Source organism: Fistularia commersonii, chromosome 5, assembly GCF_037954325.1.
Source record: "Fistularia commersonii isolate RoL2024-O1a breed Wild chromosome 5, RoL_Fcom_v1.0, whole genome shotgun sequence".
NCBI lineage: Eukaryota > Metazoa > Chordata > Actinopteri > Syngnathiformes > Fistulariidae > Fistularia > Fistularia commersonii.
In genome coordinates, this window is record NC_141288.1 from 6,899,000 (window position 1) to 7,043,178 (window position 144,179).

Below are 144,179 nucleotides of genomic sequence, written 5' to 3' on the forward strand. Positions count from 1 at the left end.
TCTGTCGTTTATCTTGCGCTCAGGGTTGTGTGGCATTTGGTTTTGTGAACGCAGTTAAGCTCAGAACTTAAAAAACAAAACAAATATATGTTCATGTTAAAGTAGATGATAGATCAGTCAAGTGTTTCATCACTCACATCATCAGTGTGCTTTCACACCGAGCTCCATCTTACCAGCTCTGCATCATATTTCCATTCAGCCACAAACATTTTACCATACAGGCCCCATTTTCTCCTCATGAGGTGATTTAATACCTGCCACAGGCGCTTACTGTCAGAAATCTTATTTTGTGTGAGGATAACAGCATCATAAGTTGTGTGAAGGTGGCCCAGCGTGTTCTGAGTGTGCTCAGAACACCCTGCACCAAAGGTGAGCTCATCAACAGGTGCAAAACCAAACAGTGAGACAGGAAACTTAGCCATGGACAGTTAAGACAAAATATAGGGCTTTGAACCAATATGTATCAATCAAAACAAAAGAAACAAACTTGCAGTTTTGCCATTCCATTACAAGTTTGCAACTGCACAGAAGGAATGAAAAGCAGAACTGATTTTAAAAAGATAAATAAAATAAAAAAGACATGACAAAATGCAAATTGAATCCTTTGGTGAAAATCACTGTCAGCTTTGTTCAAAGTGGAACTATCTTACTTTTCTCAGTGCTTTATCTTTGTTTTGTAAGTATTTAGAGTGAATAATAAACTGTTTTTATTATAAAACAACTCAATCTGAAGGGGTCAGAGTTACATAAATTGTGACAGACCTGTCTTTCATTTTCAGTTGACCACTGATAACAGTGACCACGAGCGGTCTCTAGTGATCACTAGCTGCCATGTCAACAATCATTGGATTGCTCTCTTTGTTGTCAAGATTTAGCTGTTTGGTAAAAAAGAAAAACCTGGTGCTTAATATTAGATGTGGTTTAAATCCAACTTCCTCACGTGATGGGTGCTGGTTTTTGCCATGTCAGGAAACCTCTTTCCAAAAGAGTTTTACATCTTTACATTTTATACCCTTCAGTTATAATGCAGTTTGAAGTAGCCAAAATTCATTTTTTGCAACAACTTCAGGGTTTGAATCCACTTGTGGCATGTTAAATTAAAAAAAAAATTGAAATTGCACAATTGATACAATTTTTTAGTTTTTTGTTGGGTTTTAAAAAAGTGACTGCTCCCAGCAGTGACTGCAGGCCCTTCATCCCACTGCCGTCCCACCTCTGAAAATTAAGGTGTGGGTGAGTGACCTCTCCTAAAAATAAGCCTGGCTCTCTGGACTCAGATCACAATGCCGCATAGTTAGCATTTTTCTGCCTGCTGTTGCAGAGGAGGGAAAAAACAGTGAAGGGGCAAAAGGGTTGCAGCTGGGCGTTTCCTTCCGTGCCAATGCAAACACCATTGCTTCCAAGTCCATCCCATTCAGCATTCCAGCAACCTCTTCCCACATGTGAACTAAACAGTAAGTGCAATTTTATTTATTCAAAGTCATTCCCTGGGAAAAAAAGTTTTTTTTTGTTTTTGTTTTTTTTTAAAAAAAAAAACAGCTGCACAGTGTATTTTGTAACCCATAGTGCACTTGGGGCCAAGATCCATGAAGCTCTGACACCCAGCTGTGTTTCAAACTTGGTAGCTGTGTCCTTGCATGTTTCAAGTCTTCTGACAGACAGCGTTACACTCAGGTTAGGAGGTGAGACGTTCTGCACTCCGCAGGGGGAATGAGCTGCTAGCATGGTGAAAATTGTTTACCCAAGAGTAAGCAAGAATTTGAGAAATGCCTTGGTAGAATCTCATGGAGGATGGGGCAGCGCACACCTACAGGCTTGACAACACATTCTCACTCCCAAGCCACATACAGACACATTCGACACCCACTTCTCGTCAATTTTTGACGCACCTAGAGCAGTGTCTGTTTTCCGCTGCAGCGCCAGTGGAAGAACACAATTTCTCATTTTGAACCGAAGAATGATTAAATTAAAACACTGGTTTGGATAGGTTTAGATGCATATAATGATGTTGAAGATGTCCATGGTTTGTCAAAAAATGATGGGAAAGGGGTTCTAATGCGTCGGTATGTGATGCTAAGGGAAAATTCTCTAAGAAGGTTTGTTTGTTTGTTTGATGGTTGAAAAAAATAGTGCTTTTGGATGTCCCTTCTCATTACCTGGGAAAGGAGATAAATATCCAAGTTTGTCTCTAGTTTTGTCGTCAAAGTTTCGTTTTATCTGCTATTAAAAAAAGTTATCCTGTTATTTTTTCATTTAATTTTAAAAATATGTAACATACAATTGGTCTGAATGTTTTCAAAAATAAAAACGCACAGATATAAAATAAAGTAAGCAAAATAACCTGTCTTCCCTGGTCTTGAACTTACACCAAGTGCCACAAAAAGTAATAATGAGTCACTATTATATATCATATATTATATATTCAGTATGTTTTAACAGTAAATTTACAGTCTATATGATGTACAATCAGTATAAAGTGTACTTAAAATCTACTATCAAGGTTAGATAATAAAAATGTTAAACACCAGTTTTAGAATCATATTGTAGTGATGTTATTTTGGTATCACACACACTGGATGTTACATAATTTGGCAGTTATTTCATAACATATGACATTATTCTGTCTGTGACATCCCTCTGTATTTGACATCTCTTTGTATTTGAAGTTGTCGTACTAGCCTTCTATAGCCTGCTATAGCCTATAATGATAAGCTGCTTTAAGCTATAATGCAGTGTGCTATATAACAAAATAGTGTAACAATGAAAAAAGCGCACCCCAGTTCCATCACAGTATAGCCAAGCACCATTACATTATGTACCTGTACTATTCAGTGACATCTAAGGACCATCCCAATTCATCCCACTACCTTCTCAATACCTTCACAATACATCCCACTTCCAACATCCCATCATGGGAATAGTCATTCCTAATCCCAATACATCCGTATCTTCAAGGTTTTTCCCCATAACTCTCACTGAATCCCAGTTCCATCTCAGTACATCTTAATACATGACAATACAACCCAGTATCATAACAATATATCCTAGTATAATCACAATGCATTTCTTTACCTTCTTCTTACCATTGCAGTCATGTGGAAAGTGAATGAAGAATAACATCCATCCACCTTCTTCCGCTTGTCCTGCACTCAGGGTCACAGGGGATGCTGGAGCCTATCCCAGCTGTCATCGGGCAAGAGTGAGAGCCACATATATAAACAAACAACCATTCACTCACTCAATCATTTGGGGCAATTTTTCCCAATTTTTTCCAATTAACCTGCATGTTTTATGACTGTGTAAGAAAACCGGAGAACCCAGAGGAATCCCACACAGACACAGTGAAAACATGGAAACTCCACAAAGGTCCCCCTGGTCAGAATCGAACCAGTGCTGTGTGGCCAAAGCGCTAATCACTGCACAACGGTGATGCCCCATGAAGAACAACAGCAACAGAGAAATCATGGCGATCACTATCAATGAAAGGATAATAAGGACGGTGAATATCTTTTCCTTCTTCATCTTTCACTTGCTTCCTTCAGGGGTAGCCCCAGTGAATCAACTCCCTCCATCTAACCTTATTCTCTGTGTCCAAGTAATTCACTATTCCTCCTCTGTAAATGTCCAAACCATCTAATTTCTGCCTCTGACTTTATCTCAAAAACACCTAACATGTGCTGTCCCTCTGATTGACTCATTCCTGATCCTATTTATCTGAGTCACTCTCAAAAAGAAACTCAACATCTTCACCTCGGCTACCTCCAGCTCTCTTCTTCTTTTCCTTCCAGATTTTCCTTTCAGGGGTCACCACAGCAATCAACCTTCTCAATCTAAACCTATTCTCTGTATCCTCCTCTCTCACACCAACTTACTTCATATAATATCTCACTGACCAATCAATCTTCTCTTCGGTCTTCCTCAAGACCTCCTGGCTGGCAGCTCCAATTCCAGCATCCATCTACCAATATATTCACATGACTGAATTCACATGACTGAATCATCGCAGTCTGGCTTTTCTGACCTTCTCTCCAAAACATGTAACACGCTGTTCCACTGATGGGCTCATTCCTGATCCTATCTGTCCTCGTCATTCCCAAAGAGAACCTCCACATCTTCATCTCTGTGACTCTATCTCTGCGTCCTGTCTTTTCGTCATTGTTACATACTTCTCTGTCACTTCAGACTTCCTCAAACAATCCCAGAGTTCCTCTCTCTGCACCCAGTTGTAACCTTTCTTAGATCTACAAAAGTGAAATTCACCTCCCTCGGGGCTTCAGAATTAGCATTCTGAAAGCAAATACTGCATCTGTAGTACTCTTTCAAGGCATGAAGCCATACTGCTGCTCACAAATGCTGACTTCTGCTGTCAGTCCCATAACTTGTTGATGAGCCATAACTATGGCTCATCAACTTAATCTTCTAAAATTACAGAAATTTTGCACATCCCCCTTATTCTTAAAAATGGGCACCATACCACTTCTCCCTTCCTTGGTCATCTTCTCACTCTCTAAGATCCTGTTGAATAACCTAGCCAGAAACTCTACCCCTTCCTCTTCTAGACACTTCCATACTGCTACAGATATACTATCAGGACCGACAGCCTTTCCCCTCGTCATGCTCTTCAAAGCCTTCCTCACCTCATTTTTACAAATCTCTGCTACTTTGTGGTCTACAATAGTCACCTCCTTGCTTTAATTTTCCTCATTCATCAGCTCTTCAAAGTACTATTTCCATCTTCCCATCACTTTCAAGCATCTGTCAATACATTTCCCTCTCTGTCCTTAATCTCTATCTCTGTTTCGCCAACCTGTATGAATCATTCTCTCCTTCCTTACTGTCCAACAGAGCATAGAAGTCCTCGTACACCCTTTGTTTTGCCTTTGTGACCTATATCTTTACCTTACACAATATCTCACTGTATTCCTGTCCGTTCTTTTCAGTGTCCCACTTTTTCTTTGCTAATCACTCTCTCTGCATATACTCCTGCACTTCCTCATTGTTGCACCAAGTCTCCTTATCTACTTTCTTTCCAGCTGAAAGCTTTCCAGCTTCCAGCTTTCTTACCACCCAGTGCCTTTTTCAACTGATCCCTGATCCCCAGCTTACACGATTTTGTCCTCTGCTCTGCCTTTGTCCTCATGATGCTCCTTGTCAGCAGATTCATCCTACAAACCACCATCCTATGCTGTCTGGATACACCCTCACCTACAATTACCGGTACTTTGCAGTCACTGATCTATTTCAGGTTACCTTGTCTGTACATGATGTAGTCTATCTGTGTGCTTCTACCTCTGCTCTTATAAGTTACCCTATGTTCTTTTCTTTTCCAGTTTGTCCCGTCCTGCACACCAAATCTGCCCATCACTTCTTCATCACCTCTATTGCCTGCACCAACATGCCCATTGAAGTCTGCACCAATTACCACTTTCTCATCTCGGGGTATATTCTGCATTGCTCCCTCTAACTCATTCCAGAACTTCTCCTTCTCCTCAAACTCACATCCCACCTGCGAGGCATTGCCACTAACAACATTGAGTATCACACCTTCATTTTCCAATGTCAGACTAATAAGTCAATCTTTTCACCTCCAACACATTCCTAACAAACTCCTTCTTCAAGATAACTCCTATTCCATTTCTCTTACTGTCAGAACCATGATAGTACAACTTAAAACCTCGTCCTAAGCTTCTAGCCTTATTACCTTTCCACCAGGTCTCCTGGACAAACAGTATATCCACCTTCCCTCTCTGCATAACGTTGACCGACTCGCTACCTTTTCCTGTTATAGTCCTGATATTCAAAGTCCCTACTCTCAGTCCCTGACTCTGGCCTTTCCTCTTCTCTCTCCGCTTCCTAACACGCCTTCCTCCTCTCCTTCTTTGGCCCACAGCAGCCCAATTTCCACTGGTACCCTGAAGATCATCAGTACCAATGACTGTCATTGTTAAGCCTGGGCCTCGGCCAAGTGGTTATGAGATTATTAGGTCTGATTCGCATGTTTCGTTTCGGTAAAAGTTATAGTACGGATGCCCTTCCTGACGCAACCCTCTGCATTTATCGTGGCTTGAGACTAGCTCAGGGAGACACTGCCCGTGACGCCTTGAGGCTGCATTCCCAGCAGTGATATACATATATATATGAGGTTGCAGAGATGAAGATGTTGAGGTTCTCTTTGGGAGTGACCAGGATGGATAGGATCAGGAATGAGTCTATCAGAGGGACGGCACATGTTCGATGTTTTGGAGAGAAGGTCAGAGAAGCCAGACTGAGATGGTTCGGTCATGTACAGAGAAGAGATAGTGAATATATTGGTAGACAGATGCTGGAATTGGAGTTGCCAGGCAAGAGGTCTCGAGGAAGACCAAAGAGAAGATTTATGGACGTAGTGAGAGAGGATATGAAGGTAGCTGGTGTGAGAGAGGAAGATACAGAGAATAGGGTTAGATGGAGAAGGTTGACTCGCTGTGGCGACCCCTGACGGGAAAAGCCGAAAGAAGAAGAAGAATTTATATACATAGATATACACACATGTGTTGTATATACATATACATATATATATATATATATATATATATATATATATATATATATATATATATAAGTGCAGACTCAGCTGTAATTTGAGAGTATTCACATCGGAATCGGAACAAGGATTTAGGAATTACAGTTCTTTAATATGTAGCTGCCTCTTTTTCAAGGGACCAAAAGTAATTGACTCAGAAGACAGCAAAAAACCAACAAGGCTGCATGGGCTCTTCCCTCAGTAACCTGTCATCAATTAAATAATTAAAAGGTCTGGAATTGATGCCATGTGTGGTGCTTGCCTTTGGAAGCTGTTGCTGTGAACACACAACATGCCGTCAAAGGAGTTCTCAGTGGAGGTGAAAGAGACCATCCTGAGGCTGAAAAAAAGAAGAAATCCATCAGAGACATTGCAGAAGTGTTAATAGTGGTCAAATCAACGGTTTGGGGCATTCTGAGAAAAAAAATAATGCACTGGGGAACTTAGGAACTCAAAAGGCCTGGATGTCCATGAAGACAACAATGGTGGATGATCCTTTCCATGGTCAACAAAATCCCCTTCACAACATCCACTCAAGTGAAAAACACTCTCCAGGAAGTAGGTGTATCAAAGGAGGGGAGGAAGGCATGTTCAGTAGCAGAGAGAGAAGAGGAAAGGCAAGAGTCTGGGACTGAGTTTTGGGTACAGGTAGTGTTATCAGGGAGACGGGTAGGAGAGTACTTGGTGTGTCATCTGGAAGGAAAGTAGATGAGGAGACTTGGTGGTGGAATGAGTAAGTGCAGAAGTATTTACAGAGAGCGGTTAGCAAAGAAGAAGTGGGATACTCAAGACGACTGAAGGGAACAGACAGGAGGGCAGGGAGGTACAACGTAAGGTAAAGGTATCAAAGGCAAAACAAAGGGCATACGATGACCTGTATGCTCGGTTGGACAGTAAGGAGGGAGAGAATAATCCTTACAGGTTGGTGAAACAGAGATATAAAGATGGAAAGGATGTACAACAGGTCCGGGTGATTAGGGATAGAGAGGGAAATATATTGACTGATGCTACAAGAGTGATGGGAAGATGGAAAGAGTACTTTGTGGTCCACAATTGTCACCTCTTCTACCCTTGCCTCTTTTTCATTTCCACAGCTCTACATTTCCGCAGCTCTACAAAGTAGCACACACTAATAAAAATTAAGTGAGGAAGACATTGAAGTGGATGAAGGGTGGAAAGGCAGAGGGTCCTGATGATATACCCGTGGATGTGTGGAAGTGTCTAGGAGAGGCAGCGGTATAGTTTCTGACTAAATTATTCAACAGGATCTTAGAGAGTGAGAAGATGCCTTAAGAATAGAGACAAAGTGTGATGGTGCCTATTTTAAAGAATAAGGGGGATGTGCAGAATTGCGGTGCCTATGGAGGGATAAAGTTGATGAGCCATACATTTAAGTTATGGGAAAGAGTAGTATAAACTAGAATGAGAGCAGAAGTCAGCCTTTGTGAACAGCAGTATGGCTTCATGCCTAGAGAAGCTAATACAGATGCAGTATTTGCTTTGAGAATGGTGATAGAGACGTACAGAAAGGTCCAGGGGAGCTGCATTATATTTTTGTAGACCTAGAAAAAGCATATGACAGCGTGCCAAGAGAGGAGCTCTGGTATTGTATGAGGAAATCTGGAGTGGCAGAGAAGTATGTTAGACTGGTGCAGGACATGTATGTTAGCTATGAGACAGTGGTGCAGTTTGCTGTAAGGGTAACAGAGAAGTTCAAGGTTGAGGTGGGACTCCATTAGGGATCAGCTCTGAGCCCCTTCTTGTTTGCAATGGTGATGGACAGGCTGACAGACGAGGTTCAACAGGAATCCCCATGGACCCTGATGTTTGCAGATGACATTGTTACCTATATTGAGAGCAGAGAACAGGTTAAGGAAAATCTAGAGAGGTGGAGGTATGCTCTGGAAAGGAAAGGGATGAAAGGTAGTCACAGCAAGACAGAGTATATGTGTGTGAATGAGAGGAACTCAGGTGAAACAGTGAGAGTGGAGATAAAGAAGTTGGAGGATTTCAGGCACTTAGGGTCAACAGTCTAGAGCAATGGAGGGTATGGAAAAGAGGTGAAGAGATGGGCTCAAGCAGGTTGGAATGGGTGGAGAAAAGTGTCAGGGGTACTATGCAATAGGAGACTATCAGCCAGAATGAAAGGAAAGGTGTACAAGACCCTGGTGAGACCAGCAATGCTGTATGGCCCAGGGACAATTCTTATGACAAAAAGACAGGAGGCAGAGCTAGACATTGCAGAAATAAAGATGCCGAAGTTCTCTTTGGGAGTGACCCGGATGGATAGGATCAGGAATGAGTCTATCAGAGGAACAGCACATGTTAAATGTTTTAAAGAGAAGTTCAGAGAGGCCAGACTTGAGATGGTTCGGTTATGTACAGAGGAGAGATAGTGAATATATTGGTAGAGAGATGCTGGAATTGGAGCTGCCAGGCAGCAGGTCTTGAGGAAGAATGAAGAGATTTATGGATGTAATGAGAGAGGCTATGAAGGTAGTTGGTGTGAGAGAGGAGGATAGAGAATAGGGTTATATGGAGAAAGTTGATGCGCTGTGGCGACCCCTGAAGGGAAAAGCCGAAAGAAGAAGAAGACAAAGGAAGTATTTATATCAGTATCTCAGTCTGCTATTAAGAGAAGACTTAATGAGAGTAAATACAAAGGATTCACCACAAGGTGAAAAAAACATTAATCAGCTTCAAAAATAGAAAGGCCAGAACTGACTTTGCCAAAAAACACCCAAAGAAGCTGGCCCAGTTCTGGAATAGCATACTTTGAACAGATGAGATTAAGATGAATCTGTACCTGAATGCTGGGAAGAAGAATGCTAGGAGAAGAATTGGAACAACTCATGATCCAAAGCACACCACATCTTCTGTGAAACATGGTGGAGGCAGTGTAATGGCATGGACATGCATGATTTCCAATGGCACTGGGTCACTTGTGTTAATTAATGATGTGACAAGACAGAAGCAGCCGGATGAATTCTGAAGTGTATAGGGATATACTTTCTGCTCAGATTCAGCCAAATGCAGCAAAGCTGATTGGACGGTGCTTCACAGTACGGATGGACAATGATCGAACATGTACCGCACAAGCAACCCAGGAGTTTTTAAAGCAAAGAAGTGGAATATTGTAGAAAGGCCAAGTCAATCACCATATCTCGACCAAGTCGAACATGCATTTCGGTTGCTTAAGACAAAACTAAAGGCAGAAAGACACAAAAACAAGCAACAGCTGGAGACAGCTGCAGTCAAGGCCTGGCAAAGCATTATAAAGGAGGAAACCCAGCATTTGGTGATGCTCATGGGTTCCAGACTTCAGGTAGGTGTTGCCAGGATTCAAAAGTATTCAAAGTAACATTTTTACTGAGGGTTATGTTTATTTGGCCAATTACTTTTGAGCCCCTGAAATGAGGAGTGTTTGTATAAAAATAGCTACTATTGTTACATGTTTAATCACATGTTTAATTACATGTTTTTGTTCAACCCCTTGTCTCCACCTCCATTCTGTTGTAGTTGTTCCATCTCAAATCCATTGTGGTGGCATGCAGAGCCAAATTCATGAAGATTGTGTCACTATCCAAATATTAATATGATTAATTATTATTCATATTATGTTAATAATTATTGTTGTGGCATATTAATATTATTATTATCCCACTATCCAAATATTTCTGAACCTAACTGGATAAACACACACACACACACACATATATATATATATATATATATATATATATATATATATATATATATATATATATTCCACCAGACAAAATATGTATAGTTATTAGTGGAATCAATTACATCTTAAGTTTGTGTAAACAGAACAGACTTGCCTAAAAAACCCTTAAAAAACAGATCAGGATACAAAGCCTCAAAGCATTTGCCTCTGAACAGTGGTCCCCGTCACGGTGCATCATCACGGGGGTGGCTTCAGGTGAGGACGCTGGTGGTCAGGATCCTGAACTGCAGGATTTCGAAGACACCCTCTATGAAACTATCTGCTTACATCTACTGGTCAGTCTGAGAGACTGCAGACACAGAAGGCCTTTTCATTCAATTTTAAACACTAGTTTTATTAAAGCGTTAAAAAGTCCTGACGAATTCCTTTGTACTCAAGACCAAAATAGGTTGATATTGATGAAGACATACAGGTGTTATAGTTGTGATTGTTTTATTTTAATTTTAACTATATGAGGATTTCTAAGACACCCTCTATGAAACCATCTGCTTACATCTACTGGTCAGTCTGAGAGACTGCAGACACAAAAGGCCTTTTCATTCCATTTTAATCACTAGTTTCATCAAAAGCGTTAAAAAAGTCTTAATGAATTCATTTGCACTCAAGTCATGTTTACAAGACCAAAATAGGTTTTTATTGATGAAGACATACAGGTGTTATAATAATTGTGATGAAGTTTTAATTTTAACTATATGACACCAAGATGAGATTGGAAGTTAAAGGTCACAGTCACTGGAAGAACTGTAAAGTTAATCTTTTATCCAAAAATTTGTTTTTATAAATCAACTTATCAAAAATATCTGTCTCAGACCAGGGACTTAAAAAATAATGGAGCAGTGTTTTAACTCATGTGAGAATAAAGTCTTAACTGAGGAGAGGAGAAGGGAATAATCACACAGGGGAACTTTACAATGTACAAGTTTATTTTTAATGAACTCCTCAGTGGTTGGTAGTCACAACACAGCTTGCATGTATTAAGCCACAAACCTATTTTACAAGATGACAGGGGAAAGAGAAACAAAAAAAAAATGATGGTCATCAGTCTATCTGCAGTGACTTTTTTTCTCTTTTGTTTCAGTAAAATATAATAAAAGGCCACTGAAATGCATAAAATATCTCTGGGGTGATTATGGGATGGTGGCGATTTGCTTTAAACCTGACATCACATGGCATGGACAGTGCACATAGATGTGGTGAGAAGGACTGGGTTAGCAATTCCTAAGATATTTTATTTTTAGTGACAACACCTCAGCTCTAATACTATAGCTTAAAAAGGAAGAATCAGAAACAAAGATTAAAATCACTCTTCCAAGATAATGAATACAAAGTGAAAAGTAGTGAAGCGGTTAGTTGTTTTTGTATGTTTTTTTTATATTTCTTTATAAATCTCACAATTATGTGAACACTTAATCTTTATTTTCAAGAAAGGGGAGAGAGGAGGAAGAGGGAGGGAAAAGAAAAAATAAAAAGCACTAAACACTGCCAACCGTCCAATACAGTATAAGAGGCTCTACTGGATTTGAATGTCTATAAAATAATTAAAACACACCTCAATTTTTTTTTTGTCCTCTGGAAATTTGAATGCTTTTAATAGTAACAGACGGGAACCATAAATGCATGCCATGTGCTGGTCTCAAACAAATACATACAGGTATATACAGCATCACTCAGTACCTGCTAAAACAAAGTGAGAAAACAGAATATAAACTGACTACACTTCAAACACAACAAAAAAAAAGGGAGTGAGCAATTAAAGCGGTGGAAGAGTGAAAAAAAATCCTACGTGTGATGGACTCATCATTAAAGCATTAAAAAAATGCATATTGCACATACAGTGAAAGCTTAAATTCCACCAGGTCCGCCTTCTTTTATTTTTTTCCTCTTCTTTCTACTAAAGCAAGAATTTAAATTTTATTTTACCATCTCTGAGGAAGACACACAGGTGGGTGGTTGGGTGGGGTGGGGGAGAGTGCACTGGTGATGTAAAACAAAAGAGAAAAAAAAGAAAGAAAAATCTTACGACAAAAATAATAAACTAGGGGCCACAAAAAGCTGATATGGGAGCAGAAGTGGCACTTTGAGGGTGAGGGGCCTTGGAGAAACTGCACAGCACACCAACATTTACACAGGGGGCGGGGCATCAAATAAAAGAAAGACCTGGCACAAATAAAATCATGTGTTGATAAGGGTTCCTCAGTAAAAGAGAAGAGATTTCTGCTTTCTTTTCCTCTTTATGCACAACTAAGGCTTATTGTTTAAATAATTTTCAGGTCTCCATGCCCAATTGTACATGCTAATAGACCCCTTTGATTCCTTTTTAGTTTTTTCTTTTTTTTGTCTGTTAAACTCTGTGGTTCTATGGGGACAGCAGGATTTTGATAGGTTATGGTGAAGGAGGAGGAGGGTAGAAGCTGTTTGGCCTCTGCAATGGTGGATGAGCAGAGAGAGATAAGGGGAAGAGAAAACAAAATCTCTCTGATGTCTTTTGCAATTAATAACTAGGTGTGCGATTCCATTAGTCACTGCCATAGGAGGGGAGCTAGATGGGTTGGGGTGCAGAAGACGGGGCAGGGCGGGGGGGGTCAGTCTACTTGGAAAGCTTGCTAATGACTCGAATGAGAGCTCCGTTCTCGTCCTTTAGTCTCTGGTTGTCGGCTTTCAAGTCTGGGAGCATCTGGAAGGGAAGGAGGGGTGGGAGAGAGGAGCTTAGACATGTCATCACACGCACGCACGCATGCATGCACGCATGCAGTTACACACGCTGCTTCCCAACGAGTCAGGCCAGTCTCTCTAACTGTTATTGGTAGTCTTGGTATAAAATAATTATAATGATGATAAAAAGATAAAAACATTAAACCAAAAGCCAAAAATCCTGAGAAAATGCCATGCAGACCTCTGACAAGGTTGCAGAGGCCTTTGTGTTTTTTGGGACTGTCAGTTTAGTCAAAAAATGCACCAATCGGGTCCTAGAGAGCTTCTCGAAGCTACGACCAACAGGACATACTAACGCCAGGGGATCCATCTTGCTCTCAGAGTCACCAAGCCTCTTGAGGTGCTTTGTGTCTGCTTCATATGCAGCTGCAGTTACCTTTGAACTTTAGGCTCCTTCACCAGCTAGTTAAACCTGCTAATGTCCATGTTCTATTAAAACCTTTTCTTTATTCATATTAGAGCCTAAAAGATCTGCAGGTATCAGTCTGATATGGATCCATCAGTACAGTGTCAAGTAGGGCTTAAACAAAATGTATCATTATTAAAACCTATCTACACTCCAAGCAGGACACCAGATGTTGTCCAGATGTTGATATTTGATTGGATGGCGGATCAATGGTTAAAAAAAAAACTCTGAAATGTGAGATGAACATCAGAATTGACTTACTATCTCTAATAGAACAGCAACACTCCTAATTGCTGGTCCTCACAGCAGAAATGGCTGAAATGACTATTAATATTTTAACTATTTAAGAACCTGAGAAAAAAAACCAAAGAAGCAATTTTCTTTCAAAGCAAAGGAGCATCGGGTAGCAGCTGCGTAATCCACAGGCTGATAATGGCAACCTTAATGTTTTTCTTTTGGCTAGGTTCATGTGACTGCAGCACACTGTTCAAGCCCAGTCAAGGGACTAGATAAGGGAGAGCCAGCAGCAGTCTTGGTAGCAATGATAGGTTCCATGTTATTATAACTTGGTTCCGTTGCAAGCACATTCAAGAGTCAAAAGCTCCGGATTTTAATCCATACATTAATGACTGGAAAAGCAGCTAAATGTTTGTCAGAGGAAAAGTAAAAACAGACAATTTTTCAAATAAGTGAAAATGCACAACATCAGTCAGAAAAGGAATAAGCAGAACTCTCACCAGGTTTTGTTTAGAAAGGACTCTTTCTGACTTTCCTGTCAATGCGTTTCAGAGGCTCAGGGAGGAACCTAAATATTTGCAGGAAAGTATCCGGATTCCATACAGAAATCAGCTAAAAAATTCATAGTAAACTGTTCACAATCATTCAGAAAATAAAGTGAATATTTGTTGAAAGGAACAGGAAAATTAGCAAGAATAATAAGAAAATATCAGTAAGCCACAAAGAAGTTGTCTGAAAAATTCTTAAAAATGTCTGCAAATTAACCTGAAATTACTTGAAATGAGAATCAGATTTTCTTTCTTTGGTATATAAATTCTTAAGTCCATTTTGTGAGATTTGGAATTTTCACAGACTTTCCAATGTTAACTTCGATACTGGAGATAGAATGTCTGGTTCGAGGACTTGGGGTCAAAAACGTTTTTCAAAGGTTCTACTGGCATGCAATGCTAAGAATCACTTCAAGTCCATTGGAAACACACAAACTCAGGTATCGATTGACAGATGACTATCAACTGTTGATGGACAATTCAGATCACTGTTACACCTTGGGCTTAGGTGACATCATCACAAGTGATGATGTCCTCTGTCAATTTAGATGCTGGGGTAAGAGCAAGGCAGGGTCAAGTCTCAGATGATTTTTTTTTGGGGGGGGGGCAAATGAGGAAGCCACTTCATGCAGAGAAGCCAAAACAAACCGATGGAAATGTCCATCACCAGGCCGTCACAACTACATTTTGCATCAAAGCTTGGGTGTATGTATTTTTTGTGTAAGTGATGCTGGGCCCAGGACATCTTGATGACAGTCTGGTTTCTTTACATGGACTGGACTGGATTATCCAGGGGAAGGAAAATCACATGTAACATACTGAGAACCTCACTATATTTGTGTGTGTGTGTGTGTGTTTAGCACTTTAATACCACTTTTATTTGAATTTAACCTAGCAGGGTGCAGCTGATCAGACTGCTTGGCTCCCTTACATACACTCAGTCATTTGAAAAGCTATAACAATAATTTGCTCCTAAATTTCTGGTGATTTGTTTGAGAGAAAGTGCTGACATTGTTATTGACATTGACATTGTTATTGAGGCAAATTTCTGGATATGTAATATATATATATATTTAGTACATTTTTGTTTCAATATATTAAAAGGCAATTTTAAGTAATTTCTTGGTCACTTACTGTATGTCATGTTTTGATATTTTCTTCAAACTACTAAACTACATTTTTTCCCGAAACCTATTCCTTCCAATGTTTAGCAAAGTTCATTTTTGTGGAAGCAGTTTCATGATATTTAGGAAATGTACTGCAAATTAAAACGTTAAAGATTGGCAAAAACCTGATAAAAAAAACTGCGGAAAATGACTATAAACTACTTATTTGGGAAGGTTAAAAAAGGAACATGGACGCAGACCGTTTCTGCCAAAACTGTAACTGATGCTGTGACTGGGTCAGCTGGTCTGTTGCCCAGTACAGCTGAGGGGAGAGGGGGCTGAAAAAGGAAAGTGTCCTGAGGTGACAACAATAGAAAAAAAAACAAACTCCCCAATCTGACCACCAAATGATTTGGGGAGATGGGAGGGGGGTAAAAATCCAGTGAGCGGCTGGACACCTGTGGTAGAGTGTGGAGAATGGGAAGAATGGGGTGTGGAAAGGGGGGGTGTGGAGGAAGATGAGAAGGTGTTTGACAGATGGAAGAGGCCTAGAGGTCGACACCTGGAAGCTGGCTGCAGGCAGACTGCGACAGCTTGGCTACCATGCGGGCGAAGGCCCGGTTCTCAGCCTGCAGCCGCGCCTTTACCTGCCGCAGGACCTGAACCTGCTTTACCTGAGGGAGATTGTGCAAGGAGGAGGGAAGGGAGCAGAGGGGAAACAAGCAAAAAGGAAGGTGGGAGCATTTAGGCAGAGAAGATGGAGAGAGAGGGGAGTGTGATAGGACGGCAGGAGAGGGGAAAGAGAAGATTAATGGAGGGAGACCGAAAGGGAGGAGGGAGAACAGATGAGGAAGCCAGTTATAAAATGGAGACAGATTGTGGAATGATCAAGAACTGCTCCGCCTTGAAAGAATTAATTTTTTTTTTAATTTAAATCAGTAATGGCCGGACCATCTTCTTCCATTGATTGCAATGTTCAGTTTAGTTGTGTCCACAGACCTCCTGACCTTGAGGACACTGTATGTAAAGATGGATGTGGTGACAGCACATCGCCCCCTCAAGGCTACACCTGCTACAAATCCTCCCTATGTCTGATAGAGGGTGAGACTAAATTAGGAGCATTTTTTCTTCAAGTTGGATTTAATTGTAACCATAACAAATCCTCTTATGGATGGTTGGTTGCTTTGAGTCAGTTATTATGTTTGGACAGGATTACTTCCTTGACTAAAAGGACACTTGCTGTCTTACCCCCCCCAAACCTATAAAAGGCGAATCTGGCGATTGGAGGGAAAAAACAAACAAGTTAAACCAGTTATACAGAGTTAAACCTAATATTAATTGCAAGCAGTCTTCTCTTATGGAGGAAGAGACAATATTTGAAGAAAAACCAACTATTATACTGTTAATCAAAATCCTATTCTGACAAGAGACCCAATTGTTGTCCCAGTTGTAGGATAATGTCGTACTTTCTCCTGGCATTCTATAAAGTTAAACGGACTATAAAGTTTTGCTCTGGAGTCTCAGAGGTGAGCTCAAGAACACTTGGAAAACGTCTCAGCAACAAAGTACGTTCACAATAAGTTGATTTTGGGCCTAGAGCTATTACGGAGTAAAATTAGTGTTTGATGCAAGTAAAGCAGCAGTGGATATTTTGGCTTCATCTGAGTTCAAAAGGTGAAAGGCAAGGGCTTGTCATCCACTTCTACAGTCTATTCAAAGGCTATTTGAATGGAACAGCCGGATCTAACACACTAGTCGGATAAATGGGAGAATTCTGATAGCTATTAAATATTAAATGTCTAATTTTCAAAATATAACAGGTTTTTACACAGACGATTGATTTTCTTACAATTTCATTTAATTGTAAAACCAAAAGTCTCCATGTCTTTGATGTGTTTTTGCAAGGACAGAGCAAAAAATTCCTGGGTCCTCCTAGTGTGTGTCGAAGTGTGTGTTTGGCTCATGGTTTAACCATAATAATTAATTAAATAATAACTATAATTAATGTTTTATGTTTTCTGTTTTTACTGTCCCGGTCTTCCTCAAAGACTCTCACTAAGCCAAAAGCGCTAGCGACTACAACCTGTAATCAACTATGAAAATGAGTTAAGAGTCTCCCTTAAATATTGAAGTGTTAAAAATAGCTCATATCTCATCACTCTAACTTCAAACATTTGAACCAGTTTTAACAAGATATTTGCTGGAGAGAAGTTTGAATGTGTTACAATGCCATTTGTCATGTACAAACTCATCATTCCTGAATCCTAACATGAGAGAAAATTAAAAGCTGTGTGTGTGTGTGTAATACAGTACCTTGAGCTCCTCCTCCATCTCAGAAATCTTTCTTTCTAGAGCTCTTCTTTCCTGTGGGAGGGACAGCAGCAGATTAAGTCTGATGTCTGGCTCACATTACAACATTGAAACATGCCACTGAGGTGAAGGCTCCACACAAGTGGTAAGGAGACGGTGAGGATGGGGCGACGGCACACACTTATAAACACTCAGAAATCTTGTGAGGGGTCTGCAAGCTACAGCCACTTCAGATTTGCATTTTCAGTGATGGTGCATCAATTAGAAAGTTAAGGGCAGCCAGAGGCAGCACTGAGCTGGGCCGGAGGTGTCTGGGGGTTTATAAGATGATATGTCAGGGTTATTCATAAGAGGTAGTGAAGGTAAATGATACATATTAAATTGACTATATGTTGCTCTGTATTAGAAAGTGAGGAAATTCTTGAAAAAAGGGTGGATGAAGTTCATAAATTCAGAAGTAAGAATGTGGTGGTTGAGCTGGATGTATATCATCATATTGCCCAGGAATTTGCTGCATTTGCAGGTAGATGTCAGCATGATGACTGAATGAGTGGTAAAGCCCCGCACGCACACACGCACGCACATGTACTTCCAATAATCTAACCCCCGCCCACCTGCTGCATACAAGAACAATCACACACTTCACACACTAAAATATACAGTCTTGTGAAGAAGTGACTACACACTGCTTAAGAGGTTAAAAAAAAAAAAACCCAGGGGAGGAACAGGTGCGAGAGAGGTTGGCAATATTCTAGGTGGCTAAGAGGAGGGGATTCCCCTCCCTTGACTCCAGCTACGGGGGCGTATGTGACACATCAGCCAGCAGCAGAGAGTAGACAAACAAAAACTCAGATTATGTTCATACCACCACCCAGATGATATTGGGGCCTGCTTGTTACCTTAAGACATAAACCCATGGGTACGTTACAGTGATGTTTTAGATTTAACTTGAGGGGGAAAAACAATTCATACATATATCTGAACAGGGTCATTAGAGGAGCATGATGATTTCTGGCAGAGGTGGGTGGAATTATCATTACCCTTTTCTCCATCTCAAGCTGTGACCTGTCAGCATAGCGTTCCTGCCTCTGTGAAGGAGAGGAGGAAGCACACATCAGATGAATTGATCACTAATTCGTGCAATGGCCGAGCAGCGTTGGGGAATGCAGACAATCGAATACTCCTTTCTCCCAATTTTCCCAACATCAATTACCGTACATAATTTGTAAGACCCAGCTGTTGAATGAGGAGTTAATAATTCAACAACATTTGGCCTTTGAGGCCATTATCAAGTGCTGGATAGTATAAAATCCCAGACAGCATCACACCTGAGAACAGTGGAACATTGACCTCGACTTGACGAATTTTCCTCGATACGATGAGATGAGAACAACTTTATTTATCCCGAAGGAAATTGTTGTGCCAGAGTTTCAAGTAAAAACATAACAGTAATAGATAATAGTAGGAAGGAGGAAGAATAAGAAATACAATGAAATATAAATTGTCTTAACTGTTAACTGTTAACTGTTAACTACAAAGATCTGAACATTCCCTGCGGCTGAGGGAAGAGGAATTAAAAAAATTAAAAAACAATGCGTCACTCTGTTGATTTTTTGCTTGATGATACAAGGCGCGATCTGCATAACGAGTGAGTAGATAACGCACTGCCTGCCACTCAGAAGCCCGGAGAAAATCTTCGAAAACCATGAGCAAGGTGTGCTTGTTGATTTGTCCATGGGGAGATGAAGAACTTGTTGGTGAGATACCAGGACCAAGATCATCATCTGTGGGAAGGCATGAGATTTGGTGCACCTGAAGACTCATCAGTTGGGGATGGTTTGATCGTTTTAAAGAGGACCGGCATTCACTCTCTTGCCAAATTAAGTTTAGCGATAAAGTGTAGCATAGTGTGCAAGTTAAATTTAGCATGAACTACATTATTATGTTTGTACAGAGTAAGTTAAGTTAAGCGAAAGCACAAAATGAAAGGCCCCCCCAACCTCCTCTGACGACTTTCTCTGCAGCTGCATCTTTGTGCAATCTTCAAGATAAAACCAGTTTATTCCTTTACATTCTCTTTTATTTTGGACTATAATTCATGATAAAGTATTTGTTATTTATTGGCTACATCTGTCTTAAAACATATGACAAAAAAACTGAGGGATGGAATGGATTAATCGCATTTCAATTCATTTCCATGGGGAAATCAAATTTGATATATGAGCAAACTGAGATAGGAGTTTGGTCAGGGAACAAATTAAATTCGTTACTCAAGGTATTACTGTATTTTACCATAAAACATCTTTTGCTGATATTATTGTGAGACTTATGTTTTCCTGTAACTCCTCACAAATCTCCTCTAACTTTCCTCATGTTAGACCTGGCAATTCTTATACAATTTCTTGATACTTGCTAGATAATGATCTGCTTAATTTTAACAACACAAATTCCTTTGGCAACACCTCAGGATTTCTTCAGAGACTGATCTGGATTTTTAATGTAGAATGAGGTCTCACACTCTACATTACAGGGTAAATACAGAAAAAATATCAGAGTTGGGCAAAGTTATGAAAACAAATATGAAGCCTACCTGTGTGGCCTTCTCAAGCTGAAGCTTCAAGTCTGCAAGCTCCAGGTCTGTGTCACGTAACTGGGCCTTCAACTTCTCATTCTCAGCTAAGATCTGCTCATAGAGCTGTATCCCAGGTCAAACAAGTATAAAAGATGGTTGTAATCAAATGGCTGTAATCGTATTTGTGTTTAACATTTTGAATCAGGGCTCTGCATTTGGTTGTTGGTTAACAGAGGCAACACAACCAAAACAATTTTGGCGCCCTAAAAGACTGCCCACCTTCTTATAATCAGTGGTGTCATCCCTATCCAGTCGGCTTGAGTATGGCCTTCGACTGTCACCATAGCTACGACTCAGAAGAGTGTCCTTGTGATCTAAGGATGAAGTGCTGCTCTCGCTCCTGCAACAGGTGAGAGAGTTTGTTAAATCTCCCTCTGTGCTGACCAAATGGAGGGTCATAGGAGAGAGAAAGCAGTAAAAAAAGTTGTAATGCCTACCTGGACAATCTGTCACTCTGGAAGGAAGAAAAAAGCAGAGGACCATGTCAGAGTTAAGATAGACATGAAAGGCATTGTAAAACAGGGCTAAGAACAGAACAGCTGATGTTGGATTATACCTCCACTCTGCCCATCCGCATCCCCTCATTCCCTACACAATTAGCATACTAATTAGCAATGTTTTTATACTTTTCTGTGACAGGAAGTTCAATATCTTCAGGCTCAGGGTGTGGTCTGAGACTGACTGACCCTTTTCTGCCCAATCAATGAACATAATGGTACAGCTGTTGTTGTAAACTTAATCACTTGCTGCAACCTGGAGGTTTATTGGGGGAGGGGAAGAAAAGAGGGAGGGCTTCAGCCATCCAGACTTATTACTGAGTGGGGTTCACTTACATCATGGTACTACAACCCGATACAGGATATAATTTGAGCCAGTCGGGTAAATTATCAATAAATGGGATAGTCTGGTATAAACATTAAGAAGTTTAGATTTTTTTCAACATCTTTCAAGGCACACTTGAAAGTTGTAAACAACTTTGCAGACACCTTCAAGGCCCACTAATAGCACCATTAACCTTAATGCTAACAGCTACAGCTGCTAGCCCGTGTCTGTTAAATTTGGCATTTGAGTAGCAGATAAATTAATATGTTCATGGCATCTTTGATGATGGGCAACCTCTGGCCATGGCAACACTGCATTCCTCAGTTCTGATTGTGGGGTTAGAACAACAAATGACTCTATTACTTATTACAATTTAGTAAAATAAAATACAATTCTTCTTCATTTTCAAAACTAAACACAATGTTGATATACTAATTTGGGAGAGGTAGATGATTTGAAACAGGTGTGCCAATCAAGAAATCAGGGTTTAGCAAAAGCACAGAGAAATACATCCATTCCATACCACATTATATTTTGATCATGAAGCAAACCAAATTGAGTTCAATGTTATTAATCATGCTCCAGAAGAGAGGCAAGCATTCCCAACCATCCACAAAATAACATATGAAATAATTTTCAGACTTTTTTGCAAACATGACTTCGAGTGACTTCTCCAACAATGACAGCTTGTTTTATGTCACAGGAAAACATGATTTCTGAAAAAATTGATACTGCAGCACAACAGGGACATAATTGTAAGACTTAAAATCTAAACTTTTTCATGGCTGTGCGTCCTCTGCATAAAGCTTTGTTAGCTTTATTTTTACTTCAGATACTGTTTATGTGTGTGTCTATATTGAGGCACCTGTGGCTCTCCCTTGGTGTTGCCTTCCTCTGTGTCAGACTGCTGATCAGGGTCATTCTCATCACCCTGAATAAAAAACAAAAAAAGTTACATCCGGATCCCACATTGAATCAAAAAAGTGGGACAGAAAGTCCCTGTGCAGTGTAACTTTCGGAAGGTGCCAAACATCGCAATGAGCATTTTAAAGATTTACAGTGTTTTTCTTAAAAACATTATAAGAAAAGAAAATCAAAGAAAAATGTCTTGGAAACTGGTGGAGTGGGAGAGGCTCACATCTTGGGTCCAGAAGGAGACTCCAGTGGAGCGTCTCTTCTCACGGGGCCGCCGGCGGTCACGTATTGAGCGAGGTTGAGACTTGTCATCCCCCTCTTTCTCCTCCTCCTTCTTGTCCGCTTCTGCCCGGGAAAACAAGATGGCATTTAGAGCTTTTATAAGAAACATTCATGTGTAAGTAACGATAGATTGTTAGTGACCTTGTGCTTAACCCTGTTGTGGACACTTGTAAAAAGTGCAAAACAAGACATTCATTTATGATAGAACTCACCTCCTCCAATAATTAGCACCCGCTTAGCCTGCATTTAGGGTTGCGGGGATACTGAAGTCTATCCCTGCTGTCATTGGGTGGGAGGCAGGGTACACCCTGGACCGGTTGCCAGTCGATGGCAGGTAACAATTAAACAACCATTCAATCTGTCACACACATCTGGGCAATTTTTCCAATGTATACCAAATAACCTCCTGCATGTTTTTGTACTGTGGGAGGAAACTGGAGAATCCAGTGGATACCCAAGTGGACACAGGCAGTTTTTTTACAATTGGTACATTTGGATATATCCAGGAGTATAGGTTCTGATGTCACTGTCATGATGCCTGATGTCACCCATTAGATTTATAATTAGAACAGCTGCTGTTGATTGTGTTAAAGTTGCTTTCCCTAGTAACAGAAATACAACATCTTCCTTGATTTGACCCATCACACAAAAAGATTTAGACATCTTTTGATGTTGACTCGTAATGTTTTGGTTTGGATTTCAGCACTGGATGTTGAAAAAACATTGAGGCAAACATGATATATTTCAAACACTTTAAAATAATCACGTGCCAATATGATACTTAAATAATGTTTAAATGGAGGACAAGAGTAAGCTGAAGTAAACAATCTTTTTCTTAATTATCTGTGCCCCTATCAGCATCGATAGGCTGGGCTCACTGATGGCAAATGTTGAAAGCCTTGATGTGATTACCAACATTTGCTCATTCCCTCTCTTTGATCTGTCTCCCATTCAACCTTTCCATAATTCGACCCAGTCGTTGTTGATATGCACACTCAGCGCACAAATGGGGGCAAATCAGACAACAGTCCACAGGAGGATGGAAAAGTCCAGGTTCAACTGCACACAACTGGGACAACAACTAGACTTGGCTGGAGTGCAGAGAGAAAAATAAGACCTTCGATGCAAGAGAACAAAGCAGTCAGCATTTCCTTTGGGAGAATAGACTGAAACTGCCTTTTTATTTTCCCAGGGATGCTTTGTAGAACTAGGAGAGCAACTTCATCTAAAACCAACCCAATTCTTCTCTAGCTCCCTGACCTTGATCAGTCCCCGGCAATTTGCCCATGTGAACATGGACACAACACAACCAGATTTCAACCAACATCACCTGGCTGACAAAAACTCTGGACCACATTTTGGATGTGATATTAAAAAATAACTGAAATAAGAGTGTTAAGGTTCATTCGGGGCTCCAATTTTTTTCCCAAGACATGACTGTGACTTTTCAGCTGATGAGGGAAAAACACGTTCTTCATCCTGTTCCTCTTAGTAATGACCTCCTCTGTGGAACATTACTTCAAACAACTTGGAGACATTTTTTGTCAAATTTGTGTTTTTCCTTAATTCTATATAATTTATCATTATACAATTAGGCCCAGAGATATTTTGACAGCGACACAATCGTCATGATTTGGGCTCTGCATGCCACCACAATGGATGAGACGAAACAACTACAATGGAATTGAAGTGCAGTTGAAAAAAAAAAAATGATTAAGCATGTAGGAATTATAGCTATTTTTATTCAAACACACTTCATTTCAAAGGCTCAAAAGTAATAAATAACACATAAATATAACCCTCAGTAAAATGTAGCTCTTCAATATTTTGTTGAGAATCCTTTGCAGGCAATGACTGCCTCAAATCTGGAACCCATGGACATCACCAAACACTGGATTTCCTCTTTTATGATGCTTCGCCAGGCCTTTCCTGCAGCTGTCATCAGTTGTTGCTTTTTTTGTGGGGTCTTTCTTCCTTAAGTTTTGTCTTAAGCAAGTGAAATGCATGCTCGATTGGGTTGAGATCTGGTGATTGACTTAGCCATTTCACAATGTTCCACGTCTTTGCTTTAAAAAACTCCTGAGTTGCTTTTGCAGTATGATTTGGATCATTGCCCATCTGTACTGTGAAGTGATGTCCAATCAACTTTGCTGCATTGGCTGAATCTGAGCAGAAAGTATATCCCTATACCCTTCAGAATTCATCCGGCTGCTTCTGTCTTGTCACATCATTAATGAACACAAGTGACCCAGTGCCATTGGAAATCATGAATGCCCATGCCATTACACTGCCTCCACCATGTTTCACAAAAGATGTGGTCTGCTTTGGATCATGAGTTGTTCCAATTCTTCTCCTAACGTTCTTCTTCCCAGCATTCAGGTACAGATTCGTCTTAATCTCATCTGTTCAAAGTATGCTATTCCAGAACTGGGCCAGCTTCTTTGGGTGTTTTTTGGCAAAGTCAATTCTGGCCTTTCTATTTTTGAGGCTGATTAATGGTTTGTACCTTGTGGTGAATCATTGTACCGTATTTTCACGACCATAAGGCGCACCGTACTAAAAGGCGCAGTCTCAGTTATGTGTGCCATTATTGTATTTAACACACACATAAGGCGCACCTGCTTATAGGGTGCAGGTTTTATATACAATCCACGCCCACACTTCCCCCTTTAACGTTCTCATGGAGTCCTCTACTACATACGTATTTAAAAATAGAGCGGGAGCAAAACTGAGTTTGGTATTCACATTTTTTTTTTTACATGTAATCATCATCAATTGAACCCATCGAAGTCCTCATCCTCTGTTTCTGATTTGAACAGCTGCGCTAAATCTCCGTCAAACATGCCAGGTTTACGTTCTTCACGGTCAGTCACTTTTTGTGCCGTGCAGCTCCTCAGAAATGATGACGGCTTTTGCGAAAGCTCGAACAACAGTGCCAGCAGACATGTTAGCCCAAGCTTCTACGATCCATTCACTGCCTTCCACTCTTAGTGAAACTGTGGTCTCCCAGAAGACTTTTCGTACCCCGTTGTGCATATCTCTACCGTGCTGGTCCCCTTCTACTGCACAGTGTGACTCACCGGTATGTTGAAAGTGAGCGGCACCTCATCCATGTTAGCGATGTGGCTGGGCTGGATGTGTTGGTCGGCGATGTTTTAGGGTTGTTAAAACAACAATGTTCTGCATAACGCACATACCCGTTCTTTTATACACAATCAACGCCCAACTTCCCCCTTTAACGTTCTCATGGTGTTCTCTACTACGTCCGCCTTACAACAACACGCACAGGGCGCACTGCAATATAGGGCGCGCCGCACATTTTGAAGAAAAACTAAGACTTTTCTGTGCGCCTTATAGTCGTGAAAATACGGTATTAAGAATAAGAACAATTTTATTTATCCCAAAGTAAATTGTTAACTCTCATGAAGTCTTCTCTTAGATACTGATACACCTACTTCCTGGAGAGTGTTCACTTGAGAGGATGTTATGACAGGGTTTTTCTTCACCATGGGAAGGATTCTGCGATCATCCACCGTTGCTTTCCGTGGACATCCAGGCCTGGAGTTCCCAAGCTCACCACTGCACTCCTTTTTTCTCCTCAGAATGTACCAAACTGTTGATTTGGTCACCCCTAACATTTCTGCTCTATCTCTCTGATTTATTTCTTTTTTTTCAGCCTCAGGATGGTCTGTTTCACTTCCATTGAGAGCTCCTTCGCTGTTCATAGCAACAGCTTCCAAAAGCAAGCACCACACCTGTAATCAACTCCAGACCTTTTAACTGCTTAATTGATGACAGGTTATCGAGGGAAAAGCCCATGCAGCCCTGTTATTTTTTTTGCAGCCTTCTGAGTCAATTGTCCAATTAGTCTTGATCCCTTGAAAGAGGTGGCTATGTATTAAAAAGTTGTAATTCCTAAACCTTTGCTCCAATTTGGATGTGAATATTCTCAAATTAAAACTTGAGAGTCGACAATTTAAGCCGCTTATTGATTTTATAATTGTATCCTAAATATGTTTTCATAAACAGCTAAAATAAGGAAAAATGGTTCCACTGTCCAAATATGACTGGACCTAACTGTATATTTTCCACTCTATCTGAACTAATTTTAGGTAATTCTTTGTTTACTTACTGGGAGATTGTTAACTTAAAATAAGTAAAATAAAAAATGAATTAATAGACTTCCACAACAATGTTGACTGAACATGTGGGAGGCTGTTCTGTTTTTTTCCAGACACATGGTTACTGCACTGCAGGTCATATAACAAGTAATGACTTCAACACAACTGCAGCTGTCAGTCTGATATAAAACAAAGTTCACATCGGACTTAGAACTGGATTCATTTCTAAAAAGATTAAAAGCCACAAACAACTTATGAGGACAAAAAAAAATCCACTGGAGAATCTACAGCACTACAGCCAGTTTTCAGATTCTTGCAACAAAATTTGCTTACCTTTTTCTGTGTCTCTCGAGGAGCGGCTGTAGGAAGAGGTGATCCCCGTCAGACTGTTGGGCCTGTTGAGGGCACTGGAGGACAATGGGGTGCTAGAGTAGGACAGGGTGGAGGCAGTGCTGACCGTGGAAATGGTGGTGGTGGCGGAGGAACATGATGGCCTGTTCCGCTGGTGGGGAAATGAAGAAAATTGTGAGAAAGAGAGAAGTAAACGAAAGCAATTCTACTGTTTTCACCAATGGAAGCCAATGGTTTAAATGTTTTCACAATTTATTGTACATTTTCTGCTGATTATCTTGAATAGTTAAAAGGTAAGGAAAGAAGAAATACCTCTTCAAAGCTACGATACTTTGGTCGGTAATCGTCCTCCTTGGTTTCTGTCTCCTTCTTCTCTTCCTGCTGCTGCTTCTCCTGGTCCTGCTTCTCTTTCTCATCCTTCTCCTCTTCCCGAGGCTTTGAGGTACGGCTCCTACCAATTGTTTTCTCAGCCTCTTGCAGGTCAGTTAGAGTCACGCCCTGAAGGGAGAAAGATGCTAGTCTTGAATTGTCTAAAATGTACAACTGATGAAATCAGGGTTTATTTCACCTGTTTTGGGTTTTGTTTTGTAGTTGGGGGGTGTAAATATATGAATGCAAGTACAGTGACTGACCTGAGTGGACCTCCTTGACTGTCGAGCCTGTCTGGAGCGAGCTTTCCTCTGGGACTCTGACTCCTCATCACGCACAGGTGTCAGGTAGGACCTGTACAACACACAAACTTATTCATTACAGCCTGACAATGTGAGAAAATAATAGAATGACCTTGGAATCAATGGTTTCATCTCACAATTGTAAGTGGTGAATGTTATCATAATAATCCCTTAATGATAAGTCTTAAATCAGCATTTCCATCATCATTATGAGGATACCTGGATAAATTAAGTTATCCTTAAACTTGACAGCGGTGTTGTGATTTTTTTTTAGACAAAACAATGCAATGGGACCTTTTCCCTTCTAAGTCATCAAATTCTGGACTCCCAGAGGGATCTTTGGAGAGTCATGAATGCTTATTTAAAACACGCAAAGGCATAATCCTAATGCAGCAAACACAACTTAACTTTTATATTTAAAATCTGTTCTTGACTTCGTACAAAGTCCAGATTTTGGTTTTAAAATGTAACCAATGTCCTTAGTTAAACTCTGGCATTTAAATAACTTTTTTGCAGCAGCTGTTTGAGATACTGAATAGTTTTATCTTTTAACCACAAATGTTTTTTTTTTATTCTGATATTAAATTGAATGAATATTACAATAAGAAAATATCAACCAAGTTAGACTGGGATGCTAGCACTCTCTGATTTGGTAGGACAGAAGGCCAGACAGGCTCACACACACACTTTCAGATGAGCAAGGACCCTTGCTCTTGAAGACATTGTGCAGCTTCTGCCCTAAAACCATATAAGGAGAAGTTGACAGTGCAGTCCAGGCTCCAAAACCAGCCTGTCCTACTCTCACCGTGGCAGGTGGCTTATTTCAGCTTTCAACCACATTCAAAATGCACATGCGCTCGGCACTCTTGGTCACAATCACACCAACCGTTATTCCTTTTGTTGTGTGCAAAGAAGAGGAGAGATTAAACATGTCGACAGGGTACATGGATGCACACACTTCGAAAACACATCTGGAGGAAATGCATCCGGATCACTGTTTGACTGAAGGACAGCTTTCAAGTTGCCTACAGTAAACACTGGTAGCCAAGGTGGTCCTGATGTTTCATGGAAATTGACAAACTATTACAAAAAAGAGCTGTTGAAGGAGAAGTCTTGAGTCTTCTTAGCAGTCAGAACTCATGTCAGGATAATAAATAAAATGTGGGATCCAGAGACTTTCCACTTAGCAGTAAGAAACAGCAATCAACACTCAAAAGTAAACAGAAAAGCCGCATATATACAAAACAAGCATGCTTTCATCACGTCCATTGCCGATCTCATGTATTAAATCATTATGGATTAGGATCCTTTAAACTTCATCGCAGATTAGATACATCTATGTCTCCATTATGTCTGTGGAAGGTTCACGGTCATCCAGATCATGGTGAGTTCTCTTCGAAATCTTCTCATCTTAGCAACTAGACTTGAGTTTCTTCACTTAAAGACGTTTCACCCCTCATCAAAGGGGCTTCTTCAGTTCATTTAATTCCCGCACAAGTCGAAGGGTGGTCATCCACAAATTGTGCAGCAAGATTTCTGCAGAGGTTCTCAGTCATTCAGGTCATGGAGACTTCTTGTCGAAATCTTCTTGTCTTGGCAACTAGACTTGAGTTTCTTCACTTCAAGATGTTTCACCCCTCATCTGGGAGATTCTCATCATAATTTCATGAATTACAAAATATTCTTTTTATGGCTATTATTATTATTATGGATATTATTACTATTGTTAATAGTAATAATAATAAAATGTGTGTTTAAAAGCATGAATTTTTGTTTAAAAATATTTTAATAAATACACACTGTTCAGCCTGGGGCACATTTCAGTTATCTATGTTTGAGATCACCTTGTACACACATACACATGCGCATCTTATTTCGAGCAACAATGAGCAACACAAACAAAATAAACTGAGGTTGTTCAGATGGAGAAGTGTAAAGGTCTGTAACCTGCGTCTCTCAGGGCCCGTGACAGTGGTTGTAGATATGCCGCTGGTGGTTGTGGTGGTGGATGCTGCGGTCGTGGTAGAGCCAGTGTTAATAGTGGGAATAACTGACACAGACTCTCGCTCCTTCACTTTTTCCCGATCTGCATTCTCCTCTGACCAGTACCTGTTGATGCGCCAAAAGTTAACGAAACAAATACTCGAATACATATATCATATGGTTGATTTACAAAGTTTAGAAAACATTACACAAACTAATATTTGTTCTATGAATGTGTAGAGATCCACTCTTTGGCCCAGGAAATTGCATAAAAAAAACTATCAACATATATAAGTTAAACTGGTATTAGATAAACAGAAATCATTTCATGAAGTTGACCAGCATTAACATTTCTGTGAGATCAACTGAGTGAATACTTACTGGATAGGACTTTTTTTTTTATTATTAACAGGAAGCATGAGATACACTGATGCTGCAGCAGCATGAGAGTAAATGAACTCCTGAGTACTTTGCTTACCGAGGCTGCTCCTCCTTTACCATTCAGCAAGGCAGCAGATACATGCAAAAAAAAAACCTGTGATGTTCTGTTTGTTTTCAGATCATTGCAGTCTAAATATACCTGCTGGTAAGACTGGTGGAGGCAGCGCGGATGGAGGAAGAGCCCAGGCCTGAGAGCAGGCCACGGTGGCCTGTGGGCGAGGTAACAGAGGAGGTGTTTGTGGTTGAGGAGGAGGTGGCAGTTGAGGAGCTCAAGTCCTCATATCTTCTGCCGAATGAGCCGCTGCAGGGCAAGATGTCAGACAAGGTAGGTGTGAGAGTTTGGACAGAGATTTCACAATGAAAACAAGCTCTGACCATGTGAAAAGAATATTTCTGAAGGCTTTTCCTTTTATTTTTGTTAAGATTCTGGTGTTTTTACATTGACTAAAATGGAAATCCTGAGCCTTTAAGAAATTAGGTAAAAAAAAAAAAAACAAAGCTTGCATTAAAAATCTGTCTTTAAAAAAAAGACACTGCAAGCATGGTCTATTTTATAGCTCATGAGCAAATACTGCTTGACACACTTTTTCATTTGGGAGACATAGTGGGGCTCTGATATCATTGCCTGTGGTCCAATATCTTGAACCACAGGATCACTCAACTGAAGTCACTTTTATGGAATATACTACCACTTGTGGGAACTGCATGTGTCAATGGTGCCTGTCAGGGTCAGGGAGCTGCGCTAAACAGGGCTGAAAGCAAATGCTCAAGGTTTTGCAGATTAATGACTCCATCACAGTAAGAATGACATTCACATTATTTGCAGTACAGTGATAACTATGTGGGCACCGTAAAAAGATGCACAGTCAACAACCCAATAAAGTAAAAAAAAAAAAATATTCACTTTGTTTTGTCTGATGATTATAATCTCATGGAATTAATGTTGCTATTAACACATGAATTACACAGCATTGAGTATCATGATCACAATACCTGAAACAAGTGTTGATATCTATATATTTATATTTTTAACTTTGTTATTTATATATAGTTTGTTATTTTGTATCACCGGTGACAGACCTGTTCACAAAATGTGTTACTTAAGACTGGAGGCATGAAAGGGGAAAAAAAATAGATATTCACCAATACTTAATTTTGAGTGTTATAAGTTTAAGAAACAAGTTCAAGTTTTGCAAAATTGATAGAAAAAAATCTGAAGCACAATAATGTATACAATTTGAATGATTTGAAAGTTTGCCCACTAGACAATTGTCTAATGAGTGGATTTTGAAACAAACTATTATATTAATCTGAAGCAGGACTCACCCACCAGACTATTCTGAATTAAAGGAACAACAAAAAAAAAAAAAAAATTAATATCACATCTCTTGACTTATTAAGGTGACACTGCAGTGAAGCTGGGAAGCGCAGATAAGGACAGGTGAGAGGAGCTAAGACTGGTGTACCTGCGGTAAATGCTGTATGACTGGTAGTGGGAAGTGGGTGGCTGCCAGGGTTTAGTATTACAGGTGTTAGGGTCCAGGCTGGAGGTGGATGAAGACTTGGCTGGCACGTCCCGCGTGCTGCCGCTCCGCCCTAGTGCTAGCGTATGGGATGTGCTGGCGTGTCAGGAGGTGGGTGGGTGAAAGAGGCATGTTAGCGATGGAGGTGCACACACAGACACATCCAAAGAAACATAGAAAGACACATCTGAGGCTATAAAGCAGTCACACACAGCTGTTGCAGTCATGCCATGTGAGACAAGCAGTTGACAGGATAGATAGCTGAGAGATCCAGATGCTGCCAGTCAACTTACAGAATTACAGTGTCAATGTTGAAATTTAAGAATTTCTATGATTTTAAAATAATTTTGAAATATGTAACTTAACACTGAAAAATTATCTGCATTGAGAACTTTGAGTCCCAGGTCCCTGGATCACGAATGCCAACATTGATGCTGAGGCTCTAGGCCATGAAAACCTTGACATTACATCTGATTTGGGAGTCGGACCGGAACTAGTCAACCAAAAATGTGCTGCCCAATCTGGCATGGAAATCTGATAGGACATGTTTAGTCGCATCATGCAGTGAGAAATGGAAGTCAAGTTGGCTTGTGGACTTTAAACAGAAACTTCTGATATGCATGAACGTGCATGCCATAGATAGCACAATGTTGTGAAACATATGACAGAGTTAGGAACTAATGCTGCTGTCCATAGATAGGATTTAGTACCAGGGCCAAGTAAGGAGCCATCACTGAGGGTAAAACACGGCATTGGAGGCAGCAGAGAGATCTGATCGATCCAGGAGGGCAGCAGTTCAACAGCAGAGGCTTACCTTCGCTGGTAGCTGGGGGTTCGATTCGTGGAGGTGCTTCCTTCACTGTTCTTCAGGTCATCGTCCCAGCGTCGCCGAATGTAAGAGCTACTACCTATCACAGCAGCTGAAGAGTCCCTGGGGAACCACAAGACAGGATCCAAAACAGAAACTGACATTTAACACTTTTTAACCAAAGAAGTGCCTGAGGACCCAAAGTGATTTCCTGGGACTCCTCCTATGAGCAAGGGATAACATTTTTTTTGTAGTCAGTCTGATTTTAGCAGACCACCAATCCAAAGATTTTTTGGGAATGAACTTGTCCAATTCAAAAATGTGTCATTGACAGAGTGTGTCAAAAAGGGGCTAAAACTCTTAAAATAATTGACTAAAATCATTTTCAAAAATCCAATAAAAAACAGGAACTGATATATTTGAGAAAATACAAATTACATAGTAACTAGAACTGACCATAAATCACAAGCAAGAAACCTATATTAAAAGATGGTTACAAACTCAACACAAGACTGTGGTGTTGTTGCCGTCACAGCAACCATGTTAAAAATCGTGATGATAGCCGTGTGAGCTACTCTTTCTGCAGGCCACTGAAAGGGAGAGGACCTCTCAACACAATTCGCACATCATCTCCTGGTAGACTTTCATACCTGCAAAGATTTTGGCAGTGCAATGATTTGGCTTCAGTGTTTCTGGTGGTTTGAAAAGAAACAGGCAACAACGCCCCAAAGTTTGAAGATCTCTGGAAATACCAAGAGCAAGTACTTCCCTTTGATATTATACCTAATTTTATCCTCTATGAAAACCAGCTTCTCAAATTTGGAGTTTCCAAAATTCCAAAAAATGGAGTTTCAGCAGAACATGCTCGAGGCCATGTCCTCGGCTGCATATACGATGTAGACAACTATGACCTCAGCGTATCAGAACAGTGGCAGGAAGTTGGAACTTCCCTTGCAGATTCCTGGTGGCAAATGAGCTGGTTTGCTTCTAGGGTTTACCTGTTTTCCTTCTCGTCAATGTCTGAGGTACTGGCCAGTCTCCTGGGGATGGTGGGGGCTACGTAGGCAAGCCGGGTTCCTTTGTCCTTTTCCTGTACAGAGGAAGACATACAGGACCAGAGGTTGAAAAAAAAAAATTGCAGATAATGAGCAGTTTACTACTGACTAGAGCAGGGAAGAAGAAATTCTAGTTGTGAATTAAAGTAGGTAAGAGAACTATTTAAAATTACACTTAAGTCTTAACAAAAAAAGGATCCCATCATGTACATGCAAACTGAAATTTCATTCAGGGTACAGGAAAAGGAGCTAACTGGTTCAGGACAGATTGCAATGATGATTGTTCAATCGATGCAATCCATCGTTCTGATTTAGGTGAAGCTGATCTGGGACCAGTGTACCTTGTCTTTGTTGTCCAAGGATGATGATAGGCGAGGGCTGGAAGCCGAGCGCATCACCCCAGTCATATCCTTCTCCCTCTGAGCCTCCTTGGTGGCTGTGATCTCTGCCAGCGCCCCATAACTGCCAGTCTTCCTTAGGCCAAGGCGCCACGATGCAGGGGACTCATCCTTCCTCTCCTCGTCCATTTTAGTTGATACCTTTCCAACAACTTGAGTGACCTGGAAAGGATGACCAAGTGCTGGTTTGGTGCCATAATCATTTGAATAGGTGAAGATATTAGAGAATTAGTAATCCTGAAGTTCAGCAACCAAAAAAATAAAAAATCAATTATTGAATAATTTTATTGAGCTGCATTTTTTGGTGTATAAAAGGGAGAGACGGTCAGCGTTTGGGCGGGAGGCATGCCAGTTAAGAGGTACAATCACATCCAGGTTCACGGGACCAACACCTACACTGAATCCTGCTGTCATTTTGTCAAACCAGCACTCTTTAGACAGTGAGGTAAGTTCTCACATTTCATCTGGATGAACATACTTTAAAAAATGACATATGGCTGAATAGAACACACAAGCCACACACTGACACACTCACATGGACATGAATACCATAAGGTGTGTTTCAAGGACATGTCAAAACATCACAGGGGGTTGATGGGTGCGAGTGAACAGTAGGGAGGTTGGACCAGCAGGGTTAGGGGAGCATTACAATTTTTTTTAAGTGCACAGGTGCATGTAGGATGAAGGAACAACTTGAGTGCATACCAAAGCCTCACCATGAGTTTTTTGGGCACAAGAGAAATACCAGTTTTGCGCAAGCCCTGACGCCATAATGCAGGACAGCCTGACTCCACCACAGGCATGAGGGGGGTAATATAATCAAACTAAAGCCAACCAAGGCAAGAGCCCAGGATGAGACGCAGCGAAGACAGGGGATTGGGGTAGACAGGGAGGGGGACAGAGATTGAGATAGAGAAAAAGAGTAACAATGAAGCAGCAGCAAAAGAAATGCAATTTATGTCAGGACTATTAAAGCCTAGTCAGAACACAAAATGCTTATTGCCAGACCGGGGTTCAAGGAGGAGGGGCAACATGATTGCTCTGATTTGGAATTAGCCATAGATTCAGCAAACATCCAGTAGTATGAAAATTGTAAATTGTTAATGCTTCATATGGTTATTAGACAGCAGACATTGTGATGTGTGAGCACCGGGATTCAACCGATGATTGAGAATGATCATTGTGAGAAACGAAAATGAGGAGCAACATAAAGAAAGTCTAGATTGGTGCCCACTGACTGGGGCTGGGGAAGGCTAAATAAATAGAATATATATATATGTGTGTGTGTGTGTGTGTGTGTGTGTGTGTGTGTGTATATATATATATACATATACACACATATGTATGTTTCTATATATATAAAATATTGTTAAGAACTCCTTTTTGATAGTATTATCAATAATACATAAGCTGAAATTTCTTCAGAATGATTGGATCAAACATTCTTGATTATCTATTTCTTTTCATTTGATTTTTGTTGTGGAATTTTCCTACTAATTTTGAACAATTTATTGTTCACTTACTTATGACAGGAACAGGTAATTTAGCTGTTGTTCAAACTTGTATGTCCAAGTGTCCAAAAATAAATGAGGGAAAAAAATAAGAAAATAAAAAAATAAAAAAATGAAGCAACAAAAACATCCGTTAAACTTGAAACTGATTACGACTGAAATGATGTATCACACTCTAAATCTTCTAGACGTGTGAATGAGACAGTGAATGGTTGTATATCTATAGGTGGCCCTGGACTCAACCTGTAACTGCTCCACGGAATACCCCACTTCCCGCCCAATGACAGTTCGGATAGGCTCCAGCACTCCCTAGAGCCTGAGTGCATGATCAGCAGTATAGAAAATGAATGAATTAATGAATTATGCATCACAATTCTTGATTTAAAAACAAGACAGTATCACAGTGAAGGAATAAAATATGAATATATTGCCTATTTCTACAATTAATAAGATTCAATGGGACTAAAATAAAATACAGCATCACATTGTTACTAGTATATAAGATACATTAAGGACTCCAAAACGGTTTCTAATATTTCTCTAGTTTTTTGTTTTCATATTATGGATATCTTCCGTTCTACATGAGGCCAAGGCAACATAAGGCATGTGTTTTGCAAGAAATTGAGATATCAAATAAAGCTTTTCAGCCATTGGATTTGTGAGGCACATGCCCATACAGGATTTTATATTCCAGTTCTGTGCTCAATCTCAGTATGGCCAGCAGAGGGGAGTAGTCTCAAACATGGAAAAGCTCCTCAAGGCCTGGTTCTTTCCTAGAACTAGCCAAGTATATCCATGGCTCTGTCCCATAGGTGTCCAAGCATAAGCTGAAGAATCTTATAATAAAACTGTTGCCAGTTACTCCAGGCTGCACTTGCCTGTTTGTAAAACATCAGCCATAACCATCTGTAATTCTCATTCTCAGGGCCTTCGACATTTGTGGGGTCATTGTACCGAAATTTGAAGAGCACATTGTTAGGTGTACAAACTAATTTATGCGGAGCTTGAAGCTCTTAAGCCAATTGTGAAGACAACTTTCCCCTTGAGGAGGAGAAGACATTGATGGAAGCATATAATTCCTTTTTTTTTCTTAAAACATAAGGAGGCAGAATGCTGTTGTAGTTTCTGTATATCAGAGCTTGGCATCTTTAATTTTCCCTCTTGGGCCCCCTAGAACTAGAAAAACATTGTTTGCTGGTTTGAGTGATATCTGTAGATGCTTCAGTATGTGATACAGGGATGTACCTTCTTTGTGGGCGATGTTGGGGTCATCAGCTGGTTGGTCAGGCTGGTCGGCGAGGACGAGACTATGGTGGTTGGAGTAGATGTTCTGCTGTTGCTCACAGTCGCTAAGGATTTACTTTTGTCTGAGAACAAAGAGATAAAGGGATTGTAAGTTTTCAGAGCAGCCATATCAAAAATTATTCATGGGGCTTAGGAAAATATATTTAATTCTGTATTCAATATTGTGTATTTTTTTGAAAGATGATATGTATCATGATTCTCTACTTCCACAAATTGATCTTTGACTAATAAAATCCTTGTGTTGTGTTTTGACAGTTCATTAAACCCTTCACTTAAATTTGGCAGTCAATCATCATTAAATCATAGTTGAACTGTATAGAACCTGGAATAATTCTACATGAAGGGGGGATTTACCTCTATAATTTGAGAAAATGAGGCAAAAATATCGAAAGAATTATCATGTAGATCACCAAGAAAGTATTATATAATATATGGCATACGTTATCATTATTATGACTAATTCAGCCTCAGGGTGGCACTGGCCCGTGTCTCCCCAAGCCTGCCTTGAGGGGCACGGAGCAGTGTCTCCCTGTGCCAGTCCCGAGCCCGGATAAATGCAGAGGGTTGCGTAAGGAAGGGCATTCGGCGTAAAACTTTTGTCAAAACCAAATATGCGAGTCAACCATAACCATATCATACCGGATCGGTCGTGGACCGGGTTAACAACGACCGCCATTGGTACTGATGACCTACAGGGTACTAATGGAAATTGGGCTACTGGGGGTCGAGGAACAAAAACAAGAAGAAGAGGAGGAGTGCGTGTTCGGAAGCAGACAGAAAGGAGGAAAGGAAAGAGCCTGGGACTGAGAGTATGGACTTTGAATATCAGAACTATGACAGCAAAAGGTAGAGAGTTGGTCGACATGATGCAGAGAAGGAAGGTGGATATACTGTGTGTCCAGGAGACAAGGTGGAGAGGTGGTAAAGCAAGAAGCTTCGGAGCAGGCTTTAAGTTGTACTATTATGGTACTGACAAGAAGAGAGATGGAGCAGGAGTTATCTTGAAGGAGGAGTTTGTTAGGAACGTCCTAGAGGTGAAAAGAATGTCAGATAGTTATGAGTCTGAAACTGGAAAGTGAATGTGTGATGCTCAATGTTGTTAGTGGCTATGCCCCGCAGGTGGGATGTGAATTTGAAGAGAAGGAGAAGTTCTGGAATGAGTTGGATGAAGTGATGCAGAATATTCCAAGAAATTAGAGAGTGGTAACTGGTGCAGACTCCAATGGACATGTTGGTGCAGGCAATAGAGGTGATGAAGAAGTGATGGGCAGATTTGGTATACAAGATCGGAACGCAGAGATACAGATGGTGGTAGATTTTGCAAAAAGGATGGAAATGGCTGGAGTGAACACTTTTTTCCAGAAAAAACAGGAACATACGGTAACTTATAAGAGCGGAGGTAGGAGCACGCAGGTAGAGTACATCTTGTATAGACGAGGTAACCTGAAAGAGATCAGTGACTGCAAAGTACTTGTAAATGAGAGTGTAGCCACAGAGCACAGCATGCTGGTTTATAGGATGACTCTGGTGACAAGGAAGATCAACAGGACAAAGGCAGAGCAGAGGACAAAGTGGTGGAAGCTGAAAAGGGAGGAGTGTTGCATGGTTTTCAGGGAGGAGTTGAGAAAGGGTCTGGGTGGTCAGGGTGAGCTTCCAGATGATTGGACAACTACAGCTAGTGTTATCAGGGAGACAGGTAAAAGAGTACTTGGTGTGTCATCTGGAAGGAAAGTAGATAAGGAGACTTGGTGGTGGAACGAGGAAGTGCAGGAGAATATACAGACAAAACAATTAGCAAAGAAGTGGGATACTGAGAGGATTGAAGAGAAGAGAACAGACAGGAGTTCAGGGAGATACGGCGAAAGGTAAAGATAGAGGTAGCAAAGGCAAATAAAAGGGCGTACGATGACTTGTATGCTCCGTTGGATAGTAAGGAGGGTGAGAATGATCTATACAGGCTGGCGAAACAGAGAGATAAAGATGGAAAGGATGTACAACAGGTCTGGGTGATTAACGATAGAGAGGGAAATGTATTGACAGATTCTAGAAGAGTGATGGGAAGATGAAAAGAGTACTTTGAAGAGCTGATGAATGTGGAAAATGAAAGAGAGGCAAAGGTAGAAGAGGTGACTATTGTAGACCACAAAAGTAGCATAAGATGAACTGTGGAAAAGCAGTTGGTCCTGATGATATACCTGGGGAGCTGTGGAAGTGTCTAGGAAAGGCAGCGGTAGATTTTCTGACTAGATTATTCAGCAGGATCTTAGAGAGTGAGAAGATGTCTGAAGAATGGAGACAAAGTGGGATGGTGCCTATTTTTAAGAATAAAGGGGATGTGCAGAATTGCGGCAACGATAGAGGGATAAAGTTGATGAGCCATACAATGAAGTTATGGGAAAGAGTGGTGGAAACTAGACAGAGTGCAGAAGTCAGCATTTGTGAACAGCGGTATGGCTTCATGCCAAGGAAGAACTACAGATGCAATATTTGCATTGAGAATGCTAATAGAGAAGTACAGAGGGAGCTGCATTGTGTTTTTGTAGACCTAGAAAAAGCATATGACAGGGTGCCAAGAGAGGAGCTCTGGTATTGTATGAGGAAGTCTGGAGTGGCAGAGGAGTATGTTAAACTGGTGCAGGACATGTATGCTAGCTGTGAGACATTGGTACAGTGCGCTGTAGGGGTAACAGAGAAGTCCAAGGTGGGACTCCATCAGGGATCAGCTCTGAGCCCCTTCTTGTTCGCAATGGTGATGGATAGGCTGACAGATGAGGTTCGACAGGAATCCCCATGGACCATGATGTTTGCGGATGACATTATGATCTGTAGTGAGAGCAGAAGACAGGTAGAGGAAAATCTAGAGAGGTGGAGGTATGCTCTGGAAAGGAGAGGAATGAAAGTCAGTCGCAGCAAGACAGAATATATGTGTGTGAATGAGAGGAACTCCGGTGGAACGGTGAGGTTACAGGGAGTGGAGATCAAGAAGTTGGAGGATTCAGGTACTTGGGTACAACAGTCCAGAGCAACGGAGAGTGTGGAAAAGAGGTGAAGAGACAGGCCCAAGCAGGTTGGAGTGGGTGGAGAAAAGTGTCAGGGATACTATGTGATAGAACACTATCGGCCAGAATGAAAGGAAAGGTGTACAAGACAAGAGGTGAGACCAGCAATACTGTATGGATTAGAAACGGTTACAATGACCAAAAGACAGCAGGCAGAACTAGAGGTTGCAGAGATGAAGATGTTAAGGTTCTCTTTGGGAGTGACCAGGATGGAAAGGATTAGGAATGAGTCTATCAGAGGAACAGCACATGTTAGATGTTTTGGAGAGAAGGTCAGAGAAGCCAGACTGAGATGGTTCGGTCACGTACAGAGGAGGGATAGAGAATATATTGGTAGACGGATGCTGGAATTGGAGCTGCCAGGCAAGAGGTCTCGAGGAAGACCAAAGAGAAGATTTATGGACGTGGTGAGGGAGGATATGAAGGTAGTTGGTGTGAGAGAGGAGGATACGGAGAATAGGGTTAAATGGAGAAAGTTGATTCGCTGTGGCGACCCCTGAAGGGAAAAGCCGAAAGAAGAAGAAGAAGAAGATCATTATTATGACTACCGAAAAATAAAGCAAATTAATATTGTTCAATCTTCAAATCAAAGTGGAAATAAAGTAATCGCTTGCTAGAAAAACTCAGCCAAGATTCAGCCAAGTAAGCAGATATTTCGATTTACATGTAAATAGAAAAAGTGTGGTCTGATTAGACTTTTCATGTTTTTTACTTTATTGTCCAACTGTAACTAACTGGGCAAGAATCCAATTCTGGCTTAGATCCTCTTCCACACAGGCCTGAACAAAAACAACTGCAGTATACCTGCTTCAGTCTCTGACTCTGAATCCTCCTCCTCCTCCTCCTCACTGGAGCAGCTGGATTCGTCTTTCTTTACCTCCTCCTCCTCATCCACCTTCTCTGGTTCCAGGGTCTCGATGCGAGGGGCCGTCTTTTCTGGCTCCAGAAGCAGTGTTTCTTTGCTACAGTGTACAAAACACACAGTATTAGTGCAGAGGTACAACTCTGTTGTCAACTTCTGTTCGAGACTACAAAGAGGAATGTGATGCCGAGGCATTGATTTCAAGCATGTTCCATTAAAAAATTAAATAAATACAATTTTTAAGAAAGCACAATAGATGTGTCAGTAGCAGATTTATTTCAAGCTATTTCCTAACCTTTTCAGAGGTTTCAGTGATTGATTATTGTCTCCTGTGGTTGTGGTTTCAATTAAAGGAGATTTCTTCACATCTTTCTTCTCACTCATCAGCTGGAACAAAGAAAGCATTAATAAGCAGATGCAAACTGGTCCACAAGTGAGACACCTTGGCTTGTAATAGAGATTTTCCGGTAAAAAGACAATAGACAAACAAATAAAAAAAGCAATATATGCATTTACATTCCTTTCTGGGCCTTGATAATTTTCTAGCGAAAAAGTTTAAAATAAGGTTTTCTTGTCCTATGGAAGATGTCAGAGAGCAATCCTGCCAGAGACTCCGTTGTTCTGCAGCAGGATTTCAATGTTGAAGTGGGCAGTGACAGTGAGAGTTGGTTGGGCATGATGGGGAAAAATGGACCCCCAATCCAAATCCGAGCATTGTTTTGTTGCTGGAATTATGTGTTCATCATGGATTGTCCATAGCAAACACCATTTTCAGGCATACTGGTGTTCCATTGGTGCACTTGGCACCAAGACACCCTATGGAATTGTTCAATAATTGATTTTGTGGTTGTGTCAGACATCAGACATGTGGCCAAATATGGTCAACACTCATTGAAGAGGGGGAGTTGTCAACCAATGACCCTCCGCAAAGGTGGTAAAAAAAAGCTCCAGGGGGTTACGTGACATGCACCCTGAGTTCCTCATGGCACTGGTTATGGAGCTTTCCTTTACACACAGCTTTAGCTCTGAAACAAGTCTCCTTGAAAAAGGTTGGACGTTTTTCTGTTTTGGAGTTCCCCTGAAGAAAGGTAGCGATCAGTAGTGGGCAAACTAAAAAGGCTTGGTACCTGTACTTAGGGGTTTACTCGAATGGACTAAATTAAAGGTCGTAAAATACAAATAGTACCTTGTGTACTGAGTAACTTACCAAATTTTGTTTCTTTTGCAGTTCTTCTAAGTAACCTAGAACATCTTCATCTGCTACATCAAAAGCTGTCTGGCCCTGTGGAAAATAAATATCATCAATAAATACCAATGACAAGGAAGGAAAGATAGGAAATACATTTTTGCCCTCCCTTCCTGAGATTCATATACATCTGATATTTATAGCCATGTGCCATTCAAATACTACAGTTATAATATTCCATTTAGTTTTTCAAAATATAAGAGGAAAAAAAGTTGCTTCATTCTTAAATGACAACCATCTGAAACATTGTGATGGAATTACCTGAAAATCAATTAAAGAAATAAGGAAATAAGTAATAAGCGCAATATAAACAGAAATTGCCCTTGTCAGAAATGATGTTGATATATATAAAAGTGTTGTTTAAATTTACAGGAACGATTAGATACCAAATAAAGTAACAAAGCTGCTTGATCTATAACATAATCCATGTTTAAAAATTTAAACAGACATATAAATGGCATAGAATCAATACACTGATTCTGATCAAAGTAACTGTAGGACTGGGTTCCACATACATACCATTTTATTAATGAGGTCCATGTCACATAAGTTGTCAACTAGTATCCTACATGCCTCCTCTTTGCCCCAGTGTGCCGCTGCATGTAGAGGGGTCCAGCCATCATAGTCCTTAATATTTACATCATACCCTGCTTGGATTAAAAGCCTGCATGACAAAGGAAGGGTGTGTGGGTACAATTGGAGGCAGTGGAGTAAAATTTGTTAATTGGAGTTAAGTTTGCCTCTGTGATATTAATATTTTCAGATGTTGTCGACCCCAAGCCAAAAGAAGTACAAAGAAATGTAGAAAAAACAACTAACATTATACTTTGCTTGCTTGTCTATAAGCAAAATTCATATACAAAAATGGTTATCAAATGTGTTGTAACAAACATTTGTTTTGGGAGAAAAAAAAATTGTGAAGTCTGATAACAGAGTTGCAGGAAGCAGCAGCTTACTTTAAAACCTCAACATATCCCTTTGCAGCAGCTACATGGAGGGCTGTTCCCCCAGATTTGGCATGCCGGACATCATGGATCTGGCCACTGTTGAGCCACTGCCGGGCGTCCCTCAACATGATCCTCTCTTCCTCTTTCCGGGCTGCTTCGATATCTACCCCTAGTGAAACAGAGGAGGCAGATACTGTCATGGCTGGCACCTACAGATCTGCTACTTTCCTGTGGTTGTGGTTTCAATTAAATTGGTTTCTATTAAATTGCCAGCAACGCTGGCACCAAAAGAGTGGAGGGAAGGGGGAGACACTCTCATTGTTGAAGTTAAATTCCTTATACTTTAAACAAGAGGTTGAAGTAAGAACCCACAATCTATTAGCAGATGATGACAATTTTATCTCAGCCACTTTGACTCAGCCACTGCAGAACATTTACCTGGTTCTTTTGTAAACATTCCTCGGTAGCTTTTGCAGTATGCTTCGGATCATTGCCTTGCTGGTAAATAAATCTTCTCCCAAGCTATAGCTCTCTTGCAGACTGAATAAGATTGTCCCCCAGGATTTCAGTGTATTTTGCAGTATTCATTCTGCCCTCTATCTTTAAAAGCCTTCCAGGTCCGGCTGCTGACAAACATCCGCACTGCATGATGCTATCACCACCATGCTTAAAAGTGGGGATGGTGTGTGCAGTGTTTGGTTTCCGCCAAACATGAGGTCTTGTCTGATGGCCAAAAAGCTTGATTGTGGTCTCATCAGACAAAAAAAATTTTTTTTCCAATTGACCATGGAGTCTTCCACGTGCTTTTTGGCAAACTCTAGTCGAGATCTAAATGACTTTTCTCCAACAGTGGCTTTCTCATTGCCACTCTCCCAAAAAGCTTTGACTGGTGAAGAACCCGGGCAGCAGTTGCTATATGCACAGTCTCTCCCATCTCAGCAGCTGAAGCTTGTAACTCCTTCAGAGAAGTCATACGGGTCTTGGTTGCTTCTCTCACTGTGTCCTGCTTGCACAGTCATAAGGGCGGCCTGATCTAAGCAGATTCACAAAAGTGCCATATTCCTTCCATTTCTTGATGATGGATTTCACTGAACTCTGGGGGATGTTCAATGCCTTGGAAATTTTTTTGGATCCATCCCCTGAATAGTACATCTCAATCACCCTTTCCCTGAGTTGCTTGGAGAGTTCTTCTGTCTTCATGTACTGACTTAAAAAGTGGGTGATTAATTATGCAAACAATTATATTACTTTATATATTTTTATTTCATTGACATTACTTTGTGGAAATCTGTTTTCACTTTGACATTAAAGAGTTTTTTCCAATACATTTTGTGTTAAAAAAGCCAAATTTGATTGACAATAATTGATTTATGAAAGCACTAAAAGGGTAAAACATCCAAGGGGGTGAATACTTGTGATAGGCACTGTATATGTGGATTTTACAAAATCCCCACTTATACTCTTTTATTGTTACTAAGCAAGCGGGGTGAATGGTATCCCTTGTATTTAGGGCTCGACAGAGAACCAGACATCGACTGTCTACTTCTGCAAACACCATAGGGCACAGTCAAGCACTTTATTTGCATCTGTAAAAAAAACTGTGACACTGATCTGTCAATTTGGCAATGATGTAAAGGCACAGGTTTCAGGTAGTGGGATAATATATCTGAACTACATGCTGTCTATCCCAGTAAAAAAAACGATTGTGTAATCCTGCTGATAGCTGTCTAGAATACAAGAGCTTCAGAAATTCATTGCTGCATGAGTGGTTGACTCGTAAGCTGAGTGCAAACTGTGTTGAACTAAATAAGTCAGAGGCAAACGCCTCTACTGATCTTATAGGTTTTGTTCTGCTCCCTGGGCTACATCATACCTCCTGTCCTGGCACCCTGAAAAACTTAAGAGTTCCTGGGGCAATTGAGGCAATGAAAGAACACGTATGTCTTTTGGTTTGGTGTGAGAAGACAAGCTTTTCCCATAGGTTTAATCTTGGATAAATAAGGAGGGGATTGTAAACCAAGAGGAACAGAGGAGCAGGACAGCTCTGTGCTCTTTGACAATGCAGAAGTGGTGGTCTGTGATCCTTAGGTGTTCATTCATGAATATGACACAGACTGCAGCTGTAGGAATTACAGATTTGAGAAGAGATTCAGGGATATGAGAAATGAAATGAAAGGGAAAAAATGACTCAGGGTAAATCTTTATTGGGTCAGATACTACACAAATCCCACCGGTACTCTGAAACTGTAAGGTTCGACACTATCACATGACCGTAGTCAAAAAATGGAAGTTTGAGTTAAAGAATGGAAGGATTTACAGACTTCAATGTCTCACTGGAAATTTGTACAGCAAATCTGGTGCAGCAGTCAAGGGGAATGTTCAAGGCCAGTCGGGGGTGGCTTGATCATTTTACAAAGATTACTAAGATTCCACTCCATAGCTAAATAAAGTTTGGCAATAAAGTGCAGCATAGAGTGCCCGTTCAATTTAGCAACAGACTATATCGCATTAAGTTTGCAAGTTAAGTGATATAGTGCAAAATGAAAAACTCTCTCAACCTCCTCAGCTGCCGCTGGCATTTCCATCCAATGTTCAAGGTAAGTACACTTAATAAACCAATGTCTTTACATTTATTTTATTATGTATAACTATTTTATACATAGTTATTCATAAAGTAATTTTTTTTTATTAAAAAAAAACATTTATTTATTTAACAAAGTCATGGGTCTGGAAAGGATTAATAGGGTTTCAATTCATTATAATGGGAAAGTTCAATATGAGTAAATTGAGTAAAGAGCTTGGTCACAGAACAAATTAAAATCGCAGGTCAAGGCATTACTGTAAAACAACATCAATTCATGAATAATTTCACTTTCATCCCTGCCATTCATGCTCTCACTGACAATGATAATGACACCAGGAGACAACAGAAGGAGAACGGCATTAAACGAATGTAAATGCAGTAATTAATACTCTATATGTGATTCTACTAAGTATGGCATGCTTTTTTAATTTCATACAATTGTGCAGATGATCAGTGATCACGTTCAACTGCTCACTTAGTGTAACGCCTTAATTGTAAAATATGAGGATCAAAAAACCTGCTTGAGAAGTATCGATAGGTTACTAGCCATAAACAAGCTAACCACTCTAATGCGTTGAGGAGTGGCCCTCTGGCCCAGAGCCAATTATAGGTCTATTAGTGGCCCCTAGCCATTCGCGGGTGGGGGGCTGGATGGCTTTCATTATCACAACAGCCACAGACAAAAATAGAAAGACTTAACTTCAGTTTTGAAAAAACTCACATGAAACCAATCAAAAAAGCTGGAACTCTTTTCTATATTATGTAGGCTTTTCCTCAAGTGAAAAATAAATAAATAAATGGACTGACACCCATACTTGCATGACATATACAGTACAACAAGAGCAAGGCCCCTACCCCCTGTGTGCTTAGCAAATCTAGGAGTAGCATCATTATTTTTATTATTATCAACCTGGATTACACAATACCTTAACAAGATAAAATTATCATTGTCTGCTCAATATTCTTGTGTTGACACACACACACACACACACACACACACACACACACACACACACACACACACACACACACACACACACACACACACACACACACACACACACACACACACACACACACACACGCAAACGGAAAAAAAATCCTGCATTAGCCTTTCAAATCGTGTACTCATGAAAAAAAAATATTACCCTAGCCTATATTAGCTGTTTTTATAGATGGATTTCAATAGAACTTTCAAATACTCAAATCCAGAATGAAATCCAAATCATTGTCTTATATTGCTAGAGTTATCTATCAACATTTGCAATATTGTTGGGCTACTAAAAATGAAAAAATTCAACCAAGGTTCAATCCGATTCTTCTTGGTCTAACAGGCTAAAATAGTGAAAATATGTGCTCTATGTGAGCTGTGAAACTGAGTTTGTTTTTAATTTGCAACCATTTAGCTCACCTTCCTGAGCTGCAACTTCTGCAGTGGCTTCATTTCAAATAATGTGGCCATTCATTTGAACATGGAAATCCACCAATACAGGATTAGCTTTTCGATTCAAAATGCTAATTCAGTTATTAAAAGTGAGCAGATAAGATTGAATGAGAGTTCAACCTTTAGTTTGATCAGTCGTTATGAAAACTGACTGTTTTCACCACTTTGAGTATTGTGGTATATTTGTGGTTGAACCTTGATAGGAAGACTAGACACATCAGTGAGAGGGATTTGGTTTGAATGTTGAAAACTGGGTGTGTCATTACAAATAAGGAATTCTGTTCCTTGAACGGATTGGGCAAACTAAGCTTTGCTGAAAGCTAAGAGAGGCATCCTGAACCGTACTATTATTTATTCCACTAGCTATATTTTAAAATGTATGGATTAATATTTGACTTTGAAGACCGATATAAGAGGAAAGTTTAGAATTGAGGAGCAACTAATTGTCAGTGTCTGGTCTATTACCGTATTTTCATGACTATAAGGTGCACATAAAAGTCTTCCATTTTCTTCAAAATGTGCGGCGCGCCCTATAGTACAGTGTGCCCTTTGTGTGTTGTTGTACAGCGGACATAGGAGAGAACATGAGAGCGTTAAAGGAGGAAGAGTGGGCGTTGATTATATATAAAAGAAGGGGTATGTGCCTTATGCAGAACATCGTTGTTTTAACAACCCTGAAAATGGCAAAGAGGCACGCTTATGAAGCACAGTTTGAGCTGAACACGATCAGCTACGCGAAGGAACATGGAAATCGAGCAGCTGCGAGAGAATTTAAGATTAATGAATCGATCGTTCGCAAGTGGAGGAAGCTTGAAAGAGGCTTAGACAGGTCAAGACGACGAAGCGGAGTTTCCGCGGATGTAAGGCGAGGTGGCCCGAGTTGGAGGAAAGACTCAAGCAGTGGATCATCAAGCAAAGAACGAGTGGGAGATGCATTTCGACGGTCACCATTCGACTAAAGTAACGCTAGCAGAAGAAATGAAGATTGAACATTTCAAAGGAGATCCGTCTTGGTGCTTTCGTTTCATGAAACTGTGCCATTTTTCCATCAGGACCAGAACTACGGTAGCGCAGCAACTTCCAGCGGATTATAACGAAAAGCTGTCCATCTTCCGCTCCTACTGCAGCAAACACATTGCCAACAAACACATCCAGCACAGCCACATCACGACAATGGACGAAGTGCCACTCACTTTCTACATCCCGGTGAATCACACTGTGGAGAAGAAGGGGACCAACACGGTAGCGATACACACAAAAAATGTGAAAACCAAACTCAGTTTTGCTCCCGTTCCATTTTTCAATACGCACACTTGTATGCTTGTGTGTCTGTTGTTGTCGTAAGGCGGACGTAGTAGAAGACACCATGAGAACGTTAAAGGGGGAAGTGTGGGCATGGATTGTACATAAAACCCGCACACTATAATCAAGTGCGCCTTATGTGTGTGTTAAATACAGTAATGGCACACATAACAGACTGCGCTTTTTAGTACAGTGCGCCTTATGGTCACAAAAATACGGTACTTTTCTGAACCTTTTACTGTCTTACCATCACAGGATTTCTGCAGGTATCAGCTGATCAAACTTAATACCCTTCTTAATACCACTTTAAACAAATATAATGCCAAAGTGCGACTGCAGACCCGTAAATTTATAATAATATCAACCTTTTACATCTGCAATAGAATTCCCACAGTAGCATATAGGTACCGTATTTTCTGCACCTAAAAGCCTTTAATCTTCTCAAAAAAACAACAGTGCGCCTTATAATCCAGTGCGCCTTACATATGGATCAATATTGAGCCGCGAAAGGTTTCGCAACTACCGGAATCAGCTGCCGACTCCATTTTCTCCCGTAGAAAAAGTAGCACGCGGCGTATGCTGGGATATATGACTGCGCGAAGCGTGCATTTTTCATTTGCATTTGTGTGTGCGCGCATCGTCTAAGTAGCAGCGGTAAAAACGGTAAAGAGGAATTCCAGTCACACACCACTTGTGTGTGAGTGTAAAGACCCCAAAATGGCACCTTTCAAGAGACACGCTTACGACGCAGAGTTTAAACTCAAGGCGATCAGTCACGCACTAGAACATGGGAATAGAGCAGCAGCAAGAGAATTCAACATTAACGAATCAATAGTATGGAAGAAGAGGAAACAAGATGATCTGCGGCAAGTAAAGAAGGCCAAACTGAGTTTCCAAGAGAACAAAGCGAGATGGCTGCAGTTAAAGGACAAATTTGAACAGTGGGTTGTTGAACAGAAAGCAGCAAGAAGAAGCGTCTCTACCGTCACTATTCGAATGAAAGCAACAGCATTGCCTAGCGACATAAACATCAATGAATTTAGAGGCGGTCCTTCTTGTTGCTTTCGTTTTATGAAACGTTTTGAACTGTGACAACTGGAGTTACAAATAAATTGTTTGAACGAAGGCCGCTCAAACACAGGTAAGAGCTACCGTTACATACAGTACCATATTGTGAATGCACTAACTTGTTTGGGGAGTGTAAAGAGTTGTCAGAATGTTGGTTTGTGTTCTATTAATAAAATTTGACTGAGTTATCTGTTTTGTTGACATTCCCTTTAGCGCAGCTCCATTAAGTGAATGCATTACGCAACCCGAGCCACTACTGTGGCTTCTCTTATATGCGCCTTATAATGAGGTGCCCCTTAAACTGAACATTTTTGTTAAATAGGCCACTCATTGAAGGTGTACCTTATAGTCCGGAAAATACGGTACATATGACCTTCTGAGAAGCACATGGATTTAACTTTTTGTATGATTATTAGTTTGTATTTTTTAGTTGTTTTTTTTTTTTTTTTTGCTCCAACTCTGTCTCAACCTTTTTCAGGTCAAGGCATTTTTATTTGTATCTCCTCAAAGTATTTGACTTGTTGATTATTTGAGCCATGAGTGCACTACCTGCATTGTTTTTCAGCTTTCTCAGAAAGTGCAGCAGCATCCTTCTGAAGGCTGGCGCACACCTCTGTCAACACAGCCTTTTTCCTTTCTCAATGAAACCAGCTCATTCTTCAAGTCCACACAGTGCACCTTCAAACTTCTTCCTCTCTTTATCAAGGTACTTCAAGTATTTTGTCCAGGCTGAGGCTACAGAGCATCTCCTCAAGCTCTGATCTGCCCACAGAATACTCTCTGGGCTTCCGCAGATTTTTTTTTAGTTATGTTGCAGGTCCCATTCCCTGTGGAAATCAGTTTGTTACTGTGAGGCTAGTCCAAATTTTATAACATATCTTGTATTGTTATTTCTATATGTAAAATATTCAGAAATATCAGAATTGGGACACATTGCCTGACCTAGCTCAGAGACACTTGTTTGACAGATGGAAGTGGTGCTGAACTGCAGGGTTCAGACACCAGGGCACCTCATTATGGATTGCTGGCCCTCCTGCCCTGTCGCGGCACTGCTGGAGGTGGTTTTAGCATCAGCTGTAGCCGTCAGTGCAGCAGCTGTTGTGTTGGTGACTGGTGCAGTTGCTTTGCTGGTCCCAGCAAAAAATCCACCAGTCAACTGCTGCCTGTCTTTCGCTGACTGATGGCCATCTGCTCACATGTGCCATTAGACCACCAGCCTTTGAATAGTCCTGCATCCATCTACTTTTATTAATAATTACACTTTCCTATTTTTCCCAAACTATTCTCTGCTCTTTCGCCACGTTCAACGTCCAATGTTGTAAATTTGTGCACCATCACAAGAGCGGCTGTAAAAATAGCCAATTTAAGAGTTTGGCCTGTCAATCATCACCTGTCATCACACTCTTCTGATCGAAATTATTAAATATTTACATTGCGTATTCAAAATAAATTATGAATAGCAATGTTTCCCCATTAAGTTTATTAACAATTTAATGCTTCTAGGTCTTGACTTTAATTCTTTTTATTACTATCGAAGTCCGAAATGTTTGCAAAATCTATTTAATGACTTTTAATGCTGTTTAATGAGCGCGGAGACGCTGTATTATGAGAGAATTATCAATTTATTCATCAAGAGAAAGGTAATAAAAACAAATATTTTACTGATAAGCCTATGTATTTGCTGATGAACAAGATGTTTAAGTGCCAAAAGAAGTCTGTATGGATAACTGCTTGGAAAAGCAATCAAACATGAGGAAATTCAGTTATTTACAGTTGGCGAACACATCATGGTTCTGTTAGAAAGAGGCGGAGCCTGTCGGGAAGCCTGTTTAAATACACACTGGAGGAAAAATAAAGGGTCTGAGTCTGAATTATATTTCCACATTACATCAACCATGTATCTTGAAAAACAAAACAAAGACTACATAGAACAGCAAACTGTGGTGCCTAATTTCCTTTATAATCTCACTCCTACAACTTCTCGAGTATGAGCTTGCATCAAGTTTCAGTGCTTTCCAGTTAGTGTAACGACAAATACAGACACACTGTCTGTATTTATTGTTTATCATTTAGGCTGACGCTTTGCCTAAATTGGATAGGTTTTAGCTGTAAGTGCCTGAAGAACAGGATCAAAGGGGGCCAATGCTACATCCCACCATCCATCAGCAAGTGGATTATTGGTCTCATTGTGGCCTGATGCAGACAATTTTTAGAAATATTAATGTCCACACAGTCAAATGATTCATTGTATGGTCTATGCTGAGTCAATGCAGAATATAGATAAAGCCTTAAAGTGGTTTGTGTAAAGAGGCCATGGGTGAGGTAACTGTCTTCATGCTGTTTTGGAATCTTTAAAAAAAACAGCGAATGAGTACAAGTCTGAAGACTCAGTCATCCAAGACATGGTCAATCATTATCAATTCTTATCATTGCAGTTTGACTGGATTTTTTGGGGTTTTTTTTGTTTTTTTTTCTTGAAGACCTATCACCTCTTCAAGTCCAGTTACCACAATACGATTCGACAACGATTAGCTAATGAGCATATCCATTTGACTGTCAACAGAGACAGTAGCAAGACAGGAACAGCACATGTTTGATGTTTTGGAGACAAGGTCAGAGAAGCCAGACTGAGATGTTTCGGTCATCTACAGAAGAGGGATTGTGAATGTATTGGTAGACGGATGCTGGAATTCGAGCTGCCAGGCAAGAGGTCTAGAGCATTTGTGTCAAACTCAGGCCGTGCAGTGTAATTATAATTAGCCCATGAGATCATTGTTATATTATCGATATTAATTGCCCGTCGATATGAAGCACTGATAACACAATACTACAGATCCCATAATGCAACGCTTCAGCTGCCTTGCCGCGCTTTTCCCGCATCGCTCAAGTCTAGTTTCTGTTGATGTAAGTTATTGCAAAGATAGCTCCACATGATCCCAAAGAGAAACGTTGATTCTGAAAACAGAGAAAATAACGGACATTAAATCGATGCACGGGACAACGACTGGGAAAGACATTTTTGAAAACATATGTCAAACATATGTCAAAGTGTAACCAACATGAACAACTGGAACAAACTTATTGGACTTACAACTGATAGAGCACCGGCTATGTGCAGTGGAAAAAGTGGACGACTGGGGAGGATGCGAGTGAAGATGCAGGAGGAGAACTGTACTGGGGCCTTAACAGCATATCACTGCATCATACACAAGGAAGCACTATGTGGCAAAGTCCTGAAGATGGATCATGTAATCAACACTGTAACGCAAACTGGAAACTTTATCCGAGCTAGAGGGTTAAATCACCGTCAGTTTCGGTCTTTTATGCAGGAGAGGTGCGTTGGCTAAGTTGGGGAGAAGTTCTCAACAGAGTTTTTGAGCTCAGAAACGAAACGAGCTCAGTCAGTTCATGGACGGTAAAGGAAAAGACTCAACCATTTTGAGGGATGAAAAGTGGAAGTGTGAGTTGGCGTTTCTGGCTGACATAACAGCTCATATTAATGCCTTAAATCTGCAGCTCCAGGGACGTGAACACTTGATCACTGATATGTATGATGCAGAGAAGGCATTTCAAGTGAAGCTGCTTTTGTGGGAGACACAAATGCAACAGAGTAACTTGCCTCACTTTCCCTGTTGCCAAGTAATGTTGAACCAAGTCAGTACAACGGTGTACCCAAAAAAGCACTTTGTCGATAAACTGAGTGCACTATGTGCTGAGTTCGCACGGCGCTTTAGTGACTTTGAAGTACAAAAAAAGTTTTGAGTTTGCTTCACAACCCATTTGCCATTGAAGTGGAAACCTGCGCAGATTCAGATGAAACTGATTGAGCTGCAGTGTAATGGGACACTGAAGGCAAAGTACGACACTGTGGGGCCCGCACAGTGCATTCGCTCCATCCCCGCAGCAATGCCCCAGCTCCGTCTAGATGCGGCTCGAACCTTGTGCATGTTTGGCAGCACATATCTGTGTGAGAAGCTCTCCTCAGTGATCAAAATTAACAATACAGCACGCAGGAGTCGTCTCACTGATGAGAACCTGCAGTCCATCCTGAGAATCTCCACAACACAGGACCTCACACCAAATATAAGCCAACTTCTTTCTAAAAAAAGATGTCAGGTGTCCAGCTGCAATCAGATGACATAAAAGCAAAGAAAACTGAAAGTTTGACTTGTTATTGCTGAAAAGCACACATTTTATGTATATTTCCAGGTGTAGCATGTTCATATTTCTAACTCCTACAATTTTGACATGCCATTTTTATCAAGAGCAAAATCTTTTGGGATATTTAAGGGTTTATTTTCTATATACAATGACAAAGAAGCAAAGGGATTTGAATGTCATTTGATGTTTAGTTGTTCATATTTCTTATTTGTATAATTTAACAAGATATATTTTTATGGAGAGTAAAATATTAAATAGAAGTTATTTAAGTTTAAGTTTATTCCAGAATAATATTTCTGTCTGTTTTTATTCATATTCATATTCCAAAAACATTTCGTTTTTATGTTTTCGATAAATGTTTATCCTGTTCGGCCCGCGACCTAGTGTGTTTTGAATTTTGGCCCCCTGTGCAATTGAGTTTGACATCCCTGGTCTAGAGGAAGACCAAAGATTTATGGCTGCAGTGAGAGGATATGACGGTAAATGGTGTGAGAGAGGTGGATACAGGGTATAGGGTTAGATGGAGAAGCTTGATTAGAATGTGGCGACCCCTGAAGGGAAAAGCCAAAAGGAGAAGAGGAGACAGTAGCAAGACAGTAGCATAGACTGTAGCAAAATAAAATGGAAAAGGATTTTGGCAGTCGTTTTCTGATTTTCTAATATATTTAAATTACTTACCTTGCCGGTTGATCTCATTCTGCAGCAACTCTTCCATTGCCTCTTCCTCTGCAATGTCAAGAGGTGTCTCACCCTCACTGTTGACAACCCCAACATTGGCACCCTGACTAATTAGATACCTGCAACAGCAGCACACAAACATTTCAGATTCTAGCCAAGGTGACATTTATGTGAAAATTATGATACGGTGAACATAAACCCTTGCTTCCTTTGAGTAGTGAAAATGTTGCTGACAGACAGGTGATAAGTGATGCTGCTTCTGACTGATTGCCAGCATGACAACACTGTGACTTATCCTGCGCCTCCCATTTGTCCTTAAGCAAAGATCACACTTTTCACAGACATCAGCAGGTAGACCTTGTGTCTTCTTTTAAATCAAAATGTACAATCATCAATTTTAAAAACTAAATTGGTGCCACCTTTTGCTTTGAAGTGTAACTAAAGACTGAATTTATCACTCAAGGCTTTCGGTGAAGTTTCAGCAAACATATGTCCAGGGTAAATAATCAAGGTAAGGGAGACGATAATATACTTTTCGAATTAAGTTAACATTCAAATCAGCATGATACTGAAAAAGCTCTTGGAGCTTAAGGTAACCTATGGACTTTGGGCCTTTCTGAGGATGTGCAAACAGAATGAGCATGTCACACCTGAGAAATAAATAAAGCCAGGAGTCTAAATGAGGTGTGGCAGATATCTAGAGCATCAGATATCCAGACAGTTTACAGTTTATCCAGATAGGTTCGGCCTGACAGCACAATGGACTCTGGTTCAACTCTGACAAGGGGGCCTTCTGTGTGCATTTCTCCCCATGTCTGTGTGATTTCCTCTGGGTTCTCCAGGTTCTTCCCACAGCCCAAAAGCATACAGCAGGTTAATTTGAAAAAAAATTGCCCCGAGTGAGAGAGTGAATGGTTGTCTGTTTCTGTATGTGGCAGGCAACCAGTCCAGGGTGTAGCTCTCCTCTTTCCCAATGACAGCTGGGATAGGCTCCAGCATCCCCGCAACCCTGAGTGCAGGATAAGCGGCAGAAGATGGATGGATGGATGAAACTGCAATACATGATTTTTTTTTTTACATCAACAATTTTTGTATACAATCCAAGAAGTGTAAGGAAATAAGGGGTTCATCAATAAAACCATTTCAAAAGGATTATGTTTTAATTAGGGAGGTAACACTTGATATTTTGTTTCAAACTATCTGTCCACCCATGCTGTTATTGTTCAAATAACCTCATTTATTGATTTAGTTTTGTGTTTCTACTGTACCAAACTATGATTTCAAAGCTGAATGGAGTACCAAACTGAAATTATGTGCACTGTGACTCCACAAACTTTTATTGCAGTTTGGCTGCTACACTTTGGCAACAGTGTCTCATGCGTCAGACGGCAGATTAGGCCATCAGGGCTGGGCTCTGCAGCACATTTTGGATAGAACTGAGATGAGGTTGAGAGTGATGCCTGTGTTTTTTATATGTGTTAAGTCTGAAATGAGTCCATGTCAAACTCATGTATCAACTCCATCTGCTTGCCCTTTAAGACTCAAATGAAAGCGTGAGATATCAGGGAAAAAAGATAACTCTTTCTGTGAGTAATAAACAAATAAATCATAAATTACATTCTGTATCAAGGCTAGGCTGAATTGTTCAGTCATTTACATTTTTCTCATACCCTTCAATAGTTTTGTCTCTGCGCAGCAGTGATGCAAAACCTTTTCAAAAAAATTCAACAGCTTGACTTCATGTGCCTACATTTAAAGAAACTCAGACTCTTCTCAACTGGCCAATGCACCATTTGAAAAGCGCCAAGTACTTATGACTTCCCCAACACGGAAACTGACTGGCTGCAGCTACATTTCACATGTTATATCATCTTGATTGGATTTTTCTATTCTCCTGATTCTGTGTCAGGGGTACTAAACCTGATGGTTCTGTGACTGGGATCCCCACTACAAAGCACTTAGGCAACCCTATAATTTTCTGGCTGCAGAATTGTTGCACTGCCGTTTGCAACTGTCATAATTCCGAAGGAGTCTGACCGAAAAGTACTCTCTGGGAACTCGACGCCCACCTCAGGTTGTTGAGTTTCTCCACATGACTCCATTCATCATCTGTATAAGGCCGACCACTTGACCTTTTCCTTCGATATGGGACAACTTTTTGTTCTTTGCGGCACCGACCCCCGCGCTGCTGCAGTGTTGACAAGACCTGCTGAGCTCAGGCTAACTAAGTAAACAGCACTTGATCTTTGCATAAAACACGCATATAAATACCTGGTAGGCATTTGACCTTAGGTCATTTGACGGCTGCTTTTATTAGAGTGCTAAAAATTTGTTCACAAGTGGCCAATTATCTTTTTAAGGCCCATGATTGTTTGTTACTTCTTAGTAAACATTAATAGAGAAGATAAATTGTCAGCTGTCTGTAATGTAACACAGTAGTAAAGCAGGTCATGGCACACTCCTAATACACTGAACAATGACAATAACTGAGCCCCTGTGGACTGTTAGAATAGCTTGTACATTAACATCGCTGTGTTGTTATATGGCCAGAGAAGACTCGTCCTATCCAAAAAGGAGTACACACAAAAAAAATTAAAGTGCAACTCGATTTGGTGGGTAATTGTTTTTATATTGATGTAAATGTGTGTTGACATTCGTTTAAAAAAATATATATATATTTGTAGCTAAAGGCTCAAAAGGAAACCCAAGTAGCTTTTCTTTACAAAAAACATTAAGAATCTAAGTGTATAACAAACAAAAAACATTGGAAGTTAAAAAAGTTAAATCCATTAATAAAAGTAGATGTGACCCACCAACTTGTTTCTATTCATCATGGATTAGATGGCTGGAAGATAGCAAATCAAAAACAGTCTTGTCTCAAACTGAAAATCTTAGTTCATCAATAGGTGAGACTGTTTTAATTTAATGGGATTTTGATGATGGTGTCAAAAAGGTATCCTGATTAAAAAGTGTGAGTGCACTTTAACAGGATTTATTTTATGTACGATGGGGGGCGGGGGTCAAAATCCGCAGCTTGAATTAAAAAAAAAGGGGGGTACATGTAAAACACAAATTTATGAATCTGAAGATTTACTTCTAAAATGATGTGATGTGGATACTTTGTACGTTGTAATCATGGCCCCACAGTATGACTTTAACATGCAATCTTTTATATTATCAGTCTGAAAGGAAGAGGGTATGTCAATACATCAGCCTTGTAAATAGTCAAAATATACTCACTCTGCTATGTCTAGGTATCCACAGGAAGCTGCAGCATGGAGGGGGATCCAACCCTCATTGTCAGGTTGGTTGATGCTGGCGCCATGATCCACAAGGAACGTCACCATGTCTACGTTGTCATCTATACATGCCTAAGGAGGCAGAGAAAAAAAATGGGGGGGGGTTAAGGCAATTCAGATGAAGGGGGCAACCTGGTCAGTGTTTTCCAGTACTTGCAATTTACAAACAGGTTTCATGGAAAGAGAATTGCGCAGCTTGTGGCAGATTACCATGTGACTTCAGAATTGTCGGGATGTTTGGGCTGGTGGCTGCGCATTACAGTCTTTAATAATATATTCCGATGCTCCACTTCCTCCGATGGATGGTTTCAGAAACACCATAATGGGTTTTGTTCAAATGAGTCAACGTGACAACAAGCTATTCGTCTAAAAACTAGTCATTTGGTGTCAAACAATCAGAGGCTTTCTGAGATCAAAGTCAAATAAGAGCACTTAAAGGAAGAGTTGAATGGGTAGGCTGCAAAAATACTTCACTAATACTGTGGGAGGATGTGGGTTAAAGCTGAGGATTAATCATGGAAGGCTGGTGCCGGCTATCAATTGAAATCAGGTGTAAAAATTCTCTTCGATGTCTCTGAGACATTCATTTCCCCAAGTTTGATGGTCAATAATCAACCAAGGACATCATGAAAACTAGAGTAGGAAAGAAATAGTATGCTTTCTAATAACATGCTAAAGTTAAACAAAGTGGATAATAAACCTTAGCTGATTCTGTAAAAAAATTAAGATTTTCCTATTTCCCAAATCTATTCCGTTCCCAAAAACTGCTTATGTAGGCCTAAAATATTGATGTGAAAATTTGGAACCTTACAATGTGATCATATATGGCATCTGTGGGAACACAAACTTTTTGAAAGATGTGACATGACCTCATTCATCTGGGAGCTGATGGGTTTGGGCGAGAGAGAATCATCCAAAGAAAAAAACAAGTCTTTCCACAAGCTGCATTATCAGAATCTAGATTGTTTTGAAGATCTTAGAGCATAGTCAAACCTGGGCTTGGTCACTGACAGCTGTCAAGGAGTTGTCAATCTACATAGCATATCGAGCAAAATGATTGTAAGTCTGACACCAAAGGTACCAGGTATCAACTAACCAAGAGGTGCTCAATACGTCATGTGATCTACCAGTCAATCGCAAAGGTAATACTGGTAGATCGCATGACATTAAAAAAAATAGACGTCAGCCAATCATCCATCTCTTCACTTGATTGATTAAGCGTCGCCAGTCAGGTGACATCTGATTTTTTTCTGACACTGAGGTCACTAATCCATGCATAAAGAACGGCGTGAAGTGCAGCAAAACTAACAAGCTAGTCAGCAAGTTACCTCCAATTTTCAGCCCTTACAAAAACCTATCACCTTTATACAAAATGGGAGGACTTTTTTTCATGATGACATCTTCGAAGTGCATTTGCCTCTTCTGCCAGTCTAACATCGCTATACCAAAGAATGGTTATGTGGAACGTAATGTTCGGACTGTTCATGGAAAATACGAGACTGACATCCCACCGAAAAGCAAGCTGAGAAAAAGAAAGGTGAAGGAACTAAAATCCCGATTTTCCGGACAGTAGTCACTTTTCACACAGCATACTTCAAAAGTGAAAGCCGCGACCGAAGCATCGTTCCATGTGAGTCACGTCATCGTTAATAAGGCTGGCTGTAAGAAGCTACTGCCCAAACTGTGCATCCCTGGCTGATTCAAGTGCAAGTCATCAGAGTGAACTTGGGTCATGACAAAAAATGTACACAATTATTCTGTGTTGTGCAATATCGACTCTTGTGGTTATGCAGGTTACATAAACATACATTGTACTTCTAAAGAATCTTTTGCATTTTTTTTGTGGGTAGATCATTTTGACTCAGTCATTTTATAAGTAGCTTGCATGCTGAAAGGGTGAGCACCCCTGAACTTACCATTATAGCAGAAGGTTTGGTTAATTACTAAAAACAAACAAAAAAATCCATCACACCAATCACCAAATACACTGCCTTGATTGTGTCCATCACCTGTCTGGGGTTGCTATGACAACAGAAGCATTGACAAGGGGAAAAAGCTACTTGAAGATATACGAACACAGAGTGGCCTCAAGTTCAGGGCACACTCCTATCTGACTGGAATCCTTGTCCAAATTTGGGTTGCTTGCAACACCGTAGATGGCTAGGCCCGAGGACCATCAGTGAAGGCCTGACTGAACTATCTGGCAGTGTGTGTGTCTGTGTTTGTTTATGATATGGTTTTGGTCATGGCTGCTCTTGCACATCTCCAGGTGCAGGTGGGCTCACACATGCTGAGTTTATTGCATGGCAGACAGCACAGATATAAATGAATAAGGACATGTTGAGGGTCTGCACCTTTTGTCAGAAGTGAAATATTCCCCTTATGGATTTTGTTACTTGTCCTCATACATGGATATTCAGGCTTCTTTCTGCTCAGGTCTATGGAAACCACTTCTACTTACAGACAGTATATATAAATCTACAATCAGACTATAAATGTGACATGCAAGGGTTTAATTGTTTTTGCATTGTTTTTTTGTTTTCAAGTTACTTGAATTTGTTGCTATGGGACCCTATTTGATGCCGGTCAAATGAAAAAATAGCATATATTTTGCACATTTAGGAGACTTTAGTTTTGATATTCCTGTGGTATTAAGATGTATCTGATTGGAGTTTCCTTAAATTAGTATCATAAGGTTTGAAATATTCTGGCATCATTAGAACACTGACAGTCCCTGAATCTAATCCACAACTAAAATGTCTTGTAAGGCAGGTGCGAGAAAAAAAAAATCCACTGTTAAAAGCATGAAACACATAAACTGGCCTTTTACTAACAATAAGGGACTTCTGAAATCACGTTGAAAACAGCAGGTGCCCACCCTCTTTTTTTTTAAATAAATGGGACAGATTGTCCTTCGGGGGATGGTAAAAAAAATCCCAGTTATATCATACATTTAATGTCACAAATGCATTAGGAAGGGAGTTGACTCACAGAACTTCAAAAATATATCGACAAAATTTTCAGTGTCGTGACAGCTAAGAATTTACAATATGACCTTTGCTTTTACGAAATACATTTGAACATCTGACAGTACATTTTGTCTATTCCTAATGGAAATAAAAAAATACATTTTTGCCTACTGTAAGTAACTTTTCCCGGCCATGCTGTTTTTTTTAATTTTGCCTTTGAAAAAAGTGCAACTTATAGTTGTATAGTCGTACACTTTTCAAAGCTCCAAGTTTCATCTAAAACCTGCTCTGTCCGTCATCCTACACCTTCACATAAGCATAGCTGTCAAACTTCTGTCCAGCCTGATCAGACCCCCAGAATATTTTGCAAAGCATAAAAATGAGCTGCAATATTTCGATGAAAGAAACTGTTCTTATTATGCAATTTTTTTATCAGTCCAAAGCACTTGAGAACAGATTTTCCTCCATGTGGCCCTTCAGCAAATATGAGATTGACATTCACTGATCTAAACCCTCCATCCCTTCAGCCATTCTCTGCACTTATTATCTCTTCAAAGCACTCTACTTCTCCTCTAAGAATGGAAACAAACCCCTTAAGGCAAACACAGCGCCAATTGTGACCTCCCTTCTTTACTGCGTCACTGGCTGGCTCCTCCTAGCAATAACTGGAGCCCAACAATGGTAATCCTACACTAAATGGTTGTAATTATGTAAAGCTGAAAGGTAGCAGAGTTATGACCTCCTAAGAGAGTGTATGTATGGTGTAATGTCTGGACATACAAGACATCTTACCCCCCCCACCAAAACTGAACACATTGAATTGGATACATGATGATTTTTCTTTAGTAATCACATATGTACCTCTATGGCTAAAGATACCTACACTTGCATAGGTTATATGACAATTAAACAAATTATTTCAGATATTTCTCATTGCTACTTTTTTAATACCCTGTTCATTTTTAGGTGATTTCAGAAGCACTTTTTCAATGATCATCAGAAACAATCAAGTCTAACTACCAAGGGATAAATACGATTGATGAATTAGTGGGAAAAAAGCACATACTTGACTGACAATAGATCATGTAAAACAAGAAGAGCATCTCCACAAATTCAATTCAATAAACTTTTTGATAAGCTGCCAACATTGGTACATGGAAGGTGGTATTCTGCACATCAATTCATACATTCTGAACAAAAACAGGTTAGTCTACAATAACCTTGTTCCTTTAACCCCCAAAACTCAGTTCATCTCTCTCTCACTCCCACAGATTAGGATCTGCACCATGCTCATAGAGAGGCATTCATACACAGTGACTCATCAAGCAGCCATTAAAACCTGTTTAACCAGTGTGTCTGAAGAAGAGACGACAACTTGTTGAATTGTCAGGGCAGCAAGACTGATGGCACAAAGGTACAAAAAATACACTGGCAGGACAAAGATAAACCAATAAAAACTAAATGTTGAAATAAGTACCACCAAAGATTAAAAAGCAAATAGCCTACCAAAGATGGACGCACATAACACAATAATTAACTAAATATGATTTCTAATCAATTCCTCGTCCATCAAATTTGGTGATTTTGGAATGGTTTCTCAGTCCACATTATCCTGTAGCCACATTATTGATTATATTGATGAAAGATTGTTTGTTTTGTCTTTATAGTTTTACAGAATTAGAAGGTTGTTTGGTCTTTACTGTAAATTATTCAGAGAATTTTGAAGTTGAAGATCAGCACTTTCTCATTTCATGAACATTTTTTTTCTCATTCTAAATTGAATATTTTTCTTTAGAGAAACAAGACCGCAAAGACTTAAAGCAGCCAGCCAGGCTTGCTGTGATGTGAAAACATACCTGCCTGTTACGTATAATGCATCCAGACTATGGAGCACATCCTTGCAGCAATTTCTGATAAAAGGTCTCTTGTAATGAAACCACAGGATTGTGGGAGGCTGACGTAATGACGACGTAACTTGAATAATCGAGTATGAACCAAATCAATGGACAGAGGAAGCTTCATTTGATTGGTGATCTTAATGCACATACTGTAGACAAGCTTCAGAAATCAGCAAAGCATCAATTAAGCTTTCTGGGATGTCACTGGAACAAGAGCAATTGACTCAGTTGCCCTGAGACCAGATGTAACACTGACGTGCCAACATAGAACCTCTAATAAAATATATTTTCAATATATATACTTTATATCATCAAAATATTCAAAATTCTACAACAGCAGAGATGATTCTTAATCCTATTTCTAAAAATCAGGTTCTTTCGGGTTCTCATTTGAACAAACCCTGCCAAATTAATTAGACAAGCAAAAATTTCCAATAAGAATCCTAAATAACACAGCAAGGTCAAAATGATTAGGGTGTTTTTTTTTTCTTTCTTCTGCATATCAGTCAACCCTGGAGTCTGAGCTAAGATTTTATTTGTTAAAGCTTCAGGTTACAGTAGAGAAGAACAGATAATAACACCTCAGCCAGCATTGAAGTAATTGCCACACAACCAGAATCGCAGAGTTGCCAAGGCTTAGATTAAAATGGTTTACTCAGGATGTCCTAAAGCATCTTCCGATAAGGACAAGGTTTAATAAGAGATCAGCTCAATCAGGGCAACAAATTTTGCAACATAACAGAAAGGTTGTACCGTAAACCCCCCCCCCCTTGTGTTTTTGTAGACCTAGAAAAAGCATATAACAGGGTGCCAGGAGAGCGCCCCTGATATGGATTGGTATGAGGAAATCTGGTGTGGCAGAGAAGTATGTTAGACTGGTGCAGGACATGTATGCTAGCTGTGAGACAGCGGTGCAGTGTGCTGTAGGTGTAACAGAGAAGTTCAAGGTGGAGGTTGGACTCCATCAGGGACCAGCTCTGAGCCCCTTCTTGTTTGAAATGGTGATGGCTGACAAATGAGGTTAGACAGGAATCCCCATGGACTATGATGTTTGCGGATGATATTATGATCTGTAGTGAGAGCAGAGAACAGTTTAAGGAAATTCTAGAGGTGGAGGTATGCTCTGGAAAGGAGAGGAATGAAAGTTAGTCACAGCAAGACCAAGTCTGTGAATGAGAGGAACTCGAGTGCAACGGTGAAGCTACAGGGAATGGAGATCAAGAAGTTGGAGGAATTTGAGGTACTTGGGGTCAGCGTACCACAGCAACCCACATTGTGGAAAAAAGGTGAAGAGACAGGTTCAAGCAGGCTGGGATGGGTGTAGAAAAGCATCAGGGGTACAATGTGAAGAAGACTGTCAGCCAGAATGAAAGGAAAGGTGTACAAGACAGTGATGAGACCAGCAATGCTGTATGGCCTAGAAACTGTTCCAATGACAAAAAGACAGGAGGCAGAGCAAGAGGTCGCAGACATGAAATTGCTATGGTTCTCTTTGGACCAGGACGGAGAGGCTCAGGAATGAGTCTATCAGAGAGACGGCTCATGTTGGATGCTTTGGAGATAAGGTCAGAGAAGCAAGACTAAGATGGTTCAGTCATGTAAGATTGTGAGGGAGAGTAAATATATTGGTAGACGGATGCTGGAATTGGAGCCGCCAGGCAAGAGGTCTCGAGGGAGACCAAAGAAAAGATATATGGATATAGTGAGAGAGGCTATGAAGGTAGTTGGTCTGAGAGAGGAGGAAACAGAGAATAGGGTTAGATGGAAAAGGTTGATTCGTTTTGGCGACCCCTGGAGGGAAAAGCCGAAAGGAGAAGATGACACACCCCCACCCCCCCCCCCCACACACACACACACCCCCCCCCCCCCACACACACACACACCCCCCACCCCACCCCCACACACACACACACAATGAATAAACTGTTCTAAAGCAATGGAGAAAACATGTAGGACTTTAAGTAATTACATCCATCATTTACACCTCTCTAATCCACAAAATTTGGAAGAATTCAAACTCTAGTTCCCACGACCACCGCAAAGAAGATGGGCTAACCAATCCACCGTGTAGACCCAAAAATTCACCCACGGCATGCAGCTAAGAAAAGAAGACGATCTAATAATCAAAGACATGAGCAATGGCCAAAAAAAACAATGAGGTGACTGCATGGAACTGTGTGCAAGCGCACACGCACGCACACACGCACGCGCACACTGGGGCACGCACGCACATAAGCAAACAATATTTTATGTAGAAATGCCCAATGTGAAATGCAAAAAGAAATGGCTTGAGGTAAGGCTGGATGGTACAGAGTAAAAGGTAGATCACTTTACCATATTAACAAACCCATTTTAGACTGATACAAAAATCAATAGGTCAGACAGAATCTCACATCAAAAATAGCTATTTATTTGTTACTCTTAAAAGGTTAAAGTTACAGGTGGTATAAAGGGTACTATGACTACAGTACAGAGAACTCAAAGCTTAATTTAGCAGCACTCCACATGAAGAAGGCACTTGAAAAACTACCCCCTCTTTGACTTCCTTCAGTTGCACCCACAGACGGGGGGAGTTCAGTATTCTGTGGGAAGCTGCAACTCTGGCCTCTTGCATTTTACAGATTAGAATTGCCAGCACCAGCTGCCAAATAAAAAACACTTTTCTCTGACCATGGCACTACACAACCTCACCACTACAAACCGTCTCAATAATGGGGATCAGTCATCGATGGTTTGCAAGAGGAGGAAGCTGGAAAACGAGCTCCGACAGGTCAAGAAGACGCAGCTGAGTTCCGCGGACATAAGGCGAGGTGGCCCGAGTTGGAGGAAAGACTCGAGCAGTGGATCATTGAGCAAAGAATGAGAACAACTTTATTTATCCCGAAGGAAATTGTTGTGCCAGAGTTTCAAGCAAAAACATAACAGTAATAGATAATAGTAGGAAGGCGGAAGAATAAGCAATACAATGAAATATAAATGGTCTTAGCTGTTAACTACAAATATTTGAAAGAACGAGTGGGAGAAGCATTTCGACGATCACCATTTGACTAAAAGCAGTAACGCAGGCAGAAGAAATGAAAATTTAACATTTCCAAGGAGGTCCATCGTGGTGTTTTCGTTTCATGAAACTGTGTCATTTTTCCATCAGGACCAGGACTACGGTAGCGCAGCAGCTTCCAGCAGATTATAATGAAAAGCTGGCCATCTTCCGCTCCTACTACAGCAAACACATCGCCGACAAACACATCCAGCCCAGCCACATCACTAACATGGACAAGGTGCAGCACACTTTCAACATCCTGGTGAGTCACACTGTGGAGAAGAAGGGGACCAGCATGGTAGCAATACACACAAAAAAATGTGAAAAGGAAACGTAGTTTTTCTCCCGCTCTACTTTTAAATACGCACATTACATTACAGTCATTTAGCAGACGCTTTTATCCAAAGTGACTTACAAAAAAATGCAATTCAATAACTGAAGATCCAAAGTACCAGTTGTCGTTATTCAGAAGTCACAACTCTACCAAATAGCCATCTCAAAACCATATACATACATACATTAATTTCTTCGTTTTTTGTTGTTTTTTTAGGAGGGGGGGGCTAAGTGCGTTTAGTCGGATAGTGCTTGGTGAAGAGGTACGTTTTCAGCTCACAGTGGAAGATGGGCAGCGACCCCGCTGTTCTGACCTTTTCCGGCAGTTCATTCCACCACTGAGGAGCCAAGACCGAGAAGAGCCGAGACCGGTTCGATCGGCAGCCAGGGGCTCTGAGTGATGGGGTGGACAGTCGCTCAAAGGTGGCAGATCGGAGGGGAAGGGTGGGGATATGTGTCTTGACCATATCCTGAAGATATGACGGGGCTGTCCCATTCACTGCCCGGTAGGCGAGCACCAGGGTCTTGAACTTGATCCAGGCAGCTACCGGGAGCCAGTGAAGGGACATAAGAAGGGGAGTTGTGTGGGAGAATTTGGGACGGTTGAACACCAGGCAGGCTGCCACTTTATGAATAAGCTCCAGAGGCCTGATGGTCACCGCTGGTGCACCGGCCAGGAGAGAGTTGCAGTAGTCCAGACAAGAGATGACTAGAGCCTGGATGAGTATCTGCGCCATATCCTCCGTGAGGAATCTACAAATCTTCCTGATGTTGTGAAGGAGGAATCTGCAGGAACGGGAAACTACTGCGACGTGCGCTGAGAACGACAGTTAGTTGTCTAGGACCACACCCAGGTTTCTTGCAGATGTGGTTGCCCTTACCACAGTGTTGTCGATGGTAATGGCCAGGTCTCTATGCGGACAACAAGAGCAGCTCAGTCTTGTCTAGGTTGAGCCTCAGATGGTTCGTTGCCATCAATCTGAGATGTTGGACAGGCAAGCTGTAATTCGGGTTTCCTGCTGTGTGTCTGACGGAGAGAAGGACAGGATCAGCTGTGTGTCGGTGGCATAGCAGTGGTAAGAGAAGCCATGGGAGCGAATGACAGAACCAAGCAATGTTGTGTACAGGGAGAAGAGGAGAGGGCCTGAAACCGAACCTTGTGGAACACCAGTAGACAGTCTGCGTGGTTCAGACACAGCCCCCCGCCATGTCACCTGGTAGGAGTGACCTGTCAGGTAGGATGCCAATAGGGAGAGTGGAGATCCTGCGACACCCAGAGCTTTGCGGGTGGAGACAAGTATCTGGTGGTCGATTGTGTCGAACGCGTCTGACAGATCAAGAACTATTAGCGCAGATGAGAGAGGCCGCTCTCGTCTCCTGCAGTGATTATGACGCTGCAAGGAGGGCTGTCTCTGTCGAGTGACCTACTTTAAACCCTGACTGAAGAGGGTCCAGGAGGTTGTTTTGCTGAAGGTAGTAAGAGAGTTGGTTAAAGACTGGGCGCTCAAGTGTTTTCAAGAGAAAAGGTAGTAGGGAGATGGGTCTATAGTTTTTGACGTCAGATGGGTCAAGTGCTGGTTTCTTGTGCAGAGGGGTGACCCGAGCAGACTTGAGGGCAGATGGAAAGCAGCCTGTCTGGAGGGACGCAGTAATGAGGTGAGATAGGAAGGGGAGAGGGTCTGGCGCTATGGATTGTAAGAGGGAGGAGGGGACCAGGTCGAGGGAGCAGGTGGTTGGCTGGATGTTATGAGTTTGAGGACCTCGGGGGGAGAGAAAGGGGTGAAGTGGGGTAGGGTAGGCTGAGGTGGGTTAGGAGGGGATGAAGAGACTGGTGCAATGGGTGGGGAGGGAGAGGAGGGGTGGTTGGCTTTGGAGCTAGTTGGATTGTGACAGAAAGAAGATCTAATGTCATTTACTTTCTTTTCAAAGAAGTTTGCAAAATCATCGGGCAGAGGGGAAGAGGTGGGAGGGGGAGGAGGGAGTTGGAGAAGTGTAGTGAAGGTTTCAAAAAGTTTCTTGGGATTAGATGCAGAGGATTGAATTTTGGAGAAGTTTTTGCCTTGAAAAAGTTGACTGTCTTGTTTGCCTTCATTCGCGGTGCTCTACGCTACAAAAGCCCAGCGATGAAAGCCCAGCTTTCAAGTGCGGCTGGAATTTAAGGAGCACTAATTGTCGGTCAATCACCTACAGGCGGGAGACAGGGATACGCCCGGGCACACCCGAAGTTGATGGCCCAATCAAAAACCGAAACCAATCAGAACAAGGACTAGAACCACAACAACAAGCTAGTTTCAAACTGTATACTAAAGTAAATTAACTTCTACTCACAATAATAAACTTCAAGGCAAGGTATGCTACGACAAGTTTCTCGATAGTTATTAAGTGAGGGGAGTTACTTACTGTAATGTAGAATGCTAATCTCTGGGACTCTTCCCTGTTCTGAATTGCAACGCACACTTGTATGCTTGTGTGAGTGTTGTTGTTGTAAGGCGGACGTAGTTGAGTACACCATGAGAACGTTAAAGGGGGAAGTGTGGGCTTGGATTGTACATAAAACCTACGCCCTATAATCAGGTGTGCCTTATGTGTGTGTTAAATACAGTAATGGCACACATTAATGCACAACTGAGACTGAGCCTTTTAGTACAGTACTCCTTATGGCCGTGAAAATACGGTATGTCTTTTTAAGATGTCAATATTTGTGAGAAAAGAATCCTGTTAAATCTAGTGAGATCTGAGTGACATTCAAGGGTTGTTATATAACAGAAATTTCCTGCTTACAATACTTTTGAAAAATTCACATAACAGCAGCAGATCTAACTTTTAGATTAAGCAGATTATCAAACAGATACAACGGGAAGTAAAAAAAAACAAAACAAAACCTCACTTTGGGAGTAATGTCATATTATCTGCAGTGAGACACTTTAAATTGTTGTCAGGACATTCACAATTGGAAAATCTATACACCTTGCATAATGATATAAATCCATTGGTCAGCGTTAAACCATTGACATCTACAAATTTTACATCTACAAACTGAGAAGCAGATATGGACATTCTTTGTCAAAATGTTGTCCGGCAGCACCCGATATCAATGTTAATAGAACATTCATGGTGTTTGGACCATAGATCAGGAATAATATCGAGTTGCCCTGATGAAATATAAAAAACAGGTTTAGCTGGCAAGATTTTAAATTGTAATTAAATAATTTATGAAAATCTAGTCTGATTTTGATAGTTTGATGGGTGATTTTGCTACTCTGAAATTTCCCTGGGGTTCCAGGGTTTGAACACTTTAAAATATTCATCACCATTTGGCACTGATACTGTTTCCAGCTTCTGTAAAATTTCTGTGAATTATACCTGAACACACACGATTATCAATGTGCAAATAACACCAGCATCCAGCTGATAATACTAATATTGACATAAGTCAGTTCAAACCACAAAAAAAACATCCTGTTTTTCTCATGGTAACCATCTAACAACTGTTTCAGTTGGTTTAAATTTGGTCAGCTAAAGGACATTCAGTTTACAATGGAATTGAAAATGAATTGTGTCACCCTTTTCTCTGTAGTGATTATTTTAAAGTAAACAGACAGCAAAAATTAAAGTCTCCATGGAGAATGAATTAACAAAATTTTAGATCACTTAATATGAGAATAATTATATTTTATTGTATTTCTTATTCTCCCTCCTTCCTACTATTATCTATTATTGTTATGTTTTTCTTGAAACTCTGGCACAGACATTTCCTTCAGGATAAATAAAGTTGTTCTTATCTTATCTTATCTTAAAACTGCACTCAAAGTGACAATGTAGGTGTTTTGCTCTGAAAAGGCTGTTTGAACCCTTAAACCACATGGCCCGTGAGACACCAAGCATCAGTTGCTGTCAGACCAATGATTTGGATAGACGGATGGTATAACCATTTTTAAATTATCTGATGCTGATAGTAGCATACCTCTATTTATCTTCATGTGTGACAGAACAGATAACTCATCATCTTCACAGTAAATCAAGGCGACGATCACATTCTGTAACTTTAGGTAAATGCACAACAGAAGGGTTTTATACTGCAGATGAAGGAAAATGTTTTGTGTAAAAATGTACAGTAAAAAAAAAGTAAAATAAAGTTTCCAAAATGGCTTTTGTTTGTTTGGTTGCTTCATATGGAGAGACCATGTATATCTTTAAAATAAAACAAACATGTGAAAAAAGCACCTTCTTCTAGAACTAAGATTCAGATTCTACTCTTCTCCCCCCTTTGTATTACAACTTCCCTCTGCAACCTACTAAGCAGGCAACGGTGAGGCCCTCGATGAGCATACCAATGGAGAAATTCCCAGATAAGTAATACTCCTAGCCTTGAGGCTTGAGGCTTCAGTGCTCTGACCACTCCCCACGGCCAACGTCATCAACCCAGAGGTACCCAACAACTTCCACAAAAGGAATTCCATCGCCTGCATGTACTTATCAGTTTGTTATGTCTTCATTTGCATCTGTGTGTGTGTGTTCATAGGATCAGTAGCACTAAGACTAGGCTGAAAAAAATAGGAGCACAAACCAGACATGTAGAAAAGATAATATAAGGTATGGTGAGAGTCTATGAATATTTTGTGAAATGCTGCACATTTCAGTGTTTACGTTTGAGACAAAGAGCTTGCAGTTCCTGCACATAGGGTACAAGGGGGAGAGTTAGAGCACTGCAGGGTAACCGGCTGGGTCCCTCCACTTGATGAGAACTGTTGGAAGCTTTAACCAGAATACATGTACGCACAAGCAAACCCACACACACTGCCTTCAGCGCTCTAGCTGCTGGTGCTGCTACTGGGGACGACCATATAAGGCCCTGGGATTCCCATGGAAAAAGAAGACTGAGATTGAGAAAGAGGGGCAAAGTTCTGGCAAGTTTATAACTGTATATTTGTACCTGAGCTTTTTTTTTTAGCTAAAAGGCAAAAAGAATAGTCCCACGAAAGCCATCTTAAGTTCCATGCAAAGTGTCTGAAACCAAGAAGAAAGCACCTGGATGGAAGAGGCAGGGAGGTCTGATAGCCATGGAGAGATGGCAGAATGCAACCTCTGTCAATATTTCCATATATTCCCCCTCTTATATCCACTATACAGAGGACAGGAGATGGCACAGTCAGCAGTCACTGACTGCCAGTCTACTAAGGAGCTATTGAGCAAGATCCACACCACCGCTCCCTCCCGTCCCCCGGCACACTGGTATTTTATCACTACGCCAACATGCTTACATGGATAGTGTGGATGCCTGGGTTTGCCCAGCATACGCTCCACTAATTTGTAACAATTGCCAAACACAAATATGGATCAGTAACAGAGTCTTATTCACCTCACAATGCGGGCAGAGGAGAAAGTACAATGTCACACAAGGACCTTCACAGTTTGACACGCAAAATGAATGGTGGGGTCAACCAATGAAACACTGGAAAAAAATGCACTGATTATGACATGTTGAATTCACAAAAAGGAAAAGAAGGATGCACATTTGCTTGCATTGCGCTCATGAATCTGTCAATGTGAGGCGAGTAGCAGTGATAAAAGGCAGAGGGGATGGAAGAAGCAGGCTTACTGGTGGAGCCTCAAAGAGGAAATGAGAAAAATAAACAGCCACTTCCTGTTCCTCTTTAGCTAGAAATCTTCAACACTCTGATCCTCCTACCATCAACACCTTGATAAAAAGAGACAAGAGCTGCACCCCCCATTAGCTTTGAAAAACAAAAACACAGGTATGTGTGATGTGTACAGGTATGTAAAGTTATAGCTACTGTCTTTATTGAGGGGGTGTAAAAGGACTTGAAATTAACTTGCTTTTTATGTTGTAAATAATTTGATCGGGATGTAAAAAAAAAAATCAATTACAGAAATATATTAAAAAAGGTAGTTTTACAAAACATATGCAAAACACATATGTAAGGTGCATTCTTAAAACAAAGCCACAGTATGTTCACATGACGTGCTACAGTTTAATATTGACAGTTTAATAATAAGAAAGTCACATATTTTGATTGTGGTTCTTCCAATTCAGTAGCAATAAGCAAACTCTGATCTCATTACAAGGTGTGTATTAAACCCAAATATTGTTGTACTGTTACAACCTTACTAATGTTTTATCAATACAACGCAAACATTGATTTACTTACTCATTTAAATACATAAATTAACTTCTTTTTTCGTTACTTGAGGTGAGAAAAAAAGTCATAACTTATCTGGGTGTCTGGTAAATTAAAATTATTTCTCAGTTGTCTGGAAAGGTTGCACTTTATCAATTATTTATATTGTCAACATTTTCTAGACTCAGTGACATTACATTTATGCTCCCAAACATATTGAAACATTGTCTGAGCACAATAATTACTTAATTTCACTGGATCTCATTTATAAATCAGGCTTATTATCAAAATTGTATTGCTGCTGATTAACAGCATTGCTATTTTCTATTTTGTTGTTTATAAAATTTTGTATTGAAGTTTACTACATACAAATAAAGACTCTTTCCCGACTATTTGATCAAACTATTGACAAACACTTAACAGTTGGTAAGTCCATTACACATTCTTACCCCTTATTTGCAAACAATGAGACCAAAAAAAGGTAAGTAATCCCAGCCTGTGCAATTTTTTTAAACACAGTTCAAGAAGTGTTTTGAGTCTTCTGAATTCAATAAGGGGTCATTTCTCTGCTTCATTTAAATCAAGTTTTAAAAGCACATGAATATTAATATTTTTTTTGCACCTTACACTAAAGTTAGTAAAAGGTACAATAATATGCATCAATGAAAAGATGAAGGCAGATTAAAATAATCCTCCCACGCAAAGTTTGAAAAATGATAAAAAAAAATAGGCAGCAATCCTGTTATAATTCATCCAACAATAAATGGTCTTCATTTCTACAGCACTTTTATCACCTTGCAGTTTCAAAGGCTATCACACACACACGATGGCAACAGATGTGGCAATATGGATGAACAGAAGAGTTGAAGGACATCCCGATCAATATGAACCATCAAGAAAAGGTTCAGATGGTGGAGCTGTGGCCAGAACCACCTAGCTTATACAATGTCAACTCTCCAACATATCACAACCGAGTGGAGAAAGAAAAGCGACAGACTGAAAAAGCAGAAGCTCGGCAAATACACATTGCATGGTGGGAAAAAATGCTGAGATAATAAAGTTTTAGTATTGTAAGTAGTGACCCCATAAGATTCATTGTCTTTGTAAAAACTCAGTCCGAGACTAGGAATACTACTAAAAACTTTTAAATCTTGTCTTGCAATGATACTTTTCCAATAATCTTTTCAAAATCTTGATGTAGGGGTAGCATGAATAAGCAAGCGTTTCAGTTTTACAAGAAGTAATATATTCTGTACAAACGGTAATTACATACTAAAGACCAGTTTATTTTTCAAATGAAGTGAGAAAGTTAGAGGTAGCATATAAACCAAAATTGTTTTTCCCCATCAACATTTCTGGTCCATATCATGTTTGACAGTTAACCAGAGTGCTGTTTCCATGTTAGCATCTTTTCAGTCTCTCCTTCCCCTCTCCCACCATCTGTACAGATTTAAAGATGGGTTGAAGAATACTTGTGCTTGACTGCTTTTGATTTGTGGTTAATTTTCCATGGTTAATTTAATCAAAATTATGAGGAATTGAGGTAAAGTTGTAATTAGTCATACACAGCAATGAACCACAGTAGATATAGAAAAAGTCATGTTCATCTGCCTCAATGACATAGGCTAGCTTCTGATTCAGGTTTTAAAATACCTAGCATACAGAGAAAATGAAACAAATATGAAAATATACACCTAATTGGTGGTAAATTCTGGGAGAAGACTAGGAACAATAACATGTATACAGTCTAGATGCTACCCATGAATTACTGACATGCAGGCTCATGTATTCTGCAAAAATGTTACAAATGCATGAGTGGCTCCTGTCTAGTGTAAAACAGACAAAGACCTCAGTCAACAAGTGAAACCCTCTAGCAGGAGAACTAATGTGGAAGCAGATTGACTATAAATAAATAAGCAAATAAATAAATCATCAGACTGTTTGGCCAGAAACTGTTTGTCACAAGGACACAGCCATACCACCCAGCACGTTGATTACGGAAAATTGATCCAAATTACCAAATATTACGGTAAAACAATTTTATTTCATGTATAATGTTATATTCGGTGACTGTCTTCCTAATGAGTGTGGATGAACAATAATTTCTCCATTTGTTACCTCTATGCAGAGTTCTGCCTTAATAGGTCCGCTAGGTGATGCAGTTGAAACCAAATTTTACTTCCACAATTTTTGTATGTCCATAACAACCAACTGTCAAACTGCAAGATGATAGAACCGAAAAAGGGGAAGTTGTTTTTCTGAGCAAAGTCCACAGTTTGTACATACAAAAAGTGTCTGAAGAAAACGTCACACCGTATGACACAGTATTGTGAACTTTCAATGGAGTCACAAACAAGATTAGCAGACTGCAAAACCTCTGTGCCCAATCAGCATCTTGAATCTTGGGTTCAAAGGAGACCCAGAACACTTGCCTCCAAGGGAGGTGTCACACCAGGTTTACCGCCGCATGTTGAGATGTAGGCAGAAATCAGGATTTTATAAAGAAACCATCTTGCCAACTGAGAAATATTGGTTTAGCCACTTGGAACATGAAATTAAAGTTTAACTTAAGTACAGTTTACCAATCTTCACGGTGAATGTTCAATCAGCAAGCTTTTTTCAATTGAAGAGAACATACATCTCCAGTCTACAGATACCTGTGGGCAGAAAGTTGACTAGCAATGTTGATTTTAATGCGCATGCATACAAAATAGAGGCTCATTTGAAATTACACACACAGTCCTAGAATTTGATAAGCTTTTTCAATAAGATTTATTATGAAGTTGAGGCCAAAATCTGTGGACTAATATACCAGACGATCAAACCTGATTTTTCTTTTATCTGGCAGATGATGTTTTTCTTATGGGAATTAACAGACCTGCTCTTGTACAGCACAGCAGACGAGTGCAAAAGGAAGAACCTGTAATGTACCGTTATGCACACGTTGGCCCGAGAGACCACTCTGCATGAGATCGGAAGATTTGGTGTTAGTAAAGGGAACCCACAATGCCTTTATCAAGAGCTATTTCTTCTTTGCGCCTCTCTAACACACCACAAGCCATGAGTAAAGTTGAGAATATCAGAGCTGGGCCTTCAGGTAGATCCACAACAATTATGCAATATATTAATATGACTGATGCTGGTCTGATTGAAAAGAAACATAGCTACCTCAACATCCTCTGCCACATGTTTAGTAATTGTTTCATGGCAACATGCATTCGGCTGATTCTCATTTCAAACTGTTCAGCGCTGCCAAAGATTCTTTCTCTGTCCAGTCTGTTATGCAACTCCCACGCTGTAGATGCAAATACACCAACACAAGTGACTAGCAACCTTCCTGGGTTGTTGTCATGGAGACAGTGGAACATATGAATAATGTTCATAGACTTCATGGCCATAATAAGGGTGTGCAATGTCAACAGAGTAAAGACATAATAATGCCCCGACTAACATGTTAAGCTGAGCCCAATCACCTTAGTCACTAGGCTCAGCGTTCACCGTGAACACTTAAGAAAGAAAGTTCAGGTGCAGGTCAGAGTGGAGATTTTCTTGAGAGGTGACAAGCCCCGTTACCTCCACACTAATTGCCTTGATGGAGCTCAGTGGGCAACAGTCTGCTGGCCATTGGCATACTATAGTGACAAGCCAGCCAGAGTGACCGACTTGAGAGGAGAGGTTTAGGTGACAGCTGAGGGATGTATGTGCTCCTCTCTTTGCCATGGTTTCCAAATACTGTCATGTGAGGAATGCATGGCCAGGGCAGCAGGACTTGGAATGCTACCCTCAAAAACATGTTTAGAAAAGAGGATGTGATATTCCCTGTTATCTACTGGACCCTTCATTTACTTGTACATCCACTCAGAGCCCACCTGAAGACACCTTGGTGAGATGTTTGTATAAGCTGTCCATGTGACATAAAGGGGAAAAAGCTTCCATGAAGTAGTGCGAGGAAAGACACTGGAAACACTTGTTTGTATATTTTCATATTTCAAACCCTGCAGATAGGACATGTGCTTGTTGAATTCTCTGACCCTTATTCCAGCAAATCATCACAGGTGCAAGGGATCCAAGCAATAGCCTCCTTTGCAAGATCATAACAGCAACCATGGGCTGGATCGTATACAATATAATTGCAACTCAATGATGGGCCACTCTCAAGAGACAGTCTCACTCCAGTGTCCTGGGAGTGGAGCTGGAGTCTGTTGTGCAGGTTTCAGAGAGGAGGATGATGAGGAAGCTCCTCAGCATCATGGACAACATCCATCACCCCCTGCATGCCACATTGATGTCCTGTCGGAGCTCTTTCAGCCGTAGACTGATACCACCAAAGAGCTCCACTGAATGCCACAGGAGGTCTCTCCTAACTGAGGCTATCAGACTTTTTAATTCCTCTTCCCTCAGCCGCAGGGAATCTTCAATCTTTGTAGTTACTGCTAACAGCTAAGACAATTTATATTTCATTATATTTCTTATTCTTCCTCCTTTCCACTATTATCTATTACTGTTATGTTTTTACTTGAAACTCTGGCACAACAATTTCCTTCGGGACTAATAAAGTTGTTCTCATCTCATCGAGAAACAAACTATCCTAAATGTGAGATTATGCCATGCCTGCACTATAAAGCAGAGCTGCAGACTCTGAGTCATACCCAAACTTAGTATCTTCTCTTGATACCCAGTTAGAAGAACTTGTGTCAGTGGTATTTATAACTCTCGCAGTCAACAGTGTCAGGAGTGATTGCTGAACCCAGTGAAGAGTGACCACTCATGTAAAAACATGACACATTTTCACAACAAAGTCATAGGTCAGTGCATGAAACACAATATAGCTGTGTAGCGTTCTGCACTCCAAACTCCAACAAATATGCATGACACTAGTCCTCAATCACAGCACTTGCTTGGGTAACCTAAGAGGTGCTGTATTGGTTATATAAAACATGAAGAGACACTGCATTAAACAGGAGCTGGTGCGTACACTGACAGCAAAGTCACAGTTAGGTTTCTTATACCAAAAACCACCTAAAACTGGTTCTTAAAGAAAGGTTTGCTCAACTAGATAAATGTTTGCCACTGCGGTTACAGTTGCAAGTAACCTATAAATAGACAAAAACATCCATTACGCTGTAGCAATTTGATGTATACTGTTTATGCTTGCTTACAAATATTGAGTCAATATCAGGTGTCAGTGTGCATTTTCTGCAACCCTTATCACAAACACATACGCCAGTACAACCTTTAACTCCACCCAAAGGATCACATACTGGCTGATAACACACACATCTCCAGAGATGGTCAGGTCTGGAGAGCTGCACCACAAATTCTTCCCTCACTCTCACTCATTCCTGGACATCATTCCAAGAAAAGGCCAGAATTTCCACCCAATGGGTTTGCATAGGGGTCCAAATTAATTCCGGGTTTAATTATAACCATCTCTGAGCACATAAAATGATAACATGAAGAACACAGTTAAGATAAATGCAGAAAATATCAATGCAAATAGAATGGTGCTATCTAAAGGTGAAGCTGAGGAAATTTCATTCCATTCCATTACATTACAGTCATTTGGCAGATGCTTTTATCCAAACCGACTTACAAATGGGACTTCCATGGGACAAATGATACAAATCTTACAGAGGGTAAAAAAATAAAACATTCTTAGATAATAAATAGACTGTGTAGCAAGGTGATACATGGAGCAGTACTCAGACCTACTAAGACTAGACATGTGGGTATGAGTAATGACGTGGCATCACTGCGGTTCTATGCTCGCACTAAACATTATTAGGATTCTTCTGTTGGACCTTAGATCATTCTAACACCTGCTATTCAGAGCGATGGGAGAAACCAACTCTTTTCAGCAGTTTAATCAATGCAGCACATTGCCTGCAAGGCTGCAAATGAAGGGTTCAGAGAGATATAAGCTATAGTGCATCAATAAAAAAAAATGAAAAAGTTCCATGACTAATCAATCAATGACACTGTTTTCAATAAACATTAAAGTTTAACTGACAAAGTATTTATGTTACAATTAATTATTTATGGTAAGCTAAGGACACAACTTCAATATTATCTGATAAGAGTGGAGGAATGGAGAAAATATAAAATTATCAAATGGGGAAAAACAGAACGGCCCTATAGCAACGCTATCCCATTCTGTAGCCTCAAATACCATCTACGTCACAATAACATAACAGTGATTGGAGTTATCGTTTAGGAGCTCTTTATATCAAATATCACACTGTGATGTTGCCAACTCATACACGGGGAGTACCCGGTGAATAGTCACATAACTGCCGAAACGAGCTGCCATTTTCATTATTTGGCAGTGGAAGCACATAGGCTAGGTAATGTTGCTATCGACGTTAGCGGCCATATAAGCTAGCTTAGATGCTGGCACTTCAAACATTATTGAAACGATTATATTAAACACGCAAACTTAAAAGGTGATATCAGAATAAATAATGCCAACTCATCGAATTTGAGACCAAACACGTATCAGCTAATGTCGCTTCCAAAGCCATCTAAAGAATGAATTAACCTTAACTACCTCGACTACAGCAAGCAGTCGCTAGCGAGACGTGCTAATGTAGCATTAGCGTTCATTTAGCCGAGTTAATAGTTTGGCGAAATGAAACGCTTTATCGGAACACTACTAGTCAAACAAACGCCACAGTCATTGACATCTCTTCCGACAATGCAATCCCACGGAGAGTTTGGTCAGTCGACGTTAGGGAAAGAATGACGTTTTAACGCACTAACTAACGCTACCTAGCTTCTGCTTTCCACTGGAGTAGCCAGTCGCGATGTGAGGCTTATCAACAAAACGACTTATGGTTCTCGCCAGGTTTTAGCTGTTGTTTTGATTTTGTTTTGAATTGTAACGAATGTCTCAATTAACGAAAAAAAATGTTATAACTGTTATTGGTGTGGTCGCGTTCAAGCACATCAGCGTTGGCAATCCACACTCTAACCACGACCAGCACTGCTGGCCGTTGGCTTCAGAGGCTATTTCATACATGAAATACCTAAAGCGACATTATTTGGCGTGAGGCGCTACAGCGATTAGACTGCTCCCACTGATCGACAGACTTAAGTCTTGCGTATAAAAGAACTCCGTTCCCGACGCTGAGCTTTAGCTGCTAATTCGTTGGGTCATTGTATCCAGTTTGGAAAGTGCAGGTAGGACCTAGAACAGTTGAAGATGTCAGTATCCGAGCCCAGAGACAATCCGGTGTGTCCATCTCTACTGTGTCGAAAGGGACGGGTGGTGTGCGAGGTAAACAACGAGGATGAGAATGGCTTCCACCTGACAGGTGTTTATGAACATGCAGTTCCGAGCCACAACCCCGACGTTAGTATCTAAGAGAGCAGGAGGTGCCGATGAACGACATTTATACCAATAAGAGACTTGGACAAACCTGGTGGAGGGCGGTAAGACCATCTACATTGGCGTAGTTGATGTCAGCGCCCCGGTCAAGCATTCGGAGCACCTCCTCGGTATCGCCGCTTGAGCAGGCGGCCAGAAACACGGCGCCATCATCGAACTTCACCTTTGTCTTCTTTTTTTTCAGAATAGGGGGCTCCAGGTCTGTTTCCGAGCCCAGCCATCGTTTTAACTGCTCATTCCTCTTTTGCTTGGCGTCCGCCATCTTCATGCCCCTCCTGTCTCGGGCTTCTTATCTTTCTCCGAGAGAGGATATACTATAGTGCTACTATCCCACAGCGCACTGGGGCGTGGGAAGGGAGGACTGGAGGGGGAGGGTTGTGTGCGTGTGTGAGTGAGTGAGTGAGAGAGAGAGAGGAGGGGGTATGTGAGAGAGAGAGAGAGAGAGTCTGGACGGTTTCTTTTGTCTCGCGAGATCTGGAGTACTGGAGGCGCAGTGTAACGTCATCAGCGGCAGCAGGAGAAGTGAGAGCGAATTAAGTAATATTACAAAACTACATCGTCCCCCAAATCAGACTTCAACTGAAGACAGTCTGTCGCTTCTCCAGTTTTTTGATTTCACCCTGTAATAAATTCTTGCTACCGTGTTAGATATTATCATTGTTCGTGTAAAAAAAGTCAGAGTTGACGTCTTTCAATTGATCGCATCATATGTTTTCCACTAAAAGTTATCTCATTTGCAAAACCATTAATTCAGTCTAAAAGTGAATAACGAATAAAACATTAGTATTACCAAAATGATAATGTGTAACAAAATCCAATTAAAATCTGAAATCGTAAAAATTCATCTGTACAAAAAATTCACATAATAGAAATATACAGTTCATGTCAGGGTACACACCTGATCCCAATTTGCAATCGGCGCCAGCTACAGCAGATGCTGCTAATGAAGATCCCTATGAAGGGCAGTGGCACGCTCCCCCTGGCGCCGGGGGGGGATTGTGGCTTGCAGAGCCCTGCCATGACCGGTCCCCATTCCTGCCATTGTGGCTCGCAGAGCGCTGCCACGACCGGCCCCCATTCCTGCCATTGTGGCTCGCAGAGCCCTGCCACGACCGGACCTCACCCCTGCCACAACCGGACCCCAGGTGTAACCTCTGTCCCCTCCCTCGTTACGACCGGACCCAGTCGGCCGGTGTAACCTCTGACCCCGTCTGCAGCCCGTCCAGTCTGCCACCCTGCCTTGGGCCCGTCCCGTCTGCAACCCGTCCCATCTGCAACCCGTCCTGGTGAGACCCAGCCTCCGCAGTCCCATCTGCATCCTGTCCTGTCTGCAACCCGTCCTGGTGAGACCCAGCCTCTGCAGTCCCGCCTGCAACCCATCCTGTCCGCAGTCGCGTCTGCAACCCGTCCTGCCATTTCAACACAATAAAAGCGCTTTCAACCCATCCCTGCTCTGAATTGTGATTCCCTGCTCGAGCCTGCCCCCGCGCCTCGTGACAGAATCCCCCAGCCAACATGGACTCGGGGAACCACACCCACCCAGGCCGGCTCCGTGGGGCGCCAGGAGGCGCCCATTGAGGGGGGGTACTGTCAGGGTTCACACCTGATCCCAATTTGCAATCGTCGCCAGCTGCAGCAGATGCCGCTAATGAAGATCCCTACAAAGGGCAGTGGCACGCTCTACCTGGCGCCGGGGGGCATTGTGGCTCCCAGACCCCTGCCACGACTGGACCCCGTTCCTGCCATTGTGGCTCGCAGACCCCTGCCACGACTGGACCCCGTTCCTGCCATTGTGGCTCGCAGACCCCTGCCACGACCGGACCTCACCCCTGCCACGACCGGACCTCACCCCTGCCATTGTGGCTCTCAGATCACTGCAGAGCCCTGCCAAGACCGGACCCCACCCCTGCCACGACCGGACCCCAGGTGTAACCTCTGTCCCCTCCCTCGTTACGACCGGACCCAGTCGGCCGGTGTAACCTCTGTCCCCTCCCTCGTTACGACCGGACCCAGTCGGCCGGTGTAACCTCTGACCCAGTCTGCAACCCGTCCAGTCTGCCACCCTGCCTGGGGCCCGTCCCGTCTGCAACCCTTCCTGGTGAGACCCAGCCTCCGCAGTCCCGCCTGCATCCCATCCCGCCTGCATCCCATCCCGCCTGCAACCCGTCGCATCTGCAACCCGTCCCTGCTCTGAAGTGTGGTTCCCTGCTCGAGTCCGCCCCAGCGCCTCGTGACAGTTCATCTGTTTTGTGAATACTCAATCTTCAATAGTTTCCAGTTAGAAGTGGTTTATCATATCAATTTAAAGTAAATGTAACACTAAAAATTATTAAAAGACCACATGATATAAAGGTTAATAGTTTAGGAAATGAATCCTAATTTCCCATTTAAAATGTTTCAAATTCATTAAATATTTCAAATTACAATGATGAGTGTTTTAAGTAATTGTAATTATTACATTGTGTTCCAGTTATACATTGTGGATTACATGGAAGAGGTTGATATGCTCCCTGAAGGGGAGCAACTGAAAGGAAAAAGTGGGGAGGATGTTGTTATTTCGATTATTACATAGTACCCCCAGATAATCAAACATACATTTTGTCATACACATTCCAGCCCATGCTTTTAGAAGTTCTGAAAATGCAACATTATTATTATTATTATACACTATTTTGCCACTGCCCTGCTACTGTTTTACATAAGTGTGCACTCAGCAAGAGATTTGGTAATGATTCCTCATGAGCAAGTTGGACATAATCGCACAGTCGTTTCTTTTTCCTTTATATTTTCAATTTTTAAACATATACCATTATTTTTTCGGTATATTACATGTAGGTATATTATTGATACCCTTATCATGGCTCGATCAAAAGGAGTGTCCATTGATCTCAGAAAAAGAGTTATTGATACTCATGAAGCTGGAAAAGATAACAAGGCCCTTTTTCAAGAGTTTGGACTCTACCAATTCACAGTCAGATTGTGTGTGAATGAAGGAAATTAATGACCATTGTTATCCTACCCGGTAGTGGCCGACCAACCAACAAAAATACAGTAACTCCAAGAGCTTGCAAAACGGTGTATGGCCGTTTTGCAAGCCAGAGTCACAGCCACCCTCCAAACCCCCCGAGCATAAGAATCTTATCCCATCGATGGTTGGACTGTTGTGGTTTTGGCCTGGATGACTGATAATTATTGATGGAACAGTGAATCTTGAACTATATCTAAATTCTAAAAGAAATGTCAAGGCATCTGCCTATGAGCTGAATCTCAAGAAACAGTGGGTCCAACAACGAGAGAATGATCCCAAACATTCACTTTGATCAACCAAAATAGTTAAAGTAGATGTTCTGGAATGGCCAAATTTTGTGGAGAGACTTAAACCGAGTGGTTCATCTGAGGAAACCGGACTTGTGTATGGAGGAATGGGCTAAAATTTTCTCTGAGTCAATGTGCAAGACTGATCAACAATTATTGCAAATATTGAGTTTTACTTTGTTTTTTCTTGATACCACCTTATTTTAAGTTCCAGATTATTTTCCTTTTTTTCTAAATTGACTGCAGATATTCAGCTAATTATACATATTTTTAATGTAATTAAATAACTTCTGCAATGTGCATGATACATGGTCACCTAGTTAATGTTGCTTCTCTTGTATTTTTTTGTAGATAATCTGAGAAATATTTACAGTATCCATTTGCGGTAGGCGATCCCACGGGATGCTGCCCTTGGCACTAACTGTCATCACACGGATAATCCAGCCAAGATTGCAAAGGCCCCTTACCCCATGTACGGTACATGTACATCTTTCAATCCCAGGTTAGTCTGTCCTTGATATCCTTTTCCTACAAATAGCCTTGCCGGCAGGCCTCGCTGTGAAGAGCACAGAAGGATCACACAGCACTGGATCCTCCTCGGCAAAAAAGGGGAGCACATAAATAAAGAACCAGACCTGCAGTATTTGTTGTAATGCATGACCTCAGTGTTACTATATGTGTACTGTTATCTTTCTAGATGGCACTAAGATTAAAGCAGACACCAGATCTCTGTCTGGGGTCTTCCAACATACCAACTGCACCAGTGTGCAGTGTCAGTATATGAGGGATCATGCAATGTCAGATTAGATGCCTCTGGCCCAGTAATAACAACATAATAACAGGACTTGTTTAATTGGGGAGACTGAATAAAGGACTGAAATAAATTAGTCACTCATCTTTCCCACAGCCTGAATTCTTTTCTAAATGTTATTGATTTTGGACCTTGTTTTCTGCTCTTCAACCTGGGTTAATTACAGTACATAGGGCAAGTGTCCATTCTCATACTTTTCCTACACACATCAAAAACAAACTAAATATATAGTGATACATTCTGTTTGTGCATTATCACAAATCCTCCTGTAGCCCTCAGCATTCCAGCACGTGTATGTACTTCAACCTAAAGCAGGCCTTAACTGATATGATTAACTATTTTAGGTAAGAACTTAAGTATTTGTTAATTTGCTTACATTCTAATTGTTTTCACCAAATGAAAACAGTGAAATTCATTTTAGCGTATATCTTTGAAGAATAATCAGTCAAAAGTAAATAACGCAGTGAGCACACAACAGTACACATTCTTAGTAGTTATACTGAACTGAAGTTCAAAATATTAAATTTAGAAATCTTGAAAATCTGCTGTTAAATGAAAGTAATGGTCCGATTTTCTTGCGCAACCTTGCAGAAAATGTGTTAAATTTTTTTGTAGATAAACTTCATTTACAATTCACACATCATTCAATGTTTCTTTGTTCCCAGACGTCCGTCTGCTGTCAACCCTGGGGATGAATAAAATGTGTCAATTGCAGTAAGTGCTGCCAAAAAATTACCTCTGATTTACTTTTACTTGTTCGACTTCCAAAAAACAGCTTCAGATCTAAGAAGTCATATCATTTTAGGCTGTTTCATGATGGTATGACATCAGTATCTTGCCCTTGACCTCCCCTCCCTAATTACTATCTGATTCCTGAGAGGAACCCTGTTTACTGCTTCAATTGACTGTTTCCAAAGAGCCTGTTCTCTGGTGTGGTGTCAGTCAAGTGTGGAAAGACAGGTGCGCTGGGGTGGGGGGGTACTTTGAGGGAATGTTGCAAGGAATACTAGAAAATAAAGATATACTTATGCTCTAGCTAAAGAACCAGAGATTAATAGTCAGTGGTGGGCCGTCAGGGTATGCAAGGCCTTCTCTGCTGGCCTAAAAAAATATCAGAATTGTAGAATATTGACTGTGGACACAGTAATATTGAACAATTAACCATATGTGTTTACTTGCAATCTGCACATGTGCAGACACTCTGTAGGCGGGCTCATGTTTATTGGTACGAATTGCTATCATCACCTGTGCCCTGCTCTTCAGTAAATAAAAGCGCTACTCTGATATCTACGGTCCACCAACATGGCGGAGGGTTTCAGGCGACCCGACCCACTAATGTTTGAAGGCAACTTAGCAGAAAACTGGCGCATATTCGAGCAGGAATATGACATTTTTATTGCTGCAGCACACTCAGACAAGCCAGCGCGGACTCGAGCCTACATTCTCTTGAACCTAGCCGAACCCGAAGCCATCGAGAAAGGTCTTTTGTGTACGCGGTGGAGGTGCGTGAAGGTGGCACCGACGATGGATGTGACCTCGTTCCCGCAGAATCAAAGGAGGATCCTGAATGCCTCAAAAGAAAGTTCAGAGAAATGTGCAATCCACAGACAAACGTACAAGTTTAACACACGCAACCAAAAGGCTGGTGAGACTATTGAATCTTACGTAAGTGATTTAAAAATTAAAGCTAGAAGCTGCAACTTTGGGGAGCTGAGGGAGGAACTTATCAGAGACAGACTGGTGTGTGGTATAAATAACGACCATCTCAGGAAAAGTCTTTTGTGTGACAGTGGCTTAACTTTAGCCAAGGCAATTTCTGTGTGTCAAATACACAAAGTGACAGAGAAGCACAACATTACTTGAATGACCCCAACTAGCTCAGTTACACACGTGGATGCTGTGCAAAGCAAATGCGCAAAGAGAGAGCGCAATAAGAGAGAGTATGACAAGGCAAAGTTTAATGCTAAACCAGTTGCTCCTCAGCACATCTCCAACTGTAACAACTGCGGAGGTTGTCATATAACAAAAAGAGGTAAATGCCCAGCTTTTGGCCAACAATGCAATGCATGCAAGAAGATGAACCATTTCAGAAAGTGCTGTGAATCCAGATCTCAGTTTGAGAGGCATAGACAAAAGAAGGCAGTCCACCAGGTGGACATGGATCACGAAGAGGGCAGTGACGGTGATACTTACTATGTAAATGGAATTACATTGGACAGCGTAGATTCAGATTATGCACAGACGCTGGAGAGGGAAGAAGCTCATACCACTTTACAGATTAATGTCAATCCAGTTAAAATGAAAGTGGACACTGGTGCTAAATGCAATGTTCTCTCAGTAAAGACTTTTAAAAAGATAAAAAGGAAGGAACAAATAATGCCATGCAGTAAACCTACCAACCTCATTGCATATGGTGGTAGTAAGATACAGACTCTAGGACTTGTTGATATATGTTGCCATCTAGGAGTCAAACCTTATACTTTACCTTTCTTCATTATAAATGAGAATGTGCTACCATTACTAGGACTCAGTGCTTCACTCCAAATAGGCCTTGTGTCTCTCAGCAGAGAAGTCCACCAAGTGGGTATTTCAACGGTTCAAGATTTTACACAACAAATCGAAGGTGAATACAGTGACCTTTTTGCTAATGAGCTTGGAAAATTACCAGTCACATATTCAATGACCCTAGACCCAGAGTTAAGACCCGTAGTTCGACCAGCACACCGCATTCCAGTTGCAATGAAAGACCAAGTCAAAGCTGAACTGGACAGAATGCAGGAGCTAGGTGTAATCACACCTGTCTCAGAGCCCACTGACTGTGTTTCCTCCATCGTCGCTACCAACAAAAAGGACAAAAAGGAAATTCGGATCTGTATCAATCCTAAAGACTTGAACAGTGCTTTGAAAAGACCACATCACCCAATGAGAACAGAAGATGAGGTTGCATCTCAAATGTCCAACGCAACAGTGTTCTCAGTCTTGGATGCAAAGAACTCATTCTGGCAGATATCCCTCGACCACAAATCATCAGTGTTAACCACTTTTAGCACCTGTTTTGGCCGTTACAGGTTCCTGCAGATGCCGTTTGGAATCAGCTCTGCAAGTGAGGCGTTCCAGCGCTCCATGGTGCAGATTTTCGCTGGTTACCCCTGCGCAATCATTGTGGACGATATACTGATAGGAGGCAAGGATATCGCCTGTGCTGTCATATCAAGGATATGACAGCACAGGCGTTGTGAAAGAAACATGCAATGAGCCCAGATCATACCTGATTCAGTCGGAAGGACAAACATACAGGGGTAACAGAAAACACATCTAATCTGTTTCTGAACCCGCACCGACTCAGGTTGACCCAACAGACTCTTATCAGAACACCGGGCCTGATCCAACAAGGCGTATGACAGTTACCGGACATGGACATGCAGAACAGAGTGCGGACTTGAGTGCCCAGCGGATTGAGGCTCTGCTTCTGAACCGTCTGTAAACGTGGATGTTTATAGAACACACTCAGGTCGCATCAGTAAACCTAACCCCAAGTACAAAGATCTATACTGCTAACAGGGTATCTTGTTAATTTCTGACTAAGTTACATGATGACTTGTTGAATGGTTATCACAGTTATTTGCACACTATATTTAATTTTTTGGATATGTCGTAATGCATGCTACAGTCACACAAGTATGGAATAAGTTTAACACTGTATTACTAGTAAGATGTTGAAACTGTGTTATGGTTAGAGGTTCCAACTAAGGAAAGGGGATGTAGAATATTGACTGTGGACACAGTAATATTGAACAATTAACCATATGTGTTTACTTGCAATCTGCATATGTGCAGACACTCTGTAGGCGGGCTCATGTCTATTGGTAGGAATTACTATCATCACCTGTGCCCTGCTCTTCAGTAAAATATCTAAGCGCTACTCTGATATCTCCAGTCGCAACACACAACAAGAATCACAGATGTTAATGATATTTTGTCCATGGATACTTGAATAATACTTAAATTGAATAATTCCAAATTCTCTGTTCACTTCCTTTCATAGCTTTTCTCCTGGTTGTGCTGCCTCCAGACATGCTTTTTCATGTTAAAGCATTTAACCAATCATATTTCAACCATCATCTGTTGCCAGGCAGAGTCAAAGTCAATGAAATCTGCCTGGGGGGGGGGGGGGGGGGGGGGTGCACATCGGTTCTGCAAGCCCTACATGCAAATAGATAAGTGTTGATGACGCTGTTGCTTCAACCAATCAAACTTTGAGTTGGCCACATCGATGCCTTATAGCAGGCTACAGCAACCTCAGCGTATTCACACCCTCTGATTGGATAGTCAGAGAGTGGACTGGTGTATTAGTGAGGAGGAGCGTACCAGCGAGCTGCAAACAGAAATATAGTTGTTTTTGTTTAATATTGGTTTTGTCAACCCGCAATGGCTGCAGGAGGAAAAGAAACGGATTTAGTTTCTGACATATTGTTATAGCCATTTTCCAGAAGGAGTATTGAAGAAAAGCTGGTCATAGTAAAGAAAGGTTGGGCAACACCTAAGCTAGCTAACCTGTCACGACCAGGAAAAGGCTTTGTCTGACATTTTCAAGCCACGAACTATGGCTGGTACCCCTGGCTCACAGGTTATGAGGTACACTGCAAATTTTATTGCTGGGAATGCTTGGAGCTGAAGCGCACGGATAATCTGTATGACAGAATAATTGAACTCTATTTGAGGAAAGAAAGGAGGATGGATTTTGTCTACAAATGATCAGAATTTTGAGTACTCATCTCCTGCCAGACAGCAGGACTCTCCAGAAGATAGAAATTGTTGTGCTTTCATCTTATCAGGATATATTTAAAATGCGAGTTTGGGAAACATAGTGCTGAAACCCCCCACCCCATCCACACATAATTCGGTCCAGAAATATTTGGACAGTGAAACAATCTTCAGGATTTGGGCTCTGCATGCCACCACACTGGATATGAAATGTAACAACTACAACGGAATTGAAGTGCACTTTAAGGTTTAATTCAAGGGGTTGAACAAAAGTGTTATTAAACATGTAGGAATTGTAGCTATTTTTATACAAACCCTTATTTCAGGGGCTCTAAAGTAATTGGACAAATGAATATTGCCCTCAATAAAATGTTACTTTTCAATATTTTGTTGAAAGTCTTTTGTAGGAATTGACTGCCAGATGTCTAGAACCCATGGGCATCACCAAACACCGGGTTTCCTCCTTTGTGATGCTTTGCTAGGCCTTTTCTGCAGCTGTCTTCAGTTGTTGCTTGCTTGTGGGTCTTTCTGGCTTGAGTTTTGTCTTGAGCAAGTGAAATGCATACTCAATTGAGTTGAGATCTGGTGATTGACTTGGCCATTGCAGAACATTCCACTTCGTATTTCAAAAAACCTTTGGGTTGCTTTCACTGTAGGTTTTGGATCATTTTCCACATGTAATGTGAAGCGCCGTCCAATCAACTTTGCTGCATCTGGCTAAATCTGAGTAGAAAGTATATCCCTATAGACTTAAGAATTCATCAACCTGCTTCTGTCTTTTGTCACATCATCAATAAACACAAGTGACCCAGTGCCCATTGGAAGCCATACATGCCCATGCCATCATGGCCCATGCCACCATATTTTACAGATGTGGTATGCTTTTGATCATGACCTGTTCCAATTATTCTCCAAGCTTTTTTCTTCCCATCATTCTGGTGCAGGCTGATATTAGTGTCATCTGTCCAAAGAATGCTGTTCCAGAACTGGGCTGGCTTCTTCAGGTGTTTTTTGCCAAAGTCAATTCTGGCCTCTATTTTTAAGACTGATTAATTGTTTGCACTTTGTTGTGAATCTTCTGTATTTATTCTCATGAACTCTTCTCTTTATGGTAAACTTACATACTGATACCCCTAACTCCTGGAGAGTGTTCTTCATTTTCGTCACCATGAAAAGGATTCTGCGATCATCCACCACTGTTGTCTTCCGTGGACGTCCAGGCCTTTTTGAGTTCCCAAGCTCACCAGTGCACTCTTTTTTCCTTAGAATGTACCAAAGTGTTGATTTGGCCACTCCTAACATTTCTGCGATCTCTGATGGATTTCTCTTTTTTTCTGCCTCAGAATGGTCTGTTTCACCTCCAGTGTCAGCTCCTTTGACCACATGTTGTGTGTTCACAGCAACAGCTTCCAAATGCAAATGCCACACCTGGTATCAATTCCAGACCTTTTAACTGCTTCATTGATATCAGGTTACTGAGGGAAGAGCCCATGCAGCCTTGTTGTTTGTTTTGCAGCCTTCTCAGTCAATTGTCCAATATATGTGTGTGTGTGTGTGTGTGTGTGTGTGTGTGTGTGTGTGTGTATATATATATATATACACACACACATATATACGTATATATGTATACATATATATAAATACACGTGTATACTTATATATATATTTATATATATATGTATACGTATGTATATATATACGTATATATAAATCCAACCATGTATATATATTTGGCCCTGACATCACATGTCATGGAGTCGCTGGAGAGGCTCGTCCTGAGGCACCTTCGTACTGTTGTCGGACCTTCGCTGGATCCCCTGCAGTTCGCATACCAGCCCCAGTGGAAGACGCCATCATCTTCCTGCTGCACAGAGTCTACACCCACCTTGAGGAGGCAGGAAGCATTTTGAGAGTCATGTTCTTTGACTTCTCCGGTGCTTTTAACTGCCCTGCTGAACAGGAAGCTTCTGGACATGCAGGTGGATGCTCCACTCGCGGCCTGGATCAACAACTACCTAACAGGTCGGCCGCAGTATGTGAGGCTGGGGAACATCACATCGGACACCATTGTGAGCAGCACGGGAGTGCCACAGGGGACGGTCCTGTCTCCCTTCCTGATTATGCTCTACACCTCAGACTTCAGGTTCTCCTTGCAGTCCTGCCACCTGCAGAAATTCTCAGATGACTCTGCCATCGTAAGCTGCATCAACGGCGGCCAGGAGGAGGAGTACAGGAGCATGGTGGACAGGTTTGTGGAGTGGTGTGGACTGACCCACCTGCAGCTCAATGTGTCTAAGACAATGGAGCTAGTGGTGGATTTCAGGAAACAAAGGACCCACCTGAATCCGGTCACAATCAGGGGTACAGAAGTGGACATTGTGGACACCTACAAGTACCTGGGTGTCCACTTGGACAATAAACTGGACTGGACTTTGACCACCAATGCCATCTTTAAGAAGGGTCAGAGCCGCCTGTTCTTCCTCAGGAGGCTCAGATCTTTCAACGTCTGCAGGACCATGCTGCAGATGTTTTACCACTCGGTGGTGTCCAGCGTCATCTTCTACGGCAGCAGGCTCAAGACAGCTGACACCAACAGGCTCAACAAGCTCATCAGGTGAGCTGGATCTGTCCTGGGAGTGGAGCTGGAGTCTGTTGTGCAGGTGTCAGAGAGGAGGATGTTGAGGAAGCTCCTCAGCATCATGGCCAACGTCCATCACCCCCTGCATGCCACACTGACATCCTGTCAGAGCTCTTACAGTCGTAGACTGATACCACCAAGGAGCTCCACTGAACACCACAGGAGGTCTTTCCTAACTGAGGCTATCAGACTTTTTAATTCCTCCTCCTTCAGCCAAAGGGAATATTCAAATCTTTGTACTTTTTAAGACCTCAAAACACTTTATAGTCTTAACTTTGACACTTTATATTTTATTCGTATTTCTTATTCTCCCTCCTTCCTCCTATTATCTATTATTGCTATGTTTTACTATGTTTTACTTTCCTTCGGGATTAATAAAGTTATTCTTATTCATATTCTTATTCTTATTCTTATTCTTATTCTTATTCTTATTCTTATTCTTATTCTTATTCTTATTCTTATTCTTATTCTTATTCTTATATCCACACACACACACACACACACACACATATATATATATATATATATATATATATATATATATATATATATATAAAATTTTATCCTGAATATGTTTTGGAAACAACTAAAATAACAAAATTTGTGTCACTGGCCAAATATTTCTGGGCCTAACTGTACACACACACACACACACAGACACACACAGACACAAACAAACACACACACGCACGCACGCACACACCCTCCATCAGACACCATTGGCCTGAAAATCCTGCCTGGGCCTGCAGCCTCAGGTGAGAGCTGGCAGCTCTAACTGCAAGTGAAAAGATGCGGAACATCAGAAAGTATTGTCTCTCAGGAAGGAACTTCATCTCTCCTTCCCACTGTCACCTGTGTGACAGGCCTGCTACAGGTGGAGGAACTGAGGAAGTTTGGGAGGGAGAAGGGGTAATGACAAACTGGAAGGTGGGGTTCACCTGAGTGGTAAGGGGGGTCCACATGGATCACATTAGGCTGACTAATTCTCTTGCCCTGATCGTGCCATGAGTCAGGCTTTTGTTATTTTTCAATCAAGGTTCATAATTTTTGTGTAATTTTTTTGATAATTTTATTGCAGTTTTCACAAATGTTTGAACATTTCTTTAAACATTGTTTATGGTAATTTATGCTGCTGTTGGGCGCTAACAGCTTATGTTTTGTGCTTTTTCTTGTAAATATTTCTTATCTTTTTTCAAGTATGTTTGAAAATATATATCACATACACAAAGGCTTTAAACATACATATGCAAAAACTACAGAATGGAGCAGATAGCTCTTGATGTTCACTTTATGCTATCTTTCCCACACATGGTGTAAGATCTATTTGTCATGGGTTTGCTTGCTTTTAGCACCAGGACATATGCACTTTTTGTATGGATTGGTGGATGTCATAGTGATGCCACATAAGAATTTTTCCATGCAAAAATGGAAAGACTATAATTTAGGGGAAATAAATGGAGTGGAAAACTAGAAAACAGATAAATGTAAATTAATTATAGCACTTAATTGTCAACATTCAGTTATACATATAGCATAACATCAGTGAAATTTAACCCATCATGGATGAACCGAGAGCAGCTGGTTGGCAGCTGCGTGAGCAGCACCAAGGGTTCAGTGTCATGCTCAACAACACTTCGACAGGCTAGAAGGAGCACGGGAATCAAATGAGAAATATTCAGTTCCCGAATGACCTCTCTAATCCTTGATGCCCCATTATTCCATTTCGCGTCATAGTGTGTTACTTTGAGAAAAACAAGAAACACATACCAATGCATAACAAAGGAGCTGACAGAGATAAATATACCGATGCCTCAGTTGACATTATTTTGAAAAAGAACACACAAGAGGATGTTCAAGAAAAGCAGAACTCAATGCCATCGAGGACATCAGTGAACAAGTGGAATACTGAGGCCATCTAAAGAAATGTCACATTTGGAGCTTTAGTCCATAGAAATTGCTATTTTTTTAACAGACATGCAAAACACAAGAGGTTGCTATCCTGAATGTGTCTTAGAACTCTGTGTAAACTTCCATGAAACATTATCATGGAACCATAGTGTGGCAATATCAGTCCACTCCTTAAGATTTCTATGCAGCTAATTACGTGGAGCTTTTTGACTATTTACCTATATGATATTACATAGTTTCTCTATACGCTGTGGTAGGTAACACACACACACACACAACCACAGACTAATCAGAATATTAGGAAACAACCAACTCTTTTCAGAGAAGTTTACATGCATGGAGTGGAGTGTTTAGTCTATTTAAGAAAATGTTCAAAGGATGCACAGGATGTACTGTATGTAATTACCAAAACAGTACATTTGCAGGGAAACAAAAACAGTTGCTTAAAAGACCTCTTGGAAAGGCTGAGAGGTGATGCATTATTACAAGAAATTTAAAATAAAAATTATGTGATCATACATAATTCAAATTAATATTATTTCATTAAACAGGAACAGTCAGTAACCTTTCAGCTAAGTCAGTCTCTTGATGGAGATGTCTTAATGAAGGCTGCAGTAGTTAGATGATTGCAGCATTTGTACGAGTCCTGAGGGAGTATTTTATTTTTACTATTGTTATTGTTACATTCAGGGTTCCTTGAAAAGATTTACGCAAAAGCAGAAAAGGATAGTTTTGCAACAGCTATAGGCCAGTGGCACTGATATCACTCCTCATGAAGACGCTGGCTTCATGAGGAGTGGTACGGGCCCATCTACGCCCCCTAGTGAGACCATCAATGGACCCACTACAGTTTTCCTACCGGCCTGGCATCAGGGTGGAGGATGCAGTTATCTATCTCCAGCACTGTGCTCTTTCTTACGTTGAAGAGCCTGGAGCCACTGTGAGGAACACATTCTTTGATTCTTTCAGTGCCTTCAGTACCATTCAGCCTCTGCTACTGAGGGGCAACATGCAGCTCCTGGTTGTGGACAATCACCTCACAGAGTTGATTTTGGACTGCCAGACTAACTTCACAAAGTAAATGAAGTCAAAGGACTGTGTCTCAGTCATGGTACTCTGCACCACAGGGGCCGCACAGGGAACTGTCTTTGCTCCTTTCCTATTCTCCCTCTTCACTGTGGATTTCATGACAACTGCCACTTGCAGAAGTTCTCTGATGACTATGCCATTGTCAAACTCATCAAGGATGATGTTAACAGGGAATAGAGTGAGCTGATACAGGACTTTGTGGATTGATCCCTGTGGAACTGCCTCCTGCTAAACACAGGAAAGACTGAGGAGCTGGTACTTGATTTTCTGCAGGAACAGACTAACCCCAACACCGGTGAACATCCAGGGGAGGGACATTGAGAGTGTGGTCTCACATAAATCCTTGGGTGTTTATGTAAACAGTAAACTAGACTGGTCACACAATGCTAATGCTCTCTACAGGAAAGGTCAGAGAGGACTGTAACTGTTGAAGAGACTCATGTCCTTTGGATTGAAGGGGGATCCCCTGAGGAACTTCTTCAATGCTGTGGTGGCATCAGCCATTTTCTTTGGAGTAGTCTGGTGGAGCAGCAGCCTGCCAGCGGCTAACAGGCAGAAACTTGAAGAACTGCCTAAGACGGCCAGCTCTGTCAACTTATAACAAACCTATGGACAAAGTCACCAATGTCACACCATCATCATCTCTACAGATGATGCAGCTCCTTCAGTGGCAGACTCCTTCACCCCAAATGTCTGAAGGAGAAATTTTGCAGGTCCTTCCTGCCAGCTGCTGTTCACCTGAACACCCAGCTCAATAGATGTCTTTTCATTAATTGTTTCATTCACAGATTCATTCATTTTTTCATTTACTACTACTTTTATCTACTGCACTATCCGCTGTGTGTGAATTGAAATTTCCCTACTGTGAGATGATTAAGCAATATTCTTTTCTATTCATCAGCACTTCATGCCACAGGTGATTTGTTTTACCTGCAGCATTTCATTTTTGTTTTTTCTGTGCTGGAATTCTTGATGAAGCTGTTGCACTCTCCTGCACTCTTATGTTCATCCACCTTGATGAAAAGAAACAAGAGCAGAAAAACAGCCATGTTTAATCCTAATTTTTTCGATCCAATAAGGTTTTAAATACCACATACTCACAGTGACTTGAAGTCAACATCACGGATGCAAACTCGGTGGGTGACTCTTCTGAAGTCAAGGGTAACAAATGAACTCATCTGTCAGGGAACAGCACTTCAAGGTAATTCACTTTGTGCGGACTGGTTCATGTTTCATTTGACTGGTTTCATATATCTTGTTTTGCAAACAGTGCAAACCTTCATTATTCTGAAAATCTGCTGGGCCTGTTTGTATTCTTTGGCTGCACAGTTTCCCATGACTTGCATGTTTGAGGTTAAAGCCCAGATGCAGAAAAAAAAGCCAAAAAAAAACAATATCAAAAGTCCAAACTATTTCTCAGAAACTATTACATTAGACATCCACACACTCACAAAAGGAAAACACTCCAGCAGAAGCTTAAAAATAGATAAGTGTCACTGGTTCGACTCAGCTTGCCCAATTGCAGTAAAGCTGCCCACATTTCAGCAGGAGAAGCAGTGAATTAACGCCGACTTCTACTGCTCAAATATGGCTCACAGGCAACTAGGTAAACAGAATTAGGTGCCTGACCTAATATGTAGTCAATTAATTGCATGATTGACTCGCAGATGTGTTAATAACTGCACGTCTATTGCCTAGATATTGACAGGCCATAGTAGTTCCATGTTGGGCAGGAAACAGCAGGAAAATAATCTGCCATCTGCGGTTAGATGAAATACAGTCCCATATTATGTTGATGACGTTGAGCCTGGATGGTTGTAGATTATCATAATCTAAAATAACCATGTCACATCATTTTAAGAGCGGGGTTATACTATTTAATCTGTGTTGAAGGGCATGCCTATTTAAATAACCCAAAAATTAGGTTTGTTCCATTTATATACAGAAATGATAACTATCCCCATTAGATTTATGAAAGGCTACTGCATATAAAATAAAAAATATGTAGTACACATTGCACAGTAACTGGTATTGTTTAACTAAATCAAACAGTTGATGGGGAAGTCAGCTGCTTGTTCCAGACAACATGGCACACTAAGCCTGGCATTCAGGAGGCAGCCTTACTGTCATACTGTGGCATTTGATCTAGTTGTGCTATCTACTCTCTGCGATGACTGATGCTGTTTATCACATGTCATCTGCCCACTAGAGACCAAAGAGAAGAGATGGGTAACAGGAAGGTGTAGGAGGTTGATTGAAGGCCCTCTGAACGTGAACTAAGTGAAATGTCACATAGATCATCATCCTCGGGTGCAATTTTGAAGCGTTTTAAAGGTTAAATAGCTCTGGCTCTCTTTGTCGATCATTGATTAGCGAATGGCTCTTGTCCTTCAGGTGTAGGTAGACTGCAGACCGAAGTGGTGACTCTCCTGAGTTCGATCATCCATATGTACAGAGGTTATTTGGTCTCGTCAATGTAGATGTCATCATAATCCTCAGTGCAAGTGACAGCATACACCACATTCTCAATCCTATGCCTGAGTATTTTGTACTTGGGTGCACAGTTTTTGTCTCAGGTTGTCGTGGGGTTTGAAATGTACTGGTATGTTTTTTTTTTGTTGAACACCCATCAGAGTTTCTCCGAAAAACGCCAGTAACATTTGGTATGATGGTATGATGTTCTTTTTTCGTTTGTTGTTCTCTTCCTCCTGTTCTACATTCCTGCGTCTTGTCGTTTCTGATTTGAGGAAGGCCCAATTAGGACAAGGGCCATTCTTTTGAAGACAACAATTTCTGTATTCTGGTAGACAGATCTTTGTCAAAACAGAAAAAAAAAACATCTCTGAACAGAAGAGGGGATCTCAGACACAACCTTTCAAAATCCCAATGGTGTGCAATACCGCTGAACAATAACAAGATGGACACCCTCCAAACAACCAGGAAAGATTCACCACCAGAACTAGCCCCCAGTAACTTCCACATAAGCCTCAGTTCATGTGATCCAACAGGTCTCACTCACATTCCAGTCCAGGTAATCCCACAAAAGTTGCTCTTCTGTCCCCAGCGAACGACACACATTAGCATAACCATCCCCTTTGGCCTAGTTTCTGCAGATCAACTTACATTTGAATTACAAGTAACTAGAACATAGACCTGCCAAAATTCTGGCATTCATATTTGGAAACTCCCCACGGGTTATTGGAATTGAAGAAGCCTTGGCTTAGGGGTAAAATGTTTAAGTGAAGAAATTCATGTCCAGTTGCAATGACAAGAAGATTGACAAGAATTCACCTTGACCTGGATGACTGAGAACTTCAATAGACAGATTCAAGGGTTTAACCAATCAGAGAAGAAACATGCAATCAACCAGGAATGGAATGGACAAACTGAGCTTTGGAGAAAGTAACCAGATGGCATGCTGCTACTGACATCTAGCAAATATAATCTGTTTACTGAGAGATTCAGGTGTGACTCCTGATATGTCCAAGTCTTCTCTTTCTATTTCCCCAACAACATTCAGGACTGACTGCCCCCTCATAACCCCATACACTGAGATTTGCTTGGCAAATACAGTGTGACAATGTCTTGATTAGGTGGTTAAGTTGACATGAAGACAAACAACATGTATATTTGGATGTGTACAGTTTGTGTTTAAAAAAGTGCTTTAAGGAAAAACATCCACTCACCTGTGGACAAGTTCTCAAGCAGACAGGTGGAATAAATATAATTAGATTTTGTATAGGAGAGTGCACGCCCTATTTGTGGGGATACCAAACTGAGGATTTAAGTCAAATAAAACAGTCCTTTACATCCAAGCAAGCCAAAAATCAAAACAAATTATTGGTTTTACATTTGCATAAATGCAAACAAAAAAGAAATGTAAAGTGGGCAGGAAGAATAACCCTAGACAAACAATCTGATATTTGAGAGTTCACATGACATTATCATAACAACCTACTGCAGGGGAGTAAAACTCATTTTGGTCCGTGGGCCACATACAGCCTAATTTGATGTCAAGGGGGCCAGACCAGAAAAATCATTACCTGGAAGTGATACTAAGTCCCAAATTTTCCTTTGTTTAGAAGAAGTAAACAGGTAAAATTATAAAAACCTGTATATGCAATGAACTGTTCCTCTAAAAAATACATGATGAATTAATACTAAAAAGGAAATTACACCCTAAAAATATTGTTGAGTTAAAAGAGAAAATCTTGTCACTGTGGGAAAATTTGCCTCTAGAATTTATTAGAAAATTGATTGGTAGCATGTATAAGGGGAGGTATTATATTTACAAGGCTAATGTGTCTATTCTGGTTATCAATACAATCTTTTTAATTCTGCCCTTGTTTTTGCTATTGTTTTTGCGTTTTTTTATAGGAATAAGAAAAAAAAGATCGTTTTAACAATGTCACAAGACGACTTTTCATCAAAAACTCATTGTTTTCAAATTTTGAAGCAAAAAATACATTGCAAAGTTACATTTTCATTTTTTCCTTGCCTTTTTTTTAACTCACTGTATAAAACCCCCAGATGCATGTCAGAAAAAGCGCACAGGCCGCACTAACACAAGATTTGATTTAAGGCATGGGGCCACAAAACATTGTTCTGAGGGCCGCAATTGTGGTAAGTGGCTCATTGACTAGAGCCAAGTGAAGAAGCAATAAAGGGCCTGTCCACCCACACCTGACGTAGCTGATGAGGGCCCAGTTACATATTAAAAGATCATATGGGATGTTTTTGCCCTGACACGCATTGCTTACATATGGTGGCTGTGATGGAAAAAGTGAGTCAGGCTAGATGAAAAAGACAGGCCAACCGCTGCATCCACTGTTTGCAAGCTGGAGAGGACTGGGGGGTCTGTTTGGTCAGAATGACCAGGATGTAATGTGGTTACAGAGAAATGGTTTATTATTAGCCAAGCATGACAAACAACCGGTTACTTCTGCTCCTGTTGTCGTTTTGGTGTAACACCTGCGTACTTCTGTTTTTGCCTTGAAGCAGCAAAATTTGCTTTTTTGTGAATGTTTCAAAAACATTATAATTCAGCAAAGAGAAGCAAAAACAAATAATTCCCAATCCAGGAAATCCGCCCTTTCAAAACAAGATAGTCTTTGATGGATGAAGGCTTTATTTCAACTGAATGAAGTCACAAGTGTTGTGTTTCTCTGATGTGCTTGATGAATTTGGCTGAAGTCTGGCTCTGTTCCTGTTGCTGCTGAACGTCTCAGCTGATTTGGAAGAGAGGGGAAAAACCACAAGGGGCTTGGAGGTATGGGGGGGCGTGAGTCCAAGATATCATCTCACCAGGCCTTTTAAGGAGCTCTCTCGTGAAGGGCTGTGAATGCTGGCCTGCTCTCCCATCATTGCTCCCTAGCTCTGTCTCCTCTCCCCTGGGAGCCGAGAACACTTAATAACTGAGCATAAATTGTACACAGGGTACAGAAAATCTATGTTGAAAATATGTGACATGCAATGGAGTGTACTTAAGCATAACGAAAGACCTAAATGGAGAGATTACTAAGATACACAGAAATACTGCACTATTAAAATAACTAAAAAGTACTTATACAAGCTGTAGACTGAATATGCTAGAAAAGCATCACTGGCAGAAGTCAAAGCAGTCACTATTCAGGCTGTGTTATTATGACTAATGCAGTTTATCATTGTATAGAATCATAGCATATATAATTTGATATAAAATGTTATATATAAATAAATGTACTTACATTTTATATTTTTCATGTACCTATGTATTAAACAAGGTGTGAAATACATTTTACGATAAATCTCAACAATGAATAACTGTATATCCAATTTAACAATGTTTGTAAAATGAGCAGATTTAAAGCCAGCAAGTACATTCTTTACTTTTAAATAACTATAGCTTATTTATTGTATTGTATTGACCCAGAGTCACAACAGTCATGTAGTGTGGATGAAACATTTATTCAAGGATTTGGCTTGATGGATTCATAAATTGACAACCATTCAAGGGATATTATAACCTTGGCCGGTGATTGATACAGAAACTTTTGTACATGGTGTCTCCAGCTTCATGGGTTAGTGCATCACATGTGCAGGATGTGCGATTTAAAAAGCAGATGTTGATACTGTGTTGTTTTAAGTTTTTATTTAAACCAAAATACCATAATTAAATGATCTTGTCCACACAAGGAGACATTTAATTGTATTAATTGTATAAATTATGCCATTTTTTATCATTAAGATCAATGATGGATTTAACTCCAATGCTAGGTGCACCTAAATCTAAAGTACAACTACTCTTACAACAAATTGACACTTTTCTCATTTCAATTCTCCCTGCAAACATCAGATCAAGTGTTATAACCTATCAATGCCAATCAAATGACAGTTGATCAATCCCCTCAGAAGGTTCTTGTTTAAAGCAGTACTTAAGAACCTTGCTTGAGTGAATGTACTCACTTACTTTCCATTATGGGATGAATGACAGTATTCACCAAACACAAGTGCTTAGTGGGCAGACAGGCAAGATAAAGTGTGTGTTCATTGTGCTGTGGAGCCCCACAGCCCATCAAATACAAATCGTAGGTGGGGTGGGAAGGAACGGAATAGGAATAGCCCTTTACTGTAGCTGCGGTGGCAACCCTTGACCCTCCCTCAACTACCAACTCCAGCTTTATCTCAGTTGATGTCAACCAGACCCCTAGTGGCCCCGTTCTCACTCTACCACCACTGAAGTGCACAAGCACTCTGACCAGAGCCCACCCCTACACACAGACACTCACACACATAGACAGATGGGAATTAAGTAAGGGGCAGAAGGTGGTGTGGGTTAGGTGATGTGGGGGTTACCAGATGTGATGGGATCGCACATCGAAATTAGTGCCTCTGGAGTTTTGTTGGGCGAATCACCGACACTTGGTCATGGCTGGGAAAGGGACTCCATAGAGAAACAAGCTGAACTTCAGGGATGTAACATCCCGTCTTGATAATGAACTAATAAAATTTTCTACAAATACAAATTTGCTACAAAAGCTGAGGTGAGGGTTGTTCCTGACACATCCTGCTCAATGCTCAATCCTCAATAGCTCAATCTAAGCTTGAGCTAACTGGGGTAGAAAGAGATGGTGAGAGAAAAGGATAGAGATGGAAAGCAAGAGTGTGATGGAGTAAGGGGTGGTTTGAGTTTTGAAGTGAAAGACACAAATAGGAACACAGGGAACAGATGGAGGTAGATTTTGCAAAAAGGATGGAGATGCCTGTAGAGAATTCTTCCTCCAGAGGAGGCAGTAAGACACAGAAACTTGAGAGTGTGGGTACAGGCACATAGAGGGACTATTTCTTTTGCAGACAGTGTAATCTGAAGAAGATCATTGACTGCAAAGTAGTGGTAAGTGAGTGTCACAGCCTTGTCAGGGTTCAGTGAGCTAGCAAAGGCTACTCGCCGACCATAGCCCAGGTTCAGCCAATTAAGACATTGTTCAACTGCCTCTATGTGTGCTGTGTTTGTGCCATCTCACTTCACCTGTTTGTCTCCCTTTAAAAGATCCCCTTTGACCAAGTACAAGTTGCCTGGCCTTGTTGATGGTAGGACTCCTCACTTCCTGTGTTGGCACCAAGGGCTCCTGGTGTTTGGGACCTGCAGTCAGTTTTGTGTAGTCCCTGGCTGCTGTTTGGTGTTTAATTCCCAGGGGGCTATCTTTCTAGAATCATCAGTAAATGTGATGAATGCAACAGAGGGTCCCTGAGTCTACCCAGACAGCATTGGATGGTGGTCTTGTAGGATGATTCTGTTGGCAAGAAAGATGAAGAGGACAAGGTAGAGAAGAGGATGAAGTTGTGGAAGCTGAGAAAGGAGTGTTGTGTGGCTCTCAGGGAGGAGTTTTCTGATTGTTGGACAACTACAGCAAATGTTATCAGGGAGCAAGATAGAGTAATTGTTGTGTCATCTAGAAGGAAAGTAGATATGGAAATTTGGTGTTGGGGTAAAGAAGAGTGAGATAGAAAGTGGTTCGCAAAGAAAATAATGGGACACTAAGGGAAGTAGACAAGGGTACAAGGCAAGGGAGTGCTAATGACTGCACAGATGGAAAAGGTCATGAGATGGTTTGTATTATATGTTAGTCGGTAAGGAGAGAGAGAGACTACACAAAGTTATAAAGCTTGGCAAAACAGAGGTTGAGACGGAAGGATGTGCAACAGGTTAGGGTGATTAAGGGTAGAGGGAAATGTAGTGAACAGTGCCACAAATGTAATGGGAAGATGGAGATAGCACTTTGAAGAGCTGATGAATAAGGAACATGAAAGAATTAAGAGTGAAAGAGGTGAAAGGTAAAGGGAGGAGGACATGGAGGATGAAGAGTAGTAAGGCAGTTGGTCCTGATGATATACCTCTGGATTCATGAAAGTGTCTGGAAGAGGGAGGCTGTAGACTTTTTGACTTGATCATTCAACAGGAACTTAGAGTGCGGGATGGCTGAGGAATGGAGAAGTGTGGTGGTAAAAAGCCTTAAGAATAAGGAGCAGAAGTGTGATGGTGCCCATTTTTAAGAATAAGGGAGATGTGCAGAACTGCAGTTACTCTAGCAGAATAAAGGTGATAAGCTGTACAAATACTTACAGGAATGGGTAGTGGAGACTAAACTGAGATCAGAAGTGAGCATTTGAGCAGCACTATAGTTTAATGTCTAGAAGAGTACAACAGTTGCACTATTTACTTCAAGAAAGTTGATAGAAGACCAGAGAGCTGCATCATGCCTTTGTAGATCAAGAAATAGCATACACCATGGTGCTGATAGGGGAACTGTGGTACTGTCTGAGGAACTATGGAGTGGCAGAAGTCTGCTAGTCTGGTGCAGCGTATGCACCTGAGAAACAGTGAGGTGTGCTGTAGGTGTGATAGAAATTCAATTGAAGTTCAATGTGGAGGCAGGAATACATCAAGGATCCACTCTGAGCCCCTTCCCATTTGCAATGACTATGGACTGGCTAACAGATGAGGTAAGACAGGGATCACCATGACGTGTGCAGATGATGATCTGTAGTAGTGGGGTTAAGCCCTGGAAAGAAGGGGGATGAAGATTATTGGCAACAAGACCGAATACAAGTGGAACAGTGAGTAGATATTAAGAAGGTGGGGGATTTTAAATACAGAGTCAACGGACCAGAGTGTGCAAAAGAAGTTTAAAAAACTGTTCAAGCAAGTGGGATACCTCCTGGATACTTTTAGGATACTTCCTGCTGGCACATGCCAGCTTCCCCTGAAGTCACACAGGCAAAAAAAAAGGCTCAAAAGGACCTCCACTGATCAAATCATCAGAAATCCACCATAAAGGTGAATTTAATGGATTAAGGCGATTTAGAAGTTTTTTTTCCTGTATGTGATACTTTGCCAATTTCATGTATCATGTTGCTGTTTCCCTTTTTATTCATTTCTAATCCAATGCAGTTTGCTTTTGTGGATCATGTACCTTTTTTTTTTTTTTTGAGGAGCCTTCGGCTGTTGCACGTCAGTGTTTTTCAGTTACTCTCTGTTAATTGTACAGCAGATGCCGCGAATCAAGATCCCTATAAAGGGCAGTGGCACGCTCTGCCTGGCGTCGGGGGATTGTGGCTCTCAGACCACTGCGGAGCCCTGCCACGACCGGACCCCTACCCCGTTACGACCGGACCCCTACCCTGTTGCGATCGGACCCAGCCGGCCGCTGTAACCTCTGGCCCCTACCCCGTTATGACCGGACCCAGCCGGCTGGTGTAACCTCTGACCCCTACCCCGTTACGACCGGACCCAGTCGGCCGGTGTAACCTCTGACCCCTACCCCGTTACGACCGGACCCAGTCGGCCGGTGTAACCTCTGACCCCTATCCCGTTACGACCGGACCCAGTCGGCCGGTGTAACCTCTGACCCCTACCCCGTTACGACCGGACCCAGTCGGCTGGTGTAACCTCTGACCCCTACCCCGTTACGACCGGACCCAGTCGGCCGGTGTAACCTCTGACCCTGTCCTGCCGGCTACAGAAGCTGGCTAGGGACATGGAATGTCACCTCTCTGGCGTGGAAGGAGCCTACCCCGTTACGACCGGACCCAGTCGGCTGGTGTAACCTCTGACCCCTACCCCGTTACGACCGGACCCAGTCGGCCGGTGTAACCTCTGACCCTGTCCTGCCGGCTACAGAAGCTGGCTAGGGACATGGAATGTCACCTCTCTGGCGTGGAAGGAGCCTACCCCGTTACGACCGGACCCAGTCGGCTGGTGTAACCTCTGACCCCTACCCCGTTACGACCGGACCCAGTCGGCCGGTGTAACCTCTGACCCTGTCCTGCCGGCTACAGAAGCTGGCTCTAGGGACATGGAATGTCACCTCTCTGGCGTGGAAGGAGCCTGAGCTGGTGCATGAGGCTCAGAGATTCAAACTAGATGTAGTATGACTCAACTTGACACACAGCATTAGGTTAGGAACAGTGGCGTGCAGTTAGTAGAGGCAGGTAAGGCCGGGCCTCACCTGGCATCATGGAAAGAAAAAAATGTAAAATAAAAAAATAAATTGAATTGTTCTATTTATTCAGTGATTTGTATTATAAAGTTATTTCCCATTTTACCTTACCATTTTTAGTCGCTTTTTTTTCAAAATCGCTGAAAAAAAAAAAAAAAAATCACATTTAGCGTTTAAATATGAAGAAGAGATGCAATGATTCCGCTAACTGCACTGCCATGCTATGCAGCTGAGACCGTATTGCTGTCTCTGTGGATGTCACCATTAAAATTTTCAAACACTTCAAGCACTAATAAATGAACTAAATTTCCATACTTTAGCTGATGTGTATAATCTTTTTCGTCAACAACTGTAACATGTTTCTCGTGCCAAGCGATTGTAAAGCGGCAGCGAAGACACACCAAGTGAGGCACGCAGTGACGGGGCCTCATGGTAGGGGGCACTGGTGATCCCAGGGATCCTTTTTACTACCCAGCTAAAGAATAATAGAATTTGTAATAGCAGGCTACTGTAAACAGTTAGCAAGTCAAGTGCATCCATCCAGTTATTTTTTCCTCTTGCTTGGCTTCATTTCCAAAATGGAGGATTACGTAGCTAAACTGAAAGAATTTTCGAAACTGGACTTTCAGTCGAAGCAGGAGATAATAAGTTAGGGAAGACTGACGCCGGCGCTAACGGTGTCAGGGTATCACACCTGATCCCAATTTGTAATCGGTGCCAGGTGCAGCAGATGCCGCGAATCAAGATCCCTATAAAGGGCAGTGGCACGTTCTGCCTGGCGCCGGGGGATTGTGGCTCTCAGACCACTGCGGAGCCCTGCCACGACTGGACCCCATCCCTGCCACGACTGGACCCCTACCCTGTTGCGACCGGACCCAGTTGGCCGGTGTAACCTCTGACCCCTACCCCGTTACGACCGGACCCAGTCGGCCAGTGTAACCTCTGACCCCGTCCCGCCTGCAACCCGTCCCGTCTGCAACCCGTCCTGGTGAGACCCAGCCCTGTGCAACTCTGTCTCGGGGCCAGGGGCTTACCAGCGACACCCTACCTGCCGTTTCAACGCAATAAAGCGCTTTCGATCCAGATTCCTACCTTGAGGTGTGGTTCCCTGCCAGAGTCCGCCCCCGCGCCTCGTGACAAACGTATTTGCTTCAGACAAGGAGACGGAAGACTCTGTCTTTTCAAATGGAGTGGAACAAAAGAAGGTGCCTTTACTGCTTTTCCTGCATCCTTTTCTCAACTTCTGACAATGTCTGGAGTCAAATGGGATATTGTGACCTGAAGAATCTGAAAAAAAGCCTAATCAAACATGAGCGGTCGGCCAGTCACATTCAAAGTCAAATTGCGCTAAAAACATTCGGAATGTCCAGGATAGGTTCTACTTTGAATGAACAGCAAAGACTCGACATCAGCATCCACAATGCTAAGGTAAAGGAAAACCGCTCAGTGGCGCATGGACTTCATTTATAAGTAAAGGTAAGAGATAATAAGATATTTTTTTTAATGTGCTTTTTGTTCTATGCTACAGTTTGTATGTGTAAAGAATGCTGATATATTTTAAATGTCAACTGCTGTCAATAAAATGGTGAAATAGCTACTCTGTAGGGTTCATATGTCTGTAAATCTGACTGATGACGTCAGTGCCTCAGCAGCCATGAACCTCACTGCACGTCACTGGTTTGGAACCAGACCTCTTGAGAGAGGCTAGATTTTTTTTTTATTTTTGAAACTCTGGAGTTGACCCCTGTGAGCCGGGCAGGTGTGGGCATATTGATTGCCCCCCAACTCTGTGCCTGATGTTGGGGTTCAACCCGGTGGACAAGAGGGTAGCCTTCTTCAGCCTTCAGGTGAGGAGATGGGTTCTGATTGTTTGCGGCTATGCACCCAGCAGCAGTTCAGTTTACCCACCCTTCGTGGGGTCCCTACAGGGGCTGCAAGAGAGCGTTCCTAATAGGGACTCCCTTGTTCTACTGGGAGAGTTCAATGCTCACATGGGCAACAACAGTGTGACTTGGAAGGGCGTGCTTAGGGTGAACGGCCCACCAGATTAGAATCAGAGTAATGTTTTGTTATTGGACATCTGTGCTCATTACGGATTGTCCATAACAAACACCATGTTCAGGCATAAAGGTGTCCATATGTGCACTTAGCACCAACACACCTTAGGTTGCAGCTCTTTGACTGACCTTGTGGTCATGTCATTAGACTTGTGGCCGCTGCATGTCCTGGACACTCGGGTGAAGAGAGGGGAGGGGCTCTCAACCAACCAGTCTACATGCGTTTTGTAGATCTGGAAACGGCCTTTGACGGCAACCCTGTGGAGGTGCTCTGGTAATATGAGGTACCAAACCCTGTTATACCGGCTGTTTGGTCCCTGTATGACCATTGTTGAACCTTGGTCTGCATAGCTGGTTGGAAGTCGGGCTTGTTTCAGGTGAGAGTTGGACTCCACTGAGGAGAATCAGCTGCCCTTTGTCACCGATTCTGTTCATAACTTATGGATGGAATTTCTAGGCGTAGCCAGGGAATTGAGGGGATCCAGTTTGGTGGCCACAGGATCGAGTGTTTACTTTTCGCAGGTGATGTGGTTCTGTTGGCTTCATCAGTCCATGATCTCCAGCTCTCACTGGAGCGAATTGCAGCAGAATGTGAAGTGGTTGGGATGAGGATCAGCACCTCCAATTCCAAGGCCATGGTGCCCAACCGGAAACAGATGGAGTGCTCACTCCGGGTTAGGGAAGAGACCCAAGGGGAGGAGTTCAGGTATCTCCTGAGAAGTTCGGCCATCTGGAAGGAGCTCAGAATGGAGGTACTGCTCCGCTGCATAGGAGTCAGATGTGGTATCTGGTCAGCATGCCCCCTGCACACCTCCTGGGGAGGTATGTGAGGCATATCCATCTGGGAGGGGGCCACAACGAAGACCCAGGACACAGCGGAGAGACTTTGTCTCTAGGCTGGCCTGGGAACACCTTGGGATCCCCCTGAAGATCTGGACCATGTGACTGGGGAGAGGGAAGTCGTGGCCTCTGCTTCCCCTGCGACCCAACTTCAGATAAGCAGCAGGAGTATTGAGGGTTTTTTTGAGCGACCCCCACCAACTGACTGCAATTCTGAGCATCTTATAGTGCAAATGGGGGGCCTGAGCTAGTATATTGTATGTTCATGGATCCTCATACACAGTAGTTATAAATTACCTTCCTGTAGGCACACAGATTTGCAAGCCACTCGGCTGCTTCACAGATCTTTCTGCTTTGTGAGCCCACAGGTTTTTTTTTATGCCTCCTTACAGTAGAGACAGCGCTTCTGTATACTTCAGAAACTTTTGCAACCCCTTCTTGTCTCATCCACCCACTGGGCTTCGCAGATCCCATCCTTATGCTCAGGGAATTTCAGTTACCAGCAACACTTTTTCAGCCACCACCATGCCTATTATGGTCAAATGGGACTCAGTGGTTCGCTGGAAACCGCATCTCCTCCCTTGCAAATCTGAGTGTTGTCTCATGCGCTGAGTGCTGTGACTGGAGGAGGTCGAAGGGTTGCACCTTCAGGTGATGTGTTTCCATAACACCATGTGACGGAAATGCACTTATATGGTGCAGTCTTTATTATTACCAGCTATTTTGCGACAGCCACCCTCCACCACTGGTCCCTCCTCCCTTGACCTCTGCACTGCTTCTGCAGAAAAAATTAAATAGTTGAATTTGAAAGGCTCAGATCTTTTCAGAACTTCATAATTGAAACTTTTGTAATCAGGAATACTGAGAATAGCATAGGGGAAGCACCCCCCAGTTAAAAATACCAACAGCACCATGCTAAGTAGTAATCTGATAGTGCTTAGCTTCCGATGGCTAGGGGAAAAGGGGTCTGGATACTGTTCAATGAAAGTGACAGTCAGCAACACAAACGGACTGTTGAGCAATACACGACTCTGTAGACTTAATGAGTTTCCTCTTGTCGGCAGCAGGCTAAATCCACAAACAGATTTATCTGAAAGGCTTATCTGATTTAGAGTCTGTGCGTTGCCTTGTCCATCTGCCCTGTCTTGCTGAGGATTTTATTAATGCAAAGGTGATTTCCCCTGCATTTATTTGTGGAAGAGCAGGCTCCACACAGGTCACAGCTTAAGCAGCCAAGGGAAAGGGGAATAGAGAAGACTGAGCCCCACACCGTGTTCTTCAGATAATGAGTTAGACAGGATTGGTCACCACAGAAGCATGAGGGAAACCATCCAAATCATGTACTCTGTTCATTGTTTTGGTTAACTTGTTTTAGATTCCATCTGTTTTTGGCAAAACACTTTGGTGGTGAACCCAGTGAAGGGGGCTATCCAGCTTGAGGAGGAGAGACAAAGCTGCAACTTTTTTGTGGACATGGCATTAGTGGGAACCAAGCGGGGAGCAAAATTAAAATCACAGAAGGAGACTTGTTCAATACTGATTTATATTATGAAATTCACTGGTTTGGATCTGTCTATTTCCTGAAAATCCCAATTAATCTCATCCATTGGTCAAAATAAATCCATAGTTCTCTTAATTTGCCAGCAATTGCCAATTATTTTCAAAATGTGTGGAGGGTGTCACTTTCATCTTAAACATTTCATGATTTTCCCTGCAAACTTGTGATTCCTACTGGAAAAATATTTTTGGGGTAATTTGTTTAATCCCTTTAAGAAAGTTATTTTACAAAGAAGATGAATGGACAGCTGGCTACCGTACACCGACTGGGACCGGAGCCCCATCGGCTACTGTACACCAACAGCAGTGGTGGGCTGTCAGGGCCCGTAAGGCCTTCTCTGCTAGCCTAAAAAAATCTCAATCACAGATTTTAATCATATTTTGTCCATGAATACTTATTAAATAATTCCAAATTGTGTGTTCACTTCCTTTCATAGCTTTTCTCCTGGTTGTGCTGCTTCCAGACGTGCACTTTCATATTAAAGCATTTAACCAATCATCTGTTGCCAGGCAGGGTCAAAGTCAATGAAATCAGCCGGGGGTGGGGGGTGCACAATCGGTTCTGCAAGCCCTTTATGCAAAAAAATAAGTGTTGATGATGCTGTTGCTTCAATCAATCAGACTTTGAGTTGGCCACATGAAAGCCTTCATGCAGGCTACAGCAACTTCAGCGTATTCACGCCCTCTGATTGGATAGTCAGAGAGTGGACAAGTGTATTAGCGAGGAGAGTGGGCTGCGAACAGAAATATGGTTGTTTTTGTTTAATATCGGTTTTGTCAACCCACAATGGCTGCAGGAGGAAAAGAAGCGGATTTAGTTTAACATATTGGTAAAGCGATTTTCTAGATGGAGTTTTGAAGAAAAGCTGGACATAGTAAAGAAAGGTGACGAACCTACGCTACGCGAACCTGTCACAACCAAGGAAAGGATTTGTCCAACATTTTCAAGCCACGAACTATGACCGGTACCCCTGGATCACAGGCTCCAAGCTACACTCCATATTGTATTGGTGGGAGTGCCTGGAGATTAAGCGCACAGATAATCTGTACGACAGATTAATTGAACTCTTTTTGAGGAAAGAAAGGAGAATGGATTTTGTCAACAAATGATCAGAATTTTGGGTGAGTGAAACACTGCTTGTTTCCTATATAATACTGAAAGTTTATAAGGTTATTATTGGTGTTTTTTAATCAGTCGCAGCTGTTTGATAAGGGCATAAAGCAATGGCTACTGTCCGTTTCGGTGGCTCCCTTACCGTGACCAGTCTTTGTTGTCCTGATGTGTTCAGATTTCATTCAGGGAAAAATGTCCCAATGGTCAGAAACAGATAGAGCAAGAATGGTTTATTCAAAGTCAGGAAATACACTCACGAGATATTCTGGGCTAGAATGAATGTCACCCCGAGATGATCTTTCACCCTCTCTGCACACCCGCAGAGACACGTCCAGTGGAAGTGCAGGTGAGGAGGTTCTGGCCCCGAGCAAGGGGGCGCAGTCATTTTCTACCTAACAAGGACTTGTTTTACACACACACACCTGGAATTTGGGCACTTGGAGTGCCAGGCTGCACCCTGGACAAAGCCGTGGGGTGCTTGATCGATTACGCGCAGGGGTGGGGGTGTCAATGGAAGAGTACAGAGTTGGACATCTCTGTCGTCACAGGATGCGCTCCTGCGGACAAATTTTAACACTACACGAGTTATCTATTTTCAATGCACCTCTCTTATTACTTCATTTCTGCATAAGATGTTTTTTATAGCCATAAACCAGTGGCGGGCCGTGCATTTTACACCTAGGCCTTCAGTAGTGGTCTGAATCAATGCCCCCCCCCCCCCCCCCCCCCCCCCCCCCAGCTTTTTGGTTAATGAGAAGCCGCTTTATATTGACCGGCGACGTGTTGACCCCCTCCAAATAATTAGTTTATGGCTATAAAAAAATATCTTATTGAGCAGAAATGCAGTATTAAGAGAGGTGCATCGCAGATAGATAACTCACGTAGTGTTAAAATTGGCCCGCGGGAGCGCATCACGTGACGACAAAGCGATACCCAACTCTGTACTCTTCCTCTGTCACCCCCGCGCGTAATCGATCACGCACCCTGTGGCTTTGTCCGGGGCACGGGCCGGCACCCCAAGTGCCCAAATTCCAAGAGTTTGTAAAACAAGTCCTTATTAGGAAATAAACCCGACAGTTGAGGCAATGGTATAAAATGACCGTGCCTCCTCGGCTCGGGGCCAGAATCTCCTCACCTGCACATCCGCCGGACGCGTCTCAGCGGGTGCGCAGAGAGGGTGAACCATCCTCTCGGGGTGACAGTCATTTTAGCCCGGGATATCTCTGACCCGAGATATCTAAGAGTACTGCCTGACTTTGAATAAACCATTCTTGCTTGATCAGTTCCTTAAAATTCTGTCGTTTTTCCCTGAATGAAATCTGAACACACCGGGACAAATAAAGTCTGGTCCCATGACGTTAGACACAAAAACGGACAGTAGCCCAATAAATGCCTTTATATCAAACAGCTGCGACACATAAAAAACACCAATAATAACCTTATAAACTTGCAGTATTATTTAGGAAAATAGAAGCATTTAACTCTGGAAAAAATCTGATAATTTGTAAAGAAAATCCATTCTCCTTTATTTCCTCAAGAGTTCAATAATTCTTTCATACAGATCATACGTGCGCTTCAGCTCCATCAAGAAGTCCTTTTCGATTGCCATTGAAGCTAATGCTGAAAGTCCAGCTTGCCCTGTCGTATTCCTGGCATAAGTTTTAATTTGTTTTAGGGCTGAAAATGTCCGCTTGATAGAAGCAGTGGACACAGGGATGGTCACCGCCAAACACACTAATGTGTACAGCTGCCCCATGCTCTCACTCAAATTTTTCTACTGAAGGAAGTCAAGGAGATCACTGGGAGATTTTACTGCAAAATCATCCATGGCATACGTTACAGTCAGTTCTGTTTTTAGCCGAGACAGATCGAAAAGTGTTCCATGGCTCTGTGTTAAGCTGGAGAAGGCTGCTTGTGGGAAATCTTTCTTGTATTCCCGGAACTTCTGGGGGTCGAGGAGGGTGACAAACATCAGTTTTTCGTGGTCTTGAAATCTCGTCTGAATACTCAAAAATGCCATTAAATGTATGAAGTAAAAAACAAAACTCAAAATCATCCAAACTCGCTTTAAATCCATCAGCACAGCGTACTGAGTCCTCATCATACTCGTCATGATGCTCCAGAATGTGATCAAATAGTTCCATCAGAGCATCTCTCTTCTTAAATACTGTATTGACCAGTCTGGATGTGTACTGCCACCGTGTTGGTGTCACACGAGGGAGAAGCCGCTGGCAGATTTCATCCAGCACTAGCGTGCGCGTAGGTGATCTAGAAAAAAATGCAGCAAGGCCATTGAGGTGGCCGAAAAAGATCTTGCATTCTTTAAGCTTTGAGGCCCCCGAGTCAGTACTAAATTGAGCCGATGTGCGTAACAGTGTATGAATAAAGCCAAAGGTGCTCTCCCCTTAATTTTAGCTTGCGCCCCATTTAATCCTGAAGACACAAGTGCTGCGCCGTCAAAACACTGTCCCACAACTTTACCCAGACATTCATTTTCCACCAAAAATCGGATGATTAGACCTGCAATGTCATTGGCATGCTTCCCACTTGTAACATCCTCCAATCTGACAAACCGCCCCTTGACACCTGTGCCCGTTATGTAACACAGGACCAGTGCGAGCTGCGCTGCATTACTCGCGTCTGTCGTCTCGTCCACCGTAACAGAGACAAACGGTGCTTTTTCAACTTCGCTTTTTATCTCTTCTCCCATCACTTCAGCAATAGCAGTGATTATGTCGTTCTGTATTTTGCCCGATGCCCCACCAAACACTTTATTAGTGGACAGACGGTAATGTAAATCCGTATTGCTCTCAGCAATGAGAGATAGAAGTTCCACATAATTTCCTCTGTTTTTGGATCCAGCGCTTTCATCGTGTCCCCGAAATGAAAGTTCCTGTTTGCCCAAAAAAATTACACAGTCTATCAGTCTTTTAAGGATTTCCCTATCTTTCTTCACCTTTTCGTTGTGGAGCTCTGTTTCCCTGCGCGCTTGTTCGCTCAGCTGTAGATCCACTCTCATTTCCCCAAAAGTTTTGGAAAGCATAGTTGCTTGTAAGTGTCCGGCAGTGCGTTGGTGTCTCGTTGCTGACTAGCTAAGGCAAGTCAGATTTGCAAACCCAGTGTGGCTCTAAACACCATGCCGATCAGTGGCAAATAACAAGCACTCCCAGCAATACAATTTGCAGTGTACCTCGGAGCCTGTGAGCCAGGGGTACCGGTTGTAGTTCATGGCTTAAAAATGTCGGACAAATCCTTTTCCTGGTTGTGTAAGGTTCGCTAGCTTAGGAGTTGCCCGACCGTTCTTGACTATGTCCAGCTTTTCTTCAAAACTCCATCTAGAAAATGGCTTTAACAATATATTAGCAACCAAGTCTGTTTCTTCTCCTCCTGCAGCCATTGTGGGTTGACAAAACCGATATTAAACAAACACAACTATATTTCTGTTCGCTAGTAAGCTTCTCCTCGCTAATACTCTTGTCCACTCTCTGACTATGCATACGCTGACGCTTCTGAAACCTGCATGAAGGCTTTGATGTCGCCAACTCAAAATCTGATTGGTTGAAGCAACGTCTTCAACACTTATTCTTTGCATAAAGGGCTTGCAGAACCGATTGTGCAGCCCCCCCCCAGCAGATTTCATTGACTTTGACCCTGCCTGGCAACAGATGATGGCAGATGATTGGTTAAATGCTTTAAAATGAAAGTGCATGTCTGGAAGCAGCACAACCAGGAGAAGAGCTATGAAAGGAAGTGAACAGACGATTTGGAATTATTTAATAAGTATTCATGGACAAAATATGATTAAAATCTGTGATTGAGATTTTTTTAGGCCAGCAGAGAAGACCTTGCACTTCATGTTTACTAATCTCTGCTACTTTTTGGTCTACAATAGTCAACCTCCTTGCTTTCATTTTCCTCATTCATCAGCTCTTCAAAGTACTCTTTCCATCAATCCTCTAGCATCTGTCAATACATTTCCCTCTATCCTTAATCACCTAGACCTGCTGTAGATCAATTCCATCTTCATCACATTTAATTTCGCCAACCAGTATAGCTCATTCTCTCCCTCCTTACTGTCCAACCGAGCATACAAGTCATTGTACGCCCTTTGTTTTGCCTTTGCTACCTCTGTCTTTACATTATGCTGTATATTTTCTGCTCTCTGTGTCAGGGTCTCACGTACTGTCAGGGTCTCACACCTGGATCCAATTCGTAATCGGCGCCAGCTGCAGCAGCGGCCGCTAATCAAGATCCCTATAAAGGGCAGCGGCACGCTCTGCCTGCCGCCGGGGGAATGTGGTTGTCCACAGTGGTTGTCCACAGTGGACCCGCATCCTGCCCTGACCCTGCCTGGGGCCTGTCCTGGTGAGACCCAGCCTTGTGCGACTCTGTCTCGGGGCCAGGGAATTGCCAGCGACACCCTACCTGCCTGTCTACCTAAATAAAGCGCTTCAACCCTGATACTTAGCCTTGAAGGTGTGGTTCCCTGTCTGAGTGCGCCCCGTGACACTCTGTTCTCTTCAGTCCCTTCAGTATCCCAATTCTTCTTTGCTAACTGCTTTCTCTGTATATACTCCTGCACTTCCTCATTCCGCTACCAAGTTTCGCCCTCTACCTTCCTTCCAGACAACACACCAAGTACTCTCCTATGTGTCTCCCTGATTACATTAGCTGTAGTTGTCGAGTCATCTGGAAGCTCTCCCTGACCACCCAGAGCCTTTCTCAACTCCTCCCAGAAAACCATACCACACTCCTTCCTTTTCAGTTTCTATCACTTTGTCCTCTGCTCTGGCTGTGGCCTCTTGATCTTCTTTGTCACCACAGTCATCCTTCAAAGTACCGTCCTGTGCTGTCTGGCTACACTCTAACCTACCACTACTTAGCAGTCATGGATCTCCGTCCGATTACCTTGTCTATAGAAGATGTAGTCTACCTGCGTGTTCCTACCTCTGCTCTTATAAGTTACCCTATGTGCCTGTCTTTTCTGGAAAGAAGTATTCAATACAGCCATTTCCAACCTTTTTGCAAAGTCTACCACCATCTGTCTCTCTGCGTTCCTATCCTCTATACCAGGGGTGTCAAACATACAGCCGGCTGGAACCGGCTCGCACGGAGGTTCGATCAGGCCCACAGGATAATTTGAAAGTCAAAAATGGATAAAAGAGAAGGATTTATTTTTTTTCAATTTAATACAATTCAAGAATCTTCTGCTAGGGTGTGCACTATTTTGGTCAGAGCAGAAGGCAAGCCGCATCACTGGGACAGACCGATCAGCAGACGTTATCAATGTGCCACCTGCTGCTTGTTATGACGTATCTACCCTGTTCTCTACCTCCCCGCTACTCCCTCATTAGCCAAAATGTTATTAAAACAGAGAAAAGTAGATAAAGAGAGTAGAATTTTCATAGAAAAATGGACTGCGTCCTATTTACTTATGGAGACGCATGGGAAACCTTTGTGCTTGGCGTGTTTGCAACAAGTTTCGGTATTTAAGGAATATATTATTCGGCGCCACTACGAGACTCATCACAGTGAAAAATATGACAGCTTGCAAGGACAACTGAGAAGAGATAAGATCAACAAATTGCTGGCAGGTCTGAGGAAACAGCAGTCCACTTTCACCGATAGCCGAGAAATCAGTGAAGCAGCGGTAAAAGCCAGCTACCTGATTGCCAGTGAAAATGTGCAATTTAATGTTAGTCACCAGCTTCACTGCAAAACAGTATGGTGGAATTCTACCGTTCATGCGACTCCATACATTTTCAGTATGTATTGCATGTGCGTGCATGTTTCATGGAATAAGTTTACACATTTACAGGACAGGTGAACACTTTCTTCCTTACACATTTAATAGCACTCTCTTTAATTTGTGAGGTGTAGGTAGGGATTCAATTTAGATTTCATATGCACATGTGTAAATGGTTTAAAAATCCCTTTCTTTATAAGTTCTTTATAAGTGCATTACTGTATTTTCCAATGACCAATGTTAAAGTTTTGTGCCTTTGTACGATCAGTGGGATCAGTTGCAATGCATCCATGTGAATGATAAAAGTAAATAACACGTTTGTCTAAGGACATATGAGGTGTTTCATGAAATGTTTTATAAAAGGATTGTTCATTAATTTCAAATATTTTCCTAATGCCCTTGTACTTCTTTACACCAAAACAGAGGAAAGACTTGATATTTTGGTTATTAATTGCTGAGTATGCTATCATTTTAATGGTCCGGCCCACTCGACATCTACCAAGGCCGTATGTGGCCCGCGATGAGAAATGAGTTTGACACCCCTGCTGTATACCAAATCTGCCCATCACTTCTTCATCACCCTTATTGCCTGCACCAACATGTCCATTGAAGTCTGCTCAAATTACCCCTCTCCACTTCTCCTTCTCCCTTAACTCACATCCCACCTTGTTGGGCATAGCCACTAGCATCACAACATTGAGCATCACACCTTCAACTTTCTGTTTCAGACTCATAAGTCTATCTGACATTCTTTTCCCCTCCAGAAAATTCTTCACAAACTCCTCCTTCACAATAATTCCGACTTCAGGCTCAGGGAGACACTGGCCTGTGCCCCTGCTGAGGCTGCAATAAATATGATAATCAAAATATCTAAGATATAAGTGAATAGATTTGGATATGCCTGTTAGAGTGTTAATGAGATGAGGTTCAGCACGTATTGTGGGGTCACAAAGATCCTTTCTTTTAAATTCAGTACCCGCTAAACCTTGTAACCCTACTCAGAACACAACACTCTGGATGCACTTAGGGACACAATGACCTGTAACCACATTCACCATGGCGTCCCTGTTCTTATTCACTTTATTGGTGATGTTGCCATACAAACTAAAGGGTCCTGGAAATTAGCTCTCATAGATTCTTCTGCTATTGAGAAAAGGTGCTTGATTTGAACTGACGTTGTCAAAAGCTAAGAAACAGTGTCTGGTCGATAATAATAGCTCATCGTGCACAATTACAGGTCCTTTTATTGATGATTTTTTTTTTTTATTTTTATTTTTTTGTTTCTTTTATTGCAATTGTTCTTCTCAAGAGTCTTTCTTAAAAATTTATTTTATCAGTTTTATCTCTTTTTACCCTGAAATCCCACACGGTTAATTTTCATTAAAAATTCATTGTCTTTTACCTCCCTATTGCATTCAATTTAAGTTTAATTGACATACCCAGCATCTCACCATGGATAGCCGGGATAGTCTCCAGCAAACCCTACGGACCCTAAGTGCAGGATAAGCGGTAGATATTGGATGTATGGATGGATGATCATGCCTGAGATTAACTTGTTTATATCATTATTTGCACAGTAAATGTAAATTTCCCCTATAGATGTAGGCCCACTCCCACAAATATTTTATATAATAGTGAAGCTCTATTTTTCTAGGAAAATTACGATTTTGAAAATGTTTATGGTTTGAAAGGATTTTGTTCAGAATAGTATTAGGAGTTTTATTTTTTTATTTCCATTTTGGATTTAAATGGCATGGAATGACCATGACTTCAGCCTCAGGAGATACACGTTTTAATTTGGACATCAAGACAGCATTTAGTCACTATAACACAACTTGAAAACGGCAAAAAGACCACTGAAGTATCAGGACAAAGTCCAAGTAATTCCATCCATCCATCCATTATCTTCTGAAGGTCAGTCAGGATACTGGAGCCTATCCCAGTTGCCATTAGGTGAGAGGTACAGTACACTTTGGACAGGCCGCCAGTCAATTGCAGGGCCACATGCAGAGACAGACAATCGTTCACATATCTCATATCCCATATGTCATTCACATATCTGGGCAATTTTCCAAGTCATACCTCTTTTATTTTCTGTCACCAGTAAGAAACACCATGGAGTTGTTTTTTTTTTTATATATAACCTTGTGAATATGGTGATGTTTTTCTCTCTCTAAATATCATTCTAATATAAATATGATTTTTGTTTGTTTTGAATGAATAACATTAGTTATGACACATTCAATAATAATACATCTTTATTATACAAGATTTGGTTATAGGTGCTCGTGCTACCTCTAGGAAATAATCTCTCTTAAAGTGGAATGCTAATTTGGAATATAACAGTTTTAATATACAGAATATAAAGTTTTTAAACATCTACAATGTAAAAATCATTCATCACATATGTGAATTAAACATTTTGTAGCTGAATTTTGGACCCTAAGCACAGCCATAAAGATATTTCAATATTTGGAAGTATCATAATTGGATCATCAAAAGATCCAAAATGGTTAAATATTTTCTTTGCACAAATTGTTAATTTAATGCCCTGTCAACACGGGAAGCTGTTGTTTTCAGAGCAAATAATAGTAGCTTTCCATTTTAACCTCATGTTTTAAATCACATTAAATTTTTAATTAAAAGAGAATTAAGTGACCGTAACGTGAAATTGTCGTCGAGCGAGAGCAGGTGTCGTAAACTCTACCACAAATTAGCTGAAATTGTCGCAAAAAAGTCCGTGATTATCTGCGTGTGAAACCCTGTCGGTCTCTTCGAACAGGACCCAAGCAGAAGACGGTAAGACTTTACTCCGATCCCGTGAAATTATTGAAGCTGTTCTTATCTGTAGGTTTATATAATTAGAATTGTATTCCGTATGCTTCAGAAACATGCCAGCTAAAGGCCCCCTGCAATCAGTCCAAGTTTTTGGCCGTAAAGTAAGTAAAATGGTTGAATTTATTTCACGTGGTGCTTGAGCTAACTTGGCTGGCAAACGCAATCTAGCTAGCCCCGTTGACTGCCATACGTTAAATTCGTTCCCCATTGTTATATCATTCCTGGTGACTGTTTTGTTAACGTATACTATGTAACATAGACTACAATTTGAGCATAGACTACAATTTGAGCTTTGTGCGTAATACCACCTCAATAAATCTTAATTCTGGTGTGATAAACTGTTAGTTATTCGACCGTCCTTACTATCACGAAAATTTAGCTGTTGTCGCTCCTCTGCTTAAAAACTGCCTTTCGCTCGTAGGCATATACGCAGATGAAATACTCTCGTTACATGTATCCAATTTTTCGGTCGACTACTTATAGTCATGGTTTAAATTGACTGCTGGAAAACAGCGGGCTAGAAACCAAATTTCAAATGATGCTGAATTTATCGAATTTTGAGATAATGTGGATTAGTTATTAAATTTTTTCCCTACACGGGGAATGCCTGATTCCATCACTTTTTTGTTGAAAGAAAACTGCCACAGCAGTTGCCCACTGCAAGAGGGGGAACGGCCTAATCAAGGTGAATGGCAGACCTTTGGAGATGGTGGAGCCTGCCACTCTGCAGTACAAGGTGAGATCTCCGTGGAGGTAGACGTTTCGCTGAAATCAAGCCTCCCTGCATCAAACTATTGATGCAGCGATACCACTGGCTGCTACAATGGTTAAGACATGTGGTGTAATTTTTATTAGTCTGCTCAATAATTATGTAAAAGATGCACCTATGTGCATCACCGATGCAAGGTGATCAGAAATATTAACAATACAAGATTCCATGACAACAGTCTGATTAAGTCTATTTGGTATGCTCAAATATTAAATTGCGTTCAATCATTTACTGCAAAATTACTGTACATCTCTGCTTAGTCTTGAAATACTGTATTTGTAATAACTGATTTAGGCCTAATATGATATCTCTCATATCTCTCATATCTCAAATATCTCAAATTTTAACGTCACAACAAAATCATTTTCGTGTCACATAAACCAGTGCTATGATAAAATAGTTTCAAAGGTGTCCCATAATAAGGGACTGCAGCCTTTGGGATAGACCAGGGGCAACCCGCGGCTCCGGCCGCATGTGGCTCTTTCATCTTAACACTGCGGCTCCGAGTGGCTTGGGAAAATAAATTATAAATATTTGATTGAAGTATATTCCATTTGTGTTAATTCTTTTTTTTTTTACTTTTAGTTCTAAGTTGGAAGATTATTGTGATCTTGAAATATTAAATAAATTATATTTATTTTTCACCGCTCAAAATAATGTCACATTCACGGAAGCCGGTATACCCGCCAGTTGGTAAAGTCCCGATTTGCAGATGCTGTGCGCAGCTATTTATTTTATTAGATATTTATGAAGAAATTTTGCAAATATTTATTTTTTTTATTGTTTACTGACAGTGATTTTTTTTTCCCGATTTATTTTTAAAATTTAGGTGAAGGCACTGCTAAACGCTCTGAAAGCCCAAAGCTCAAAATGAGTTCATTACATAAATAAGATTTAATTTTTCTCTGTAATACTTTGTATAAATAAGTGTGTAGTGTGTTGCTTCTGAAATTCACAAAGTGTAAAGGTAATAAAAAGCAACATATACAGTGGTAACTTTTTTTTTTTTTATTTTAGACGTCAAAAAGTAATTTCGGCTCCCAGTGTTTTCTTTTTCAAGGAAACTGGGTCCAAATGGCTCTTTGGGTGTTACGGGTTGCCGACCCCTGGGATAGACCCAAGATATAATATCAACACTCACATCGCAAGTTCCACAAGTATTGTTCTTTTGACGTAACTACTACTGAGGTCTCCTCTTCAGGATGTAAGTCTTGAGCGTGGATTAGGAAGAGGTGAAAAGATATGTCCTGAACAGCTACTCAGCCTCTTCCTGGATTTCTATGTTTCTTGTGGACTCAAAGCCAGCAAATTTCTCAACTATACCCCCAGGAACAGCACCAGTGTCTAATCTGCCATTGCCGTCAAGTAATTTCACAATCCAAAAAGTGGGCTATCTCTGACTTTACACTTACAAGAATGGTTATGATTTTGTTCAGTTTTGACTGGTCGTCTGAGATCTTTCACCACATCGTATCATTTAATAGGCTGCTGGAAGGCCAGCAGTGAATCAGCCAGAGATGTTGTTGATGCATGTTTATCGGGGGGTTGAAAAGCCCTTAATAAATTAGATCTGTGTCTCATTGTTTTCTCTTTAGCTCTTGGAGCCAGTGCTGCTGTTGGGCAAGGAGCGATTTGCTGCAGTTGACATTAGAGTAAGAGTGAAGGGTGGTGGACATGTTGCACAGATCTATGGTAAGACCCCTCAAATTGCTTCTCAGATTTGGTTTCTCTTAGTTAAGATTGTTGTTTAGTGGATGATCTGTTTTTTTTCTCTTTTGAAGCTATTCGTCAGGCTATCTCCAAAGCACTGGTTGCATACTATCAGAAGTGTAAGTAAAGAACTCTACTAGCAGTGTTAACTGTACCGTATTTTTCGGACCATATGTCGCTCCGGATTAAAAGTCGCACCAGCCAAAAATGCATAATAAAGAACAAAAAAAACAAATCTAAGTCACACTGGAGTATAAGTCGCATATTTGGGTGGGAAGTTTATTTGATAAAATCCAACACTAAGAATAGACATTCCTCTTAAAAGGCAATCTAAAATATAAATAGAATAGAGAACAACGGGCAGAATAAGTAAAGCCTAATATTGCCTCTGTGACGCATAAACAACAAACTGAGAACGCGCCTGGTAGGCTATGTTAACTGAACATATTACGGTAAGAGTCATTCAAATAACTAGCATATCGCACATGCTACAACCCAGCAAACAGTGTCACTCTTGATCACTAAATCCAACGAAATCTTCGGGTATTTTGGAAAAACTCTGCCAACTCCAAAGGTAGACAATGTGCCGTTTCCTCTTCTACTGGTACGTCGCTTACATCGGAGTCATCGTCACTTGCAGTTCCAATTATTCCAGCCTTTCTGAATCCTCACAGGATGGCGTCCTTGCTCTGATAGAGAGGCGGTTGCGTTGCATGAAGCGGAAACACCAGGAAGGTCCTTCTGCAAAGTCATTTATATTCATCACCTTGATAGAGGCAACTGTACTGTTGACAAGCCTCTCCCGGCAGCACGTTGTTCAAGCACCCATGTGTGAACTCGTTCCTCTAGCCGTGGCCCCCGAGCTTTAAGCCCTTGATTAGCTTTTTTTAGTTTTCTTCATTTCATTAAGAGTAACCTCCGCCTTTCACCAGTCCATTACAAGTTTCTCCCTAACTTCAAACTTTCTTTCTGCTGCTTGATTGCCGTTTTCGGCTGCATATTTCCCCACTTCCGGCTTGTAACATGCAGATTATGATTTTCCTTTCAGTGCCATTTTTGTTCAGCCATTCTCAGTTGTTTTTATAAGTTAGTGCAAATGTTGAAATGATCAATTTTCATTGGTGCAGAAGTCGCTGGTAGCTTCTTTCTTCACAACGCACTTCTGCCATGACCCGCCCCCGCTGAATTTTGATTGGTTGGTGTGTGTCATGATCTCTGTTATATTAAAGACACAAATACAGACACACACACATCAGAGCAAGGGAGCTCAATTTTCTCACACATAAGTCACTCCAGAGTATAAGTCGCACCCCCGGCCAAACTGGAAAAAACTGCGACTTATAGTCTAAAAATGCGGTCAATATTAATACATAATGAACAATGTCCAGGTGTTGATGTTTTTAAAATGTTCTGTGTATCAAATACAAATAAAATTGAAAGGCTGCACAGTCACAGACTAGTGAAATTTCATATACTGCAGTTTCAGATACTAAGTGTCCAACAAATTAGGTAATGTCAATTTAAGTGTTTGTTTTATACGCTTTCAGATGTTGACGAGGCCTCCAAGAAGGAGATCAAAGACATCCTCATCCAGTATGATAGAACCCTGCTGGTTGCTGATCCCCGCCGCTGCGAGTCTAAGAAATTTGGTGGACCTGGAGCTCGTGCCCGCTACCAGAAGTCCTACCGTTAATCTCTGATACATTGTCTTAATAAAATGGATGAACAAAGGACCGCACCATGTCGCATTCTCTGAATACCTTTGATTCGTTAACACAATGAATCACAATTTAATGCATTAGTTCAGTAATTTGATATTTCCATGGTTTATAGCAAGTTCATCTGTTATTCCAAAGGTTTAACAATTTGCTGCTCAAATTCAGGATTTTGGGGTTGAGGTTTTTAACGTGCTGTCATACAATTCGTATTACTAAACAATGCAACAAAGTTTGGTCTCACTAATGATGATAGTTGGCCCTGCTAGTAAGAGTTGGTGTGAATATCCTGTAAATTTATTTTTTTGACTTTGTATTGGTTGCCTTTATATAGCTATAATTTAAATGCATGTCTCAGCCTTAACAGTTGAAATGATTAAGTGAATCTGCCCTTGAACACCCAAGTGCCCCTGTGGTTAGTAATTCAAAGGTGTAAGGTCGTGTGACGGGATTGGTGAGCAGATACCGCTAAGGTGATGGTGGATCAAACCTAAGGTGCAGAGGCGGTGGAGAGTCCTGGTTTAATGATTAATATTAAAATTTTTATTTTTTTTTTACCAGGGACCGCGGTCAAACTGTCAACATACTCTTAAAACAAAGCTCGCTAAGTCTTATATGAACAGAACAAAAATGCAGCAAGGGTTAACGTACGGGACAAAATCAAACTGCAGACTCAAAAATACCCTGCCCATTCTCGACGGACAGATAAAGCGTTTAGCACCATTACCACAATACAACGGGAAGGTATGAAGGTAGTTGGTGTGAGAGGAAGATACAGAGAATAGGGTTAGATGGAGAAAGTTGACTCGCTGTGGCGACCCCTGACGGGAAAAGCCGAAAGAAGACCACATTAGAACGGGAACACAGTCGACAAAAACAACGACACGAAATGCTATTAAGTATTAAATGGATATTTCAATAATTCTTGAACAGAAGCCTGGCACCAGGGACATTAAAATGTAACACATTTCAACAACGTGTAAAAGGATTGAACAGGTCTTGATCAGGGCCGTCTCTGTCACTCCCATGACGCATAACACGTTAAAATGGCCCAATTCGGCCCGAAACACAAACGCTCCCTTTCCCTTGACTTCAACTTTTTGCCACCAAAAGGACCCGTCAAGGACATGGACATTATGTAAAGCTAAACACCTCCACCCTGTCCGCCCGCTTCCGCTGTTGGCACGCGAAACAAAAGATCCGCGTCAGCTACCCGGGGAGTGCACACATGCCCGAGAGCGCCCACACCTTGTGACGTATTGTTCGTGAACGTGTCGGCTCTAGGACCCGACCCTTGAAAGTGGACAACGGGAGCCGTCTCCCCACCAATCAGGAGCCGGCTACCTTTTTTCTATCTCTCGCTTTTTTTTCTCTTGAAGGCGCACGTGATTGGTCAATATGCGTCATGTCGTTTCTTGGTCTGCCCTGCTTCGTGCGCTGAGCATAGGGGGGAGGGGCATCAGTCCCTCGAAGCTAGGGCACTTGGTGTTTCTAAATACCAATCTTCAGTAGAGACTGCTTATTTTTTTCTTTTTGTTTTACACATTTTAATTTATGTTTTTTGCGTGTTTTTCAGGGGTTCTGTGTTGTTTCAGTCTAAATTGGTTAAAAGTTGAAATGTAAATAGTTAAAAGTTCTTGTATTTTATAGTTTATTTATAGCACTGAAGAGTTAATGTTTTTAATTTATATTTTGTTGTTTTGCATTTTTTTCAGGGATTCTGTGTTGTTGTTTGACTTTAAATGTGTTGAGTATGTAAAAAGCTAAAATTGTTTCGTATTTTATAATTTATTTTTTGTAGATCTGTAATTATTTTAATTTATATTTCGTGTGTTTTTCAGGGATCCTGTGTTTCACTTTAAATTTGTTACATGTAAAAAAGCTAATTCTTGTATTTCATAGTTTATTTGTTGTCCCACTGAAAAGTAAATATTTTTAATTTACATTTTGATGTGTCTTGCGTTTTTCAGGGATTCTGTGTTGCTTGACTTTAAAGTTGCTTAATATAAAAAAAAGTCAAAAGTTTAAATTAGTAAAAAGTTCCTTTCCAGCACACACCTCCACCTCTCTAGATTTTCCTCAACCTGTTCTCTGCTCTCACTACAGATCACAATGTTATCTGCAAGCATCGTGGTCCATGGAAATTCCTGTCTAACCTCATCTGTCAGCCAGTCCATCACCACTGCAAAAGAGAAGGAGCTTAGAACTGATCCCCGATGGAGTCCAATATCCATCTTGAACTTCTCTGTTACACTTACAGCACACCGTACCACTGTCTCACAGCTAGCATACATGTCATGCACCAGTCTAACATACACTCACCGGCCACTTTATTAGGTACAACTGTCCAACTGCTCGTTAACACTTAATTTCCAATCAGCCAATCACATGGCAGCAACTCAGGGCATTTAGGCATGTAGACATGGTCAAGACAATCTCCTGCAGTTCAAACCGAGCATCAGTATGGGGACGAAAGGTGATTTGAGTGACTTTGAACGTGGCATGGTTGTTGGTGCCAGAAGGGCTGGTCTGAGTATTTCAGAAACTGCTGATCTACTGGGATTTTCACACACAACCATCTCTAGGGTTTACAGAGAATGGTCCTAAAAAGAAAAAATATCCAGTGAGCGACAGTTCTGTGAGCGGAAATGCCTTGTTGATGCCAGAGGTCAGAGGAGAATGGCCAGACTTGTTCGAGCCGATAGAAAGGCAACAGTGACTCAAATAACCACCCGTTACAACCAAAGTAGGCAGAAGGGCATCTCTGAACGCACAGTATGTCGAACTTTGAGGCAGATGGGCTACAGCAGCAGAAAACCACGCCGGGTGCCACTCCTTTCAGCTAAGAACAGGAAACTGAGGCTACAATTTGCACAAGCTCATCGAAATTGGACAATGGAAGATTGGAAAAACGTTGCCTGGTCTGATGAGTCTCGATTTCTGCTGTGACATTCGGATGGTAGGGTCAGAATTTGGCGTCAACAACATGAAAGCATGGATCCATCCTGCCTCGTATCAACTGTTCAGGCTGGTGGTGGTGGTGTAATGGTGTGGGGAATATTTTCTTGGCACTCTTTGGGCCCCTTGGTACCAATTGAGCATCGTTGCAACGCCACAGCCGACATGAGTGTTGTTGCTAACCATGTCCATCCCTTTATGACCACAATGTACCCAACTTTTGATGGCTGCTTTCAGCAGGATAATGCGCCATGTCATAAAGCTGGAATCATCTCAAACTGGTTTCTTGAACATGACAATGAGTTCACTGTAGTCAAATGGCCTCCACAGTCACCAGATCTCAATCCAATAGAGCATCTTTGGGATGTGGTGGAACGGGAGATTCGCATCATGGATGTGCAGCCGACAAATCTGCGCCAACTGTGTGATGCCATCATGTCAATATGGACCAAACTCTCTGAGGAATGCTTCCAGCACATTGTTGAATCTATGCCACGAAGTGTTGAGGCATTTCTGAAGGCAAAAGGGGGTTCAACCCGTTACGAGCATGGTGTACCTAATAAAGTGGCCGGTGAGTGTACATCTCTGCCACTCCAGATTTCCTTATACAATACCAGAGCTCCTCTCTTGGCACCCTGTCTTATACTTTTTCTAGGTCTAAAAAGGCCTTGTCTGTACTTCTCTGTTAGCATTCTCAAAGCAAATACTGCATCTGAAGTACTCTTTCAAGGCAGGAAGCCAGACTTCTGTTCACAAATGCTGACTTCTGCTCTGAGTCAAGTTTCCCCTACTCTTTCCCATAACTTCATTGTACTTCATAACTTCATTCCCCATTCTTAAAAATGGGCACAATCCAGCTTCATCTCAATTCTTCAGGCATCTTCTCATTCTCTAAGATCCTGTTGAATAATCTAGTCAGAAACTCTACTCTGCCTCCCCTAGACCCTTCCACACCTTCACAGGTATATCATTAGGACCAACTGCCTTTCCACTCTTCCTCCTCTTCAATGCCTTCTTCACTTCACTTTTACTAATCTTTTCTACTTTGCGGTCTACAATAGGCAACCTCCTTGCTTTAATTTTCCTCATTCATTAGCTCTTCAAAGTACTCTTTCCAACGTCCCATCACTGTTCTTGTATCTGTCATTTCATTTCCCTCTTTATCCTTAATCACCCGGACCTGTTGTACATCCTTTCCATCTTCATCGCCAACCTGGTTTCGCCAAACTGGTTAGATCATTCTCACCCTCCTTACTGTCCAACAGAGCATACAGGTCATCGTACGCCCTTTGTTTTGCCTTTGCTACCTCTATCTTTACCTCACGTTGTATCTCCTGTGTACTCCTGTCTGTTCTCTTTAGTCCGTGTCCCACTTCTTCTTTGCTAACCGCTTTCTCTGTATATACTCCTGCACTTCCTTATTCCACCACCAAGACTCCTTATCTACTTTCCTTCCAGATGGCATTACCGTACAAACATAACCATTAGTTTGGTCTCCTGCTGTTACATTTACCAATCGCCACCAGAGACTGTCTCGGTGTGGAGCATGATCAATTTCACTTCTCCGTGATCTCTTTAACGTATCGTTCGCAGGCAACCAAACCCATAACATCATTAACACAACTATTGCAATTGTTACAGTACCCGTCATTGTTCCCATTTCATAGTTCTTTATCATTTTGCGATAGGCCCTTCTTTTTTCGTCGGACTTGTCATTGCTTGTCTCTGCCTTCTCTCGCTGGGTTGGGTTCTCCTGTTTTGGCTGGCTCATCCTGGATCCTTCCAACCTAAACGGCTAGGGATCTGGTGGTTTCTTCACTGACGCAGCCGATGCCCTGAGACGAGTAAGACTATCGTTCTTACTCCCCTTTGTAGTCAGCCTTCCCCACTAGCCAGTGTCAGTAGGATCAACAGGGAGTACCTTACAGTGAGATTGATGAATCCAAGTGGATCGTTCCGCAATTTTCACTGTGGTCGGCGTGGTCAGAAGTACTTGGAATGGTCCTTCCCAGCATGCTGAACTCCAACAGCTTCTCTTTATAACTTTCACGAAGATCCAATCACCAACTCGGACCTTCACCTGTGGAGCAGATTGAGATTCGGGCAGAGCATTTGCATCTGTTACATCTCGTTGTCTTAGTGTTTTTTTCATGTATTCCACTAAGGTTTCCTCTGTGTGGGCCTTCTCTAGGTCTGGATGTGTCATCGGTAACCTGAATGTACCATGTATTATTTCAAATGGTGTCAATCCATTTGCTGTGGGAACTATGTGCATATTCATTTTTACCATATCTATGCACTCTAGCCATGTCTTTCCTGTATGCTCCATACATTTTCTTAGTCTGTTTTTTACTGTTCCATTTGTTCTTTCCACTAGCCCTGCACTTTGTGGATGATAGGAACAATGTTTCTGCAGGTCAATGTCCAAAACTTGACCCATTTTATTTCAACTTCATTTACGAAATGTGGGCCATTATCACTGTAAATTCTCTGCGGTATGCCATGGGTTGGCAGAATGTATTTACAAATAGCTTTAACTACAGCTTCTGCATCAGCTTTTGAAGTGGGTGTAATTTCCGCCCATTTGCTGTAGCTGTCAATCATTACCAAGCAATATCTGCATTTTCCTACAGAGCTTAATTCAATAAAATCCATGTGCATCACCTCAAAAGGATATTGTGGATCTGGAAACCTTCCTTTCTTTGGTCTTAAGTTTCCTTGAGCATTATGTTTAATGCATGTTATACACTGTGCACAAAAATTTTTTAAGTAGGAATTTAGGTTAATGGTATAGACGTGTTGTGATATGAGTACCTCCATCCCTCCTGTTGACACATGGCAAGGCCCATGAGTCAAAAGAGCTGCTGCTTTAAATAATGATCTCGGTAGGATGGGTTTTTCATTTATCATCAAAACTCCATTGAAGTCTGTTGTTCCTCTCTTGAGCCAGGATTGTCTTTCAGCAGGTAACGCATTCTCCTGAGCATCTTTTGGTATGTCATTGTCAATTAATGATGGTGTGGTAGACATTTTGGCAACATGCATGCTGTATTTTTGTTTTGCTGCTTCCTTTGCTATTTTGTCAGCAAAGGCATTTCCTTTTGTAATATCATCTGTTCCTGATTGATGTGCTCTGCATTTTACCACTGCTAATTTTCGTGGGAGCAGAATAACCTCTTGTAGTTCTGTTAAAAGTGCTGCATGCATCACTGCTTTTCCTGTAGTCGTCACCATGCCTCGTTGTTGCCACATTTTTGCAAATACGAAGAGTGTGGAGTAGGCATATTGGCTATTAGTGTAAATTGTTTCATCAATCCCTTCTGCTGCCTTGCAGGCTTCTGTCAATGCTACAATTTCTGCTTCTTGAGCTGATAGTGACGATAGTGAGTAGTGGTAGTAGTAGTGGTAGTGTTGGGAGTTCTACCACAGCACAGCCTGTATGTGTGACTCCTCTGTCATCCCACATCTGTAGGACCATTAGTCCATAGGTCTTTTGGCAGTTTATTGAGGAGTTCCTTTGTTACTTCATCAATTAGGAACATCTCTTCTTTAATGTTTTGTCATTTCTTTCCTGAGAACTGTTTGGTCGCATAGAGCATGCACTTCCAGTTTAACTGGACTCTGTACATTCCCAATGAGTCACTTACGTGTGTGTGCCATTTTGGGCCTAGCACTGTCTGCCAGTCTGTTACTTCTTCTGCTTGTTTCGCTTTTGTTGCAAAATCTTTCCACTGCATTTCCATGACTTTAGTCAAGGACATATGTGGTGTCCCATTTAACACAGTGTACAGTTTCAGCTCTTCTTCTGGTAATCTTACGAGGAAGAATATATTTCCTTGTCTGTCAGAGACAAGATGCGTTAATGTAACTTTCAGCGTACCTTTTTCAAAAAACTGTCTCTCATACTCCTCATCATCGTTGTCGATTGCTATGGTTACATGCAGTCGATTGGGTGTTTCTGGTCCCCATGGGAATCTATTCACTTGTTGCACCACATTTTTTAGTGCATCTATTGTTTCCTGTTCCTCACCTCCGTCCATATCTAACGAATGATAGCTGTGAAGATCTGTTTTGTTGATAGCCATTTGTTCAAATTGTCCTTGGAGCCAGGAAACACATGCTTTCATGCCTCCTTTTACAGGAACCATTGAGATTCCAAACTTTGCCATTGCATCTCTTCCCAGAAGTGGGACAGGACACCTTGGATCAATGATTATCTGTACTTGGCATGATCGGCTTGTATTTGGATGTGTTATAGTAATCTTTTCAGTAAGTTTTTGGGTTTTGGTGTGTCCATGGGCACTTTGGACTTTTATCTTTGTGTTTGAAAATTTTATTTTCGGAGCAGCCCTTATCAAAACTGTTTTGCATGCTCCTGTATCACACAGGAATTCTGTTAAGACTCCATTAACTTCCAAATTCATGTAGGGTTTTACTGTCAAATTATTCAGTAGTTCCCATGCACTTGCTATATTTACACTTTCTAGTTCTTCTTCTTCTTTATCATCCTCATCTGAATGAGGTGGGGTGCGTGCACTTGGTGAGGGTGCACGCTCCTCATCTCACCTATCTTCTCTGTCATTTCCTTCTTGTCTCTTTGCCCACACTGTCGTGACCAGTGGCCTGTTTTACCACAATGCCAACATGTGTCATCTCTCTGTCTATTTTGTCTTTTCTCATTTCCACTCCGATACCTAAATCTTCCTCTACTCCCTCTTTGGGGTCTTCGTCCTCTACGACCTCCTTGAAACATTACCAGTCCTTCGTCATCATCGTCTACTATTACATAAACTGATGTTTCTTTGGCTGTTTGTGATTTCTCTGCATGCCTTGCATATGCCATAACACTGTCTACTGTCCCTGTTTCCCACTCAATCAAACGTTTCTTTACCCATGCACTTATTTTCGGATCAAATCCTCTCAGCAGACCAAGTTTCAGATGTAGTTGGTAAGGAGAATTATCCTGCTCATTGAATTCTAATCCACTATGGTTTCTAAATTTCCCTTCATAGCGGAATTGAAACTGTGTAACAGTTTCTCCTATTTCTTGTTTGCATGCTGCTAACTGTGCATGGGCTGCGGTGGCTGCATGCAGTGGCCTTGCTCTGTTTAATACTGCTTGTACAGCAGCCAGATAATTTCCAACCATAGGACCATCTGTTGGATGTTGAAAAATCCTTTGTTGGAGATTTCTTCCTGTGTAATCACCTCTACATCTTGCCCATATTAATTGAAAGACAAGTTTAAATATTTGTTCTAACTCCAATCCATTCAATCTATATGACTCAGCTAGCTGGAAAACTGCATCTTGGAATGTCCCCCAGCCATCCTCAGGTTTAGGCAGAGCTGCTGCAGCTTCTTTTGCCTCAGTATGTGACCATGGTCTGTACACATACATGTGGGGGTTATTCGCATCGTGTGGATTCGGAACTTGTATCATAGGATAAATTTCAGCCTCATCTACATTATAACTCCTGTTATGGTCCTTTCTCCGTGTGTTGTATGGATGTTTTGGTTTTACTTGTTCTTGTTCATCTTTTTGTATGTCCTCATATGCTGGTAGCTTTTTAAGATCGGGGTATAATGGCTCTGGAACCCCTCCCACTGCGCCTTGTGGCATCTCCTGTGGTGGGGGTTGCTGCAGCACAACTTTGACGACTGTTTCATTATCTTCCTTCTGCACAAACATAGTTTCTTTACTTTGATCTTTAATTTGTTCTTTTTTCTTCTTTTGTATATTCTGTGTTCGTATAGTGGCTTGTTCTATCCATTTTTCAACTTTTCTTACTTCGTCAAACTTTTTGTCACTCTTTTTCTTGTTTTGACATTTTTTCTGTTCATCCATAAGTTTTTCTCGTATTATTTTTAATGATGCTAATCTTAATTTTCCATCCCAGTTATATTTCTCTTTCCATTTTCTTACATATTTTACATTGTCTGGATCCAATTTGTGCATGAACTTCACATCTCCTTCCAGGTCTTTTTCATTTTTACAACTGGAGGAGTTTCCCATTTTACACGACAGGTTGTTGTGGTTAACGATCAGTCACAATGTTCACAGAGATCATCGACTGTGTCAAGCTTCTACAGAACCTAGTGTTCTGCGGACACAGCTGTCACTGCAAACGAACTTTCTCAATTTTAACCACAACCAAAAAAAAAAAATGCAATTACTTCAGAGACTGACTCTAGTCAGTATAAAAATCTCTTTGAAGTAAGAACACACACCAGTGCACTCTACTTTCTTTCTACGGAAAAAAGTATAAACCTCTACTTTCTTTCTACGGAAAAAGTATAAACCTCTACTTTCTTTCTACGGAAAAAGTATAAACCTCTACTTTCTTTTGATGGACAAAAGTATAAACCGTATCTACTTTCTTTCTTGGAAAGTATAAACCATACTCAGTCTGTTAATTTGGTGAATCCTCCTTGGCCTCCTCTGTCAGGTCGGATCCCGTCAATCCAGCGGTGGCAGGTGTAAGGAGGAAGTTCTAACCACCGACCAGGGGGAGAATTCACTCTCCAGGTCTTTCTCTCAGATCATTAGATCTGGCTGTCGACAGACGTGTCCTCCTCCACCAGCCACTTCGTCGGATGTGTTGGGATCCGGGTCACGGCACCAATTTCTGTTGGAGAGTAACTCTAATTCATGCTGGTCTAGGTTGAAGCCTGTAAAGAGGAGACTGAGGTTATCATAAGAAATAACACAGACAAGCAAATATTCTTTTGTGCTCTGCAGAGGGGGAGAGTCAGTGCGCTCTTTGGAGGCAAGATCCAGAGAATCCCACTGAGTTCCTTCTTGCTCGGCTTTTTAATGTGTGAGTGTGTTTATTTACATAATAACTTTCATTGGATAATAGAGTTCATGCATAGTCATACAGGAGTGAGGTCAGCTCATGCTGCACCTGCACATATTTTTTTTTAACAGTTCCTTCGTGCTTTGTGATGTGTTCCAAGGATGATATGCTCAGGGAGGACAGGTTCCTAGTTCAAGGACAGCTGTACAGAAAGAAAGAAAACATGTCTGGTTGTCATCGTGTGAGTAATTGAAATAACATAGTTACAAATATTGTGAGAAAACTCTAACACCACCCTCCTATGCTGTCTAGCTACAGTCATGGCCCAAAGTTTTGAGAATGGCACTTTCACAAAGTCTGTTCCTTCAGGGTTTTTAGGTTTTTGCCAGATGTTTCTATGGTTGTGTCATTCTCAAAACTTTTGTCCATGACTGTACACTCTCACTTACAACTACTTTACAGTCACTGATCTCTTTCAGGTTACATTGTCTATACAAGATGTAGTCTACCTGCATGCTCCTACCTCTGCACTTATAAGTTACCCTATGTTCCTGTCATTTCTGGAAAAAGTGTTCACTACAGCCATTTCCATCCTTTTTGCAAAATGTACCACCATCTGTCCCTCTGTGCTCCTATCCTGTATACCAAATCTGCCCATTACTTGTGCATCCCCTCTATTGCCCTCATCAAAATGCCCGTTGAAGTCTGCACCAATTACCACTCTGTCATCTCTGGGGATATCACTTCATCTAGCTCATTCCAGAACTTCTCCTTCTCCTCAAACTCACATCCCACCCTGCGGGTTATAGCCACTGACAACATCAAGCATCACACCTTCCATTTCCAGTTTCAGACTCATAAGTCAGACATTCTTTTCTCCTCCAGAAAATTCTTATCAAACTCCTCCAAGATAGCTCCTACTCCATTTCTCTTCTTGTCAGTGCCATGATAGTGCAACATGAAGCTTACTTCTAAGCTTCTAGCCTTACTACTTTTCCAACTGGTCTCCTGGACACACAGTATATCCACTTTCCTTCTCTGCATCATGTCGACCAACTCTCTACCTTTTCCTGTCATAGTCCCAATATTCAAAATCTCTACTCTCAGTCCCAGACTCTTGCCTTTCCTTTTCTCTCTCTGTTTCCAAACACGCCTTTCTCCTCTCCTTTTTTGACCTGCAGTCGCCCAGTTTCCATTGGTTCCCCGTAGGTCATCGATACCAATGGCGGTCACTATTAACCCTGGCGTCGACCGATCCGGTATTATCTGGTTATTATGTTTGATTCGCATGTTTGGTTTTGGCCTAAGTTTTACGCCAGATTCCCTTCCTGACGCAACCCTCTGCATTTACCCGGGCTCGGGACCGGCTCAGAGAGACACTTGCCCATGCCCCTGCTGAAGCTGGTTCAGGGAAACACTGGTCCATGCCGCCCTGAGGCTGCATTAGTTGATGAGAGACCTAGGCAAATGAGATAGCAAAACATACTATACCATTAGTGGATTAGAGACATAGGCAAATGAGATAGTTAATCATACTAGAGCAGTGTTGCAGGCAAAGCAAGGACAGTGGGCGAATTTGGAATACTGTGGAAAGAAGAACGCTGAAGTGGAGAGCCTTGGAGAGCATAGAGGCTAATCGAATTAGATTAATCATAGTAGCTACGTGTGTTGTGTTGCGATCACCCCAGAAAGTAAAGCATTGGTTGGGCGAGGACGATGCCTGTCTTTGTGTTCTGGGTTGGGCATGCTAAGACATACTTTATATGGGCAAAAGTATTTTCTCACCTGCCTTGACTTGCATATGAGCTTAAGTGACATCCCATTCCTAATCCATAAGGTTCAATATGACGGTTTTCTCTTTGTAGCTAGAGTAGCTTCAACTCTTCAGTGAAGGCTGACCACAAGGTTCAAGAGTCTGTTTAAGGGAATTTCTGACCATTCGTCCAGAAGTGCATTTGTGAGGTTACACACTGATGTTGGACAAGGCGGCCTGGCTCTCAGTCTCCGCCCTGATTAATCCCAAAGGCATTCTGTCGGGTTGAGGTCAGGACTTTGTGCAGGCCAGTCAAGTTCATCCTCAAAAGACCCTGTCATCCATGTCTTTATGGACCTTGCTGGCGCATAGTCATGTTGGAAAAGGAAGGGGCCAGCTCCAAACTGTTCCCACAAATTTGGGAGCATGGAATTGTCCAAAGTGTCTTGGTGTGCTCATTGCTTTTAGAATTTCTTTCACTGGAACTAAGGGGCAAAGCCAACTCCTGAAAAACAACCCCACACCATAATCACCCCTCCACCAAACCTCACACTTGGCACCATGCAGTCAGACAAATACTGTTCCAACCCGACTCTTCCATCAGATTGCCATATGGAGAAGCACAATTCGTCACTCCAGAGAACGCGCCTCCACTGCTCTAGAGTCCAGTGGTGGCATGCTTTACACCACTACATTCCATGCTTTGCATTGCACTTGGTTATGTGTGGCTTGAATGCAGCTCCTCGGCCATGAAAACCCATTCTATGAAGCTCTCTGTGCACTGCTCTTGAGCTAATCTGAAGGCAACATGAATTTTGGACGTCTGTAGTGATTGCCTGCAGACAGTTGGTGACCTCTTTGCACTGTGCGCGTCAGCATCTGCCGAACCTGCTCCATCAGTTTACATGTCCTACCACTTTGTGGCTGAGTTTCTGTAGTTCCCAAACACTCCCATGTTCTTAAAATACTGATGACAGCTAGGTGTGGAATATTTAGGAGCAAGGAAATTTCACGATGCATGCCTAGGTGCTTGATTTTATATGCCTGTGGCCATTGAAGTGATTGGAACACCTGATTCCGATTATTTGGATGGTTGAGTGAATACTTCATATAGTGCATATTGACAGGGTGTAAGGTTTGTCTTTACCAGGGGTGATACACCTGGCATCATAACCAGGTCTTGAAATGTTTGGTAGCAGCAGTGGAATAAAAGTGTCTGGTGAAATAAATTCTGTAGTTGGTAGTAGGGGGTTAGGCAGATTTATATTTGTACATGAGGCAGAAAAAGGTCCAACTCCAATTAGTCCAACTCCAATAATCTCTTGTAACTGGTCACCACGTTTGTACACAACTCAGGGATTTCGGCCAATTCCTCTGAACAGGCAGTCTCTAAATCTATCAGATATCTTGGGTGCCACTTGGAAACTCTGGTAAACTTGGTCTAGAGCAGCGCTTCTCAATTTTTTTTGCCCCCTTAGCAAGAAGAAAACAATTCACGCCCCCCCACACACTCTCCGCCGCAACTTCAAATGATATCATTTGTCGATAAAATTGTTATCAATACACCTCTGCATAAAATTATATCCTTACTAACATTAAACAAAACAAAAAAGTAATAAATATACCGGTAGTTCAACTTACAACAAAGAATAACTTTATTAACATTGCTTTTAAGTCTTTCCTTGCCTCCCACTGTAGTCACAATGAAGCCAAGCGCTACATACACTTCGTCATATTTCCTCGTCTTAGCTTTCGGGTAACTTTCTTTTGTCTCATTATCTTCGTCTCTCTCTGCACTTCGCCTGCTTGGTGCAAAAAAAAAAACCCTACACCATAGAGCTAATACTCCCTCCGCACACTCTGACAAAGTGAGCGCCGCTGCCAACTACTGTAGTGGATGTGCAATTTTCACTTTATTCTAGTGCGGCAAAAAAACACCATGTTCCCCAGGGCATCGCACCAGACCCCACTATTTCAGAAAAACTGAACTATAGTAACCATTGAGCTATATTAAGAATCTCAATTAGCCCAATAGGAAATTAACACTCAGTTGCAATAACACAGGTCAACATATTCAACATAGGTCACGTAAAATGAAACATAAAGTGAATATACAGTTCTACAGTTACCAAAATCTTGCTAGCTTGAATATAGCTTGAATATACAGTCATGGCCAAAAGTTTTGAGAATGATACTTTCACAAAGTCAGTTCCTTCAGGGTTTATAGGTGATTGCCAGATGTTTCTATGGTTGTGTCATTCTCAAAACTTTTGGCCATGACTGTATATTCAAGCTCAGTTAACTACTCTCTGATTTACTCTGCTTATTGGTTTAGGCCAGATACCTGGCGTCTTTTCTTAGATGTAAGTTCATCAATGTCTGGGGTCAGGCTCTGAGCTGAGGAAATCCTCAGGTCAGTGTGAAAGTACTCATCAGTGAGTCAACTTCTGTGAGATATTTTCTTCACCTCCATCATTGAGGACAGTTGTTGACATAGATATGTGCTGCCGAACATTGAGAGCATTTGAGCAGCCTGGGCACGCAATTAGGGCATTGTGTCAGGGAGGAAACTTGGAAACTGCACAGCACCAACAGAGTCATATTTTGATCTGAGCATTTCATTACATTGGAGTTGAATTCGCTTAATTTGGAGACAGGTTGGTGAGCTTTCCACGCTGATCGCAAAATTGCTACTAAGCAGTTCAAAACTCCCCTTCTGAGCCTCATAGCCGGCAAATCGCTTGCTCCGCACACAAAACAAACAGTTCTGTCCTCTATATTTGTGAACAGATAATCTGCCACCACCTTGAAAGCTCCTGTTGGGAGCTTTCAAGGTGGTGGAATTAATTTTCCCAGTATGACTATAGCATGGTCGTTAATGACTGTCTAGAGAAAAAAGGAGCGCTTGCGGGTTCAACTGCGCGCCAACATACTAACAAAACATTGTGGGATTTGTAGTATAGTGGTACATGCCTGGGGCCAGCTTTAATGCACATTTGATATAATCTTGCGGGCCAATTATAATTACACTGTGGGACAAATTTGGCCCGCGGGCTTGAGTTTAACGTATGTGCTGTAGGTCATTGGTAGTTGTTGTTAACCCGGGCCTCAAACGATCCAGTATGATCTGGTTATTCTGATTGATTTGCATGTTTAGGTTTGGCAAAGTTTTACGCCGGATACCCTTCCTGACACAACTGTCTGAATTTATCCGGGTTCAGGGCTGCATTAACCGGCTCAGGGAGACACTGGGCCCTTACCTCTCCAAGGCTTGCTCGGGGAGATACCCGCCCGTTCCAACCTGATATTGCATTAATAAATACTTGAAATAAATATTGAGTACAATTTCACATTTTTTTAACAAGTCATATTAGTGATATAAAGATGTCTAAATGAGAAAAATAGTATTAAAATGTAATTTCATATTGTTGTTGAATTAATTATTCATTTAGTTTAATAGCACTGTTGCTTTAGGAGGTGGTAGATCTATCAGCAAATCATATTTCTGACAGAAGTTTTGTTCCAGAAGGTAGGAGAGAAAAAAAAGAAAAAAACACCGATATAGAAAGTCACGTTGTTGAGTTGATCGAGTCAGTGAACAAAGAAAGGAACAGATATTAAGAATTTCTGACATTTATTTTATCTTTCAAGGTGTTTTATTTAATGTTCTATGTTGATAGACTGTGGTTACTTTGAACATATTCCTGCTAAGTTAGGACTGTATTGCAGGAGAAACGGTGAACTGTGGAGCCCATGCCTCCCGCCCATGGATATGAAGGCTTGATGGCGAGCCACCAGAGCCTCGACTTGACTGGATGTGACATCGGTAGGAGAACCTCCCTACTCTTCTGTGTTCTTTGCTTTTGGGGAATGTGGATTTTGAACTGCAAAGCCGATAGTACAGTTTTTCCAACTGTCTACCAAGAGTGGATCTCAACACAGTCTTAAGAAGAGATAGCTTTGGTTTCACTTGCAAACTTGCATTTACTTTATAAAGGACTGATTCAGTAGCAAGATTTTGGTAACTATAGAACTGTATATTCACTTTATGTTTCATTTTACGTGACCTATGTTGAATATGTTGACCTGTGTTATTGCAACTGAGTGTTAATTTCCTATTGGGCTAATTGAGATTCTTAATATAGCTCAATGGTTACTATGGTTCAGTTCTTCTGAAATAGTGGGGTGTGGTGCGATGCCAGAGGGGGCACGTGTGACCCTGGGGAACATGGTGTTTTTTTGCCGCACTAGAATAAAGTGAAATTGCACATCCACTACAGTAGTTGGCAGCGGCGCTCACTTTGTCAGAGTGTGCGCAGGGAGTATTAGCTCTATGGTGTAGGGTTTTTTTTTTGCACCAAGCAGGCGAAGTGCAGAGAGAGACGAAGATAATGAGACAAAAGAAAGTTACCCGAAAGCTAAGACGAGGAAATATGACGAAGTGTATGTAGCGCTTGGCTTCATTGTGACTACAGTGGGAGGCAAGGAAAGACTTAAAAGCAATGTTAATAAAGTTATTCTTTGTTGTAAGTTGAACTACCGGTATATTTATTACTTTTTTGTTTTGTTTAATGTTAGTAAGGATATAATTTTATGCAGAGGTGTATTGATAACAATTTTATCGACAAATGATATCATTTGAAGTTGCGGCGGAGAGTGTGTGGGGGGGCGTGAATTGTTTTCTTCTTGCTAAGGGGGGCAAAAAAAATTGAGAAGCACTGCTCTAGACCAAGTTTACCAGAGTTTCCAAGTGGCACCCAAGATATCTGATAGATTTAGAGACTGCCTGTTCAGAGGAATTGGCTAAAATCCCTGAGTTGTGTATGTGTCTTATCCACTTTTTCTACTACAAAACATGGTCTGTTAATAGTTGAAATGTTGGATTTTTAATTGAATGAAATTATAATTTTTGGTTATTTCGTTCTTTGCTTTGAAAAAGATTTGAAAGGATACAGGAAGAGACACGCATATTTATTTATTTATTTAAATAACAAATTAATACCAGTGATTTGTCCTTTATATCGAATTTAATTTCTCCTGTGTTTGTAATATCAAGCTTTGGTTGTTCCAGATTGTGTTTAAGCAAAACTAAAGTTTGTTCCCACATAAAAAGGTTAAATATTACACATCAGTTGCAGTTCATCTGTCAGGATCTCCTCTCGGCAGCCGAGAGGAGACACGGCTGGGTCCCAATTGAGAATTAGCGCCAGCTGCAGCAGCGGCCAGCTGCTGCTAATCAACGTGTGTTAAAGAGCAGCGGCAGCGTTCTGCCTGGCGCCGGAGAATTGTGACTCTTCACCTAACCCTGTTGCTCAGCCCACTGTTGCCCCCCTCATCTTGTCATAGAAATAAAGAGATCTGATCTGATTCCAGCCTTGGTGGTGTGGTTCCCTGCCTGAGTCCGCCTGACCTGTGACATCATTTTTCAATAAACAATCGAGTTTGGCCCGTGACTTACTTTCATTGCTTAATTTTGTCCCAATGTGAATTTCAGTTTGACACCCCTGACCTACAAGGAACCAATGGAAACTGGACTACTGTAGGTCAAAGGAGGAGAGGAGGAAGGCGTGTTTGGAAGCAGAGAGAGAAGAGGAAAGGCAAGAGTCTGAGACTGAGAGTAGGAGCTTTGAATATTGGGACTATGGCAGGAAAAGGCAGAGTTGGTTGACATGATGCAGAGGAGGAAAGTGGATATACTGTGTGTCAAGGAGACCGGTTGGAAAGGTAGTAAGGCTAGAAGTTTAGAAGCAGGCTTAAGTTGTACTATCATGGTACTGACAAGAGGAGAAATGGAGTGGGATTTATCTTGAACGAGGAGTTTGTTAGGAATGTTCTGGAGGTGAAAATAATGTCAGATAGACTTATGAGTCTGAAATTGGAAATTGAAGGAGTGATGTTATTAGTGGCTATGCCCCACAGGTGTTGTGTGAGTTAGAGGAGAAGGAGAAGTTCTGGAATGAGCTAGATGAAGTGACGCAGAATATCCCCAGAGATGAGAGAGTGGTAATTGGAGCATACAACGTGCATTTTGGTGCAGGAAATAGAAAGGATGAACAAGTGATGGGTAGATTTGGTATACAGAATAGACACAGAGGGAAAGATGGTGGTAGATTTTGCAAAAAGGATAAAAATGTCTGTGGTGAACACTTTTTTCCAGAAAAGACAGGAATATAGGTTAACTTATAAGAGTAGACGTAAGAACACGCAGGCAGACTACATCTTGTATAGACAAGGTAGCCTGAAAGAGATCAGTGACTGCAAAGTCGTTGTAGGTGAGAGTGTATACCTGGGACAAAGGCAGAGCAGAGGAAAAAGTGGTGGAAGCCGAAAAGGGAGGAGTGTTGCATGGTTTTCAGGAAGGAATGAAGAAAGGCTCTGTGTGGTTCGGGAGAGCTTCCAGATAATTGGACATCAACAGCTAGTGTTATCAGGGAGACAGGTAGGAGAGTGCTTGGTGTGTCATCTGGAAAGAAAGTAGATAAGGAGACTTGGCGGTGGAATGAGGAAGTGCAGGAGTAAAAACAAAGAAAGCAGTTAGTAAAGAAGAAGTGGGATACTGAAAGGACTGAAGAGACCAGACAGGAGTACAGGGAGATACAACGTAAGGTAATTTTTCAACTACACTATTTATGACGTGTCCCAAGGCCCAGTCCAAGACACACCTGGGAAACCTGGCTGCCCACTTCTGAAGAGTGTGAAAAACAACTCCTTATTGGGAAGTAACCTTGACCATTGACCAAGTGGTATAAATCATCCATTGTCCCTCAGAGTGGGGCAGAATCTTTCTCATCTACACATCCGACAGGACGCGCCTCAGCGGATGTCTAGGGAGGGCGAACGTTCCCCTCAGGTGACATTCATTCGGGCCAGGGATATCTCGTAAGTTTATTTCATGACCTCTAATAAACCACTCATTGCCTAATCAGTTCCTGGCAGTATTGATGTCTTTCTTGGATAGCATCTAAACACACCAGGACCACAAAGTCTTGTCCTGTGGCGGAGGCCATAAAAACAGACAAATTGGTGACCCCGATGTGACCATCTTGTTGTGATCATCAAACGACGTGATGGTCAGCTAAGGTGATCCTCCTGATGTGATTCTCAGTGGGAGAAAAGCAGGCTCAAAAGTATTCAAGGACGGAAACCGTCGATTCCAAACAGCTGGCACAACTAAACTATCAGTTTCCTTTTCTAAAAACTGCAATTGGATATTTCAAATTATTGGAATTGATGGGTGACCATAATCTGATACAGAATAGAGCCTGAAATTGGGAAAGAAATAAAAAGAAATTGGAAAATTGATCAGATAAAAGAAGAAGAGAAATCGGAACTGGTTGAGCAAAGTGGAGAGGGGGGACATTGTGTGGGATCGATAGATATAGAAAGAAAGAAGTCGAGGTTAAGAGTCGAGGACTCCCGGAGAACGGTGATTAATCTGTAAACAGTCGAGGTTTGGAAAACCTCCGGGACACTGAGAAATGAGTCAGTGGGAGTTGATAACTTCACCTAACAGAGTATCGGACATAGTGAGACAAAAACCCATCCTTGCCGTTAGTGTTCAAGATACCCCCTTTGAGGAAAGGAGGAGGTGATTTGATGTAGGATAAGTCGAGGTTAGGAGAACCTCTGAGACACTGTGGAAAAAGACAGTGGGAGTCGAGGACTCCACCTAGTGGATCAAAGGAACTGATCGCACCATGTGGATTGCTAGTGTTTAAGATACAGTTCCCATTATTATAGTAAATGTTTGATTTTGTGCTTGTGTGAATGCTATGCTGAGCCACTGAAGGTAGTTGGTCAGTGGATACCTCGAGTGGGTAAATGAAGATGACAGCCTGCTGGAGTAAGCAACAGATTGTTTCCGTTTTTGTGGCTCCTGCCACGGGACCGGACTTTGTTGTTCCAGTGTGTTCAGATTATCATTCAGGGAAAAACATCACAACGACCAGGAACTAATCAAGCAAGAATGGTTTATTCAAAGTCAGGAAAATTCACTTACAAGATATCCTGGGCCTGAATGAATGTCACCCCACGAGGATTGTTCAGCTCCTCTGATCGATTACGCGTGAGGGGTGTAAGTGGAAGAATACGGTGTAGTGCATTCCTTGACATCACGTGATGAGGTCTCGCAGTTACATTTTGACAGTCTTTGCAATTGATACTGAAATATTGGTGTTGGGTAGGAGATTCTACAATTTGAGGTAGGGAATTTTGCAAGTCCCTCTCGTGCAGCCAGTCGAGGCAGGTCAGGCCAGGCCTCACCTGGCATTTTGGAAAGAAAAAAAAGTAAAATGAAAAAATAATTTGAATGGTTCTATTTATTCTGTGATTTGTACAATAAAGTTATTTTCAACCTAACTTCACCATTTTAGTTGTTTTTTTTTCAAAATTGCTGAAAAAAAAAAAATCACATTTAGCGTTTAAATATGAAGAAGAGCTGTGCGGTGACGCGGCAGCCAGCGGAGCCCACTATGGATTGGGCAATAACTGTGCTACCATACTATGCGGCTCAGACCGTATTGCCGTCTCTGTGGATGTCACTATTAAGATTTTCAAACACTTCAAGCACTAATATATGAACTAAATTTCCATACTTTAGCTGATGTGTATAATTTTTTTCAAGACACACCAAGTGAGGCACGCAGTCATGGGCCCTCATGGTAGGGGGCATTGGTGATCCCAGGGGAGCCTTTTTACAACTTGGCTAAAGAACAATAGAATTTGCAATAGCAAGCTATTGTAAACAGTTAGCAAGTCAAGTGCAGCCACCCAGTCATTTTTTCCTCTTGCTTGGCTTTATTTCCAAAATGCAGGATTACATACTGCAAGAATTTTCTAAACTGGACTTTCAGTCAAAGCAGGAGATAATAAGTGAGGGAAGACTGATGCCGGGGCTAATGGATTTGCTTCAGACCAGGGGACGGAAGACTCTGTCTTTTCAAACGGCGTGGTGCACACGAAAAGGCTGGCTGAGTGGATGTCCAGTAAGAAAGCGCCTTTTCTGCTTTTCCTGCATTCTTTTCTCAAATTCTGACAATCCAACATGAGCAGTCGGCCATTCACATTCAAAGTCAAATCAAGCTAAAAACATTCGAGATTTCCAGCATAGATTTGGCTTTGAATGAACAGCAAAGACTTAACATCAGCGTTCACAATACTACTAAGGTAAAGGAAAGGTAAAGGCCGCATGGACTTCATTTATACGTAAAGGTAAGTGATAATAATGCTTTTTTAATGTGCTTTTTTCTATGCTACAGTTTGTATATGTAAAGAATGCTGATATGATATTTTAAACAAAACACGTTAACTTCTGCCAATAAAATGGTGAATAAGCTACACCATAGGGTTCATATGTTTGTAAATCTGACTGATGACGTCAGTGCCTCACCAGCCATGAAACTCACCACACGTCACTGAGATGAACTATTGGTAATGCTGAACGAGACAGAGGAGGAAGCCCCCCCAAACGGAGATAGAACAAAGCTCTTGGATAGGCATGGACCCTGACCGACTAAAGCAGCTACAAGAATTGAGCATTCCATAGGAAAAGTCGGTTTGGGCAGAACATGGAGCAATAAAAAAATGATGAAGGGCTGTGGAAGACACCTGCGGGAGAAATGGTGTTCCCTTTGGAAGCCGCACAATAGGTAATTCAAGAAACTCATGGCCTAACTCGTGTGCAAAGAAGAAACAGTAAGGGGGCTCAGGGGTTGGTGGTTGCCATATTTGAAACAATAGGTCAAAGAAACATTGGATGGGTGCATACTATGTGGCAGACACAACCCTAAACCAGGACTGAAGACAAAGAAAGGTCTGTTTCCACGACCAAACGCTCTAGGACACACAATAGTGGGCATCAATATATGTTGGTAAAAGTGGACGCCTTCTGAGGGTGGGTAGAAGCATTCCCCACCAAGAAGGAAGATGCCAGCTGTGTGATCAAAGCTTTGATCCAACATTACGTGCCGTACCACAGGTTCCCTAGAGAAATACGGTCTGACAATGGCACACATTTCAAGAATGAACATCAAGACAGGTAGAATCGCATTTTGGTATCAGACACAAGTATGTGTCGACTCCAAATAGACTTCTGTGATATTATAAAATGCGGAAGAGCCGAGACCGAGTGGAGGGGGTATGATGTCTGGATGTCAATCATTCCACCCATTGAGTTAGATGTTACCACATACGTCCCATGGTGGGGAACAATTTATTAGACCACACGGCCAAGTGGTTGGAGAGCCAACCCTTCAACTAAAAAGGGAAAGCTATCCAACAGCGAATATTCTTAATAAGAACACAAGCGCAGAAGTGCTCAGGGGGAGGAATTCACCTACTGTTGCTATCAATTTTTAATATCACCGCCAACCCATACACAAAAAGGTCACGAGACTACGGAGCTGCCGATTTTCCAAGATGTGTGGGGCAGGAGGATAAAAATTCATTCTATCTGCTCAT

The 144,179-nt window shown here is 41.5% G+C and overlaps 2 protein-coding genes and 1 long non-coding RNA gene across 10 annotated transcripts; 1 reads left to right on the forward strand and 2 right to left on the reverse strand.

Moving 5' to 3' along the window:
- Positions 1–11,214: 11,214 nt before the first annotated feature.
- ppp1r12a (protein phosphatase 1, regulatory subunit 12A) lies at positions 11,215–79,253 on the reverse strand. Of its 8 annotated transcripts, XM_086146660.1 has the most exons (29): positions 78,896–79,253; positions 57,039–57,169; positions 53,799–53,917; positions 42,571–42,730; positions 42,134–42,278; positions 41,576–41,650; positions 40,664–40,755; positions 40,311–40,468; positions 36,388–36,509; positions 34,348–34,455; positions 33,575–33,793; positions 33,177–33,268; positions 32,185–32,301; positions 31,314–31,466; positions 29,987–30,148; positions 29,371–29,532; positions 27,385–27,475; positions 27,065–27,250; positions 26,735–26,903; positions 22,222–22,343; positions 21,949–22,014; positions 20,699–20,715; positions 20,481–20,601; positions 20,220–20,324; positions 18,670–18,717; positions 18,495–18,528; positions 17,633–17,683; positions 14,166–15,993; positions 11,215–12,984 (listed from the first exon to the last, which is right to left on the reverse strand). In XM_086146660.1, the coding sequence occupies exons 1-27, from the start codon at positions 79,130–79,132 to the stop codon at positions 17,652–17,654; spliced, it is 3,243 nt and encodes a 1,080-aa protein (XP_086002786.1). In that variant the 5' UTR covers positions 79,133–79,253; the 3' UTR covers positions 11,215–12,984; positions 14,166–15,993; positions 17,633–17,651. The 8 variants fall into 8 exon arrangements, with proteins under 8 accessions (XP_086002786.1, XP_086002781.1, XP_086002782.1 ...); XM_086146655.1 differs by lacking the exon at positions 18,495–18,528 and having other exon boundaries at positions 15,882–15,993; XM_086146656.1 differs by lacking the exon at positions 18,495–18,528.
- On the reverse strand, positions 49,343–52,668 carry LOC147233975 (uncharacterized). Its single transcript, XR_015106150.1, has 2 exons — positions 52,051–52,668; positions 49,343–51,914 (listed from the first exon to the last, which is right to left on the reverse strand). It is a non-coding gene; the product is annotated as an uncharacterized LOC147233975 (long non-coding RNA).
- Positions 79,254–117,912: 38,659 nt separating the features above from the next.
- On the forward strand, positions 117,913–122,236 carry rps16 (ribosomal protein S16). Its single transcript, XM_086146663.1, has 6 exons — positions 117,913–117,980; positions 118,069–118,120; positions 118,654–118,755; positions 120,384–120,480; positions 120,570–120,617; positions 122,046–122,236. Exons 2-6 carry the CDS (start codon positions 118,073–118,075, stop codon positions 122,189–122,191), a joined length of 441 nt encoding a protein of 146 aa, XP_086002789.1. The 5' UTR covers positions 117,913–117,980; positions 118,069–118,072; the 3' UTR covers positions 122,192–122,236.
- The last annotated feature ends 21,943 nt before the right edge of the window (positions 122,237–144,179 follow it).

Excerpts from the sequence above, each read along its gene's own strand:
- ppp1r12a (XM_086146655.1), bottom strand. The coding sequence starts at position 79,132 with ATGAAGATGGCGGACGCCAAGCAAAAGAGGAATGAGCAGTTAAAACGA. Across the intron at positions 42,731-53,798 it reads GAATGAGATCAACCGGCAAG|GGGTAGATATCGAAGCAGCC; the intron begins GTAAGTAATTTA and ends CTGTTTCACTAG. Across the intron at positions 27,476-29,370 it reads ACGGGCCCTGAGAGACGCAG|GTCCTACCTGACACCTGTGC; the intron begins GTTACAGACCTT and ends TGTGTTGTACAG.
- rps16 (XM_086146663.1), top strand. The coding sequence starts at position 118,073 with ATGCCAGCTAAAGGCCCCCTGCAATCAGTCCAAGTTTTTGGCCGTAAA. Across the intron at positions 118,121-118,653 it reads TCCAAGTTTTTGGCCGTAAA|AAAACTGCCACAGCAGTTGC; the intron begins GTAAGTAAAATG and ends TTTTGTTGAAAG. Across the intron at positions 120,618-122,045 it reads GGTTGCATACTATCAGAAGT|ATGTTGACGAGGCCTCCAAG; the intron begins GTAAGTAAAGAA and ends ATACGCTTTCAG.